The following is a 112,745-nucleotide window of genomic DNA, read 5'->3' on the forward strand; positions in this document are numbered from 1 at the left end:
AGGGAAATTGCATGGTAAAGGAAGGAGACCCTCATTGTTATACAAAATTATATATAAGAGGAAGTGAGGGGAAAGGGAAAAAACGAGAGAAATGAATTACAGTAGATGGGGTGGAGAGCGAAGATGGGAGGGAAGGGGAGGGGAGGGGAGGGGGGATAGTAGAGGAGAGGAAGGGCAGCAGAATACAACAGACACTAGTATGGCAGTATGTAAAAACGTGGATGTGTAACCCATGTGAATCTGCAATATGTATACGGGGTAAAAATGGGAGTTCATAATCTGCTTAAATCAAATGAAATCAAATGAATGAAATATGATATGTTAAGAGCTTTGTAATGTTTTGAACAACTAATAATAAAAAAAGAAAAAAATTTAAAAAAAAGAAAAGAGAAAGTTGGAAAAGACCTGGTTGGAAAAGACCTGTACATGTCATAACATCATATTTCTGTTTACCTGGAGGGGCTTGAATATGTAAACAGTCACTCATAATAAAGACACGAAGGAAGGTGATACTAGAAACCTTTTTAAAGGTCATCTCGGGGGAAAAAAATAAGGTCATCTTGGGGAATAAGAGAATGAGGCATCTCCCATGTGCAGATGCAGTTTTTAAATAGTCCGCATTACTAAAAGGAGAAATGGCTTATTCCAGAGACGGAAATACTCTACTCCTTGACTTGCAATGGGCCACAGCCTAATAAATCCATCACAAGTGGAAAATGTGGGGCTGGGGTATGACTCAGGATACAGCACTTACCCTGCATACATGAGGCCCTGGGTTTGTTCCACAGTGTGCGCGCACGTGCGCGCGCGCGCACACACACACACACTCACACATTTTTAAGTCAAAAGTGCATTTAATAACCTCACCTATGGAATATCATAGCCTAGCCTTGCCTATCTTAAGCATGTTCAGAGGACTTACATTAGTCTACAGCTGGGAAAAGTAATCTAATGTGAAGTCTGTTTTATAATGAAGTGTCAGGTATGTCACATAATTTATTGAATACTGTACAGAAAATGAAAAGCAGAGTGGCTGTATGGATATACACTCACATCATCCCACAGTCAAAAGATTGTTAGCCTGGAGTGGTGACATGCCTGTAATTCCAGCAGCTACGGAGGCCGAGGTAGGAGGATTGCAAAGTCAAAGCCAGCCAGACTCAGCAACTTAATGAGGCCCTAAGCAACTTAATGAGACCCTGTCTCAAAACTAAGCATTTTTTTTAAAAAGGGCTGGGTGTATTGCTCAGTGGTTAAGCTGAGAAAAAAAATGTTAATTCACAGCATCATTAAGTCAGGGACCCACTGTACACATATGAGCCTGGGACATCTTGTCATGCCAGAGAGCAAGGGGACTGACCTGAGAGGACTGGTCATGTATGGAAGGATTCAGGGACCAGCTTCACTGGCCAGAGATGACATCGTTGGAGCACCAACAAGGGCAATCATAGCCACAGGCTGAAACATGAAGTAAGCTGAACTCTGTGAGTTCCTAATGACATAAAGAGTTCAGCCAGAGGGGGCCTGGAAACCAATTCATTATTTGGAGAACTGGTAAATGAGGAGAAGACCCAACATCTACCCCAACTTTAATCTCATTTAATGAAACTATATTCAGGATACCACTGGGTGGACGGCAGGAGGTTTCTCCTTACTGCCGTATTCCAGGTGAGAAGTGAAGAAGAAATGAAGCAGTAGAGCATGACCTTGTGCAGTTCCTGCTGAGCTCATGGGTGAGGGCCAGGGCCACCGCGACTCCTGACATCATTGGGAAGAAAAACCACGTGCCTCTGTCTCCCCATAGCACCTATGATGTACCCAGGCCGAAAGTGAACTTGACAAGGTCTCTACACCTAAACAATCACTGTGAAGAAGAGAGAAAGAAAAAAAGAAAGTGAGGGAGGGAGGGAAGGAGATGGAGTGAGAGAAGGAAGGAAACATGGGAAGGAGGGAAACAGAAGAAAAAGAAGAGGGAAGCCAGGTGCCGTGGCACAGACCTGTAACCTCAGCAGCTTGGGAGGCTGAGGCAGGAGGATTGCGAGTTCAAAGCCAGCCTCAGCTACAGTAGGGGGCTAAGCAATTCTGGGAGACCCTGTCTCTAAATAAAATACAAAATAGGGCTGGGGACGTGGCTCAAGGGTCGAGTGCCCCTGAGTTCAATCCCCAGTAATAAAACAAAAAAGGCGTGAAAAATTCCTCTAGACATGGATTTTATTATTACATGCAAGTGTGTGGAGTGGTGATTATACACACACCACGTACAACGTGATTAGCATCGCCCTCCTCTTAAACATTCACCATTTCTTAGTGTCAGGAAGCTCTAATCTCCTCTCTTCTAGTTCCTTATAAATTTGTGATACGCTGTTGTAAACCACGATCGCCCCACTGTGATCTAACTGCACTTGAAACCATTATTCTCCCCAGAATGTAGATTTTAAGAAGAGTTTTGATTCTAAAAAAGTCGGAGTACTGTTGATGCTTGGTATTCTTGTCCTAAAGTCCCTGACCACTGAATTAGCCATGTTGACTGCCGCCCCTCGGGGTAGGTTCCTATGGGCTATGATCACATTTTCATCCACTGGTCAGGCTGCAGCCCTGTTCAATGTGCACTTCTGTTTCCCTCACTTAACTCACAGCTGACAGCACTGTATCTCATGCCCCAGTGAAGCTTACCTAGCATATTTTCCCCACAGGTAAGTCCCAGATCTTGCTCTTAGGAACACTACACAGCACTTCAGTGCTTGCTTGGGGCCACTTGAAACAGCAAAATCTCTAAGAAAAAAAAAATGCAAATATGCAAAAAAAAAAAAAATCGTGGACTCAATAGAAAAGGACACTTGTTTGTAGCAAGTGAGAACTGAAGCAAAAAGTCAGAGTACCACTTTGAATGACCTCAGCTGGGGGTGTGCATGTGAAAGGACCCAAGGCTTGGCAGTTCTGCAGATGTCTGCAAATTCCTTGAAAAGCGCTATGAGAATTGAGTACTCTGGGTATTGGTTTTGGAGTTGCACATACGTTTTAGCAGGTTGTCAAATTCACAGAATCTGGAGGAATGAGGAGTAATTGTATTTCATAGATCCAGGATTGTAGCTAGGTGAATGGACTTGCTCCAGGTAGGCTGTTTTTGAAAGAGCCATGGTGGTTTTCCAGTGATAAAGACCTTTGATGCAGCCATAGAAGTTTGTGCAAGCTTCTCTGCCCAGCTGAGAATCTTCCTCCACAGTGTGAACAACCCCCGCCCCAGTGCTGTCTCTGGACAGCGGATGGTCCTGTAGCCATCGGGTTAGTGCCGCCCACCTGGTCCACAGGTCCCACACAGTACCCAGATCCATCTATACCTGGTGCCTTACTCTCTCCCAGCCACTTACTTGTCTGTCAGTCTCCTGGATGTGCCTTGGGTGCTCAGAAAAGGTGTGCAAACTGACAGACACCAGGCTCTAAGCTGGACCTCTGAACTCGAAGTGAAATACAGGAGAAAGACCAGGTGTTTGGGGATGGAGGTGGAAGGATGTGTCACTCTGGGCCGGTAGGGGAAAAGTAAACAATTAAACTAGGAGGATCTGAGGCGGGTTTAATTAAAGGATGACTTATAAAAGGATAGGGGCTCTAGAATAATCTTTAGGGCTAGCCAGGCTGATCTGGCACCATCCTCAGCCCCCTCCCCAGGCCAAAGGGAGAGGGAGACGCAGCTGCTTCCGGGGGAGCAGGGAGGATGGAGACATGTCTGCCTTCAGAGGGGCCAGAGCAGAGTAAGAAGGCAAAGCCCTCTGTCCAAAAGGCACGGTCACTGAGAGGTATTACAGTGTCTACAGGGGGTCCTCCTGCTTCCCCTCTTCCTCTCTCGTGTTTTCAGTTCTCCTTCTCTCTCTCTGTCATGTTGCTTTTCATTGACTATTTAGAGTCGCACTCCCTCCAGAGAGGTTACAGACCCTCGCAGGCATCTGCTCTGGATCTTGGCAGACCCTTCCTCCCCACTGCAGGGTTCTGCTGCCTCCAGCCACAGGACTGGGTGGATGTGTCATGCCCCAGCAGGAGGCGAGCAAGTGGAGCCAGGCATCCTCCATTCCCAAGAGCTGCCACCCCAGCCAACATGGCAGGAAAAGCAACCCCCCAGGAATTAAAACCTTCACCCCAGGATCCACCAGGCACCCGCATGAGCTGGGGAAAAGGCGCAACCCTTCAAGAGGTGCCTATGGAAATGGCCAGGGTGCTGCCGACTTGTGGGATGGTGGAGGACGGCCACAGCCATGCCCCAGGTGTGGGCACCCTACCCTAACCCCCCATGCACCCACACCGTACCTGGGGGGTAGCATGGCAGCAGTTGCTGCACCAGGGGAGAAGGGAAGGCTAGGTGAGGCCAGGGCACTCAGTGGGAAAGCAGGTGGCTGAGAGCCCACCTTGGGAGATGGGCCTCTCCTGAGGCAAGGCTCCAGGTCCTGGCACATCCTCCACTATCCCGATTGAACTTCCCTTTAAAATGCAAATTCAAAACAAATTATTAAGAATTTCAAGATGGCCACTGCAGAGCCAGGGCCGTTCTGAATGTGGGACCCTGTGTAGCTGTGCCAGTCCTACACCTATGAAGCCATCCCTGAGAGGAGAGGGACAAGACCAGCTGGAGATGACACCCTAGAAGGGCAGGCAGGGAATAAGACCCCACCCTCGCTTTCCTCCCCATTTCTGGGTGGGTCTCTTCAATGGGAGAACCCAGATGCCAGCCAGAAGGCAAGATTGCCAGTGGAACAGAATCCACAGAGGTCAGCCTCCTGGGGCCGATGGAAGGACGAAAGATGTGGAGAGTCTAATCCCACCCAGTCTGCACCTTCGCCCCTCAATATTCACTCTTTAATATGGGTGGGAAAGAGCTACCATATCACTGGAAGCTAATGTCAGCTTGGTCATTGGTATGGTCTGAATGCTTGTGTCCCCCAGATTCATGTGTGGATCCCTAACCCCCCATATGATGGTCTTAAGAGGTGAAGCCTCAGCGACATGAGGGTGGGGCTTTCAGGAATGCAACTGGTGTCCTTATAAATTTCCATTGTTTATAAGCTACCCTACCTATGGTAGTTTGTTACAGTCACACTCCCACCTGAAACAGAAAGGGAGCCACCAGCGACATCCTCTATATAAAGTAGTGGGACTGCAGGCAACAATGAAGTAACAGCAGCATGACTGCAGAAACCCTGCTTCTGTAGCTGGTCCCAGGACCTACGGGGTAATGACATCCCTTCACCTGCTCCATGATCCCCTCAGCCTTTGCTAAACAGGAATCTTTAGCTGGCAGAGTGATCCCACCTTCCTCTCCTACGGGAACTCCACTGGCAGTCCCGTCTTACTTGGGTTGCTATAGTTTTTTTTCCATAAACTTGTACAGTGGGACATAGAAATATAATAAGAGATGTCCAATGCACCTCCAAGACTCCAGACCTGGCTCTCCCTGCCCCACTGTAGAGCAGATCTTCCCTTGGCCATTGGGACTACTAGCATAGGCAACATAGCACCCCTCCCTGTGCATGTTGTTTGGCAGCAAGAGGAGCCCAGAATAGGCAGGGATATTCTACTTGCAGTGCTTTGGTACCTGGTAGAGAGAGTCTCCCTTAAGTTCCAACACTGCTTTGGTTTGGAAGAGTGTATCCTACAGGTCCATGAGTTGGAAGCTGGGTCTGCAGGGTGATGCTATGGGGAGGTCCTACGGGCCTTTAGGAAGTAGGGCCTAGGTCACTGAGGGAGCACCCCAAGGTACATTCTGGGACCTCATGCCCATCCTCTCTTTTTCTTTGCTTCCTAGCTCATGATGTCAGCAGTTTGTTCCATTGTGCACTCCAAAGCCCCGAAGTAGTGGGGGAGTCACAAGGTCTAGGGATGGATCCCCCAGAACCATGAGCCCAAATAAACCTTTGGGCTATTATTACCTTCTATCCCTGGCTAAACAACCACCTTGCACATGAACCTATTTTGAGCAAGGGCCAGGGAGGCAAGGGAATGGACGTCTGGCACCCACAGGAAGGGCCATCTTGCTAGCTGGCTTGTTGAGCACCTTCTCTGTGTCAGGTGTCCCCTGGTGGTCATCCAAAACAGGTCCACTCATGAACCAGGAATGGGATGTTTCCAGAAAATTCTCCCGGTCCTCCTGAGCATGCAAGTGCAGGCTGAGAGAGAGGCAGGGAGCTGGAGGAGAGGCCAAGGGAATTTTGAGCTGGTTGCTCACACAGTCTCCCTGGGCCCTTGAACAGGCCCAGGCCCAGTCTCCCACTTATTATTCTCTCTTAAAAATGAGGCACTGCTGTATATACCCAGTTATCAGCCATCAGTAATATTCCTTTCACAACAGTCCACTCAGGCTCCAGAGTCCTTGAGATCCCACAGGCAGGAGTGTAGCTTCTACTTGGGCTGACCAGCAACACAGGAAGTGCTGTACTAAGAGCATTTGCCACAGAGGAAGACGGGAGGTCTCCCTTGCAGTGCTCTACGTGGGGCTCAGCAGAAGCTCCTCATCTCATCCTCGTCACTGCCACAGATACTCCCAGTGCCAGAGCTGGCTCCATGATAACAACCAGGGGCAGAGCAGCTCGCCAGTCAGTCTCATGAGCTGCCAGGCTGGAGCAGCACCCCAACCCCCAGACCCAAAGAGACCGGCCACTAGATGTATTGCCAAGCGCAGCTACTTCCCGTTCACTTTAGAAGGGATATCCTGACCTGCCCAGACCACTGGACACCTGGACACTCACCATGCAGCTTGACCCTGAACTTACCTGTCTCTATGACCTTCCGACTTGTACCTGTCCTACAAAGGCACCCACAGTTCCTACTATTTCCTGTTACCAGCCCATTGCCATGAATGGACCAGCATGCTATTTTGCAGGATTTCAAGATTGTCAAGGTTCCTCTGAACAAATGGACAGAACCCTGAAGCAAGGCAGAGAAAATATAAGGCTGTCCCTGCAATAGAAATGCAAATTGCTTTTGACTTCTCATCTGATGGGAATGGGAAAGAGAGCCTTTACCAGGTCAATCAAACACTATGGTGAATGCCAAAAATCCATGTGCAGAGCTGCAAACTTCAGACTTCAAACTACAGTCCGACCACTCCAACACTACTGTAGCATTGTCTAACTTGAAGACATATATATTTTACTATATAATTATATTTTGCCATTTGTCTATGCTTAGTAACAAATTTGCAATTTTTTATTTGATATAACAAAGGCTTTGATGTAATTTCTCTTAGATTTTGCATTTTTCATTATTATTATGCTTAACCTCAAACATATTGATTCTTATATAATTGTATTAGTATTATGAACAATCACATGAAATGTTGTGAATATAATTATAGGGCTGTTTTTCATCTAGTATGAACCTTTCCATCAGTGTGGAAAACTAAGAAAATTTCTTCCCGCTGTATAATCTGGGATTTGTAGCTTAAAGTTTGTTTTTCTGTGAATAAAATGTACTCAATAAATGCTTATATAATTATAGCAAAATGGATTCTGCTGTCATGTATGACTAAAAAGAACCAATAAATTAAAAATATATTTAAAAATGCAAATAAAAAGATGAAAAAAAACCTATGGTGTTTAGAAATGAAATATTTGGGAGGTGATTAGGATTGAATAAATTCACCCCAGTGAAGTCCCCATGACTGGATACAGGTGACTTTATAAAGGGAGGGGAGTGGAGATTTCGGAGGATACCCATCCTTACACTCGTGGTTCTCGCCATGTGAAGCTCTGCCCTGGCTCGGGACGCTGCCAGCCAGAAGACCATCCTCAGCTGCTGCCCTTGCCCCTGATGTAGACCTAGGAAACAAACCTCTCCTCTTTATACTCCTCCACTCTGGTACTGTGTTATTAGCGACAGTGACTGGATTAATAGAAGGCAAATGCTCTGTTTTAATCAGATCACAGATTCATCTTTTATGGGCACATTCAAGTATAAAGTGACCACTTTACTGCTCAGGGCCTGGGAGTTGCAGAGGAAGGTAACGTCATTTATATACTTTAAATGAATTTACATAAGCAGCAAAGGTTCAGAATGGTACATGATAATGTCTTTTCCCTTGGTAAGTGCTTCAAACAGCAAACTCAACAGCAGCAATTAATGTATCCTTCAAAAGACACTCTGTAATCTATTAACTCATGACATTTGACTATTCACCCTATTATTAATCCAAATTTAATATTCACCTCAAAACCAGTTTACTATTATCAAATCCACTAAAATGTCCTACTGAAACAATTTTCCAAGGTGAAAAAAATACAAAGATTCAAGCTGGGGACATGTTGGCTTCTTAAGAGGGATTTTAAGATTGTAGATCTTTGTCTCTTCCCAGCAGCTCTCTGAATATGACCCCAGTTTCCTCATGTTAAAATAAGGGCATTGCATAGTCTGGCTGGCTCTGCAGGTCTAAAGCTCCCATGTCCAGGATCTGCCTATTTTCAGCCCAAGGCATCTTAGGGATGAGGCCAGAATTCCAAATGAGGTTCAAATTTGCAACAACACTAGTGGCCCAGGTACACAGTCTCAGAAAAAGACTCCAAAATGACTTAAAATTAACACATCATACCAAACTTTTTGTTTTATAAGTGAGAAAACTTAATTAAGGAGAAATTTCATGTTTTCTTCTGATTAACCTACTTATCTTTCAAAATTCAGTTCTGAGCTGGAGGTACATAGCTCAGTGGCAGAATGCATGCCTAGTCAGTGGGAGGTCCTGAGTTCCATGCCCAGCACTGCAGGGAGGAAGAAAAGGAAGAGGAAGAGGGAAGGAAGAGGAGGACAGGGGGGGAAAGAGAGAGGACCTGAGAGGAGAGACTGATTTAATTTAGCCATTCACCCAGAAGATACAGCTGGCCACTCCCTACTGTCATCAACATCAAATATTCACTGTGTGTCAGTTATCTGCCAGTCCCTGTTCTAAGCACTTAGGATTCATGGTGCACAATGGAGAAGAAAATCCTTGCTCTCAAGTGGCTTATATTCTAGGTGGGGGGGGAGGGCCGGAGGCACTGCACTGTAAATGTAATAAGTAAATCATGCTGTATGTGGAAGGGAGCCAGTACTAGAGGGAGACAGAAAAGGATCATGGGGATCAGGAACACCAAGAGTGGGAATGGCTGAGTTTGTGAGTGACTTGTTTAGTTAGTTAGTTAGTTAGTTTTGAGTTTGAGATTTTTACCTAGTCTGATAGCTTCATAAAGAGGTGAAAGTTGATTAAAAAAAAAAAAAAAAACTTATAGGAGATGGGGAAAGGAGCCAGGGAGTATCTAGAAGAAGAAGGGCAGGGTCCCACCCTGTGAACATTCTCCACCAGTTCAGGTCACACAGAGCCCTCGGGGCCACCACAGAGGCTTTTACACTCCAGGGTTTGAGTAGAGCAGTGACATGATCCAACTTCTTCCCTGCAGGCCCACCTGCTCTGGTTGCTGTGTGGGGAATAGAACATGGTGGACAGGAAGAGAAGCTCTGAAAGCCGGTGGGGGCTGTTGCAGCCTCTCAGGTAAGAGGCCAGGACTGCTTGGACCCAGGGCGGTGGCGGAGTTCGGCTCTGTCCTGAAAACACAACAGGGTGAGCTAAGAGATGAGATGACACTAATGGGAAACATAAGTAAAGTGTTTCCTTGAGTTTTGTGAGCAAACAAATCAAACCCGTGGACAGGGTTGTGGGAACTCCTGATTTATACCTGTCGGAAGTATAAGTGACAACCTACCACTTGAAACTGGCAATTTGAAGGGGGTGGGGTGTGGTCAGAGTCTTGTGATTCTGACTTCTCAACTTGTAGTATCTGACACTATTTCCAGATAGAATTGGAGGGCATTCAACTGCTGGTGTTCACTGCAGAACTGGTTGGTGTGTGGGGCTTCTCCCACATCTGATGTCTGAAGTACTGAGCGTCTGCATAAGAGGTAGTTGGTACTGAAAACCAGAGTGGGAAAGTGTTTTTCCCACACTATGTAACACATTGCTGCAAACTTTGCAACTTAAAACAATACACCCTTATTCTCTCACACTTTCCATGGGCCAGGAGTCTTTAGCTAGGTCCTCTGTTAAAAGTTTCACAAGGCTGCAACTAAGGTGCCAGGCTGTGTTTTCATCTGGAGGCCCCAGTGAGGAAAATGTGCTTCCAAGCTCATTCAGGTTGCAGACAGTTGGTTTATTTGTGGTTGTAGGATAAGGGATCTAGCTGTTAGCTTGGAGCACCCCGCCATTCCCAGGGGTCACTCACAGTTCTTTGATGTCAACTCCTTCAACACTTCCACCCTCTTCATCAAGCTGTAAGGAAAGTCTTCAATGTAACATAAAGCAATCAGAGGTGACACCGTATCACCTTTGCTTTATTCTATTAGTTAGAAGCAAGTCTCTGGATCTGCACACTTAAGTGCCTGAACACCAGGAAGTGGGACACACGCGGGATCACAGTGACCTGTATCATTAGAAGTGTGTGTGCCCCTCATCTCAACAATTCTGTCTCCTGTTAGCACTGGCATAGCATGGCTAGTGTGACAAAAGAACTTCATTTTCTTTTTAAGCTTTTGTTTTTAGTTGTTGACAGACCTTTATTTTATTTATTTTTTATGCAGTGCTTAGAATCAAACCCTGTGCCTCCCACATGCTGGGCAAGAGCACTTCCACTGGGCCCCAGCCCCAGCCCTAAGAACTTCATTTTCAATTTAAAGAAATCTAATGATCAATTTAATTTAAAAACCCATAGTAAACTCAGTTTCAGGGAAAAAAAATTTTGTGTAAGTAAATGAGACTTCTTTTTCAACTGTAAATTTTATAAAACTAGATACAGATCAAATATCTCCACTGAAAACTCAGTGTTTAAACAGTATGATTGATGTTAATTGTAAAGATATACACCAAGTTTCAAAGACAATACAAAAACCAGAAATCTCTTAAATAATTTCCAAACTGATGTTGAAATGATAAGATATATTATTAAAAACAATTTTATCTGCTTGTACTTATTTTTGAAAGAAACGAGTTACCAGAGGATTTTAAGTTGCACACGTGGTTCAAATTCTATTGCTGAGCAAAAATAAAGAGGTGCTGAGCTTACACTTGGCAAGACACCAATGTCAGCTAATAGTACAAGGAAACATCTGATGGGACACTGTGGAGGGCTCAGAGGGGTGCAGACGGGCTCTCCAAGAGCTGCAAGACTGTTAAGGGTGTGTGGGTGCATCTCGGGGGAGCCCAGGGAGCGCTAGAGGAAAATGGGGTGGTGGTCATTCCGCTCTCCTGGGCTCCACCGCGGGTGCCAGGCGCAGCAGACCTAGGAGCGCTGGCTTGGGAGCCCTGCCGCCCAGACCCCGGCTGCCCAGCCCCTCCCCCAGCTCGTGCGCCCCTGGGTCAGCCTTTACAGACACAGGGTCCACTCACTTCTCAGTGTCTACACCCCTGTCCTTGCTTACCTGGACCAGCCCAGTCACCGGACCTGTCCAGGGCTGCACCTTGGGCCTCCAAGTCTGCCCCTAGAAGGCTCCGTGGGCATGTTGAAACGTACCTAGGTCCCAGGCTCCTGGCACCCACAAGGCCCAGGAGCAGCCCGCTGCTCTCCTGCTCTCATCCCTCAGGTGTGATCCAGCCCCAGGGCCTTTGCCCTGGCTACTCCTGCCAGCTGAACCCTCCTCCCTCTGGTGTGCCTCACTCAGGTACTGCTTCCCCAGGAGGCCTACCTTGCTGTTGAGTCCTCAGCGAGGTGCTGCTGCACACCTGTCACTACTGGGGGAGAAGCTGAGGCAGAAGGATCACTAGAGCCCAGGGGTTTGAGACTAGCCTGGGCAGCATAGAGATCCTGTGTCCGTTGCTGACACACGTAGCAGGACGCCCCGCGCCAGCAGCTGCTCCACCGGCTCTTCGCCCGGTGCCCGCGTGAACGTGCGGCGTTGCTTGACCCTCGCGCAGCGCCGTAGGCCCCGCTGCACGCCGGGAGACCGCGATGGCGGAAGTGTCTGAGAGGACGCTGCAGGTGTCGGTGCTGGTGGCTTTCGCCTCCAGAGTGCTCGTCGGCTGGCAGGCGAACCGGCTAAGGAGGCGCTACCTGGACTGGAGGAAGCGGAGGCTGCAGGACAAGCTGGCGACGACGCAGAAGAAGCTGGACCTGGCCTGAGTGGCCGCCTCGCGATGTGCGCGCGCGCCGGCTTCCTCGCCCTCCCGCCCGCGGAGGCGTGGCAGAGGAGATGCTGCTGCGCGGGCCGCGGGATCCGCTGCAGGCGGTGCGGCGCCGCAGTCAGGAGCTGAAGCAGCAGGTACGGTGGGGCCGGGCGCACCCCGGGGTGGGCGAGGGGGCGCGGGGCGCAAGCAACTGCTCTGCGGGCTCTTCGCCAGGTGTCCGCTGTGAACGTGCGGCGATGCTTGACCCTCGCGCAGCGCCGTAGGCCCCGCTGCACGCCGGGAGGCCGCGATGGCGGACGTGTGGAGAGCACGCTGCAGGTGTCGGTGCTGGTGGCTTTCGCCTCCGGAGTGCTCCTCGGCTGGCAGGCGAACCGGCTAAGGAGGCGCTACCTGGACTGGAGGAAGCGGAGGCTGCAGGACAAGCTGGCGAAGACGCAGAAGAAGCTGGACCTGGCCTGAAGCAGCAGGTACGGTGGGGCCGCGCGCACCCCGGGGTAGGCGAGGGGGCGCGGGGCGCCGCGGCGCTTTCCTCCCAGCGACCCCACTCCCTGGGAGCCGGCGTCCGACCCAAACGCTCCGCACCCGCGACCTCCCCGCGCCAAACCCCGCTCCAGCCCGCGCTGCGCCGGGCCGGGCCAGCCACGGAACTCCCGACCGTGCACGACCGACCGCGTCCCCCGCCCTGACGGCCCCCAGCCGCCGGGTCTGCAGCCCAGGGCTGCGCTGGAGCTGCCCTACCCGCGCCCGCCCCGCGCTCTTCGGGGTCCCTGTCCCTGGAGCCACCGCTCTTGGGGCCCAAGCCTCAGGAAGAGTCCTACTGTGTCAGGACTGCAGGACCTGGAGGGCGAGCAGGGACGTTAACTAGAGGACACACAAGTGATGTCAGCATGAAAATTAGCTTAAAAGACAAACCAGTGGCAAAGGAGATGAACTCTCCCAAAGACTGTGAAAATGGCCACTCTCAGTCTTGGGGAGGTGTGGCCGGCCTGGCACCTAGACTGGCTGCTCCAGGGTGTCAGGTTCAGCTTTCTGGAAAGCACTGTGACAAGGTATAGCCCATGTGCATGCACCCAGGCTGGGTAGTGGAGTTCCAGAAACCTGCCCTATGTAATAATGAAACGTTGGGACAGAGATTGAAAGATAGTAAAAATACTGGTCTCATTGTTGCTTAATAGAAAAAATGATACACTTTAATGAGAAGTAATAGGGCAGTGAATAACTTTTGATGGGATATAATAATACTATCACTAAACTTTTGTTAAATCTTAATGTGTTAGGGAAAATATTTGTGATCAAATGACAAGTTAACAAAAACAAAACGGAATAAAAGGTATCTTAATGACGTTTTTCTATATATAGTACATGAAAAAGATATAAAAGAAAACATGCTGAAATGGTATCTCTGTAGTGGAATGCTGGGAGTAGTGTTTTTTCTCATTTTTAAGTACACAGAACGCCTATGCCTTTTTTTTTTTTTTTCCCCCAGTACTGAGATTGAACCCAGATGTGCCCTATCACTGAGCCACATCCCAGCTCTTTTATTATTCATTTGTTTTTGTGGTACTGGGTTTAAGTCTGGGGCCTTGTGCATGCTAGGAATGTAAGTGCTCCACCACTGAGCCACATCACTAGCCCTTTTTATTTTTTATTGTGACACAGAGTCTGGCTAAATTGTTGAGGCTGGCCTTGAACTTGTGATCCTCCTGCCTTAGCCTCCATAGTAGCTTGGATTATAGGTGTGTGCCATTTCATCCCAGGTCTATTACCTTGCGAGAAAAAAAAAAGTAAATAGCAATTAATAGGTTCATTTTTTTTAGATTCTTAATCAGTTTGCTAATTTTATTTTGTAAAAAGGATCTATTGCCAAGATTTTTACTCTAAATAAAATTATTTTATATCAGTTAAAAATAAGCCAGGCACCGTGATGCAGGCCTGTAATCCCAGCAGCTCTGGAGGCTGAGGCAGGAGGATGGTGAATTCAAAGCCAGCCTCAGCAAAAATGAGGTGCTGTACAACTCAGTGAGACTGTCTCTAAATGAAATACAAAATAGGGCTGTGGTCATGTGCCCCTGAGTTCAATCCATGGTACCTAAAAAGAATTTGAAAAAATAAATTTTAAAATGTACCAAAGAATTTGGCACATAAATATTTAAGTGACTTTGTATTGGAATCACAGTGGTACAGCAAAAGCAAAATTGTCTCCTGGTAGAAATGAAAAATATAACTTGATGGAGTATTGACTTACTTACCGGTAACTTACTGTGGTTCTGCACTTAATTTTAAATTTAGTGGGACATTAAGAGAACCAGGAAATTTTTCAAAAGTAAAGTATAAAAGCAGTTAGTAAAGCAAAAATAAAAGATGATTACAAAATTATTCAACTTGGGGACAAATTGATTCAGGAACCACTTGATACCTTGAATATCTGGAAAGGACGTTTTAATAGTATTAGCTCATTCTTTCTTGTATCCACAAAAGAAACCTGAAAAGAAAGTGGACGGGGCTGGGGATGTGGCTCAAGCGCTAATGTGCTCACCTGGCATGCGCTGGGGGCACTGGGTTCAATCCTCAGCACCACATAAAAATAAAGATGTTGTGTCCACCGAAAACTAAAAAATAAATATTAAATTTTTTTTTTCTCTCTCTCTTAAAAAAAAAAAAGAAAGTGGAATAAATTTCCAGCATGGTATCCATGGGACAAGGAATCAGCTTCCTATTTGGGTCACTGAGTGTATGAATTTTGTAAATGACTCAGGTGGATGCCAAATAATAAGGACAGAGAAGAAGCTAGTGGAATTTACTTTTTTATCTACTTTATCTTTTCCACATAATCTGCAGAAAAGAAACCAAGGAAAGGTGTGCCTTTTTGGAGGGGTACATTGACAAAGATGCAAGTAGTCTTTAGTAACACAGGAAGTCAGGACAAAGTCATGTAACATTCGATGCAATGAATACTATTTGGTAATACGGAATAAACTTATGATACAACAGTGTGGAAGCATAACATTACATGGTTCATGTAGACAAGCGTTCATACTGTACAAGTTCATTTATATAAAAGTTCAAGAGCAGGCAAAATTTAGGGTGGAAGAAAATCAAGACAAGTTTGTCTCAGGAGGAATGGGATGGAATTTACTAGAAAGGACAGTGGAGTTCTTCTATGAGGTTTCAGTTATAAACACACATGTTTGTCAAAATGCAGCAGATATACCTTTTAGGTTTGTGCATGTCTTTGTATGTCTTACATCAAATATTCAGCTCTCTTAGTGGTACCTATAGCACATTATTTAGGGGGCAGTGTATTGGTGACTGCGGTTGACTTCAAAATGCTTAAAAATAAAGTGGGTTGATGGATAGAAAGACCAAATAAGTAGGGTAAAATGTGAACAGTAGAATCGAGGTAGTGGCATATAGGTATTTGCTCTAAAATTCTTTCGACTTTATTGTATGCCTAAAAGTGTTTATTTCATAAGGGGAGAAAAGTAAATTTTTATTTCCTAAGACAATAGACATAACTGAAATGTAAGAATCATAACTTAATATGATGTTTTCCATAGGTTGATAGTCTGCTTTCTGAGAGCCGATTGAAAGAAGCTCTAGAATCTTATAAAAGTCGAGATATTTACCAAAGGTAAAGTATGCTCAATTATTGGGTTTTCTTGGGACTAAGCTTGTATCTCAATGAGTTGGATTTAAGGCACAGAAGTTGTTTGAGACTTTCTTGCCCTCTTTCCCTTCCTTTCTTGCTTTTTCTTATTATTTATCTATGTTTCACCCGAAAGACAAAATAATAATGGTAGATAATATTGAGGTAACAGTGAATAAGATTTTCTAAAATGTACTTTTAAATATTTCCTATCATTATCTATATCTACCTGGTCTTAATTTGAAATGATAAGATCAAATAAAGAATAGTAAATATTAAAAAGAAGCACCCTTCATTTATTTTATACCCTGTATGTGCCGGGCATTATAGTCTGTACTCCACAAACTTTTTCTTAAATTTTTTCAATAATACCATAAGGTACTTATTAACATAAATAAGAAAATCAAGGCTCACAGCAGTTAGTTAGTGCATCTAGCATTACTTGGCTTTAAGACACTAAAGTTGGGAGCCTATGAAAATGTTTTAAGGTGGCTAAGAAATGCAGAATTCCTTGAAGCAAGGGAGGGCACTTGACGAGAATCTCAGAGGTGCAGGGTTTAGTCCATTACAACCAAATGGAAGGATTGCAGGGTGATGTCATGAAGGTCTAGAAGGAACCAGCTACACCTAGTGGTTGTGGGCTTGTTGCTATTGTGCAGCAACTAAAATCTGCTCAGAATGCACTGTGGTGGCTCACGCAGAATTACCCTAGCCCAGAAATGATCAGAAATCTTGCTAGAAGCAATTTGTCTTTGCTTGGGATAATGACCTTTAATTTTCTTGAAAAGATACTGTGTTCTCTATATGAGTAAGTAGTTTCTGGTTTTAATCCCTGGGAAATTTTAACATTAAATAGACATAATGAACTAAACTGAACTAGACTGCTAACACTTTTGCATTAAGTTCAGAACATCATTAAGTAAATCTGCATATTTGGGGGTATTTGAAGAGTTTATAGCATTCAGAAGAACATGAGAAGGGGCACCAGGAGATAAATAGTAAATACTTAAGTAATAAGACCATGGGGAAGAAAAGAAAAGAGCATGAGATTCATTCTATTCATTTAAATTATTTATTAGAAGTATTTGGAAAAGTTTTAATTTAGCCAGGAATTCAAAGTGCCTAAAGGCAAAGTAAAATATAAATAATTTTTTAAATGTCAAATGGAATTTAATTTACCATTATTGGCAGGATTGATTGTTTAAGGAATTATTTCAAATTAAGTTAATAATAGTGAAGAAAATAATAAAGGTAATTGTGCTTGCTTTGCTAGATTTAAAAACAAAATAATATATACAGACTATATTTGAAGCCTTGGGGAAAGCTAAGTTTTGAATTTTCTTTTAAAAAATATTAAGCATTGGGGCTGGGGATGTGGTTCAAGCGGTAGCGTGCTCGCCTGGCATGCGCTGTGCGCTGGGTTCGATCCTAAGCACCACATAAAAATAAAATAAAGATGTTGTGTCCACCGAAAACTAAAAAATAAATATTAAAAATTCATATTCTCTCTCTCTCTCTCTCTCTCTCAAAATAAAAAATATTAAGTGTTTATGGGGAGAAGAGATTGAACCCAGGCCCCTTTGCCACATGGTTACATCCCTCGTCCTTTTTATTTTTTTCTTCTGAGACAAGGTCTTGTTAAGTTGCCCTGGCTGGCCTCAGACTTTCAATCCTCCTCCTCAGCCTCTAGAGTTGCTGGGATTGTAGATGTGTGACACCCCGCCTGGCAATAATAAGTATTTTTAAGCCATAGTTAGCTTGGGAATAAAATGATCCCTTCACCGTCCCTTAAAAATTCACACTGATGTTTGCAAGTCTGAAAATGTCATTTTGCCCTTATGTTTGATTAATAGTTAGCTGGTTATAGAATTTAAAATAATTGCTACTAAAACTTTTGAAGGCATTATTCAGTTTTCTTTGCATGCAGTGATGCTGGTAAGTCCAATTATCGTTCCTTAATAATTAGCCTGTTGACTTTTCAGCCTTGGTGTTTTGAAATTTTAGCACAATATATTTTGGCATTGTTTTTATCTGTTTAGCACCAAGTGGATAGTTTCATTTTGAAAACTCATATATTTCTCATGAGCTCTGGGAAATTTTATTTTACTAAAGATCACTTCTTTACTTCCATTTATCTATTTTTTCTGAAACATCTTTGAGTCGGGTATTGAGTATCTTGGATAGATTATCTAGGTTTCTAAACCTCTCATGAATACTTTTGTTGCTTGTCTTTTTCTTACGCCTGGGAGATTCTCTTGACTTTTTTTTTTCCTCCTAAATGGAATTGTAATTGAGGATTGGGTAACAAATACTGACAGTATTTTGTATAGCAGCCACAATTAAGTCCATCAGACATTCCAAATAAAACATTAACAAAAATTTTTATAACTTCTATGAATGTTTTATTTTACTGATCATGTTGTTCATTTACTAGTGTTTTTTCTTGTTTTGAATCTTTTTTTTTAGAGTATCATATTTCTGCTTTCAGATTTTCTCCTTCCATGCTTAGGTTTGTTTTAAGTTTTCTTCTGTTCTTTGAATTGTCTTGCTTCCTTGGTGCTCGGATTCCTATTTATTTATTAATTTTACATTTCATCCTTATGTTGCTGGTTTTCTTTATTTAGTCTGGTGGCCCTTTGCTATTCATTTTTATTTGAGAATGTGAGCCTGGGTTGGTTATTCTAGAGCCCTTTCTCGGGTTCTTCCACTGTGGCATATCTTGGTGTCTTTCCTGTTAGCACCATATGCTGAATGCAAATCAAGTTCTTTGCAGGTGGACAGGGCTCATCATGGGGTCAGGAACCAGCCTTTAGTCTGAGGAGCCTTCAGTGCAGGAATAGGTGTGCTGGAAAGTTCTTCAGTAATTATGATTCTCCCCAAATCATTTATTATTATTATTATTATTATAATATTTTAAGAAGAATTTTCTGGTTCAGTGGGAAAACAGAAGGTGAGATAAGAGAAGAGAGCTAACAGGCTCAGGATTTCTGTTAATAAACTTTAAAAGTTACTACATTTATTACAAAAGAGCCTTAACTAAATGTAAACTTAATGAGAATCTTTGCTCTTTCCCCTAGTAATACAAAGACCCCTGATGGCTTTAAGATTGATTTCCCTAAACGTGCACCCATGTGCATCCTAGACAGACCTTCAATGCCCAAAGCATTGAACCTGTCCCGAGAGCCTGTTCAAAAGGGGTGTGTAGTGGCAGTGGCAGTGGCAGGAAGAGGCAGCCACTGCCACTGCCACTAGTCCGAGTGCCCACTCGGAGTCCGAGTGCCCACCTGCCCTGCCTGCTGCCCTCCCAGGGACCCACTGTGGTTCTTTTTAGAACCTTATTTTCTCTGCCTGGAGTCGGGCTTGTTGGGAGACTTACACAGCTGTGGTGGGGGTCAGTTGTGTCTCATGTCCAGTTCCTTGGCCTTGGGAACTGTAGAGCTGGGGAGGCGTCTTAGAACCCAGAGCCCCTCCTCATTTTAGACTCAGGAGACTGAGGCCCCAGGTCCCTGACATTTCTGAGCCTGGTTTTCCTGCCCAGGGCCTTGGAGCGCCCCTTGGATCATCTAAAGCAATGGGTACAAAGGTTTTTACATGTGGATTTTTAAACATTATTCTTAACAGTAGCCAATGGCCTTGCCTGCTTAGTGATTGAATGATTTTTTTTTAAATAGCTTTCTAATTGTGACAACAGAAAAATCATTATATTTTCTTTCTTTTTTAAAATTTAGATGTATCCAGTTAAAACAGGCAATAGATGAGAATAAAAATGTTCTTCAAAAGCTAAGAAAAGTAAGTATTATGTGAATCATATTAGAAAACAAACTTTTTCTATAAATATTTTCACTAAGAGGAATGAATTGGAGTCGGTAAGTTCCTGGGTTTGCATTAGAAATAAAGCCCAACCCAGAGGTGCTGAGTGGGGGCATGGTCTCCCAGGTGTGCTTCAGAGCAGAAGAGAACCTCCAGCCCTGCTGAGCTCTTCAGCATTAAGGACCCAGAAACCCAGACACTGCCTTTCAAATGTGTGCATTGTATAACTTAGATGAGGGGCAGTTTAGAGCCATTTTGATTTTAATCCCACTGTGGGTAGAGTCTAGCCCCGGGTGAGTGGAAGGAAGTCTGGTCTCGGTGGTGGCTCTCACAGCAATGACTGCCAGATTGGAGGAGCAAGCTGTACCCTTGGCCATCCCTTCAGGACCTTTTTTTTTTTGTATGGGCCTGAGTTTCATCTACGTGTCTAGGGCTAGAGGCTCATGGAGCAAGTGGAAGTCACCTGAAAGTGTCCCCTGCCTGTGTCTGAATCCTTGTTACTGCATCTGAGAGTCTCTTCTGCATTTCTGCAGTGACACAGAACTTTTCAACGCAGGAGGCAGGCTCGCCCCGAGTTTGAAAACCTAGTTAACCCATTTCACAGATGGGAAAACAGCCTTCAAAGGTGAAGAAACAATGTCTCTGTCAGTAAGCGGCAGAACCTGGGACCAGCCCTCTCCTTTCTGACTCTGGAGCCAGTATCCTGTCAGACCCTGTCCCTTACTTGACTCTAGAGTGTCTGCAGTGCTCAGCAAGAAACAAAACGAAAACAAAACCATGTGGTTTTGTGTTTTCATTTGGCTTGCATTCCAACTCAATTACTTAACTACATTTCTTTTAACTCTGATGTATTTCCCTAAGGTAAGTATAATCTCACACTAGTCTTTATTTTGTCCTACAGCACTTACTGTGGTTTTTATTGTTATTTTTTTAAAATGAATGTAATTAGGAAACTAAAATTCATTTTTCAATGAAATATTCTCTCCTAGGCGGATGAGTCTGCACCTGTCGGGAACTATAATCAGAGAAAGGAGGAGGAGCAGAATTTTCTGGACAAGCTCACTCAACAGCTGTAGGCGCTTGCTGTGACCACAAGCAGAGAACATAGAACTGAGTATGCCATCTTCTTGCCTTCATTCCTTTCTTTCAGATATTATGTTGCTATCATTTTTACATTTGATTCTGAAGTAAATATATGCTATAACAGCATAGATATGAAGAAATGACCACAATGGTCTGAATAATGAGCAGTTTTATTGTACATGATAGGACATGTAAAATCCCAAGAGAGATGTAAGGATGTGCACGTCCTAGTCTTTGCCCTCAGATTACTCAAGATGTAGCTGGGAAAGCAAAACAGAGGTGCGAGAAGCTACGTAAATAAGTGTTAAATAACTAGGATGATGCCCTGAGTGTCAGTGTTGATGGGTAAGGAAAATGACTTGCAGTGTCTACTGACAGGGTCTCCTTTCTTATAAATGTTTTTTAAAAATTTGAAGTAGACACATAATTGTTTTTCTGCTGGAGAGAATGTTAATAATCTCTCTTACAAATTACAAAAGACTTTAAACAAACCCAGTTTGTAAGGAGCAACAAAATATCAATTATTTAGACCCTTCAAATGCTGTTCCCCAGCTTTTTACACTGTGGGAAAAATGCTAAGAATATTGACTCGAAGATTCTAGAATTTTCACTGAATTCTAGCATTAAGAATGTCAGAATAGCTGATATTTTACTTAACTTTTCCACCACAAACAATTATAAAATCTGTGCAAATAAATAATATACATTCTTTTGAAGTGAACATATAACATTAGCCAAAATGAGCCATATAGGACCAGAGAGCAATTTTCAATAAATTTCAAAGAATTGAAATTGTATATATTTTTTGATCTCTTAGAATTATATTAAAGCTCAGTGACAGAAAAATAACTAGATATCATTAAAAGTCTGCAAATTAAGTTACATACTTTATCTGTGTGACCCATTAATTCAAGAAAGTGTTGCACTGGAAATTGGAAAATATTTCAAATGATAAAAATGTATGACTCTGGGGCTGGGTTGTGGCTCAGCTATAGAGTGCTTGCCTAGCACGTGTGAGACGCTGGGTTTGAGCCTCAGCACCACATAATACCTTTATTTATTATGTGCAACTACAACTAAAAAAATATTTTAAAAAGTATGTATGACTCATGGGTTGCAGCCAAAGTAGTGCTTAGAAAGGAATTCATAGCTTCAATGAATAATTTTAAAAGATACCAAAAATCAATTATTGAAGCTGTTAACTTAAGAAGCCAGAAAAAGAACAAGGTAAGCCCAAGGGAAAGGAAAAAATACAATGGGAACAGAAAAGAGTGACATCAACAGATAAACAGTAGGTGCAATCAGCAAAGCCAAACATTGACTTTTCTGTAAATATTAATCAAATTGATAAATTCTTAGCAACACTGATTAAGAGGAAAGAAATACAATAGTGATGAAGATAAATGGCTCTAGGTATATCCAGATACTCCAGGTATACATTCAAGATCTCTACCACTGAGCCACCGCCTCAGCCCGCATCTTAACTGGCTCTGATGGAAAGCTCACTGCAGGCAGACATTGTTCTAAACACTTTACGGATTGTCACTCACCTGATCCTCATGACAGCCTTAGGAGTCAGGTTCTGTTGTTATCTCAGCTTTATTTATGAGAAAGGGAGAGCTTACAAGAAGGTCACCCACGGAAGAGAGAGAGCCAGAATCAAAACCCCCACTTGTGTTTCAAGCACTGTGTGAGAGCACTCAAGCAGTGTGTCCTGAATGGGGGACCCAGGCCGTGGGTGGGGTGCTCTTGTAGCACAGGCCTCGCTCATATCAACCGGCTCCTTGTCCACCCTCAGTCCTTCAGGTCACGTGTGCTCAGCACGGTTTTGGGAACCATTAGTTGTACTTTCCTTTCATTGCTTTTTTTTTTTGGCCAGTTCCAAAAATGGAACAGTTCTTCAAGGTACAGAGGTTCTGCTCCAACTGGGTTTGTACTCGAATGTTTTTTCAAGAGATCTCCTCATACAAATGCTTTTTGTAGAACTGATGTGCTTACTGACAAAGAGGAAGATGAGGATTCTTCTGAGGAAGATGAAGAAGATGAAGATGATGACAAAATGGAAGAAAGTGGTGGAGAGGAAGAAGAATCAGAAGAGGAAGAGGAACAAGAAAATGAATCTCCTAAACAAACAAGTAGAAAATACATTGCTCTTGGAGATTTTAGTGCTCAGCAAGTTGGGGACCTTACATTTAAGGTAAGTAGAGAAGACGGGGACCTAGTGTAAGGAGAATGTTTCTAAAGGCTCAGTCTGTTTAAATAAGGAATTATGATTTACAAGCAGTATTTATGTGAGAGTCTATTATTAAAGTTACCTGTTCTAAAGATGTGGCTTTAGTGTTGATAAATCTTAACAAGGGGTAAAATTTTATAATTAGTTTCTGAATGTCATATGTACCAAGTTATTCAGGTGGGTTAGGCAGTGTTCTAGCTGAGGTAGGGGGAGCACTATCACACTTCTTCCTGTTGGCTTAGACTTGAAGGGGCGCATGTGCATTCTAGGCCTGTGCATAGATAAGTGGCAGGTGGGATAGAAAAATGAAGTTGTGGGGTCTTGTTTGTTTATGCAGAGCAGGGATCAGACCTGGCCTAGCCGGGCAGGTGATCTACCCCTGAGCTACAGCCTCAGCCATGCAGGTGTGGTTTGTAAAGGATTTGAAACAATTTTCTGCTAGTGAAATGATTCAAAGAAATTTTTATTGAATATATAAATCTTGATCTTTTGTTTAACTTCAAAGTGTGACACTCATTAATAGTAAAATATGCAAGAATATTGTACAACTAATATATTTATTGTTTTTTGTTTGGTTTGGTACCAGGGATTGAACTTGGGAGTGCTTTACCACAGCTACGTCCCCACCCCTTTTTTATTTTTACTTTGAGACAGGGCCCCTTGCTAGGTTGCTTAGAACCTCGCCAAGTTGCTGAGGCTGGCCCCAAACTTGCAGTCCTCCTGCCTCAGACTCCCAAGTCACTGAAATTACAGGCATGTGCTACTGCACTCAGCGAATACATTTTAATTCATAGGTTTTTTTTTTTTTTTTTAACTTTTCCTGGAAAAATGCCACCAATACTAAATAATAATGTATATTCTAAGAAAGTCTTTGCTTTTACATGTCTTCAGTAGTGGAAATTACTGTTTTTCAAGGATGGATTATTCGTACATGAACTAGTATTGTTTTCAATGGACAATTATTGTTGAAAACATGGATTAGGTAGGTAGGAACATTGGGTAAACTATTTTTGTTTCAAAATAGGGCTTAACTTAATAGAATCATTTTTCTTTAGGGATTTATATGATACTCCTGGAAGAAATTTTGCAAAGAGAGACTTACAAATTCAAAAATATTTTCTGCAATAATCAAATTGCTAGAATAAGTATGGGTCCTCATAAATGCTTGTGGAAATGGTCCCCATTTGCATGTAGAATTTGAATGTGTATTGAGCAACCCAAAGGAATGATTCATTTATAGTCACAAAGGTATTGGGGTATGGCAGTAAGGAAGCATTTGATAAAAGTTAGGATAAATATTGAATTAAGGAAATGTTTCCTTTTTTCAGTGTATATTTTAAAGCATTAGTAATGAAATGCTACTCATGACTATTGAGCTTTATTTTTAAATTTGTACTTTGTTTTGCGTTAAGAAAGGAGAAATTCTTCTTGTAATTGAGAAGAAGCCTGATGGTTGGTGGATAGCTCAGGACAGCAAAGGAAACGAAGGTCTGATTCCCAGAACCTACCTGGAGGTGAGTCTTTGTTGTTTATGCTTTCTCCTTCAGATAGATCTAATTTCCAGTTAAACATTAAGCTATATTCTTGGATCAGTTGACTAGAGAATGACTTGAAATTTAAATTTAGTTTTACAGAGACAGGGCGTGGGGAGGACATTGTGTATTGAGGTCCTGGGGCCTGTGAAGAGCTCCGGTGAAAGTGAGCCCTGGAGCGTTCTCAGCAGGAGGTGGCTCTGTGAGCTGGTGGTGTTTATAACAACTAAGAGGCATTTATTATCATAAAACATGGTCACTGTCCACTTGGTGTTTACTTCCACAAATACATGACCCCCTTACCAAGATATCAGCATACTGTCCATGCCTGCTTGGTCCTGAGTCACAGCACATGCTGCGTGGTGCAGACACCTGTCTGGATGAGCTCTGTGGGATGGAAATAAGAAAACCCACACACGGGATTCCGAGTCTTCCAGTGACCACACTGAGTTCCTGACAGGGGGCGGGGTTATTCTCTGATACCACGGGTGTCATTTTCCTTATCAGCTCCTTAGCACCAACCAGTGTCCAGCAACTCAGTTGGATTCTGGCCTTAACTCCTGGATTTAGCACAGGTGTCACACAGTAAGGGCACAGTCCCACTAGACTGCCCTCTGTTCAGATGCCAGTCACATGTCCCAGCAGCCACTTGTACTTCTGACTGATTGGCTAAAAATTCAGAAGTCTCCTCTCCTTCTGCAGGGGTCTGATGATTCCCTAGGGTGACTCAGAGAACTTGGGAGAACACTTTCCAGTCTGTCCTCTGTATCTGAGGATACAGAGCAAAAATATCTTAAAACAGTTGCATCTATATTGAACATGTACAATTCTTTTTCTTGTCATTATTTTCTAAACTATACAATATAATAATCATTTATTTGGCGTTTACATTGTGTTAGAGATCATAGGTATTTTGTATATGATTTAAGGTATGTGGGAAGATGTGTACAGGTCATATGCAAATACTGTATCATTTTATATAAGTGACTAGAGCATCCTTAGGTTTAGTATCCATGGGGATTCCTGGGACAACTATACTTGGATGTATCAGTTTATTATAAAGGATGCAACTGAGGAACACCAGTGAAGAAGACGCACAGGGCAAGATGTTGAGGTGGGGCATGCAGGACCTAAGCATGCTGTTCCCCAAAGCCTTTGTGTATTCACCCACCTGGAAGATACCCAAGCCCCAGCCTCCCGGGGGTTTCTATGGAAGTTTGTTTATTCTCATTAACTAAATCACTGACCATTGGTGATGAATTTAATCTCTAGGTCCTCCATCCTCCCTAAAGTTTGGAAGGAAGAGCTGAAGGTTCCAACCTCTAATCCCTTCCTGAAGCTGTCTGGGGGTCCTCTAGAGGCACCTCACTAGCCTGCACACTAGAATGGTTGAACTTCTTAGGAATAAGAAAACTTCTTATGAATAAGAATTCAGGAAATTCCAAGAGTTTTAGGAATTCTTTGCCAGCAAAAGACACAAATATATATTTTCATTACACAGATTAAGAAGTAAACAAATAGGGGGAATTATTTTTAATATTTTATATTGTCTAATATATCAAAAATATCATTTCAACACATGATCTATATTTGGACATTGAGTTACTTGTTTTATATTAGGTTCAAAATCCAGTGTGTGTTTACGTGGACAGCACATCTCAACCTGTGCTAATGTGAAGAGTTCAGTAGCCACGGGTGGCGAAGGGCTATGCACCACGCAGGACGGGTCTAGGTCGTCCTCTGGAAGGCAGCAAGCATTCCAGCTTGTGGTGACATTTATTCAGGGTGTTTGCAACCTATAATCACCATCAATTATGCCACAAAGAACCTAAAATTAGCTTCTATGAGTTACCAAAAAATCTCCCCAAAGCAGCTCACCTGAGGTAGCTGCGTCTTCTCCCACGCATGGAAGGAGTGTGGAGATGGCTTTCTGGTGCTGGTTCAGGCCCCACCTGGAACTCCATAGCTCCAAGTAAGGCAGCTCTTCCTGGGTTACCTCTTTAGTTAAGTCAGTGGCCAAATCCTTTAATGATTCTGAGCAGCAAAAGGGAATTGAGGAAAGAATCAAGAAATATGAGCTGCTATCTAAGGAGGTAAAAAGTTTTCTGGAAGTTAGAAAACTTCAGCCATGTCTTGACGACCAGCATATTTAGTCCCCAGGCCACACCTAGCTGCAAGGGAGGCTGGCTGGCCAGATGGAATCTCAGCAGGCCCAATGAGTCAGCGGTTCTGCTAGAGAGGAAGAGGTGGAGGGTGGCCACCTGCAGCCTGTTTGGATCAGTCTGCATGTACCTCTTTGTAGACTCTTGGTTGTTCCTCTTGGGTGAAATCCTACATGCTTGTCAGTGCTTCAGAGGGTTTATACCTTTATATCTTGATTTATTTTGCCAATTTTGTCTTGGCAAAATTATGGCCTCCAATGTCAAGAGGGCTTATTTCCCCATGCATCTGCCGAGGCTGGCCAGTACCAGTCTTTCTCAGCCTTTGCCAATGTGATCAACAAAACAGCCTCATAGATTTTATTTGTACTTGTGATACTCCGAATGAGGCTGAGCATCCTTTCATATGATTTACGACCATTTGCATTTCTTCTTTGTGGATAACCAGTTCAGTTTCTTTGACCATTTTTCAAATGAATTTTTTAAAAAACTTTTTCTTGATTTATAAGAGCTTTTTATAAAGTTAACCCTTAGAACTTGGTGTTAATGGTTTCTTTATTGACCTTCAGCTGCGTGCATTTTTTATTAGTGAAATCTGCTAGTATTTCCATTTATGATTTTTTAAACTTTGGTATCATAACTGCAAAGGGCTTTACCCCACATTTATTTTCTCCTATCAAAGGTAATTCTTTTAATTTTTTTCATTTGAATAAATTCTAGCTGGGATTTATTTTGATGAATTTGCTGTTTACTTTAGTCTTTGTCATTGTTTCACATAGTGTAGTTATCAGTCATGGGTTGAAATTTTTTCCCTGTCACATATAAATTCCCCTCTGTGCCTGAAAGTTTCTGAAAGTCGTAGCATTTTTATTGGTTGATTTTTGTGTTAGTTGGAAAGCACTTCCTGTTTCAACAGTTTTCCAGCCCTGTGCTAAGGAAGAGGAGCAGGCGACAAGTGAAGAGGGCAGTGAGGAGGACACCGGGGGGACGGAGGGTGAATCTGAAGCTAATCAGAGGTACAGAGTGAGGGAGAGCGAACAGCTTCTGCCGACTTTTTATTTATTTTTACTATTAAAATAATGCAAGATTTTCTTGAAATGGAGTCAGCTTATACCTGGAGAGCTTTTCATATTATTGTTGACCTAAAGGTCATGGCTACTTTAGTTTTGCAATTATTTTTAGTGCATTTAGTTCTAGCTTGGCCTCGCCTAGAGATTGTTTGGTCTTCAGAATCTACTGAGTGTTTGTACTTGTTCTCTGATTCGTGTGGTGAGGGGCAGAGGCTGCGCCTGCACTTACCTGCTCTTTCATTTCCCCAGAACTGATATTCACCGCAGTGCTGTTCAAAAAGCTATCTCAGAGGCTGGTATCTGCTGTCTTATTAATAATACTTTATATTTGATGTCGTATAATATTTTTGGCAATTAAGACATTTGGGATGTCTTAAGTGTTTTATTACCTATAGTTCTGGTTGAGTTCAGATTCAAACCAGGATGGAGACTCTTTGAGACTGCCTAGATCTACCCAGGCTCAGGTGTGGAAGGTGCAGGGCAGAAGGCTTCTCTTTCTGCCTTAGCAAGCCTGAGCTGCAACCAGCATTTCTCATTAGGGCTTCTGTACAAGAAGAGTAGATCATCTCATTCATGGTGTGATTTCAGAGCTCGCAATCTTTCTCATTGATCCTATCCAGATTATTTATCATTTTGGCAAAGGCTGGCATTAGATTTTAGTTATTATTTGAAAAGTCTGAAAAACCCAGAAAGGTAAGACACTATCTGTTATCCTGTCATTTAAAAAAAATGACACGACAAAATGAAAATTCTCCACCCCGTGAGTAATCACCATGAACGGTTCAGTTAGCATCTTCCTGACCTTTTACTGCTCTTCTAACTCCCAAGGAGATGCTCTCGGTGCAGGTGGTTGGGGGTGCACTTATGCAAAGCACCTGACAGCTCCTTGGGCGTCAAAAGCGGTATCATCTGCTGAATGGCAGTGCAGTTGGGGTGGGCCTGGAGCAGGAGCATTACAGTCAGAATGTACTTGAAGCAGTGATCTAGAAACACAAAGCTCTGCGCCCAGCACTATGTGGGCCCCAAGTCCTTGTGAGAGTGCAGATCCAGTGATGGCCACGTCCTCTCAGGAATTGGGTCACGTTGCAGCACTTTCCCGACATGTGCATGTGGTGTTTTCCCGTTGGGTTGGGCTTGCTGTGGTGCTGAAGGGACACAGTGGGGAGGTGAGGAATCATAGATGGAAGCAAGCAGACCACTTTTGTTTGTCCTCTCCTCTGCAGATGAACGCCGTGGATGTATTAACCAGCATGGGGCTATCCCTGCAGGCTTCAGGCCTTCCACACTCTCCCAGCTGCTGGAGGAAGGTACGGTGGCGCTCGGCCTCTGCAGCCATGCTTGGAGGCTAATTTTTCTCTGGTAGCTAAAACAAGTTGAGGAAGATGCCGAGTCTCACTTCTCTTTGGAGCACATCCTTTCCTTGTCCCTCTTGTGATCATAAGCAAGGACTCCAGTTCTGTGAGAGGACCATCTGTTTACCTGTGTTGTGGGCTCCAGCCCTTCCCTATTCTCTTTAATTGCCAGCCCTTTCCTGCTCTCTAGCCTGCCTGTCCTGCCTTCCCCTGCCACCACTGTGAGCAGTGCACCACAGTGCCACCAGCCCATCCCGTCCCAGCGAGGAAGCCTCCCTTCCTCTGCTCCTCTTCACAGCAAGGGCTCTCCTAGAGCGTCCTCAGTGGGCTTTCTGATTCCTGTTCATCCTGGATTTCCCGGTACTTGGCAACTTTTGTCTAGAAGCTCATTTTGAAGGGGAGTCATGAGGGGCAGGCTGGCTCTTGTGTGCCTGAGCCATTAACTGTGGGTGGAAGGGCTGCTTCAAGGTTACTTGCCCCTAATCCTCTCACCCTGAGCATCAACTGGCACCTTAGTAGGAGGTGCTGTATTGCAAGTGGGCAGAGGGGCTGCTTGGTGCACCAGTGCTTGAGCAGATCACAGTTAATGCCGTGAACTTGTGCCCGGGAACTAAAAACCCAACTCTCATTACTTAAATAAAAAGGTGACAGATTATTGATATTATCTTATCTTTTGCAACAATATAAATTATTTAAATGAAAAGCCTTGTGATCATAAAGCAGAATGTAAAGTTTAGCTCATTGAAGCTGTTCTTTAAAAATAAAAATACAGAATGCCAGTTTATTTATTCACAATCTGACTTTTATCTGTGAAATAGATTTGAACAGTCAGACCAAACATTACATTCTATGTCAAAGCATCTAAGAGCCAAAGAGGAGGTAGCTGGGTGACATTAATGCCAGGTATCTTGGTTGTCATGCTAGGGTAACTGTCTACAATTCCACACATCGTATGGGAATGGGCCTGGAGACTAGAATACAGTGATTCGAGGGTCAGGTCATATATTTTACCTGCTAGTACTAGTAGTCTTTCATTGAAGTTTTTAAGTAGTTAAGAAAAAAATGCAAATATTTCAAATATAACTTTATGCAAAATTTACCTGAAATAACTGGGGTTGATTTTGAACAGACTATTGAAACTCTGTGTATGTATATCCATGTAAAAGTTTTCCTTTTTGTATTCTATGTATATCTTCTTAAGCTGTATTTTACAAATGATGCTTTGGAAATGGATTTGTACTCCTATTAATAGGGTTTTGTGTTTTTCTTTCAGATTAAGTCAAGGCCAAGTCGTGTTTCCTTGATCCTCACCCTGTGGAGCTGTAAGATGATTCCTCTCCCAGCAACGAGCATCCAGGTGCTCAGCAGACATGTTCGCCTCTGTCTGTTTGATGGCAGTAAGGTAAGCTCATTGAGTTGAACCATCTCACACAGGATGATGGAGAAGCCCTTGTGTGGTACCACACATTAAAGGTGGAGTGCACTGTGTGTGTGAGTGTGTGGTACCACAGTGGGTTAACCCTGGCTCTTCAGTGTGTGATGTTGGTACACACACAGTTAACCCATCTGGGCCTTAGATTTCTTCACTTATGAGAGGGACTGGTACCTGTCTTCTAGTGTTGTGTACAGTTCAGGTCTAGGTATAGAGCATTGCGTTTTTGAAAATGCAACGTATATCCAGCTCCCCAGGCAAGATATGGAGCATGGCCATCTCCCGGGAGGTCTCCTGGAATCCTTTTCTGCTCAGCTCTTCCCTGATTCCTAAAAGACCACTTTTTACCTAATACCAAATGATAGTCTGAATGACTTCTAAAAAAATAATGTATCTTTCCTGAGATGTAGCTTAAGTGGTGCTTAGGTAGAAATTCGTAGCTTTAATTGCATATACTAGAAAGAGGGAAGGTTTAAAATCAGTGGTCTAAGCTGGGAACTTAAGAGACTAGAAATTGAAGAGTGAGTTAAACCTAAGAATGTAGAAAAGAGGAAATAACAAAGAGTGGAAATTAATGAAATAGAAAACAGATGGACAGAAGAGAAAATCAATGGAGGTGAAGGTTGATTCTTTGAAGAGATTAATAAAATTGAAAGATGCCCAGAAAGACTGACCAAGATACTTTAAAAAGAGTGAAAGAAAGCTGGGCGAGGTGGCACATGCACACCTGTAATCCCAGCAGCTCTGGAGGCTGAGATAGGAGAATCGCAAGTTCAAAGCCAGCCTCAGCAACAGTGAGGTGCTAAACAACACAGTGAGACCCTGTCTCTAAAAAAAAAAAAAAAAAAAAAAAAATAGGGCTGGGGATGTAGCTCAGTGGTTGAGTTCAATCCCTGGTACAAAAAAAAAAAAAAAAAAAGAAAACAAATTATCAATATCTCCCATTGAAATAGAAACATCATTACTGATCCTGCAGACACTGAGGACAATAAGGGATATTATGAGGAATTGTATGCCAGTAAATCTGACAACACTGATGAAATAGATAATTTTATAAAAAACCATAATTTACTGAAACTGACATAAGAAGAAATAGAAAATTTGAATTTCTCTTTTAACGAAATTACAACTTCAATTAAAAAACTTCCTACAATGAAAACTCCAAGTCCTTATGGCTTCACTCTAGTGTCTTCCCGCAAACATTTAAGGAAGAAATAATACCCATCTTATTCAAACTCTTCCAAAGAATAGAAAAGGAGAAAACATTCCCTAACGTATTTCCTAAATCTAGGAAAAACATGACACCAAACGATGACATTACAAGACCAGTATCCTTCATGGATATTGAAACTAAAATCCTAAACAACATTCTCAAGTTGGATCTAGCAATTTATAGAAAGGACAGTAGGTCACGACCAGCTGGAATTTCTCCCCATGTTCAGATGTACACACCTGTGCATCCAGCATTGGACATGCGAAATTGTAATGTTATTTCATCATATTAGTAGACAAGAAAAAATCATGTGAACATCTCAATAAACAAAGAAAAAACATTGACAAATTCCAGTGCCCATTCACGAGTTTTAAGAAATTCCCTACAAACCAGGAACAGGTGGGAACTTCCTCAAATTTATAAAGAACAAGAAAAACCTAAATTTCTATCATTGACAGTGAAATGTAGAATTTTTTTTTTTTTTTAGTCTAAGATTAGGAACAAGTCAAGGATGCTAAGAAATAAAAAGATAACTCAGTTTTTTAAATGAGCAAAAACTTGAACAGGCCCTTCAAAAAAGAAAACATGAGAAACCAATAGGCATATAAAAATATACCTAACATGTAATACATTATTAGGGGAATGTAAGAGTTTACAGTGAGAGACCCACTTAGATGCTCCATACAAGAAGCCCACCTTAAATAGAAAAGGTAAGTTAAAGGGAGGAGGGTTCACTATTCAAGATATTAATGTCAGGCTGGGAAAGTGGGTCTGTTGCTGAGCACTTGCCTGGCATCTGCAAGGCCCTGGGTTCAACCCCCAGTGCATTAAAAAGAAAAAATGTCAAACAAAGTAGATACATACCCAGTCACCCCATGTTAGAGCTTCAAAACACATGACCTAAAACTTGATGGAACTGAAAAAAGAAATGGGAAAAGCCACCATTATAATTGGAACCTTCACTACTGTTCTCTCAGGAATATAGAACAAGCAGACAGAAGATGAGAAAGGATATTTGGAATTGATTAACCTATTGACAAACTAGGTAGAATCAGTATTGAGCAGCACTTCACCTCTAAACAGTAAGATGCATGTTGTAAGTGCATGTGGAATATCCTCCAGTCTACACAGGTGGACCTGGGTCAGAAAATAAACCCCAACAAGTCTAAAAGATTTGAGAGCCATGTACCGTATGGCCTTTGAGCACATGAGATTAAGCTAGATATCAGTAACAGAAAGATCCATGGGCAAAGTCTTCAAATGCTTGGAAATTAACAGATTTCTAAATAATCAATGAGTCAAAGGGAAATTAGAAAATATTTTGTACTAATCACAAAGTGGAAGTGAAACAGTCTGGTAGATGTCAGCTAAAGCCTAGTTAGAGGGGTTCCCAGAGTGGGTGGGAGCCGCAGAAGAGCTCCTCACAGCCTCACCCCCTGAGCTGAGGAGCCCCAGGCCTCCATGGGACTTGCAGGCAGAGGCCCTCTGGGGAGGGGACTCCAGGGGGAGCAGGGTGGCCTCCAGTGTGGAATCCTGACAGGGAGTGTCTGGAAGGCAGGCAGTGTGAGAAGCAGTGCGCATCTGTCCTAAAAACAGCAGAGGGCACTGAAGGAGGTGACATGATGAGATTCATGTTCTGGAAAGATCTCTGGCTCCTCTCCGAAGAATAAATAGAAAAGGTAAGTTAAAGGGAGGAGAGGGCAGCCAGAGGGGACTCAAGTGGACCACTGGGGGCAGGGCTGTGGCACAGCATGGCAGGCAGAGGACAATAGGCATCATCTTGAAGAAGCAAAATCTGGATCCAGCTTGCTTAGGATTGCCCCTGGCGCTGGCATTTGCACAACATGGGACCTTGACCTTGCTCTCAGGCTCCTCCTCTTGTACCTCCTGGGATCAATGTGAGCAAACTGGGTTAATATAAGTAAAGCCCGGAGAACAACACATGGAGCATAATAAGTGCAACCAAAAGAGTGATGAGGATTACAGCTTGGGTGGAGATGAGGTGGGGGGAGATGCAGGAGGCGGGAATCAACCGGATTGGTGGTGGGCTGAGTGTGGAGGGTGGAGGGAGAGCAGGTGTGGAGTGGGCAGTAGGTCTCAGACATCCACCCCTGGATAGACCATGGTCACATGCACACAGATAGGGAGGCCTGAGGGAGGACTGGGTGTGGCGGTGCCCTGGTGGTTTTCTTCCACCTGAACTTGGAGTAAGGGTGACCACAGGGCTACTGTGCACAAAAGCACCACCGCAAACGCGCCAGGAGGTGTCAGCAGTGACCAAGAAGAGAGGACCTGCTGTACTCTCCTGTTCTCACATGAGAACCGAAAACAAAAACTAGAATTTCACTTTTTTAACAGAAAATATGGGATTCATTTTTTATCCAGATCCTAGAAGTTCATTTATGAAATTAATTTTTATCAGAGTTCGAAATCGAGAAGTTTTACATCACATTTAATAGTTAGAAAAATGCATTATTTGCTTTTTGAAGGCTTCTTTAACAAATCTAGCCTATTACAAATGGAAAGCGCTGTTGTGGAGCCTGGGCAGCGCCAAGCCAGGACGCCCTCCCAGCACCCACCGTCCTTGCAGGGCAGGTGCACCTACACCTGCAGCGTCGGGGGGAGCCTCAAGCCTCTGGGTCTGCTGCCTGCTTTTCTTTTTTGTTTTATTTTCTAGGGCTCGGAGGGAGCCCGGCTTTGTTCTCTCTCCTTGTTGTCCTCTGTTCTCTTTCCTCCTCCTTGCGTGTGGCTTAGACGTTTCTTAGAACTCCATTCTGAATTATCCGTGGTGTTGAGTGGTCTCTCTGGGTGGCTTCCTGGGTGCTTGCTGTAGGTGTCATTTTAGACACCCAGCTAATCACAGTGACCACAGGCAGCGTTCTGGTTGGAGGGAGAGGCAGAGACTGCCCCTCTCTCTAATTCTCTTTGTCCTCATTCACTCACAACTGGCTTGCTCATTTCCTCTACATACACTGAAACCACATCACCCAGTCTTACAGTTTTTGCTTCAACCATCAACTGAGAAAATTAGTAGTATTTAGTCAGATCTTTACTGTTCTCATTGATCTCCTTCCTGATGTTCCAAGATTCCTTCTTTAGCTTGTCCTTTCTGTACAGAGAGTGTCCTTTAACCATCCTTTCAGGGTGACAGATTCTCTTAAACTAGCTTTATCTGAGTATCTGTCTCCCTTCCTTCCTAAAGGACCTTTCCATTAGATGTCGGACTCTGGATTGACAGTTCTTTTCGTCTACCACTTAAACAACCTGGTGCCACCTCTTCCTGGCCTCTGGTTTCTGCCGAGACACCCACTGCCATCTGAGTCATTCCCCTGGCTTAACCTGGCTGTTTTTCTCTCTTGCTACCTTCGGTGTATTTTTTTTCCTGTTTACTTTAGAAGTGTGTTGTACCTGGCACAAACCCTTTTGGATCTCCCCTGTTTGGAATTTGCTCAGCTTCTTAAATCTGTAGGTTTCTGACTTTGGCTGAAATTGGGGATTTTTCAGGCATTATTTCCTACAGTACCTTTGAAACTCCTCTCCTCTGGGACTCTGATGACACAAGTGTTAGATCTTCTGTTTTAATCCTATAGGCTTCTGAGGTTTCTACCTGAAGTGTCACTTCCTCTTCTAGTAAGCATATCTCAGATATGAGTATTCACTTGATGTGGTTTATTACTGTCACAAGGGCACAAATCTGAATCTGTTTTCTCAGCTCCTTCATTGTTTTATTAATAAGTATTGGGACCATTGTTTTCACTGTTTGAAAAGTTAGATGCATACTATATTGGATGTAGAAAGAAACCCAGATCTTACAGAACTGCATGAAATAAAAAATGGAAGCCCCTCCTCTCCCTCTGCCCTGACCAGTATAGCCACTGGTAATTATCTGGGACTCAGAAGGGTGATGTTTCCAAGAACTTCCTACAGCCTGATCTGAAATCGGAAAATCTTTCAGGTCCTGAGCAACATTGACACTGTGAGGGCCACGTGGCAACCCCAAAAGCCCAAAACCTGGGCCTTTTCTCCCCAGGTAAGAAATCTGCTGAGTAGCAGAACAGGAAACACCCTGCTTTCCTCCTAGGCGATCAGCAGTTAAGACCTAAGACGAGGCTGTGGAAGCGTCACATTTAGCACAGAACACATGGAGCCACATGTGAACCCTTAGATTCTTTACTGTTCCAGGAGGACTTTGATTAAAATTATTTGTGTTTCTGACTCACCAAGGTTACAATTCCAATGAATCATCCTATTCATTGGATTTCAATTTTAGGAAATGCCCATTTGATGAAAAATGCAGACAAGAAGATAAAATTTAGGAAGTGAGGTGTTTTTCAGAAATGGAGTCTTACAACTGCACTAATGACAGTTATGTTTTCCTCTGATGAAATGAAAGGTGACGCCTAGGGAACCAGTCCACTCCGGACTGTCAGAACTGGGAGGAGGTTAAGGTTTATACCACTGAGTCAGGCTCGCAGGGATGGATGCTAGTGAATCCAAGGTGTCTCTCTGTTCTTTTTATAATACAAATTGTCTGTGGTTCACCTACTTCTACCCCCAGGTTTCATTACTTGAGTGTTTACTTCCCTCCCTCAACTAACTCCCTTTCTTACTGCACCCTAATTACCCTTCTCCTAATAAAGATCTTAACACAAATGGGGGTTCATGGAGAGGGCACTGGCTGTGAGTGAGGCCCGCAGCTCGCTGGGTGCTGCACGCATCCTTGCTTGACTACAGCACAATGCCTGAAAGTGAGCGTGGCCTCCTGACCTCCTGACCTCGCTGCCTCCAGGGAGACACACCACATATTTTGGGGTCTGTCATTTCACAGTTCTGTGACGCACAGTTGTGTGTCATGCTTTCTCAGGATATAAAGGTGAGCTTTGGGAGGAATAACTAAGTGCTTGTCACCTTCCTGAATGAACTGAGGTATCTGTTACGTGCCCACATTCTTCCTAGGTGCATGAGGGTTTACTTGTATGTCAGTGGGGAAGAAACACAGCTGCAAATAATAAGAATGCTCTCTACTTAGGATGCTGTAGCCACGCACAGGCCCTTGGGTCCCTGCTGTATTCAATCCTTAGAGTCGCCCTTTGGGGGGGGGGGTGCGCTATGGATTACTCTGATCAGGCAGGCTGTGAGGATATGGGTCTCCAAGCTCTTTGGGAAACACAGAGGAGGGGGAAGTTAATTCTAGCCCTTGAGCCTCAGGAGGTTTTGTAAAAGAAAACTAGACCTCAAAGACCGGGTAGGATTTTATAGGCAAGAAAGGGAGGATGTGCTGTGTAGGGAGAGGGGTGGGAGGAGCCCAAGGGGAGGGGGCCTGTTCCAGGCAGGCATCAGGAAAGCCCAGCAGACATGTGTGCCCAGCCACTCAATTCTGTTTAAAATGAACAGCGATTGGCATAAAAACCTTATAACATATGCCAAGCGGGCCTCGAGCACCTCTGGGTGGTTTGCCGCACAGGTTGTATGTTAGCCCTGCTCGGAGAAAAGTAAGTGAAGAGAAAGGTGTTTCCCTCAACAAGGGAGCTGAGTGTGTTCACCAAGTCCGTGGTGTGGATGGGTCAGTCCATCTGCTGTTAACTTTCCTTAAAAGTCCTTTGTGGTAATGCAGAGGCACAAGCCTTGTGCCTTGGACAGGACAGACCGCCCCTTCCCACTGTGCACTGTGGTCAGTAACCCACGTTTCTTTATCGTTCCGGGTCACTGGCATCTTGCCATGCTTGCTCCATGGCGACTGTTTTATCAGGTCCAATTCTTCATCTCCAGACCTGGGAATATTATTTGAACTTGGAATTTCTTATATTCGCAATGTATGTCAGGCGCAAGATAAATGTCACTTTATAATATACCAGTTAAAAGGGAATTGGCAGGCCGGGTGCCGTTGTGCAGGCCTGTGATTTCAGCGACTCAGGAGGCTGAGCAGGAAGATGGCAAGTTCAAAGCCAGCCTCAGCAACTTTGAGAGGACCTAAGCAACTTAGTGAGACCCTGTCTCTAAATAAAAAATTCAAAGGGATGTGGATGTGGCTCAGTGGTGAAGCACCCCTGGGGATCAGTTCCCAATACAAGAAAAAAAAAAGGAGTGCTGGAGTGTGTGTGTCTGTGAGTGAAGTCCTGGAGGGTTTCCCTAGGTGGGATTTTCATCTCTGGTGGAGCGAGCTGGCAGTGCTCATGATTCTTATGCAGTGCTGCTTTCTCAGTGGCAATTAGATGAACAGGACCTGCTTACATGTGTAGCACCAGTGAACGCCAGAGCTCCTAGAGAACAGAAATTCAGAACAGAAGGGGTTTTCAGAAATTGATCAGAAGCACTGTGGCACTCCAACCCCGGGACCCAGTGCACCTGGCCCTGCAGTCAGCAATTCTTATTGAGAGACCTGGCCAAGTGGCGGTTCTGTGCAGGGAACACCAGAAGCATGGTGTCATGTGAACTGCTGGAGCCGAGGCGTGGCCATGTTAGCAGCCCTCCATCTCCCACCCCCTAGCAGCATCTAAATGCAGTATAGGAACCCGGCCCCTCGTAGCCCAGAGCCACCACAGGTACCCTGTGTACTGCATCATCCCGTATTTCTTTAGGACAAGTAAACCCAGGGGAGTCGCAGATGAGTCAGCGCGAGGAGAGGAGCAGCCCGGAGCCAGGCCCAGTGGCCTCTGGCAGTGGACAGTGGGGCAGACTTCCAGGTGTCAAGGCCTTTGCATGCTGAATCCCCACAGTCCACTGCAGGGAGACAGAGCTTGCTGATCCAGGAGCACCCATGTGCCTCTGGGTGATGCCACAGGAAGTGCTCAGCTCCTGAGGCACCTGTTGGCACGTCATTAGTTTCAGGGATTTTCAAGGGCAATTTTGACAAAATGTGAGCATCACTTAAAGTGCCACCTGTGCTGTACTGTGGGACCCACCACGTTTCATTTGATTTTCTGGGGCAGAACTACTTAGCCCTAAGCGGGGATACTGGTCTTGTTCCTTTCAGGGGCTTGCATGTGCTTATAATTTGACTCGTTCAGATGTTGTTTCTCAGACTTGTTTTATTTCCTAGTCAACGGGTGAGAGAGGAGAGTTAAGTTGCGGCTGGGTGTTTCTCAGGCTCTTCGATGCCAGTGGCGTTCCGATACCAGCAAAGTAAGTGCGCTGTGTATTCCTAGCAGTTGTGTGATTTTGTAGAAGTTCTTTTTTTAGAATCAAGGAACTCAGGTTTGTTCTGTTGGCATGTCAACAGCTTTTGGGGTGAGGGCTTTTAATGTTGATTTTAGTGTTGTATAAAGTAGTGTACGAAAGCAACACACGCACTCTCACCCAGAGAGGGAGAAGGACACATAGGACATGTTCTAGAATATGCTCGCACTGTCTGCCTGCTGGGACTGTTCCCTGAAGTACTGGCACATTCCACCATGCTGAAAACAGTGCAAAAGCTAAGTCCAGGGTCCCCAGGTCCTCTGTGAATCTGTGTAGGACATTGAAATTCTAGCAGTTTTTTTAATATTTATTTTTTAGTTGTAGTTGGACACAATACCTTTATTTATTTTTATGTGGTACTGAGGACTGAACCCAGGGCCCCGCACTTGCTAGGCAAGTGCTCTTCCTCAGGCCCAGCCCTCCTGTAAGCAAATTTAAACTTTAAAAGCACAGTGCAAGCTAGAAGCAAATATCATCATGCATACCACAAAGTTGGAATGTTGTTAGCCCTAACGTAAAAAGAGCCCTTGAAAATTAATAAGTAAAAGATCATCTGAATTTTTATTTATTTATTTATTGGTTCCAGTGATTGAACCCAGGGGTGCTTAACCACTGAGCCACATCTCCAGCCCTCTTTATTTTTTATTTTGAGACAGAGTCTCGCTGAGTTACTTAGGACCTTACTAAGTTACTGAGGCTGGCTTTGACTTGTGATCCGTCTGCCTCAGCCTCCCAAGTCACTGGGGTCATAGGCATGTGCCTCCTCACCCAGCTCATGTGAATTTTTAAATGGGGAAAATAAAGATCTAAGTCTAGGATATAAACAGGACATTCACCGAGGGCTACAGATGGACAAGCAGTAGGTAGGATAGTGATCAGATTCTAAATTTGTCATTACGGAAACTCAGGGTGCTGGGTCCCACACTGCCTGTATAACAGGAGGTATGCGCCACAGTATCCAAATTCCCCCCACCTTTAATCTGGGGGAATAATTCCTACCCCACAAGCTCCTGGTGAGGATTAACTTGGATAACATGCCCTGCACAGCCTCCTTACCACTGAACCCTAGTTTCTAGCCTCATCCTAGCCGGAGCAGGAGGGGCGCCCCATTATCAGGAGTGAATACAGAAACTCAAGTTTCTTATGATTCTTTAAAAAATAAGGAAACATCCAAAATTCCACCTTGGCAAAGTGAGGTCCCAGTTATTTCCTAGGAGATGGAGCTCGATCGATAGGGAAGCATTCTGATGTGTATTGTGAGGCACAGGGAGTCACAGGGTGGGTGACAGACAGGGCAGGAGACTTACTGAACTAGGGGGAAGGACAGAGGAATTTTTCACTTTTCACGTGTCCTGTCTATGCCATTCCAACATTTTTCTTAAATATTTATTTTTTAGTTATAGGTAGACACAATATTTTAATTTTTTATTTTATGTGGTGCTGAGGATCGAACCCAGTGCCTCACGCATGCTAGGCAAGTGCTCTACCTCCAAGCCACAACCCCAGCCCCCATTCCAACATTTTACAACGATCTGTGTTACTGTTTTATTTTAAAAATCATGTAAATTCATAATGGCTTAATTTCAAATATTGATTCAACACATTTAAAAACAGTAATTACTTGCTATTAACAAGTCATTCAAGTCAAAACATCTTTATTTTTATTTGTTTATTTTTATGTGGTGCTGAGGACCGAACCCAGTGCCTCACGTGTGCAAGGCAAGTGCTCTACCACTGAGCTACAGCCCCAGGCCCATGTTAATAACAAAAGTCTTTCTCATTTTCATATAAGTACATTTCCTGTGTTGATGCTTGGGACAGAGTCTCTTTGCTGAGATGACACCCCATGGAAGGGTCAACACTGTCATTCTCACTCATCAATGAGACATAAGTAGAATGAATACATTTGTGCTAAAAATGTTTCACTTCTGGTTCGGGTGTCTACGGAAGGCCCGCCATGCGCAGCCATCATAGTGTGTTATTCCTTCACAGAACTTACGAGCTCTTCTTGAATGGTGGCACTCCTTATGAAAAAGGTGTTGAAGTGGACCCTTCAGTGTCCAGAAGAGGTACTGCAGTGGTGCGCTGCCTTCTGTCAGCTTTCGGTCGCTGTGACAACGTACCTGAGATAATCAACTTCAGAAGAAAGAGGTTTATTTTGCTTCGCGGGTTTCCGTCCATGATTGCTTGGCCGTTGCTTTGAGCCTGTGACATCATGGTGGGAGCACATGGCAGAGGAGGCCTGTTCATCTCATGGTTGCCAGGACTCAGAGGAAGGGTTGGGGTCCAGTATCTTCAACTGACCAGTGTCCTAGCCTCCTCCCATAAGGCCCCATCTCTTAAAGGTCCCACACCTTCTCCCTCAGTGCCACAAGCTGGTGACCAGGCCTTTCATTTGTGGGCCTTTGGGGAACACCTCAGATCCAAACCGTGGCACCTCCTTTTCCTTAAAGATGAAACAAATGGCAGAGGCTTCAGAGAAGGCAGCCATATTCCAGTAAGCATGACAGTTTCTACTTGGATTCACATGTTTTAAGATGTGCCATTTGGTGATGTGATCTTAGTCATTTTTATCTAAGTGATTGTTATTTTGGTAGCACGTGTAAGACTATAATGTTGAAAATCGTGAGAAATGGGGCCCTGCGTTAGTTCTGTCGCTGAACGCTGAGCTGATGCTGTGGCAGGTACAGAGTGAGTGAAGCCGGCTGCCTCAGAGATGGCCCATTTCAGGGTCAGGGCGTGTAGGCATTGAAATCGTGACATGCATGCCACTTCACCCTCCAGCCACCCTCCAGGAAGATGGAGCACCCGTCAGTATGTCTGTTGGCCAGGGGACACCAGGGAAGGGAGTGGAGGGCAGCACAGATGGGCCCTCCCTCGGGGAGCTGTGGGCTGACGGCTGGAGCCCCCTCGCACGCCTCAGCCCTCCCATCCTTGTGTGGTCCAGGACACCAACCCTGGCTGCTGCCCCAGTGCCAGGCTCTCTCCTCCTTGGAACAGGAAGGAGTTGGGGTTTGGGTGCAGGTGCTTCTTCCTGGGGCCGCATGTACCCTTCCCCCTTTCCCTGCGTGCTGCTGCGGCCATCTGCCCTAGTGGCCGGGGGTGCTGTAGGGAGGCCCCAGGTTGCTGTCACCGCCAGGTCTCTTCTGACAGCCGGAGGGATGTGGGCGCTTCCTGCCTGCTGTAACCACCAGTTGTGCTGACCTCTCACTTAATAGTCTTACCAAACGCCCGTTCCGAGCGCTGACGGATATGGGTCTGTTTCTGTTTTGACAGAGCAAGGCAGTGTTTTCCAGCAGATGATGACCATGCGGAGGCAGCCTCAACTCCTGGTGAAACTGAGGTCTCTCACCCAAAGGTCATGGAGCATGCTCAGGTGCGTCCCGCTCCAGGTGGCATCTGCCTTGGGTCCCCCCTGCTTGGCTGTCTCTTGTCAGTTACTTTTTCCCCCATTAATTATTTTTGCCAAAGAGCAGAAGAGAAATAGAAAAATAATAAAGCTTAGCATCATTTACTCTTCTTTACCACTTAGCTCAAGTGACAGACTTGGTAATAAATCCTTCAGCTACTTTTGAACAAATGAGACTTCCCAATGCCTGGGCCTATCTTCAGGGAAATCTTTTTTTACTTATTCTTTTTGGTTTTATAGGACAGGAGAATGTATTTTGACATATCCTACATACATGGTGTGCGACTTCACATTCTTGTGGTTGTACATAGTGTGGAGTTCCACTGGTCGGGGGTTCATATATGAACACAGGAAAGTGACGTCCCACTCATTCTGGCTGTCTTTCCTATTTCCAGCCCCTCTCCCTTCCCCTCATATTCTTTGTCTAATCCAGTGAACTTTTCTTCTTCCCTCCCCTCCCCTTATTGTGCGTTAGCATCTGCATATCAGAGAGAACATTGGCCTTTGGTTTTTGGGGACTGACTAGCATATTTCAATTAGCATGATAATCTCCAGTTCCATCCATTTATTGGCAAATGCTATAGTTTCATTCTTCTTTAGGCTAAGTAATGCTCTCTTGTGTGTATAGATACCACATTTTCTTCATCCATTCATCTGTTGAAGGGTACCTAGGTTGGTTCCATAGCTTGGCTAGTGTGAATTGAGCTGCTATAAACACTGATGTGGCCAAGTCACTACAGTATGAACTTTTTTTTTTTTTTTTTTAATGTTAGTTTTATTTAGGTTTGACTTGCATGCAGTAAAATTTATGATTTTGGGGGTTGCAGTTCCTGGAGTTTTGACAAATGTACCGATCACATGACAATCACCACAATCCAAAGAATATTCCCTTTGCTCTCAAAGGTTCTTTTGTGTCCCTCTGTGGTCAGCTCCTAGCCCCGGCCTCGGGGAAGCACTCCTCAGTTTTCTTCCCCAGCACTTTGGCCTTTCCTAGATGACATAGGTGGATTCATGCGGCCTGCGGCCTCTGAGTCTGGCGTCTTGGACCATCATACATCCGAGGCTCGTCCGCGCTGTTGCCTGTGTTAGTGATTTGTTCCTGTTCATTCTAAATGGTAACTGCTGCATTTGATGGACATGCCACCATGTGTTTATCATCCTCTAGTTGGTGGTCATTTGGGTTTTTCTAGGTTTGGGTAACTATAAATAACCCTGCTCTAAATATTTGCATACACGTTTCTGCGTGTGTGGACGTGAGGCTACCTACATCTCAAGTAGGACTGCCTAGCAAAGGATTTGCTGTTACATCTGGTGTTGGTCTGGCTGCTTCCCTGAACGCCTGTGCCATTGACCCTCTCACCCTCACTGTGCACGTGTTTCAGTGATTCCGTGTTCTTGGCAGCATATGGTATGATTTTTCTGTTTAGACCAGTTTAAAAAGTGAACAGCAGTTTCTCACCATGGTTTCATTTGCCTTTTCCTGGGGAGATCCCAGAGCTTCCAGTTCTCACTGGATGCCCTGTAGTCATGTAACCTTCTCTCGGGGTTTCAGTGGCTGCCTCTTTAAAATGGGGATAATAGCAATATCAATTCCCTCCAGCTGTAATGAGGTTTAATTGAAAGCAAGTATATAAAACACTTAGTCCATATTTATAGTCCCTGGCTATAGGGAAACACAATGGTGTTGGCTATAATTATCTATATCATAATTATTTTATATCCAAATAAATGTCAGTGCACACCAGATAGATATGTGGTGCCATTTCCTGAAATTTGTTCAAATGAAGAGATGCAACGCAGCTGGTAGGATTGAGGAATTTAAAACAGTTGTTAACAGATTGGAGGGATAAGAGGGCCTTCCTCCAGGTCACACAGGGGACACGAGACAGTGAGCCTGATGCAGGTTGGGGAGCAGCAGGGGAAGCAGCCTGAATGGTGGCTTCCGCCCCTGGGTCAGGGCCTTGCTTTAAATATCCCCTGTTCCTTCTCCAGAGCTGACAGGTGCTTGTCGTCACACACGGTGTTGAGTCTTTCAGTAACTGTTAATAACGTGCTCCTGGGGATTCATCTCTCTCCTTACCTGCCCCACCTCTTTTTTCTTTCCTGGATGTTCGTGGCCCTTTTTTGGCAAATCTTTCCTCAGAAAATTGTGTTTTTTTTCCCAGTGTGAGGAGAGCAGCACAGTAGCGGTCTTTGTCAGGGGCAGCCGGATCCCATGGGGCCTAGTTCTCCCTCTTCTGCTGCTGCCAGCCGCTCCTCCGGGAGCCCAGGGCACCCACGCAGCCCTGTCAGCACAGCGCTTCCGGCAGTTTCTGTGGCTCCAGATACTAGCTTTTAGGTCCTTTCACCATCTCAAGGTCAGGTTTGACTGTGGTGCAGGGGGTGGATGAAACTAGGAGCACTCTTCTGTGTGTTGGCTTACTAAGAAGGGCCCTGGGTCCTTGTCCCCAACCTCAGGGACTGAGGCTCTTGCTTGAGTATAGTGCACCGGGCACCCAGACCTTTGGTATCAGAGCATGCCTCTCAGGAGCCCTGCTGCTGCCGCCCCTGCCACTTACCCAGACTTGAGGGCTGTCCTGGCATTGCCTCTGCACATGGCGGGATCCTGCCGTGTGCGCCCCTGGTGATGCTAAGGGTGGGTTTGGGCACCCTGCTGGTGTGACCCAGGGACAGGCTGGCTCACCGACAGCAGGCCATGGCAGTGAAGCCAGAGGCCCTAGGCCTTTCCAAAGCCGTGGACCATGGGCTGCTGTGTACGTAGGTCAAGGTCAGGGGCTGGATGCGAACTTTAGGATGTGGCTGCCCTGCCTGAGAACCTAGGGGCAAAGGCAGGACTGACCCAACTGGGCATCCTCGCCACCCATCCTGCTACCTACAGAGAGAAGGGAGCGAGTGTGGCACCTGCAGCCCTCTCCTCTCTTTCCAAGGAGCATCCACCTCCAGCCCCACCTGTCCTGCCTACCAGCTCCAACTTGGCTCAGCCACGTCTCTGCTCACAGGAGACAGGAGGGGTCTTTCCAGGACGCCAGCGAGCACAGAACAGTGGAGCAGCAGCGCCAAGAGCAGGAAGCCCAGTATCTGTCTCAGAGCCCATTGTCCCCTAGGGCCCTAGCTGCCCCAGCCCACAGTCTTACATGAGTGTAGCCTGTGGGTGTCAGGAGACCTTGAAAATGAGGATGAAGCTGGGCAGACCCGTGCTCTCTGGAGAGAGCTCCAGGGTCCTGCACAGGGGCCCAGCAGACTGTTCAGTGAGCTGGCTGGGCTGGGACAGGCTAGGGGGCGCTGTCAATGTGGCAGGGAGCACACAGGTGTCTCAGGCTCCCTAAGGCTTGGCTTTCTGACTCTGGAGCTATTCCAGATCTAACTTAGTGCTCTATATTGTTTAGCCTTCTCTCAGGGTTAAATAGGAATTACCTTTCTCGTTCTGGAGCTCTTGTACAAAGGGTTCAATTTGCAGTGATCAGGTTCTCAGCCCCTTAGGGGAGGGGAAGCTCCGAATTTGAACTCTGAGTTCTGAGCACCAAGAAGTGCTGGCCTGCAGAAGCAAGCTATGTGCACGTGTGTGTGGCGGTGCTAGAAATGGACTTCCCTTTGCCTTTTTGATGCATTCTTTTTTATTTCTTTAATTTTTATTGTTGGTTGTTCAAAACATTACATAGTTCTTGATATATCATATTTCACACTTTGATTCAAGTGGGTTATGAACTCCCATTTTTACCCCGTATACAGATTGCAGAATCACATCAGTTACACTTCCATTGATTTACATATTGCCATACTAGTGTCTGTTGTATTCTGCTGCCTTTCCTATCCTCTACTATCCCCCCTCCCCTCCCCTCCCCTCCCCTCCCTTCTTCTCTCTCTACCCCCTCTACTGTAATTCATTTCTCCCCCTTGTATTATTTTTCCCTTACCCCTCACTTCCTCTTGTATGTAATTTTGTATAACCCTGAGGGTCTGCTTCCATTTCCATGCAATTTCCCTTCTCTCTCCCTTTCCCTCCCACCTCTCATCCCTGTTTAATGTTAATCTTCTTCTCATGCTCTTTGTCCCTACTCTGTTCTTAGTTACTCTCCTTGATGCATTCTTTTCTTCTCTTTTAATGCTGTTATATTATTGCTAAAAATAAATAGGATATGGCCTACCTGAGGCCCATTCACCCCAATCACAGCACCTCTGCCACCAGAGACTGCTGGTCCCCGTGTGAGGTCAAGAGGATATGTTCTTACTTCTTCAACTCAGCTAACCTTTGGTGACACAGAACTTTCTGGCCATCTTAGGTTTGGAAAAATCAGGAGGTTTCTCTAATGGAATTAAAAAAAAAAAAAAAAAAAGTAAGCAGCATTGCCTCATGGAGTGGGAAGGTGCCAGAAGGAAAGGCGTGCCCACTGTGGGAGTGCCGTGCCTGCCAGACAGATGAACAGGGAGGTGGGCAGCAAACAGCAAAGGAGGGGGTGAGAAGGAAGGAAGGAAGGAGGGCTCCACCCTTCCCCTGCACAACACAGCCACCACTGTTACTCAGCAGCAGCTGGAACACAGGCCATGGGGGCCTGGGGCAGAACAGCCTCTGGAGTCGCAGCATGACTGCTGGGTGCACGAGGCACTGAGGCTGACAGTCTTCAAGTCCTAGGTCAGGAGTAGACGTGGGAACCTGAGTGGCTTCAAAGAGGGCTGAGGCTGCTCCCGCCTAGAGGTGGGGGAGGGAGAGCTGGCCGGGAGCAGCCAGGGTCTACTCGCCCACAGGAGAGTGGGACCCCTGGAGGACTCTGCCACCGCCCTGGAGCCTTGGTCCCTGGTTGCCTGTCCCCTGGAGCCACCAGGGCGGTCCCCACGGCGCCCACCCCGCTGTCCAGGTTCTCACCTGAGGGCTTTTCCTTGGCAGAGCTGCTGTTCACAGCTGGGTGGATTTTGATTTGCAGGGTCCTGTTCAGGATGCGGTGGTCTCAGCAGTGTGGCCTGCGCCATGGACCTCAGAGGAGAAGAGGTGGCCTGACCTGCAGGCTCCCTGGAGAGGGGAGGGCGACTGAGGAGCCCAGTGTGACCTGGGGAGCAGGAGGCGGTTTAAAAGACAGACCCGCCCAGGTATTTCAGGTGTCACTGACTCTGTGTCTCCTTTTCCTGTTGCACCTGTGGATTTTGTTTTAAGTCCTCGCTTTAAAAGCCCTCTCTTGTTTCCTTCTGACCCATCATTTTAAACCATGTTCCAAGGTCACTTTTTGGTGTATGTGTGGTTCTGGGGATTGAACCCAGGTCCTTGAGCCTGTTAGGCAAGTGACCTACCTGAGCTCCATCCTCAGAGACCCTTGTAATTTTTTCCCCATTGGCCACAAGGTCTAATTGCCAAGGCTGACCTCAAATGTTCCTCTTCCTCAGCCTCCCTGGTGGCTGGCATGACAGGCATGCACCTGGGACTGTCACACTCGAGCCTGTGATGGGAACTCATGTGCATCTGTCCAGGGCTGAGCATGTTTCTGCAGAGCTGTGCTCCAGGCTCCCTGCAGGGCTGTGGAGGCTTCTGCTGCCCAGCAGCCCTGGTGCCATCGCCAGTGCTCCTCCCAGCCAAGGGCAGGCAGCTGCCCATTGCTGTAGGCTGACCTTATTTTCTTCTTATGGCACTCGTACATTCTCTGGAGTATGTTGGATGGTTTGTCCATTAGGAGTCTAACAGGTCCTCTAAAACCTTCAAATAATTAGTAAAATTCCTAAAGAGTAAGTGAGCACGCGCAGAAATTGGGCTAATGAGAAGAATGATGTTGGATGATATTTTCATGGCTTGAATATATTATCCAACATGAAGTTAGATTTTATTACTTACAAAATAATAAAATAATGAAGCAATACCATGGGCTGAGCCAAAATATATCCTCAGGATCTTAGGCATTCTGTAATAAATGTGCATCATTTGAAGGATAGAGTTGATCATCTCTGGGTAATGAAATGGAAGTAAAGGTATCAAAGCCAATGATCATCTGTTTCCAATTTTCTGTGATTTGGTTCAAGTGGTAAAGTGGTGATATTTATTAACAATGGACCAAATAGGTTCATAATTGTTTTAGAGTACAGTTAGATGCCTTTACACTTTAGGCTATATGGGCACATTTGAGAACGGTTCCAGCCATTCTCTCATCCTTTGGGTCATTCCCCTCCTATGTCCTGTGAGACATTTTCTATGTGAGGCTTTAAGAAGAAGTAGAGAATATTCTGTAAAGAAAACCTTGTGATCTGTGCATTATAAAATTGAATGGGTTCCTTCAGAAATCAGAATTTTTATTGAAAGATATTTGCATGAGCCAAATAAAACCTATTTCTAGGCGTCCTGGTGAAGACAAGGTTTTATCTTTATATGTCTCATTGTTTCTGCCTTGCGACCAGCTCGAGCTTCATGAAAGAAGGTTCAGTTCATAAGAAATTGCTAGTGAGTTTTCAATTAAAGAGACAAGACTCTCATTACCTTTCACACAGCTCTGCGTCGGCTTCTCCTAGCTCCCACTTCTAGCCACCTAATGTGGTGGCGAGGTTTACACAAGAGACTAGGGAGAGAGGGAGGGCACGCAGGGAGTGAGCTTTTACTGGGGAATAAAAAATTCAAGGGAAAATCCCATCCAGTGAAGGTTAAGGGGGGCAGCATCCCAAGGTCAAGGACAACGATTGGGTCTTCAGGTCAGTGGCCAGGCACGCCTCTGCATGGACAAGCCCTCGGACCTGGGAAAGGGTGGGGAATGGCTCTGACACAACTGTGTTTGAGCGCCTCTCACCCAGCCAGGGAGGTAAGTCAAATCACGTGCGAGGATGGCCTCCCACAATTGTCTGTTTTTGTTTTTTTTTTCTTGTTGTTGTTGTTAAAATGAAATTCATAAGATGGCAGACCATTTTTTCAGATGTGTAACTAGTTGCCCACCTTTAAATGGTAGACATTTTGTACCTGAAAACTGCCTGTCGGCACCTTTTTGAACAGCCAGTCTGGGCTCAGGAGCCCAAATACCAATATTAGCTGGAATATGTTCTTCAGTTTGGCCTATTTGCCAGTATCCCCTGAGGTTATCTGTTCAATGAGCTTCGTTACTTCTGCTCCCTCACTGGCTTTCATAGAAACCACATACTGTCTATGAGTCAGGGACACCAATCCCACAACATTGTGTTCTTTGAGTATCCAAAGTCCCACTTTTCACTTCACCATGTCTGACATAGACAGTAATATTTATCAGCAAATGTGAGATTTTCAAAGATCCAATTCTATGTGCTCCTTTCTAAAAGAGCATTAGGCAGGGCTAGAGCATACATAAATATTAAGTAAAGGCCATAGTTTTAAAATGGCATCCATTGAATAATTGACACATGTCTGAGATACTTTTTATTTTGGAGGAGGTATTTTTTAATAGGGAATTCCAACAGCTACATAATAGTGAAAGGAGAAGTCTTGCATCCATTTTATTCTTTGTTTCTTATGATTTTTATCAGTAAGGATAAGATACTTCCTTGTTCCAATGCAGATGTTGCCCACTTCTGTAAATGGATGTGGGGTGTCACCTGCTACTGGCATGTCTGCATGTTGTGCTTGACACTAATATCGTACTTGGTAGGTGGCAGAAAGTCAATACTGAAGTTAAGCTCTTGTGTTGTAGCAGCAGAGCTGAAGATCCTTGGTGTGCCACCTTCTGCAATCCATGCTGCTCTGTTGGAGTCCTTTAATGACTTCCTGGTGGTGAGCATCATGGTCTCCTGGTCTTTGAGAATGGCCAAGCATTGCTCTGTGAATGTGGAAGAGAGTCATGTGGAAGGCTACAGGGAGGAGGGATCATTGAACATGTACTCTAATCCATATGCCTGTTTAATGACCTGTTTTTTCTTCTTGGGTTTTAAGGGAGACACTGCCCTAAAACACTTCTGTGCAGCTGGGAATGCAGGCTTCTGCTTCACCTTGCAGGAAGCATTAACGAATCCTTTCCAGAAGACATGAGAAGAGAGAAGTGAGCCTCTGGTATCATGCAGGTTCCTTGCATTGCCCATGGGCTAGAAGAGAGAAGAGTTGCTTCATGAGACTTGATCCCCTTTTTCCTGAAAAGTTCCACACAGAGGTGAGTCCCCAGCATGTTTAGAAATCATTTCAGACACCTTTCTGGACGGAATTGAATCAGAGTCCCTGATGATGTGGAAGAGCTAAAGATGGGTTTGCTATGAATTTTCTATTTCATTCATCAGGGCCTGAGTCAAGTCAGTCATTGTGCTGTCAACACATGAGCTGCTGGTCAAATGTGAGGAAGTGGTCTTGCTTTATGAAAACACCACCCTGATTCAGTGAGCCAGAGGCAGCCTGCAGTCCCTGTTTTCCTGTAAAGGCAGATTGCTGTGGATGGCCTCTGGCCTCGTCATGCAGCCCTGCTCAGAGTAGGGGATTGAGGGACCAGGCAGATCCCTAGTTCCTTTTGACCTTTATTGCCATTGGGCCACCCCAGGGTCCTTGGAATCTACCTGGTCTTCTGGCCTGGGTCAGGGGATGTGAGGTTTGGAATCCCCCTCTGTGGCAGGATCCCAAGCCCCCCCAGCCACTTGAGGACAGGCACAGCCTTCCCTAATTGTGTTAGAGTTGGAGACTTCTCCCACCCATCCTCATCCATGCTCATCCCACATTTTGTAGCTTGACACCTGAGGACCTTTATTCATTGACTTAGTTGTTAGTGATGATGGTTACTAAGACTAAGTGACTCTTTCAAGTCACATCACTTGCATGGTAGGGCTAGAGCATGGATCTTCCTAATTGATTTCATGGGACTCTCTCATGGAAACTGTGACTGCCTCCTAAACACACACTCTACATTTGGAGTGTCAAAATTCTTGGCACTGCCTCCTTGGCAAGTGTATCTTGTCTTCTACGTGGGAATTTCACAAATATTTTCCTTTGGTTTGTGGAGGTCATGCAGAAGGGATTTCATTTGAAATAGCCCAAACAAGAAATACCAGTTGTCTTTTTCGCACATGGATGTGTGTAGTGAACATCCCTTTCTGTGTGCTTGCATGAGTTGCTCCTTTGAATTTGTTGAAGAATGGTTGGCTGGGGAGCAAGGTAACGAGAGATGGATATCAATGCTTGTCCAGTATTCTGAAGTGAAGAATGTATTGAGGATGTGAAGGCTTTTCTAGCCAGTTCCTATGGCTCAGTCAGGGATCAGTCAGAGGATTCTGTCTGGTAGACTCTTTGGAACATATGTCAAAGTGGCCTGGTCTTACCCTGTCCAGGACTGAATGCTGAGCTTGAGTGGGAGCTTCTTATCAGTTCAAGTACTTCCATGAGTCTGTCCTCTGTTCTCTTTGTTTTTTTTTTTTTTTTTCAGTTTTCAGTGGACATATCTTTATTTTATTTTATTTTATATGGTGCTGAGGATCGAACCCACTGACTCGCGCATGCCAGTCGAACACGTTACCACTTGAGCCACATCCCCAGCCCCCTCTGTTCTCTTTTTTCCGAGCAGTTTCTAACAGGAAAGGAGAACAAACATTGAAAGTACAGTGATTGATTATGTATACCAATGTTATTTGAATCAACTTTGTATAATTCAAAATTAACTTTTTGCTAGTAAAATTTCATATGTTGAGGAAATAATGAAAATATTGGGGTTGGGGGATGAGGATGGGCAAATCAAATATTTTTGAGCACCAAGACCTGTTTTTTTTTTTTTTTTTTTTTTAAACTTAAATCATAAACTGCCTGAGGACCACAGCAAGTAGATATTTCCAGAGACAGTGGGAAGGTAGTAGCACATGAGGAAGGGAAGAGCTCTCAGGATGGGAAGAGGGGGCCGCTTCAGGACTCACCGGGCAAGGCACGAGGCTGCTGGCCATGGTACATGCCTGGGCCCACTGAGTGGGGAAGATCCATGCTCTGTGTCCCTCCACCCTCCTCTGTAGCTTGTGTTGGCAGCAGATCAGGGAATTGGGGTCAGAAGTGCTCCCAGTAATATAGGCACCAGCCCCCAGAGTGTGTTCCTAGCCCTTTCCCCACCTGGCCTGACTTGGTGCTTGTGTTGATGCATGGCTGAAACCCTACAGTCATCAGAGTGTGTCTGCGGTCCAGATCCACCCTGCATGGCCAACATGCTCAGACCTTCGGCTGGGTCCTAGGCCTGCTACAACCAAACTCTGTCAACTGGGTGGCCAACAACAGAGGAAGGGCCTTCCCTCAAGCTCCAGGGGCTCAACACACAAGGTGTTGGGCGGTCTCACTGCCAAAACACCTCACAGGTTCCTAGGGGACTGTCCCCCCAACTCTCCCAGCCCTTGCCCACTCTCCTATTGCTGCCCACGATCTGTGGTTCCCATATGGGCATCCCGCCCTGGCTCCAACCTCACATAGCTGGTATCCCCAAGTCTCCCTGGTCTCTGGGTCCAGACTCTCCTCTTCCTACAAGAATATCAGATATTGGATTTGGTCCCAGTTGATGCTGTGTTCCATCATGTGAGCTCTTAGCTTCATCACTGTGCAAAGACTCTTTTCCCACACAAGTTCGCACGACTTTTGGCTGGCTTAAGAATTTTCAGGCGACACTTTTCTAATGAGTACACTTTCCTTCCTTCCGATCTCCCCCCAGTGAGCATTCCTCGCACCCTTGTCCTAGTTCCTTTATGGCAGTTTCCCTCCTTATGGCTGAGAGGACCTAGTGACCCCTGGATTCACACGTCCTCCTTAATCACCAACACACTGCAGAATTCTCCAAAGGGCCATATATGCTCCTGGAAGTTGGTGTTGGAAATAGTTCTCCATCCATTAATCACTCCCTCACTCACTAATGTCCTTGTGTCCTTGAGAAAGGCTCTCCCTTTCCTGGTTTTCCTGAATAGAAATCCTCTTGCCTCTTGGGTGAATAGGGTTATGGGTTGTGCAGAGGGTGTTGGTCCACTGAGCATCTTAGAGACTGTCCTTTATGGAGCCTAATGATCCTCACTGGGGAATGAGGCCAGGGTCCTAACTGTGGTTAGTGTGAGGACACCCTGGGTTCAGAGAGGGAAAGAAGGACGAGGGAAACTCAGATGTCCCTTCATGGCCCCTGGAGTTAGAGGACTTACCCCTTTGCACCTGGGATCAGGAGACCTCATTTCCTCAAGGACACGCACACTCAGACATTAATCTTGAGTGTGGGTTCCTTTCTGGGGTCCAGGGCTGTTGTTAGCCACCAGGAATGACAGTGCTCTCCATGCTGAGTGGAGCCATTTTTGCCAGGAAAGAGCCCGTGGTCACGCCTTGTGCAAAGCATCCCGCGCCAGGGGCTCCCATCCCTACATTCCTGTCCTGAAAGGAAACCACTCAGAGGCAAGGTGGGTCCAACCACCTCCCATGTGTTCACTCATCACTGTGTTCCAGCATCACCCCAGTTAACAGTCCTGATGGGATTGGATGTGGCTCAGAGTGTCACCCTCATGAGCTCTACCCTGCCACAGCTGCAGTTCTGCAGTGGGAGAAACTCAAAACCTCAAAACACATGCACATGAAAGAAAAGAGCAAGAGCCAGAGCCCAAACAGGCCAGGTGTGGCAAAGACAGCTGGAGTGCCTAGGTTGGGACTCAGAATTCTGTCAGTGGGGTGGCATTGCTGCTGGCACCAGCATGATAACCGAGAGCCAGCCCTGCTCATTTTGGGGAGCAGTGTGTTGGGGAAGGCAGCAGAAATTGAGAGGCAGGATTGAGTTTGGCCCTAGGAGGAGGTTGGGTAAGAGGCCAGTGTGGGTTGGAGGGCCTGGGCAGATAGAGAGAGGCCAGGGCACACCCCAAAGCCTGGAGACTGCACTGGATGTCCAGGGTTGTGAAACACCCTCCCCTCTTACTCACAACTGAGAGCAAGGGGCATTGATGAGTTCAGTTTGTGTGCGGCTGCATCCAAGGTGGCTCGGCTAGGCACCTCTGTTTCCTTGACTCAGGAGGCTGGGAGTCCAGGCTCCACCGAGGCTCGGCTGGGAGGATCGGACTCTGAGTTTATGCCTGTGTTCCTGGTAGGATCCATGTTGGCTGAGCCTCAGTGTTTTTGTAATGAGAGGATGGGTGACCGTCATGTCTTTATCACAGGACACACTTGCTAAATGGATTTGTTTGCTCTGAGGAGGAAAGAGAGAGGGGGGAGTGGTGCTGGAGACAGGGATGCAGACAGGGGTCATGGACTTGGCATAACTCAGTCTTGGAGGTGATATCCCATCACCTGTACCCACTTCAATTCCCATGAATCCAGAGGCTGAGCCCCCTTGAGGTGAGGGGTGAACCGGTTCTGGGCAGCAGGATGCTGTGGTACCTCGGAGTCTCTGTGAGACCCCAACACTAGACACACTTGGCCCTTTTGAAATCTTAGGAGAAGCCTTGGGAAGTTGTATGGCAGAGGGGAGCAGCCTCTGCATCTCAGTCCCCTCCAACTTGCCATGGTGTAGAGAGGGAACTGCAGCCACGATGGGACGGACATTGGCCATGTCCCTGTGTGGGACACAGGCCTGATTGAGTTAGGGTGCATTCTTTGTCTCTCCCCTTCTTGTGATTGTCCCATCTGTACATTTGTGCTTTAGCCACCTGTGAGTCCCATCTCTGGTTTCAGAGAGAATAGAGGGTGTTAGGGGCCAATAGACACAATAAACCCTAGAGATTAGATGCTACCCTACTTTCCAGAAAAGACTGGGCACACCATGAGTTGCACAATGATGGGACCAGGGTCCAAAAGCTGCTGAGAGGGAAGGACTGGTTGTGAATGCATTTTTGAAGGCTCCAAGCTGGAACTCTAGTGGCACCAAGCAGGGCAGATGCTGGTGGGGATGTTTGGGTAGTTGTTGGTGAACACCTGCGCACCTGAGATGGGTAGGCATGGAGGAGAAATCAGCAGCCCATAGGGCTTTTGAAAGTGGTCTTATGTGAAAAGAGGCTCAGGTATGGGCACAGGAAATGACATCATTGCCTTGACAATGGATCAAACAGAACATGGAACCCTGGTATCCAGGCACCCACTTCACTGACCAAGCCATCCGAGCTCACTTGGTTGGAGCCACTGGAGGGAGAAGGATGTTCTCCTGTGGTTGCAGACAATGCCGAGCCTCAGGCTCCCAGGAATCTCAGGGGGGCCAACTAGCCCTTTTGTGGATACACTGGGTGAGGCTTCATCTTAGACGCCAGAGGCTCTGGCGATTGTCGCAGAGGAGCTCAAGAGTAACAGTGAGTAGCACAGGGCAGGTGAGCCCAGCAGGCCCTCTAGTCTGATCCCTGATGAATGGCCCAGGACTCCTATTCTGACTCTGTGTGTGTGTGTGTGTGTGTGTGTGTGTGTGTGTGTGTGTGTGTGTGTGTGTGTGTGTTTGTACTGATGGGAACTGTCCCATTGTGCTTTGACTCTAGTGTATTGGCACAAGTCATTTTTCTGTTTGTCACCATTTCCATTTTGAACCCACCATTCTTGGTCCCAACCCAGGGTGAAAATGATCAGAACACGGAGGAGCCCTTCAGGGTTCAGAGCCTTGAACCTTACAGGCAGGACCAGCTTAGGAATGAGCTCCTGCCTGTCATTTGTGGGAGGAACCTACAGTTCAGCAGCAACATGGGGTTAATCTCCTGGGATTTCATCCCCACCCAGCAGGTGCTGGATCTCTTGTTCCCAAGGTAAGCACCAGACCACCAAGCCCAAGTGTGTAGCCCCCTCATGCCTCTGTCTTGGGGCTGCCATGTGCCTCTCAGGGACCCAAAGGTTTGTGATACCTAATGAGATAGAGGACCACACTCATAGTGGAATGTCAGCCCCGAATGGTACGAGTCCTGGAGGTGCCTGCCACAGCCTTGCAAGGGCAGTGAACTTCCCCTCTCAGGCAGAGAAACCATCCTGACTCCAGCTGATCCACAGAGGTCCGTGGAGCAGTCCCCACACACTGGGCACCACAGCTCAATGGTGTGCACTGAGCTCATTCCCAGGTGGACTCAGTGAGGCCAGGTGGTCTTTCTGGTGTGATGTTGGCTTTGTGAAGAACGTAGATCTGTGCCAGAGGCGTCTCAAAACTCGGGCCTTGGGAAAAGCACTTTTGGGTTAATAAAGACATGTTAGTTTCCATAGTGGGACAGAGCGTCCTAGCTGGGACATAGCTGGACAGGGGCTTTGGACATGGCAGCTCCCACACCCAGAGATATGTGGGAATCAGCAGTTTGGGCTCATTCACTGGTGAACATGGAGAAAGCACCCACTGTGTGAAGACACGTTTCCAGTCACGTTTCATAATTCAGTGAAAAATGGGGTGCAAATGATTGCCATTGTGTCCCTTTTCATGGGGTCAGCCTAAACCGCAGGTGCCATGAGTACATATCCTCCATGTGACTGCATCCCTGACTCCATGAGGCATAACTGCACGTTGTCCTCTTCAGTGACTATGGTGGACCCTTGGACCAACTTCAACATGAAATGGGCTTGGGGTCAAGAGGGTGGGCTCCTGTTTCCAGAATAGGGACCTGCAAGGTGATCTGACTTGGGAAGGCTGAGGAAAGACTGCTGTCCCCAATTCAGTTTTCTGCCTGCAGTGTAAGGTGTGGGGCTTCAACAGTAGGAGGGGTAAGGCGGGGAGTTGTAGGTGGAGTCAGGGTCCTCTGGGGAAGGCCCTGGGATAATGGATCCCCCCACACCACACCTCCCTGTCCTCCCCCAGGGCCACAGAGATGTGGTCTGCACTCATGGGAAAAGAGAGGTCCACCGCTACTCAGGGGAACTCAGTGAGAGCTCACAGAGAATGAGGTAGCATTGCAGCCCACGCCAGGGGAGGAGGTGTCTCTTGAGCCCCGAGAAGAGTGGGCAGGAGGACAGACACTCCCAGAAGGTGCATTCCAGGTTGGAGAGCATGTAGCCAAGAGGAAGAAGAGTGTCAGGCCTGCCCAGAGGAGGGGAGAGCTGGTCAAACCATGGATCTAGCGCTCCTTCGTTGAAGGTTCTTTGCCTGTAGCGACCTGTCCTGACCCTGCCTGTACAGCCACTGTGTCTTGCCTGAGGTGGACTGGTGTGTTCAGAACCAGGGACGGTTCAGGAGGGTAGGGTCAGAGGTTTGCTCTGGAGGCCGTGGCGAAGGCAAGGCCAGGGTTTTGCTGACTCCACACCTGCCTCCCCACAGTGCCTCATCTTCCTTCCTGGGGACCTGGGTGAACTTCTACTCCGAGGCTTCCCATCAGCCTCCAGGCTCTCTGAGTCTGCAGCAGCTGCTGCCGTACATGTGGCTCCTCCTGAGTGGCTTTAACCTGGAGCACCAAGCACACCACCTGCTGGCCCAGGTTGAAGATGGCAGATCAAGCCAGGCAGAGCCTGAGAGCCAGGCGGACCGGGGTGAGTACCTAAGTACCTCAACACACCTCCAAACCATACCCCTCCAATTAGTGTAGCCCTGTATGAGTAGATGAGTCCACTGTCAAGGTGGAGGCACCCACCATCAAGTGCTTTTCCCCAAACCCACCTGTGATCATTGCTGCAGTGGGGAGAAAACCTTCAACACATGGGTCTTTGGGGACCAATCCAGATACAAAGTCTAGCTGTTTCTCTTTGATGGGTCCAACGTGAACTAAGAGGTACTGGGGTACAAGGGGCTATTTCCTTGAAAGGTGTTCCTGTAGTGGACCTCCTGTGCATAGAGGGTCCTCAGGGATTAATCAGTGGGGAGTCTTTGGTGGAACAGAAGCTGGATTCGGGGGCTCTCAGGTCTGTGTGTGAGACCTGAGCTGGCAGAGGCTCTCAGTTGTGGGGGATGTTGGGTAGTGTATTCCTTGAGTGTCACCTACCACGCCTCTGCCCCTGCCTTTCCAGAGCTGAGGGTCCCTGCTGATGCGACAGTATATCACGGCCTGATTGGAGGAGTGCATTATGACTTTCTTCTTAGGGAAACAGATGCCAGCAAGTCGTTGAAGGTCAAACCAAAGGAGGTAAACAGCCACCTTCTTCAGTCTTTACTCCTGGTGCCACTCCACATCCTCCAAGGGGACAAGAACCTCAGGTTCTGGATGGATGTTGTAGAATGCCCACAGAGCCAACTGCCAGGCTGGGTGGGGTGCAGTTGCTGGGCTTTGCTGATGTTGTCATCCCCCACAGTTCTTGGAACCTTCTGTGGCAGTGGCATCCAGGACCCCAGCAGCTGTGAGCAGCAGCTCTGCAGTGGCTGCAGGATCATTGCCCCAGGCCACCCAAAGCAATGAGTGCTGCATGAGAAAAGTCACCAGTAGCAGCTCCTCACTGCTTCACTCCAGCGAGCAGGTGGAAGACAGCCGCGTTGTTCACGTCCTCCTAGAGGGACAGAGCCTGAGGGAGACAAAGCGCATCCCGGTAAGCCCGACAGCAGGGCTGCCTCCTGGGTGTCCACACAGTGGAAGGCAGGAGACACAGCCAACCCCAGGGCTATGGTGGGAAATAAAGAAGAGAGAGGTCCGTCTTAAGGGCTTGACCTGAGGAGGGAGAGCATCAGCATGCCCAGCTTCAGTGGTGAGTGGGCCTGTGTATTGTGGGTTTTGCAGGCCATAAGTGCAGACGGAAGTGCTGTGGACAGATGAAGGCAGAGATATGTCCAGGGTGCAGGCTGCAGTGCCTAGAACTTGGTATTCTCAATGAGTGAAGTTGGAGCAGAGGAGGTGGCAGTGACTTGTCACATGTGTAGGAGGGGATGTGTTCCTGGTGGCAGGGAAGAGAACCTCCTTAGCATGACTAGGTGTAGGAATTTGGGGTCGGGATCACCTGGGGGGTCATGCCAAAGCTTCGGAATGTTAGGCTTTGCATGTATGTAAATACGGAGCTAAAGGGGTTCTTGGCAGAATTTCTATGGATGTGCAGTAGACACGCTAATGCTGCAGGTGTCCAGCTGCAGAGGAGACATGTTCAGTGACTGCCAGTGCTGAGTCAAGTACATCATTACAACCAGACCCGCACCGAGCTTCCAGAGGCCAGGGCCTCTCAAAGCTATCATGAAGCACTCAAGTGCACACTCTTGTATCTGAGTCTGTTTTGTGTCATGGCAGTCAGGACCCAAATTTTCAGTGCATCTGCCTCTTCCACCCACAAAGGCAGCCTGCATCCCAGATCACACTTGGTGCGCAGATCCCTGGCCCATTGCTCTCATCTCAGTGAGATGAGAGTGTGTCTGTGCATAGGCAGTTTGGTCCTTTGACATGAGTGGAATGTGGCTCCCCAGGGGGAGGGGAGATGGCAGGTACAGGCAGATATTTGTACCAGGATTGTTCTAGTAGCACATTGCAAGAACCCAGGTGGTATATGGAGGACACACTCAGGTAGCAGGATAACAAGATTGTGCCCTTGTATGTGTAGCTGAGATTTCTCCTGAATGTTTGACCACAGTCTTCTGGGTAGCTCTTCTAAAAGCCATTCTCTGATGACATTTGTCCCACCCTGATCCAGGTGACCTTTCAGGAGACGGTGACAAGCCTCATCCGCAGGGCCTTGGACCAAAATTTGTTGCAGCATGAGGATGTGGACAACTTTGAGCTGCTGTATATGATGTCTGAGGATGAGAGTAAGTAGGACAATCAGACAGTGGGGAGACATGATCCACAGTGGGCTCAGGATAACTGACAGCCAAGAGAAAGTGGGCCTTGGCCCCAAAATACCAAAGTGTGATGGGCCTGGCGGAGACTCTCAGGGGTTGTGGGTGTTTTGTGGTATAATCCTTGAGTGCCACCTAACAATTCTCTCCACTTCGCTCTGCAGAAATCAAGGTCTCTGACCACGCACTCGTGTGTCTGTCCATGAATCTGGGAATACAATATTTCATCGTGAGGAAACGCCCCCAGGTCAAGGGAAAGGAGGTAAACACCTACCTTATTCAAGCTGTGCATGTGCTGCCATTCCACTCCGACCTGAGGAAATAAGAAGCCTCAGCACCTGGACATATTTGCTGGAAGCCCATAGAGCCAACTGACAGTCTGGGGTGGCTTTCTGTTTCTGGGTTTGCTGATGTTCCATCCCCCACAGTTCTCAGAATCAACCTGCAAGTCCTCCAGGCCGCTTTCCCACAAGCAGGTGGGAGACACCTGCTTAATTCGTGTCCACTTAGAAACACAAAGTCCAGAGATGGCCAAGAGTGTTCTGGTAAGCCTGGGAGCAGGGGTGTCCCGTGGTACTTACACCTGGATGGGGAGCAGACACTGGTCTAATACCATGGACTACTCATGCCCTCTTGAATTTGGAGCTTCTGGATGATCAGGAGGATAGATGGGAATCAAGAAGGGAGAGGTCAGTGTGAAGGGCTGGAGCTGAGATGAGCGAGTGCAGCAGCTTGTCCACTGCCATGTCTGAGGGAGTCTGTGTGTCAGGTGGCAGCATGCAGTCCAGAAGGGCAGGGACAGGTATGGGTGACAGATGAGAATAGGACAGGAACTAGGTTGCAGGTTCCCTTGTATGGGATGCTGACGTCTATGGAGGAGGACAGCAGTGTGAGGTTCTCCATGTTCCTTGAACAAGGAGCTGAGAGAGTCTCTCTGCAGAGTCGATATGGATGTGGAGCAAGCACACTAAATGTCCAGGTAACCCAATGACCACCCTTGCCGGATGAGGTGCCCTCCTACATCCCAGCCAGCACTGAGCCTCTGGAGGCCAGGAGCTCTCGTGGCTATCTTTCAGCACTCCTGTGTGTGGTCATGTTCCTGGGTCTGTTTTTGGCCCTGGCAATCCAGACCAAAGCCTCTAGGTTTCGTGCCTAGGCCATTCCCAATGCCGCCTGCATCCTCGGGCATACCTGGGATCTTGGAGGCTATTGTCCCATTCCTCCCAACTTGTGGGATGAGATTGCATCTGTATGCAGGTAGTGGGGTCCTTTCACTCCGAGAGGAGTGCAGCTCCACAAAGAGCAATGGCAGGCCCAGGAAGTCCTATGTACAAGGATTGGGCTAGTAGCCTATGGGAAGAGCCCACACGATGAGCAGGAGGTCAGCCTCAGGTAGTAGGGTCATGGATGTTGCCCTTGTATTTAGAGTGGAGGTGCCTCCAGAATGCCCCTGCCCACTGTCCTTGAGTAGTCACTTCAAGGCCCATTTCCTGAAGGCCTGAAGGCCTGTCTCCCATGCTGCTCCAGGTGACCTGCCAGGATAGGGCTCCTGTTGTCATCCGCAGCGCCCTCGACCTACACTTCCTTACTGAGGAGAATCCAGAGGATTATGAGCTGGGCCAAATCATCTCTCGCCGTCAGAGTAAGTGAGACAATCAGATGGCAGAGAGCAAGGGTCAGGATGTGGACTCAGGTCAACTCTTAGCAACAAAGAGTAGTCTCTGACCCCCAAGAACACTCCAACAGGTGTGTTGGGTTCGTGCACAAAGCCAACTGCACTTCTGCTGGTGGAAGGTCTTGAGGTCCAATAGTATACCCCAGTGGATATTGCGGCTCCCCACCAGGTGCCCTCCCCTGGACATGAACAGGCATCCAAAGCTGACATCTTTGAGGAGTGAGGAGGAAAGCCTCTCTCCAGGAGCAGTATGTTTTCATGGTCTGGGATAGGAGTGGTTTCAAAGGAACATGGGAATGCATGGGCTAAAGAGGGAACTGGCATTTTGTGGACTGAAGCAGTACTATTGAAAGCCTTCTGTGTGACCAAAAAACCACTGCCTGGGCAGAGCATTGCCAGGATTCTAGCAAGCAGTAACAGGATGAAATTGGGAAGAAAACACAGCCTGGGAGACAGCCTGAATCATCTGTTTTTGCATAAATTCCATGGTCTTACGCACCTGAGTCCACTAGGCAAGGAGTGATCACAATAGCCAGGTTGTGATCCCTAACTAAAGTCAGATGAGGGCTTCCTGAGCACTTAGCCACAGAGCTCATCTGATAATAATGCCAGCGCTTTTTTGTTGGTTGGTTGGTTGGTTTTTGTGAGCCAAACACCACAGCAGCCATTATCCCAGCCTATGTACCCTGAAGACCACCATCCCTATGAGTTCTAGGATCACTTGTCTCCTATCTTAACCTACTGTTAGGTTAGTAGAGTCTATGGAAGAGGAAGTCTGTCTGGGGCCTTGGTAGCCTAAGAAATTCATAGCAGAGATCTCCACATCCAACCCAGAAGGGATGGAGAACAGGCTCTAGGTTAGAGGAGGGCGACAGGAAACACATGTTCAGAGGAAGGAGAAGCGGCTGTTGTATTCCCCCACTCGGGGTCATGGCACCACTGGGCCATACACCATGTTGGAGGGAAGCAGTCCCTTTGCTGGTCTTTGGAACCATTGTTCTCAGTAGGGCAGTATTTGGAATGTGGCCTCCATTCTCAGAAGCCTGGTTCACATGGAGGCGGGCTCCACCAACGCAGAAGCATGGCTCTAACGTGGTATCCGTGCTGGTCAGCCTGTCCTCACTGAGGAGGAATCCTAGGCCTTTTCTCTGGGTTTCATAGCTTTCTCTTTGGTTGTGCACTGAGGCTGTCCATAAAGCTCTAGTGTGTGGCAGTGGAGAGCTCCTCAGCCCTTGCCACAAAGGCATAGACTGGGAGAGAGAGAACGAGGCTGGCAGAGAGGGAGAGAGAGAAAGATGGAGAGGGAGGACCTCTACTTGGAGAATGAGGATTCAGTGGAGCCAACAGGAACAAGGTACTGTTGCCCAGGGCACAACCCTGTTTAGGTCTTCCTCCAACCATGCTCAACCTTTCTTCCAGTCCCTCCCACCCCCCAGTAGTGTATTCATCTTGAATGAGAATTTCATGTTGACATCAGAGCACTCACCATCCAATGCTTCCCTCCAAACCCACCTATGAAGATGGCTCATGTGGGGACTGAATCTTCGGCACAGGAGCCTTTTGTGGGAGATTTCAGATGCAAACCCTAGTGGTGTGCTTTGGCAGATGCAAGAGGACCTGAGATATTCTGGAGTCCAAAGCCTTTGGTAGGAACAGACATTAGGTCTGTTGAAGTGCTCTGCCTAGTTCTTCCTCAGGGAGGACTGTGGAGGCTGTCTTTGTTGGTATTGGTGCTGAATTGGAGAGCTCTCAGGTGTGTGGCTCTGGCCTTTTCTGGCACAGGCTCTCAGATGTTGGCGTGTCCTAGGGAGCACCACCTCCTGAGTGCCACCTTCTTTTTGTACACCCCTCTCTCCCCAGAGCTGAGGATTCCAGCAGAGGCCAACGTATTTTATGCCAAGAATCCTCACAAAAAATCCAACTTTGTGCTGAGGAAAAGGAGCCTCTCCCAAAAGAATGATGGGTGGATCGAGCCTCAACCTCCCTCTCGTCCTGGAAAGAAGGCTCCTGCCCTCCTGAGGATGCTTGCAAAACCATTCTGCTGCTGTGTGCCTGGGCGGGGCTGAGGCAGCCCAGGAATATTTACATTGATTACTATTTTCTTCAAAGTTTGAATCTATAGTTTGCCATTGTCCTTGACCTTGTTTAGTAACACAGTTGTTACTCTATCCTGTATTTGTTGTTTCCATTAATATATTATTATTTTAAAATATATATGTTTTTGTTACCTGATCTACTGTGATGATTTGAGTATACTAAATGTAGCAGTGATTCCTAAAGGACACATCCAAACCAACAGGAAGGAATGTTTCATTCTATCAGCAAGAACTTTGGTTTTTAGGAGTTTGGCAGATGGCATTATCTGAGTCAGTTTTCCAATGGGGGCAATGAAGTATCAGCTATGATGGTACAAACACAAACAAAGACACACAAACACACACAAGAGCACACACACTCACTGAGAGATAGATAGACAGATGGAGTTGGTCTCTGCTGAAATACTTTGGAGACATGGTTCTGATTTCTCCCCTTTTGGAGTATTTTCAATTGCACAAGGTGCCTTGCAAATGAACCCATGTCTGAGGAAGACATGCATGTGTACTTCACATGCCACTTTTCACATAGCAGGAAGGTCATGTAATATTTTTCATGCAGCTGTCTTTTGACTGTGAACCATCCCATGAGGTCAGCTGTGGAATTTTCAACTTGTAGCATCACAATGGGGATCCACTCTTTGGATTTGGGGATATTTCCGATTTTCTTGATTCAGATTGGAATGATATATATATTAGTTTTTGATGAAAATTCTGCATTTGATGGTAATGAATGTCGTGCATCTAGGAATCTGTAGAGTGCAGACAATGAATGGATGCCTACTGTTGTCTGGACTGGTCTGAAAAGTCCTGTAGCATCTGAGCATGTGTGAGGGCTGTACAGGTCTTGCAAAAAGTCCAGGTCAGATGATCCTGCACAAAGCTGAACTCCTAGTGGTCTCCACAACAGTGTAAGGGCCAAGGAGAAACACACTTCCACACAGAAGTTGGGAAGCTACCTTATGAAGGTGATCATAGATACGGGATTATTAATATATCCAGGTTGGCATCTATTATTTTTTTAGCTTTTGACTTTCGCAGCTGTGGGCATCTTGACAACCATCAACTCCCTGTAAGCACAGACAACTCTATAAGAACCTGAGGATAAATTTCCCTGTGCATGTCCCCTTGTGAAACTGCTTAAGCACCGCCTGGTTTACACACAGGTGGAATTTCTAGGTCAAAGTGTGCATGTTTACTTCTTTGACTAAGCACTGCCAGGTGGCTCTTCTGCATATCTCTACCTGTGGCCAGGATTGTATTATCTAGCTTTCTAACTTTTGCATGTTGAGTAGATACATAGTGGGAGCACACTGTTTTTGTTGGTATTTTTCTTGGTATCTATTCTGATGCTTTTCACTGGGGGATTTTTTCCTGTGAAAATGGGCTTCCTCTACTTGACCTTATTTTCTTCTTTTAAAAATTTTTTCAATGTGACTTTTTAATTTTAGTTTTATTAAAGACATTGCCCCTTGCTTGCATAGTCTATATCTAAAGCACTAGTCCTTGCTCCAAGGCCCAGCTTGCTCTCAGCTGCCCCAGGAGGGGAACAGTCTTTGGCGGTAGACAAGAGACACCCCTGCAGGGGGCACAAGTGCTTTGGCCCTCTGGTGTCTTGCCAGCAGTGCTTCCCATGCTCACAGAGGGTTTCAGACACTGAGTCAATGGTCCAGGTGGTCTTTTGTTCAGTCTGATCTCAAATTGAGCTCCTCTGAGAGGTCATATTGAAGTCCTTGTGTGTACCTGATCCATCATTTTAAACAATATTCCAAGTTCACTTTTTGTGTGTACGTGGGTTCTGGGGATTGAACCCAGGGCCTTGAGCCTGTGAGGCAAGTGACCTACCTGAGCTACACCCTCAGAGACCCCTGTAAAAGTATTTCCCCTTTGCCTCGGGGTCTAAGTTGCCAAGGCTGACCTCAAACGTTCCTCTTGCCTCAGCCTCCCTGGTGGCTGGCATGACAGGCATGCACCTGGGACTGTCACACTCGAGCCTGTGATGGGAACTCATGTGCATCTGTCCAGGGCTGAGCATGGTTAGGCAGAGCTGTGCTCCAGGCTCCCTGCAGGGCTGTGGAGGCTTCTGCTGCCCAGCAGCCCTGGTGCCATGGCCAGGGCTCCTCCCAGCCGAGGGCAGGCAGCTGCCCATTGCTGTAGGCTGACCTTATTTTCTTCTTATGGCACTCGTCCGTTCTCTGGAGTATGTTGTATGGTTTGTCCATTAGGAGTCTAACAGGACCTCTAGAACCTTCAAACAATTAGTAAAATTCCTAAAGAGTAAGTGAGCACGCGCAGAAATTGGGCTAATATTTTGGGAAGAACAATGTTGGATGATATATTCATGGCTTGAATATATCATCCAACATGAAGTTATATTTTATTACTTACAAAATAATAAAATAATGAAGCAATACCATGGGCTGAGCTAAAATAGATCCTTAGGATCTTAGGCATTCTGTAATAAATCTGTGTCACTTGAAGTATAGAGTTGATCGACTCTGAGTAATGAAACAGAAGTAAAGGTATCAAAGCAAATGATCATCTGTTTCCAATTTTCTGTGATTTGGTTCAAGTGGTAAAGTGGTGATATTTATTAATAATGGATCAAATAGGTTCATAATTGTTTTAGAGTACAATTAGATGCCTTCAAACTTTAGGCTACATGGGCACATTTGAGAACGGTTCCAGCCATTCTCTCATCCTTTGGGTCATTCCCCTCCTATGTCCTGTGAGACATTTTCTATGTGAGGCTTTAAGAAGAAGAAGAGAATATTCTGTAAAGAAAACCTTGTGATCTGTGCAGTATGAAGTTGAATGGATTCATTCAGAAATCAGAAATTCTATTGAAAGATATTTATTTGCATGAGCCAAATAAAACCTATTTTTAGGCATCCTGGTGAAGACAAGGTTTTATCTTTATGTCTCATTTTCTATGTTTTGTTGTTGTTGTTGTTGTTAGAATGAAATTCATATGTTGCCAGACCATTCTATCAGATGTGTAACTAGATGCCATTTAAATTACCCACTTTTACATGGTAGACAGTTTTTAATGAACACTGCCTGTCTGCACCTTTTTTAAAAACAGGACTGGGATCAGAAGCCCAAATACCAATGGTTAGCTGGAACATATTTTTCATTTGGCCTATCTGTCAGTATTCCCTGAGGTCATCTGTGCAATCAGCTTCGTTACTCCTGCTCCCTCACTGGATTTCATAGAAACCATATGCTATGTATGAATCAGGGACACCAATCCCACAACATAGCATTCTTGGAATATCCAAAGTCCCACTTTTCACTTCGCCATGCCTGAGATCAGCAGTAATATTTATCAGCAAATGTGAGATTTTCAAAGATCCAATTCTATGTGCTCCTTTCTCATAGAGCCTTAGGCAGGGATATAGCATACATAAATATTAAGTAAAGTCCATAGTTTTTAAAATGTCATCCATTGAATAGTTGACACATGTCTGAGATACTTTTTATTTTGGAGGAGGTATTATTTAATAGGGAATTCCAACAGCTACCTAATAGTGAAATGAGAAGTCTTGCATCCATTTTATTTTGTTTCTGATGATTTTTATGAGTAAGGGTAAGATACTTCCTTGTTCTGATGCAGATGTTGCCCACTTTTGTGAATGGATGCGGGGTGTCACCTACTACTTGCATATCTGCATATTGGGCTTGACACTGCTATCGTACTTGGTAGTTGGCAAAAAGTCAATACTGAAGTTAAGCTCTTGTGTTCTAGCAGCAGAGCTGAAGATCCTTGATGTGCCACCTTCTGCAATCCATGCTGCTCTCTTCATGTTCCTTATTGACTTCCTGGTGATGAGCATCATGGTCTCCTGGTCTTGAGAATGGCCAAGCATTGCTCTGTGAATGTGGAAGATGGGCATGTGGAAGGCTCCAGGGAGGAGGGATCATTGAACATGTACTCTAATCCATGTGCCTGTTGAATGACCTGTTTTTTTATTTTTGGGTTTTAAGGGAGACACTGCCCTAAAACACTTCTGTGCAGCTGGGAATGCAGGCTTCTGCTTCACCTTGCAGGAAGCATTAACGAATCCTTTCCAGAAGACATGAGAAGAGAGAAGTGAGCCTCTGGTATCATGCAGGTTCCTTGCATTGCCCATGGGCTAGAAGAGAGAAGAGTTGCTTCATGAGACTTGATCCCCTTTTTCCTGAAAAGTTCCACACAGAGGTGAGTCCCCAGCATGTTTAGAAATCATTTCAGACACCTTTCTGGACGGAATTGAATCAGAGTCCCTGATGATGTGGAAGAGCTAAAGATGGGTTTGCTATGAATTTTCTATTTCATTCATCAGGGCCTGAGTCAAGTCAGTCATTGTGCTGTCAACACATGAGCTGCTGGTCAAATGTGAGGAAGTGGTCTTGCTTTATGAAAACACCACCCTGATTCAGTGAGCCAGAGGCAGCCTGCAGTCCCTGTTTTCCTGTAAAGGCAGATTGCTGTGGATGGCCTCTGGCCTCGTCATGCAGCCCTGCTCAGAGTAGGGGATTGAGGGACCAGGCAGATCCCTAGTTCCTTTTGACCTTTATTGCCATTGGGCCACCCCAGGGTCCTTGGAATCTACCTGGTCTTCTGGCCTGGGTCAGGGGATGTGAGGTTTGGAATCCCCCTCTGTGGCAGGATCCCAAGCCCCCCCAGCCACTTGAGGACAGGCACAGCCTTCCCTAATTGTGTTAGAGTTGGAGACTTCTCCCACCCATCCTCATCCATGCTCATCCCACATTTTGTAGCTTGACACCTGAGGACCTTTATTCATTGACTTAGTTGTTAGTGATGATGGTTACTAAGACTAAGTGACTCTTTCAAGTCACATCACTTGCATGGTAGGGCTAGAGCATGGATCTTCCTAATTGATTTCATGGGACTCTCTCATGGAAACTGTGACTGCCTCCTAAACACACACTCTACATTTGGAGTGTCAAAATTCTTGGCACTGCCTCCTTGGCAAGTGTATCTTGTCTTCTACGTGGGAATTTCACAAATATTTTCCTTTGGTTTGTGGAGGTCATGCAGAAGGGATTTCATTTGAAATAGCCCAAACAAGAAATACCAGTTGTCTTTTTCGCACATGGATGTGTGTAGTGAACATCCCTTTCTGTGTGCTTGCATGAGTTGCTCCTTTGAATTTGTTGAAGAATGGTTGGCTGGGGAGCAAGGTAACGAGAGATGGATATCAATGCTTGTCCAGTATTCTGAAGTGAAGAATGTATTGAGGATGTGAAGGCTTTTCTAGCCAGTTCCTATGGCTCAGTCAGGGATCAGTCAGAGGATTCTGTCTGGTAGACTCTTTGGAACATATGTCAAAGTGGCCTGGTCTTACCCTGTCCAGGACTGAATGCTGAGCTTGAGTGGGAGCTTCTTATCAGTTCAAGTACTTCCATGAGTCTGTCCTCTGTTCTCTTTGTTTTTTTTTTTTTTTTTCAGTTTTCAGTGGACATATCTTTATTTTATTTTATTTTATATGGTGCTGAGGATCGAACCCACTGACTCGCGCATGCCAGTCGAACACGTTACCACTTGAGCCACATCCCCAGCCCCCTCTGTTCTCTTTTTTCCGAGCAGTTTCTAACAGGAAAGGAGAACAAACATTGAAAGTACAGTGATTGATTATGTATACCAATGTTATTTGAATCAACTTTGTATAATTCAAAATTAACTTTTTGCTAGTAAAATTTCATATGTTGAGGAAATAATGAAAATATTGGGGTTGGGGGATGAGGATGGGCAAATCAAATATTTTTGAGCACCAAGACCTGTTTTTTTTTTTTTTTTTTTTTTTAACTTAAATCATAAACTGCCTGAGGACCACAGCAAGTAGATATTTCCAGAGACAGTGGGAAGGTAGTAGCACATGAGGAAGGGAAGAGCTCTCAGGATGGGAAGAGGGGGCCGCTTCAGGACTCACCGGGCAAGGCACGAGGCTGCTGGCCATGGTACATGCCTGGGCCCACTGAGTGGGGAAGATCCATGCTCTGTGTCCCTCCACCCTCCTCTGTAGCTTGTGTTGGCAGCAGATCAGGGAATTGGGGTCAGAAGTGCTCCCAGTAATATAGGCACCAGCCCCCAGAGTGTGTTCCTAGCCCTTTCCCCACCTGGCCTGACTTGGTGCTTGTGTTGATGCATGGCTGAAACCCTACAGTCATCAGAGTGTGTCTGCGGTCCAGATCCACCCTGCATGGCCAACATGCTCAGACCTTCGGCTGGGTCCTAGGCCTGCTACAACCAAACTCTGTCAACTGGGTGGCCAACAACAGAGGAAGGGCCTTCCCTCAAGCTCCAGGGGCTCAACACACAAGGTGTTGGGCGGTCTCACTGCCAAAACACCTCACAGGTTCCTAGGGGACTGTCCCCCCAACTCTCCCAGCCCTTGCCCACTCTCCTATTGCTGCCCACGATCTGTGGTTCCCATATGGGCATCCCGCCCTGGCTCCAACCTCACATAGCTGGTATCCCCAAGTCTCCCTGGTCTCTGGGTCCAGACTCTCCTCTTCCTACAAGAATATCAGATATTGGATTTGGTCCCAGTTGATGCTGTGTTCCATCATGTGAGCTCTTAGCTTCATCACTGTGCAAAGACTCTTTTCCCACACAAGTTCGCACGACTTTTGGCTGGCTTAAGAATTTTCAGGCGACACTTTTCTAATGAGTACACTTTCCTTCCTTCCGATCTCCCCCCAGTGAGCATTCCTCGCACCCTTGTCCTAGTTCCTTTATGGCAGTTTCCCTCCTTATGGCTGAGAGGACCTAGTGACCCCTGGATTCACACGTCCTCCTTAATCACCAACACACTGCAGAATTCTCCAAAGGGCCATATATGCTCCTGGAAGTTGGTGTTGGAAATAGTTCTCCATCCATTAATCACTCCCTCACTCACTAATGTCCTTGTGTCCTTGAGAAAGGCTCTCCCTTTCCTGGTTTTCCTGAATAGAAATCCTCTTGCCTCTTGGGTGAATAGGGTTATGGGTTGTGCAGAGGGTGTTGGTCCACTGAGCATCTTAGAGACTGTCCTTTATGGAGCCTAATGATCCTCACTGGGGAATGAGGCCAGGGTCCTAACTGTGGTTAGTGTGAGGACACCCTGGGTTCAGAGAGGGAAAGAAGGACGAGGGAAACTCAGATGTCCCTTCATGGCCCCTGGAGTTAGAGGACTTACCCCTTTGCACCTGGGATCAGGAGACCTCATTTCCTCAAGGACACGCACACTCAGACATTAATCTTGAGTGTGGGTTCCTTTCTGGGGTCCAGGGCTGTTGTTAGCCACCAGGAATGACAGTGCTCTCCATGCTGAGTGGAGCCATTTTTGCCAGGAAAGAGCCCGTGGTCACGCCTTGTGCAAAGCATCCCGCGCCAGGGGCTCCCATCCCTACATTCCTGTCCTGAAAGGAAACCACTCAGAGGCAAGGTGGGTCCAACCACCTCCCATGTGTTCACTCATCACTGTGTTCCAGCATCACCCCAGTTAACAGTCCTGATGGGATTGGATGTGGCTCAGAGTGTCACCCTCATGAGCTCTACCCTGCCACAGCTGCAGTTCTGCAGTGGGAGAAACTCAAAACCTCAAAACACATGCACATGAAAGAAAAGAGCAAGAGCCAGAGCCCAAACAGGCCAGGTGTGGCAAAGACAGCTGGAGTGCCTAGGTTGGGACTCAGAATTCTGTCAGTGGGGTGGCATTGCTGCTGGCACCAGCATGATAACCGAGAGCCAGCCCTGCTCATTTTGGGGAGCAGTGTGTTGGGGAAGGCAGCAGAAATTGAGAGGCAGGATTGAGTTTGGCCCTAGGAGGAGGTTGGGTAAGAGGCCAGTGTGGGTTGGAGGGCCTGGGCAGATAGAGAGAGGCCAGGGCACACCCCAAAGCCTGGAGACTGCACTGGATGTCCAGGGTTGTGAAACACCCTCCCCTCTTACTCACAACTGAGAGCAAGGGGCATTGATGAGTTCAGTTTGTGTGCGGCTGCATCCAAGGTGGCTCGGCTAGGCACCTCTGTTTCCTTGACTCAGGAGGCTGGGAGTCCAGGCTCCACCGAGGCTCGGCTGGGAGGATCGGACTCTGAGTTTATGCCTGTGTTCCTGGTAGGATCCATGTTGGCTGAGCCTCAGTGTTTTTGTAATGAGAGGATGGGTGACCGTCATGTCTTTATCACAGGACACACTTGCTAAATGGATTTGTTTGCTCTGAGGAGGAAAGAGAGAGGGGGGAGTGGTGCTGGAGACAGGGATGCAGACAGGGGTCATGGACTTGGCATAACTCAGTCTTGGAGGTGATATCCCATCACCTGTACCCACTTCAATTCCCATGAATCCAGAGGCTGAGCCCCCTTGAGGTGAGGGGTGAACCGGTTCTGGGCAGCAGGATGCTGTGGTACCTCGGAGTCTCTGTGAGACCCCAACACTAGACACACTTGGCCCTTTTGAAATCTTAGGAGAAGCCTTGGGAAGTTGTATGGCAGAGGGGAGCAGCCTCTGCATCTCAGTCCCCTCCAACTTGCCATGGTGTAGAGAGGGAACTGCAGCCACGATGGGACGGACATTGGCCATGTCCCTGTGTGGGACACAGGCCTGATTGAGTTAGGGTGCATTCTTTGTCTCTCCCCTTCTTGTGATTGTCCCATCTGTACATTTGTGCTTTAGCCACCTGTGAGTCCCATCTCTGGTTTCAGAGAGAATAGAGGGTGTTAGGGGCCAATAGACACAATAAACCCTAGAGATTAGATGCTACCCTACTTTCCAGAAAAGACTGGGCACACCATGAGTTGCACAATGATGGGACCAGGGTCCAAAAGCTGCTGAGAGGGAAGGACTGGTTGTGAATGCATTTTTGAAGGCTCCAAGCTGGAACTCTAGTGGCACCAAGCAGGGCAGATGCTGGTGGGGATGTTTGGGTAGTTGTTGGTGAACACCTGCGCACCTGAGATGGGTAGGCATGGAGGAGAAATCAGCAGCCCATAGGGCTTTTGAAAGTGGTCTTATGTGAAAAGAGGCTCAGGTATGGGCACAGGAAATGACATCATTGCCTTGACAATGGATCAAACAGAACATGGAACCCTGGTATCCAGGCACCCACTTCACTGACCAAGCCATCCGAGCTCACTTGGTTGGAGCCACTGGAGGGAGAAGGATGTTCTCCTGTGGTTGCAGACAATGCCGAGCCTCAGGCTCCCAGGAATCTCAGGGGGGCCAACTAGCCCTTTTGTGGATACACTGGGTGAGGCTTCATCTTAGACGCCAGAGGCTCTGGCGATTGTCGCAGAGGAGCTCAAGAGTAACAGTGAGTAGCACAGGGCAGGTGAGCCCAGCAGGCCCTCTAGTCTGATCCCTGATGAATGGCCCAGGACTCCTATTCTGACTCTGTGTGTGTGTGTGTGTGTGTGTGTGTGTGTGTGTGTGTGTGTGTGTTTGTACTGATGGGAACTGTCCCATTGTGCTTTGACTCTAGTGTATTGGCACAAGTCATTTTTCTGTTTGTCACCATTTCCATTTTGAACCCACCATTCTTGGTCCCAACCCAGGGTGAAAATGATCAGAACACGGAGGAGCCCTTCAGGGTTCAGAGCCTTGAACCTTACAGGCAGGACCAGCTTAGGAATGAGCTCCTGCCTGTCATTTGTGGGAGGAACCTACAGTTCAGCAGCAACATGGGGTTAATCTCCTGGGATTTCATCCCCACCCAGCAGGTGCTGGATCTCTTGTTCCCAAGGTAAGCACCAGACCACCAAGCCCAAGTGTGTAGCCCCCTCATGCCTCTGTCTTGGGGCTGCCATGTGCCTCTCAGGGACCCAAAGGTTTGTGATACCTAATGAGATAGAGGACCACACTCATAGTGGAATGTCAGCCCCGAATGGTACGAGTCCTGGAGGTGCCTGCCACAGCCTTGCAAGGGCAGTGAACTTCCCCTCTCAGGCAGAGAAACCATCCTGACTCCAGCTGATCCACAGAGGTCCGTGGAGCAGTCCCCACACACTGGGCACCACAGCTCAATGGTGTGCACTGAGCTCATTCCCAGGTGGACTCAGTGAGGCCAGGTGGTCTTTCTGGTGTGATGTTGGCTTTGTGAAGAACGTAGATCTGTGCCAGAGGCGTCTCAAAACTCGGGCCTTGGGAAAAGCACTTTTGGGTTAATAAAGACATGTTAGTTTCCATAGTGGGACAGAGCGTCCTAGCTGGGACATAGCTGGACAGGGGCTTTGGACATGGCAGCTCCCACACCCAGAGATATGTGGGAATCAGCAGTTTGGGCTCATTCACTGGTGAACATGGAGAAAGCACCCACTGTGTGAAGACACGTTTCCAGTCACGTTTCATAATTCAGTGAAAAATGGGGTGCAAATGATTGCCATTGTGTCCCTTTTCATGGGGTCAGCCTAAACCGCAGGTGCCATGAGTACATATCCTCCATGGGACTGCATCCCTGACTCCATGAGGCATAACTGCACGTTGTCCTCTTCAGTGACTATGGTGGACCCTTGGACCAACTTCAACATGAAATGGGCTTGGGGTCAAGAGGGTGGGCTCCTGTTTCCAGAATAGGGACCTGCAAGGTGATCTGACTTGGGAAGGCTGAGGAAAGACTGCTGTCCCCAATTCAGTTTTCTGCCTGCAGTGTAAGGTGTGGGGCTTCAACAGTAGGAGGGGTAAGGCGGGGAGTTGTAGGTGGAGTCAGGGTCCTCTGGGGAAGGCCCTGGGATAATGGATCCCCCCACACCACACCTCCCTGTCCTCCCCCAGGGCCACAGAGATGTGGTCTGCACTCATGGGAAAAGAGAGGTCCACCGCTACTCAGGGGAACTCAGTGAGAGCTCACAGAGAATGAGGTAGCATTGCAGCCCACGCCAGGGGAGGAGGTGTCTCTTGAGCCCCGAGAAGAGTGGGCAGGAGGACAGACACTCCCAGAAGGTGCATTCCAGGTTGGAGAGCATGTAGCCAAGAGGAAGAAGAGTGTCAGGCCTGCCCAGAGGAGGGGAGAGCTGGTCAAACCATGGATCTAGCGCTCCTTCGTTGAAGGTTCTTTGCCTGTAGCGACCTGTCCTGACCCTGCCTGTACAGCCACTGTGTCTTGCCTGAGGTGGACTGGTGTGTTCAGAACCAGGGACGGTTCAGGAGGGTAGGGTCAGAGGTTTGCTCTGGAGGCCGTGGCGAAGGCAAGGCCAGGGTTTTGCTGACTCCACACCTGCCTCCCCACAGTGCCTCATCTTCCTTCCTGGGGACCTGGGTGAACTTCTACTCCGAGGCTTCCCATCAGCCTCCAGGCTCTCTGAGTCTGCAGCAGCTGCTGCCGTACATGTGGCTCCTCCTGAGTGGCTTTAACCTGGAGCACCAAGCACACCACCTGCTGGCCCAGGTTGAAGATGGCAGATCAAGCCAGGCAGAGCCTGAGAGCCAGGCGGACCGGGGTGAGTACCTAAGTACCTCAACACACCTCCAAACCATACCCCTCCAATTAGTGTAGCCCTGTATGAGTAGATGAGTCCACTGTCAAGGTGGAGGCACCCACCATCAAGTGCTTTTCCCCAAACCCACCTGTGATCATTGCTGCAGTGGGGAGAAAACCTTCAACACATGGGTCTTTGGGGACCAATCCAGATACAAAGTCTAGCTGTTTCTCTTTGATGGGTCCAACGTGAACTAAGAGGTACTGGGGTACAAGGGGCTATTTCCTTGAAAGGTGTTCCTGTAGTGGACCTCCTGTGCATAGAGGGTCCTCAGGGATTAATCAGTGGGGAGTCTTTGGTGGAACAGAAGCTGGATTCGGGGGCTCTCAGGTCTGTGTGTGAGACCTGAGCTGGCAGAGGCTCTCAGTTGTGGGGGATGTTGGGTAGTGTATTCCTTGAGTGTCACCTACCACGCCTCTGCCCCTGCCTTTCCAGAGCTGAGGGTCCCTGCTGATGCGACAGTATATCACGGCCTGATTGGAGGAGTGCATTATGACTTTCTTCTTAGGGAAACAGATGCCAGCAAGTCGTTGAAGGTCAAACCAAAGGAGGTAAACAGCCACCTTCTTCAGTCTTTACTCCTGGTGCCACTCCACATCCTCCAAGGGGACAAGAACCTCAGGTTCTGGATGGATGTTGTAGAATGCCCACAGAGCCAACTGCCAGGCTGGGTGGGGTGCAGTTGCTGGGCTTTGCTGATGTTGTCATCCCCCACAGTTCTTGGAACCTTCTGTGGCAGTGGCATCCAGGACCCCAGCAGCTGTGAGCAGCAGCTCTGCAGTGGCTGCAGGATCATTGCCCCAGGCCACCCAAAGCAATGAGTGCTGCATGAGAAAAGTCACCAGTAGCAGCTCCTCACTGCTTCACTCCAGCGAGCAGGTGGAAGACAGCCGCGTTGTTCACGTCCTCCTAGAGGGACAGAGCCTGAGGGAGACAAAGCGCATCCCGGTAAGCCCGACAGCAGGGCTGCCTCCTGGGTGTCCACACAGTGGAAGGCAGGAGACACAGCCAACCCCAGGGCTATGGTGGGAAATAAAGAAGAGAGAGGTCCGTCTTAAGGGCTTGACCTGAGGAGGGAGAGCATCAGCATGCCCAGCTTCCGTGGTGAGTGGGCCTGTGTATTGTGGGTTTTGCAGGCCATAAGTGCAGACGGAAGTGCTGTGGACAGATGAAGGCAGAGATATGTCCAGGGTGCAGGCTGCAGTGCCTAGAACTTGGTATTCTCAATGAGTGAAGTTGGAGCAGAGGAGGTGGCAGTGACTTGTCACATGTGTAGGAGGGGATGTGTTCCTGGTGGCAGGGAAGAGAACCTCCTTAGCATGACTAGGTGTAGGAATTTGGGGTCGGGATCACCTGGGGGGTCATGCCAAAGCTTCGGAATGTTAGGCTTTGCATGTATGTAAATACGGAGCTAAAGGGGTTCTTGGCAGAATTTCTATGGATGTGCAGTAGACACGCTAATGCTGCAGGTGTCCAGCTGCAGAGGAGACATGTTCAGTGACTGCCAGTGCTGAGTCAAGTACATCATTACAACCAGACCCGCACCGAGCTTCCAGAGGCCAGGGCCTCTCAAAGCTATCATGAAGCACTCAAGTGCACACTCTTGTATCTGAGTCTGTTTTGTGTCATGGCAGTCAGGACCCAAATTTTCAGTGCATCTGCCTCTTCCACCCACAAAGGCAGCCTGCATCCCAGATCACACTTGGTGCGCAGATCCCTGGCCCATTGCTCTCATCTCAGTGAGATGAGAGTGTGTCTGTGCATAGGCAGTTTGGTCCTTTGACATGAGTGGAATGTGGCTCCCCAGGGGGAGGGGAGATGGCAGGTACAGGCAGATATTTGTACCAGGATTGTTCTAGTAGCACATTGCAAGAACCCAGGTGGTATATGGAGGACACACTCAGGTAGCAGGATAACAAGATTGTGCCCTTGTATGTGTAGCTGAGATTTCTCCTGAATGTTTGACCACAGTCTTCTGGGTAGCTCTTCTAAAAGCCATTCTCTGATGACATTTGTCCCACCCTGATCCAGGTGACCTTTCAGGAGACGGTGACAAGCCTCATCCGCAGGGCCTTGGACCAAAATTTGTTGCAGCATGAGGATGTGGACAACTTTGAGCTGCTGTATATGATGTCTGAGGATGAGAGTAAGTAGGACAATCAGACAGTGGGGAGACATGATCCACAGTGGGCTCAGGATAACTGACAGCCAAGAGAAAGTGGGCCTTGGCCCCAAAATACCAAAGTGTGATGGGCCTGGCGGAGACTCTCAGGGGTTGTGGGTGTTTTGTGGTATAATCCTTGAGTGCCACCTAACAATTCTCTCCACTTCGCTCTGCAGAAATCAAGGTCTCTGACCACGCACTCGTGTGTCTGTCCATGAATCTGGGAATACAATATTTCATCGTGAGGAAACGCCCCCAGGTCAAGGGAAAGGAGGTAAACACCTACCTTATTCAAGCTGTGCATGTGCTGCCATTCCACTCCGACCTGAGGAAATAAGAAGCCTCAGCACCTGGACATATTTGCTGGAAGCCCATAGAGCCAACTGACAGTCTGGGGTGGCTTTCTGTTTCTGGGTTTGCTGATGTTCCATCCCCCACAGTTCTCAGAATCAACCTGCAAGTCCTCCAGGCCGCTTTCCCACAAGCAGGTGGGAGACACCTGCTTAATTCGTGTCCACTTAGAAACACAAAGTCCAGAGATGGCCAAGAGTGTTCTGGTAAGCCTGGGAGCAAGGGTGTCCCGTGGTACTTACACCTGGATGGGGAGCAGACACTGGTCCAATACCATGGACTACTCATGCCCTCTTGAATTTGGAGCTTCTGGATGATCAGGAGGATAGATGGGAATCAAGAAGGGAGAGGTCAGTGTGAAGGGCTGGAGCTGAGATGAGCGAGTGCAGCAGCTTGTCCACTGCCATGTCTGAGGGAGTCTGTGTGTCAGGTGGCAGCATGCAGTCCAGAAGGGCAGGGACAGGTATGGGTGACAGATGAGAATAGGACAGGAACTAGGTTGCAGGTTCCCTTGTATGGGATGCTGACGTCTATGGAGGAGGACAGCAGTGTGAGGTTCTCCGTGTTCCTTGAACAAGGAGCTGAGAGAGTCTCTCTGCAGAGTCGATATGGATGTGGAGCAAGCACACTAAATGTCCAGGTAACCCAATGACCACCCTTGCCGGATGAGGTGCCCTCCTACATCCCAGCCAGCACTGAGCCTCTGGAGGCCAGGAGCTCTCGTGGCTATCTTTCAGCACTCCTGTGTGTGGTCATGTTCCTGGGTCTGTTTTTGGCCCTGGCAATCCAGACCAAAGCCTCTAGGTTTCGTGCCTAGGCCATTCCCAATGCCGCCTGCATCCTCGGGCATACCTGGGATCTTGGAGGCTATTGTCCCATTCCTCCCAACTTGTGGGATGAGATTGCATCTGTATGCAGGTAGTGGGGTCCTTTCACTCCGAGAGGAGTGCAGCTCCACAAAGAGCAATGGCAGGCCCAGGAAGTCCTATGTACAAGGATTGGGCTAGTAGCCTATGGGAAGAGCCCACACGATGAGCAGGAGGTCAGCCTCAGGTAGTAGGGTCATGGATGTTGCCCTTGTATTTAGAGTGGAGGTGCCTCCAGAATGCCCCTGCCCACTGTCCTTGAGTAGTCACTTCAAGGCCCATTTCCTGAAGGCCTGAAGGCCTGTCTCCCATGCTGCTCCAGGTGACCTGCCAGGATAGGGCTCCTGTTGTCATCCGCAGCGCCCTCGACCTACACTTCCTTACTGAGGAGAATCCAGAGGATTATGAGCTGGGCCAAATCATCTCTCGCCGTCAGAGTAAGTGAGACAATCAGATGGCAGAGAGCAAGGGTCAGGATGTGGACTCAGGTCAACTCTTAGCAACAAAGAGTAGTCTCTGACCCCCAAGAACACTCCAACAGGTGTGTTGGGTTCGTGCACAAAGCCAACTGCACTTCTGCTGGTGGAAGGTCTTGAGGTCCAATAGTATACCCCAGTGGATATTGCGGCTCCCCACCAGGTGCCCTCCCCTGGACATGAACAGGCATCCAAAGCTGACATCTTTGAGGAGTGAGGAGGAAAGCCTCTCTCCAGGAGCAGTATGTTTTCATGGTCTGGGATAGGAGTGGTTTCAAAGGAACATGGGAATGCATGGGCTAAAGAGGGAACTGGCATTTTGTGGACTGAAGCAGTACTATTGAAAGCCTTCTGTGTGACCAAAAAACCACTGCCTGGGCAGAGCATTGCCAGGATTCTAGCAAGCAGTAACAGGATGAAATTGGGAAGAAAACACAGCCTGGGAGACAGCCTGAATCATCTGTTTTTGCATAAATTCCATGGTCTTACGCACCTGAGTCCACTAGGCAAGGAGTGATCACAATAGCCAGGTTGTGATCCCTAACTAAAGTCAGATGAGGGCTTCCTGAGCACTTAGCCACAGAGCTCATCTGATAATAATGCCAGCGCTTTTTTGTTGGTTGGTTGGTTGGTTTTTGTGAGCCAAACACCACAGCAGCCATTATCCCAGCCTATGTACCCTGAAGACCACCATCCCTATGAGTTCTAGGATCACTTGTCTCCTATCTTAACCTACTGTTAGGTTAGTAGAGTCTATGGAAGAGGAAGTCTGTCTGGGGCCTTGGTAGCCTAAGAAATTCATAGCAGAGATCTCCACATCCAACCCAGAAGGGATGGAGAACAGGCTCTAGGTTAGAGGAGGGCGACAGGAAACACATGTTCAGAGGAAGGAGAAGCGGCTGTTGTATTCCCCCACTCGGGGTCATGGCACCACTGGGCCATACACCATGTTGGAGGGAAGCAGTCCCTTTGCTGGTCTTTGGAACCATTGTTCTCAGTAGGGCAGTATTTGGAATGTGGCCTCCATTCTCAGAAGCCTGGTTCACATGGAGGCGGGCTCCACCAACGCAGAAGCATGGCTCTAACGTGGTATCCGTGCTGGTCAGCCTGTCCTCACTGTGGCCATACTTGAGGAAAATAACTCAGAGGAGGAATCCTAGGCCTTTTCTCTGGGTTTCATAGCTTTCTCTTTGGTTGTGCACTGAGGCTGTCCATAAAGCTCTAGTGTGTGGCAGTGGAGAGCTCCTCAGCCCTTGCCACAAAGGCATAGACTGGGAGAGAGAGAACGAGGCTGGCAGAGAGGGAGAGAGAGAAAGATGGAGAGGGAGGACCTCTACTTGGAGAATGAGGATTCAGTGGAGCCAACAGGAACAAGGTACTGTTGCCCAGGGCACAACCCTGTTTAGGTCTTCCTCCAACCATGCTCAACCTTTCTTCCAGTCCCTCCCACCCCCCAGTAGTGTATTCATCTTGAATGAGAATTTCATGTTGACATCAGAGCACTCACCATCCAATGCTTCCCTCCAAACCCACCTATGAAGATGGCTCATGTGGGGACTGAATCTTCGGCACAGGAGCCTTTTGTGGGAGATTTCAGATGCAAACCCTAGTGGTGTGCTTTGGCAGATGCAAGAGGACCTGAGATATTCTGGAGTCCAAAGCCTTTGGTAGGAACAGACATTAGGTCTGTTGAAGTGCTCTGCCTAGTTCTTCCTCAGGGAGGACTGTGGAGGCTGTCTTTGTTGGTATTGGTGCTGAATTGGAGAGCTCTCAGGTGTGTGGCTCTGGCCTTTTCTGGCACAGGCTCTCAGATGTTGGCGTGTCCTACGGAGCACCTCCTGAGTGCCACCTTCTTTTTGTACACCCCTCTCTCCCCAGAGCTGAGGATTCCAGCAGAGGCCAACGTATTTTATGCCAAGAATCCTCACAAAAAATCCAACTTTGTGCTGAGGAAAAGGAGCCTCTCCCAAAAGAATGATGGGTGGATCGAGCCTCAACCTCCCTCTCGTCCTGGAAAGAAGGCTCCAGCCCTCCTGAGGATGCTTGCAAAACCATTCTGCTGCTGTGTGCCTGGGCGGGGCTGAGGCAGCCCAGGAATATTTACATTGATTACTATTTTCTTCAAAGTTTGAATCTATAGTTTGCCATTGTCCTTGACCTTGTTTAGTAACACAGTTGTTACTCTATCCTGTATTTGTTGTTTCCATTAATATATTATTATTTTAAAATATATATGTTTTTGTTACCTGATCTACTGTGATGATTTGAGTATACTAAATGTAGCAATGATTCCTAAAGGACACATCCAAACCAACAGGAAGGAATGTTTCATTCTATCAGCAAGAACTTTGGTTTTTAGGAGTTTGGCAGATGGCATTATCTGAGTCAGTTTTCCAATGGGGGCAATGAAGTATCAGCTATGATGGTACAAACACAAACAAAGACACACAAACACACAAAGATGACTGGTAAAAAAAAAATGGGTCCAAGGACAGGGCAGATGGTACATCCGAAGCCTGTGCTCCTATCATTTTAGAGTTGCTGAACTGTAGGTTTCTCTTCAATTCCTCCAGTCTTGATTTTCTTTGAATGATCATCCAGTGGGGACCTGGAGATTTTGGCCCCTTTGTCTCTGATGTCACTGTTTCGTTAACTCTAACCTAAGAGAGATTCAGAGACTCACAAACTGTGTGAGCCATGGCCTCTCCTCTGGACCCAGGTGGTTGATTTATCCTTTCAGGGTGTATTTCTTCCTCCTCTATTTTACCAGTCATCTTTGTCTTTGTGCTTGGGGGCAGGGGACACAGTGTTTGCCTATTTGAACCAATCACCATTTCTCTCGTCCCCAAAATGTAATTGAAGAGTCTTAATGGCTTCCAAATGATGATAGCTCCATAAACCAATTAAAAAGGCTTTAATAAAACTGTCTTGTGATCCTCTCACAGAGGCAGATGGTGCCCTTTGTTGTCTAATGATCCCAACTTTAAAGAAGGGCTTTTGCTTCCTTGCGGGGCCGCAACTCTGGGAAGGCCATCTCCTGCCTCAGTGTTCATCCTGTGTTCTTCTCCTCCTCCCAGACGATCCACGTCGCCATCGTCTGTGCCGGATACAATGCCAGCCGAGACGTCGTCACCTTGGTCAAGTCCGTCCTCTTTCACAGGTAGGAGCATCCTTTACATTCTAAGGGCTGGGGTATCTCCCTGGCTGCCTGGGGGAGGGTTAAATAAGAGTGACATTACACCCATCTTTCTTGCTGCCATGAAAACACAATTTTTCTCCCCAGTCCTGGGAAGGTTATTGTGGTCATAATGTTTCCTGGCAGCAGTTAGGTGCTGCCTTGCCATGGTGAGAGTTGTAGCTCTCAGATGTCGAGGGACCTTCCAAGTCACCCCAGATTAGGTGCTGCCATTCACCAGATCTGCTGCCATTCACCAGATCTCTCTTTTTATATACCTGCCTTGGGGAAGGTTATGTCTTGTGTCTCCCCAAAATTCATATCTCAAAGCCCTAAACCTGATACATCAAAATTCCACTGTTTGCTGATAAGAACATAAAAGAGGTGTATAAATTTAATAGATCTATTTGGGTGGGCCCTAATATAATATGACAGGTCTTTTAGGAAAAAGGAGATCAGGACACAGACCCTTAGAGAGGGAGACCATGTGAACACACAGTGAGAAGACAGCCCTCTGCACACTAGGAGGGGTGGCCTGAAGAGATCTCCGATTTCTAACCTGCAAAACTCAGAAAAATGACCTTCTGTCATTTCAGCCAGCTATTTGGGGCATTTTGTTATGGCAGCCCTCCTAAACTAATACACATTACTTTCTCTGGCCCATCTCTGGGTTTTTGTGACTGTTGAGAAGTCCTGCTTTATATTAAACTGAAATCTACACGTGCCCATAGCTTATATTCGTTGGCCCTGGTGGACTCAGTTATGGAACCAGTTTGAGAACTGGTTTCTCATCCACCTGAAAGCAGAGGTGCCTCTCGAGAGTCTTCCCTAAGTTAAACTTTCACCATTTACTTGCTTTCTCATGGGATGTTTCTTCTGTCCTCTCACCATTTGGTTGACATCTAGACATACTCACATCCAGAATCATGTCTGCATTTCCAGCTCGTGGCCTCGGCTCTGTGCTGACTTCTTACCAAGAGTTCAGAGGAAGCTCATCCACAATAAATAGTGCAGGGTATATCAGATGACCAAGGCAGGCTCCAGAAGGTTCTCGTCAGAGTCAGAGTCTTGAGAAGCTCTCAGAGTTCAGGGTAAAGCTTTACACCTGAATTGCAACATGTGGCCCAACATGTGGCCCAACTAGGGATGGGCGATACCAAGACATGCCAACCCTGCGAGACCCTGGGGTTCCACCTTCTCCCTCAGTCCCCCCACCAGGCTGTCTGTCATCATGCCTTGCGGCTCTCCGTAGATGTCCCTCAGGTCCACCCCTTCCTCTGCATCCCACTGTGGCTGTCACAGCCTAGGTCTACCTGTTCTCTGACTCACAGATGTCTTCCTGCCCTTCAGACCCACCTCTTCTGACACCAGAATGCTGTTTCAGACAGGCAGCTGTGAACCTCTTTGCCCGTGACATTATGACAGTGTGTGTGTGTGTGGGGGGGGCTCTGAGGCCATTCTCCATATCCCTGTCCCTCCTCTCCTGCTTTGGCTTCATGCCCTGCAACTCTGAGCTGCTCGTAGCTCCCTGGCCTCTCCAGGGGTTCACTGGCTGATCTCTTCCTGGCAGGCCATCTCAACACTTCGTCCCTCTTCTTCTTCTGCCACACCCACAGTGGCAGCTCCCTCCACTGCTTGTTTTGTGTTGCTGTGACAAAATACCTGAGATCAACGCCTTAGAGAAAGACTGATTTTGGCTCACAGTTTCAGAGGTTTCAGTCCATTGTTGGCTGGCTTCATGGGGGGGGGGCTTTTGGTGAGGCAGAGCATCATGGTGGAAGGGCATGGTGAAGTGACATTGTTCACGGCACCTGGGGCCAAGAAAGAAAGTGACAGAAGCAGTGGGGACAGACTGAGAGAGAGGAAGGAGTAGGATCTACCTTCTCTTCTTATTATTTTTCATTTTTTTACTTGTAGATGGACATGACACCTTTATTTTGTTTATTTATTTTTATGTGGTGCTGATGGTCGAACCCAGTACCTCAAATTGCAAGGCAAGAGCTCTCCTGCTGAGCCACAACCCCAGCCCCAGGGTGTACCCTTTAGGGGACATCCCCAGGGGTCTTCTTCCCCCAACTGGACCCCACCTCCTACAGTTTCTTCCACCTTCCACTGATGGCATCCAATTACTAATGCATCAATGGATTAATCTACGGAGGAGATGAGAGCCCTTATGATCCAATCACTTCCTCATAGCCCCGCCTCTGCACATGGCTGCTTTGGTGACCAAGCCTCCAACACATGAGCCTTTGGTGACGTTCCAGATACAAATCATAATAACCTCTTACCATGGAAGTCTTCACAGGTAACCCTTTAACGGAGAGCCCTTCTGTGCCCCTCACCTGTGGTGTTGGCCTCTCTTCCACCAGATGGCAGTACCCTGTGCATCTTTCTGTCGTATTTCCTACCTTGTTCTCTGTGTATCCAAAGTATGTTTTCTGTGGCAGAATGTAGGCTTCACTATACCTTATTTTTCTGTATCCTCCATTATCTTAGCAAATATATGTCTTAGCAAATATCTTGATGCTTGATGAATGTGCACTTGTTTACCAAGTGACTCTGGGGCCTCGGGTAGTGAAGAACCTGGAGATACATTCATTCAATCAACCAGCTGACAGGCCCAGCCTAGACTTAGTTCAGTTTCTGACTTTATTCAGAATTGCCACCACACAGCTGAGTGACTTTCAGCGGGTCACTTAAACTCTTAAGTTCCTGTATCACTTAGCTTTTGCTCCGAAGCCGTTCACTCCAGCTTTCTTGGTTTACATCATGGACCTCTTCTTGCACTCACCTTGGTGTTTCTTTTGAACCGCCCCCTCCCCCCACACACACAGGTGGCTGTATGTAGCTGCAGGTTAGCCAAACATCAACTTGGCTGTCCTATTGCAGTGGGGACCTGGTGGAAGAAGGGAGCAGGAAACCTACATAATAGTGTCAGTTAGAGAAGGGGTCTCCCACCTCTTCTTCCTCCTCTGTCTACTTAGGACTATGATTTCAGTTGCCCACTGGAGGAAGAAAGAGGACTGTCAGGGAAAGAATGGCCAATGGGCTCAACCCCGTGGTCTTCCGGTTCCAGGGGGGATGTGCATCCCACACGGCCCAGGCTGCTGTGCCATGTCCGAGCCGCCTGTGGTTCTGCAGCCTTTGCCTGGTGCTTAAAACCAGGGGCCGTGTTAGCTGAGCCGAGTCAGATGAGATGAGTGAGTCTCTGCTGGTGTTTGTTGCCTGTCTCCCTGATAGAAAGAGCCCACTGTTCTGAAAAAAGGGTATTTGCATGATTATAGATATTCAATTATGCTATTTCTCAATTATGACTAATTTTAAGGTCACAGGATCTTCCTAGGTTATTGTCGAGTATAAATTTTATTCCTGTTGCTTTTGCTACAGATCACATCATCCAGTAGTTGCTGAAATTGTGAAAACCCTGTTGAGTATAAACTTTCACTCCTACAGTCACCATGCAGCACAAAGAGGTTAAAATTAAAAATAGCAGTTTTATTGTCAGCAGCTGCCGGCAGGACTCCCTTCCATGTGGGCCCTGGGTTTGGGGAATACAGGCAGTTTAATGTTTGTAATGAATATTCTGCCACTCTGTGAATGGCTGCTTGATCTTCCTGGACCAAATACCACTGAAGCCCACCCCAGTCTCTGAAATCCTAGGAATAAGAAGGATTGTGTGAACTGAAGTGCTGGTGATAATGAGTTGGGATATCAAGACAAAAGGACATTAAACAGACTTTCAGCTCAGAAAGTCCAGCTATAAATAGCTTCATTGCCTCCCAAACACATATGGAGATTTACTAAGACATGATTATGAAATATGTTGACAAATGAAGAGCCTTCCTAATGTTAATAATATAATAATAGTGACACACAGTGCTTCTTTGGGCTTTCACTGTTAATTACAGTCATTATATTTATTTTCCATGCAGGATTTTCAGCAAATTTCCACTTAAGTGTGGCTTTGTTATGTCAATTTTCCTTCTGCAGTGGTGACAGTGAGCATCCTATATTTTAAAAGGCGGTGAGAGAGTTATGTGAGCACTCTTGTCCACCAATACTCGCAGAGAAAATTTGTTGCTGTAAAGTTTTGGAAACAAATTTCATTATATATGCCAAAGGCCTTGGCCTTGTCCTCATAGGATGACCCAAGCTAGAGAAAAACCTTTTCAAAAATATTGAATGTATTTTAAAACAATAAGAATAATTGAATATCTTCTTATAATAAACCGTGCACTCAGCTTTAGAAAATATGTCATCACACAGAGCAATGCAGATGATCTAAAATGAGCAAAAGTAAAATTGAAAATAGAATGTGTCACCTGAACTCCAATGTCCAGACAGGCATGCACGCACGTACAGGGTCAAAATACAGGGATGAGAAAATAGCAGAAAATATATGAAAATGTCACTTTTGCAAATAGTGTTTGGTGAACTTTGTTTATATTTTCTCCGTTTCGTATATTTTTGGGTCCCGTCATTACACAGCCTTTATGTTGATTAAAAAAAAAAAAGGTGGATGAGAAAAAAAGATACAAGGTGTATGTGATGATGTTTTAATATTAGTAGAAAATAGCATAATACACACCCATGTCACCTCCGCAGAAGAATATTCAGTGAAAAGTTTGGAGAATGCCAGGAACACCAATCCCAATGGTAAATCAACTGGGAAATATTGCTGCTCTTGAAGAAAACCCAGCACTTAGCAGGCAGAGAAAATAAATATTTATTTAGTAACTAAGCATTTACCTCCTGGGCAAGAGGGTGGATGGCTTGTAAAATTTTAATGTTTTTTTGCCAGGATGATCTACTGGCTCTCAGTTTGCATTCCTGTTGTCAGGGAGAAAATAGTTATTTCCCTTACTTTGCATATCAAGCAGTTTTTCTTCTTACTGTTTTTAAAAACTTCCCTGATGCCCCTGGAGAGCGGGGAGGGTAAAAGCGTGTCTGTGGCCAGAGTGTGCCTGTGGTTGTCTCATTGCTGATTCCAGGACACTCCTGCAGAAAAATCTTTCAGGTTGTCAAGGTGGGAGTGAGACTTGACTGTGAACAGGAAGCCCACCGAGGTGCTAGTTTCCTCCTGGCAGGAGCTGGTGACCTAGGCAAGTCACTGCGCTTTGGCTCATTCCCCACCTACCAGAGAGCTCCCTCTGCATCAGGTTCTGTTCTAAGTGCTGAATCCCCTATGCCTCCTTGCAGGGGCACTTTCATTACGTCATTTTCCAGACAGTGAAACTCAGGACCAAGAATGTGAGGTCATGACCTAAGGTGACTCCAAGAGGGTGGTCCAGGCCAGCTTAGAGCCCCCTCAATATAGCTTCCGAGTCTGAGCTCTTTACCAGAGCAAAGATACTATCTTTAGTATCTTTATTTTTGTTTCTAGTTTTAGTCATCAATTTGGGTGGTAGTACAGACATCCTGCTCATTACTGTGATCTTCATAATTATCTTTCTCCTTCTCAGACTTGTGTTTTTGAGGTGCTGAGTGTAGATGCATAGAGCTTTTAAAGGCTGGGCTTCTGGCATCTGGACAGACTGAAGACGATAGCATGGGTGAGGAGCATCTGTGACCAAAGAGGAGCTCTGTGCTCTTTGGCCATGCTGCAAATGTGAGTCCAAAGAGAACTCACCTGACAGGTGAGCTGCCGAGCTCCACGTGGGCTATTGCATTGGAACTTCTCAGCCCGATACAGTGGATGCTGCTAGTCCAGCAAATGGGTGGGAAACCAAGGGCCTGAGATGTGAAGATGCTTGTTCCCTCCCAGGTGCTGATCCAAAGATCCCCCCGTAGCTGTTCTAAGTCCCACCTCCATGCTGTTGCTGCATCACTAGGCCTTTTGATTTTTCTAGAAAGCTCCTCTGTTCTTCTCCCATGGAGAGCATTACTGACTTGTCCTTGAATCTTCCCTTATCATCAAGGCCACTTGACCTCCCTCAGACCAAGGACTCACGCTGAAAACCCTCATCCCAGCTGCGGTGATTTTCTGAAATGAGTTCTATTAAATCTCCTAAGTGTCACAGATTCACTGAGCATTCGCAGTGCTGTCACAGGCTCTTTCATCTCCTAAAATTGCCATCACATCGTAACTTAATAATTAGAGATGATCTCAGCTCCTAAGGCCTTCTTGTGTATGTTAATATCAACAGACCCCAGATGCCCTTGCGGGGGCTGCAGTTCATTCCCCACAGCATAAGAAAGGGAAAGCAGGAGAAAAACGTCACCTTGGCTCCTTTGTCACCTTGTGTCTGTTGCATCCAGACCTGGAACAGGGGAGCCTCTTGGGAAACAGAGGAAGCAGGAGCGCTGCTCATTAGGACAGAAGTTGCAGGCCCCGCTGAAGGCACTGTGCTTACTTCCCTCTGCACCTCGAGGACTGTTGGAGGAAAATGGCTGATGTCTGTAGCCGCCTCTGGGATGCTGTAAGCCAGGCCAGCGAGGTGGGGCCACCTGTCCCCAGACACCTCTTGTTACAGATCTAAAGCAGTGCTCCCCCAAATGCATGTACAATTAGTGACTGGCGTAAAAGACTATTTAGGTGTTTCACAGGTATAAAGCTCCATAGCCTTGAATCATTTATTGAGAAAATCATTCCTTTGGAAGGGGCTTCTATTAACTTCAGTTGGTAAAATTCACTTTGGAGTAAATATGTCCTTAATACTTGTGTAACTGGTGCTAATCATTCTTTGAACGAGAGAATAAGCTCTAGGTTCACAGCCTGTAGCTGATGTTGGAACGTGTAGGCCTCTGCCATCACAGGGCTGGGGAATCAACCCTCATGAATTATGAACTGAACATGAAATAAGACTCAGAAATCACACAAATGGAGAATGAAGTAATCTTCTTGACTGCTGTCAGTCAGAAGTTATGAGCTGCTCTTTCAAATGTGAATCGTCTGTCTCGCATGTCCCCATGAATTGGACTTAGCCTCCCATACTTCCCAGCGAAGGGACCATCCTGGACTCCTCCTGGGCCTCCCTCCTGGCCACCTCACTTACTGCAGGAAAACATGGCTCAGCCTGGAACTGCACCATGGTCAGGCACTTTGTAAGCACTGGGGAGAGAGAGTGATCAAGAGAATAAATACTGCATCAAACTGGAGACGCTCCACGCTGGCAGCTCACAGTTTAGAGGAGGAGAGGAGGTAGACCTAAGCTGAGTTTGGAGATCCACAGCATTGACAAGTGCTAGGAAGAAACCAAACAGGGCCTTGGCAAGGATAGTGGTGAGGGATGGGGTACCTTGGGTGGGGTAGCTCTGGAAAGCCTCCCCGAGGAGGTGCCCTTGGCGTTTGTTCTGCAGGAGGAGCAGGAGCTGGTCACAAGCAGAACTGGATACACATATGGCTGGAGTGTGGGCTTGGAGGAAGAAGAGGGAAGACATGAACTTTGAGAGGCAGAGAGGGTGAGATCCTCGAAGGTCAGCTCCTTGCAGGAGGCCAGACCCTATGCCTTGAGCGATGGCCAAAGGTTCTGTGATCATTTTGGAGACTGTACTTATGAGATGGAAGATGGGTTGAAGGGAGAAGAGAGGGAGAATAGGAGTGACTGTGTTCATGAGGTGGCGCCAGATGGGAGAAGGGAGAATGACGATGACGTTTACCAAACAAGTCCTTACCACCCGCCAGTGTCTATGCTAAGCGCCTCAGATATTCAGCTAATCTGACTGAGCTGGTGAGGCTGAGGGAATCAAGCACTTTGGATTGGCAGGAAATGCTGGAGGAAGAACTTGTAAGGGACCAAAGAAGGGCAAAGGGGTTTCTGTTTTGGGAGTCAACTGAGCTGTTCATTGATGCAGTCATTCAGAATACAGTCGAGTCCCCACTCAATATGCCAGCTGGTTCTGGGGAATGCTATGGTATAGTATGAGTGACATACCGAGTCTCTGTCCCCTGGAGTTTGAATTCTAGAGCAGAGGCAAGTTATACACAAACACTCCACAAATAATCAGTAGCTTGGTGTGTTTGCAGCATTGTAATTGGGGCCTTCTTGATTCCTAGGATCCCATGGGTCTGTGGGGCCATCTGGCTGGCAGTAGGATTTGCAAGTTCATGCTCAGGGGAGACATTCTGGCTTACCCAGGGGCTCTGCAAAATGTAGTCTAGACAATGTTTTCAGATACTTTCACTGCGTGCGGCATGGTGCACCTTAGAAAGGCCACCGTGAAGTGTTGTTTACAGGGACCACAGTCTCATTTGGAGATGAGTTATCAGTTCTCTTGATGTCCCCCAAAGTGGAACATGAGTAGACCCCCCTGAGTATTCCTCTTAACGGGCGTGACACACAGCTGCTGCTGGTTGGCCAGCCTTTGATGCCAGGAAGCTGACAGGGCCAGTGTCACTGGGTGGGGGCCATATGTCCTCCAAATAAGCACTTTCTTATCCTTCTACTGAGGGAAGCTGGGCAAGAACACAAGCCCCTTTCACGGTACAGACACCTAGGCCTGGCCTATAGGCGAGGAGCGTTTCATTTCCCATTTACTCTTGCTCCTGAGAGAGACTTTACACAGTGCAGAGGAACACAGACGGGAAGCCCCGTGGATGGTTGGCAGTGTCCTCCTTGAGAGCCTGCTCCCTTCTCCTTGGCTCTGCAACCAGCCCATCGTCTCCCAGGACCATGGCTTTGATCAGCTGCCTGCTGAGCCTCTGGACCTTGTCTGGTTCTTTTGCTGTTGGATAATCTGAAGTTTGTAGTTCTTGGGAATTCACATCCTCAGGCCCTGTCGACCCTTAAGTCTTTGTCTCTCTTTGGTTTTTTGTCCTCCTTGTTCCTGGCATACAGGAGGTGTCCAGGGTATGCTGTCTGATCCAGCCTGGCGGGACTGTCCCCTTTCCTCTGCAGGCTCTGTCCTTCCCACCTGCTCTTTCCCTTGTTCTGTTTTCTACTGTAGGATACCTCCTCCAGCCTTCTTCTGCACCCTCCCAGAGCTCCTGTTTAATTGCCATATCGTCCACGAAAGCTTTCGACATTCTCCACCACAAAGAGGTGGTCTCTTGTCCTCTGCTTCCTGCAGAGATCTGAACAGCTCAAGTTGTGGATCACCACTGTAGGAGTGCCTTCACATTATTGTCCAAGTAGGCATTCTGTTCACAAGCTATGTGGCTCTGTGAGACAGCCCAGCCGAATGGCACATGTTCTAAAGATCTTGTAGTTCCCTCTACCAGATTGTTAGCTCCCAAAGAGAGAGAGAGAGAGCTCTTAGCTCCTTCCAACTGTATCCCAAACGTATCTTGTGTGTCGTTAAGGCTTCATAGTGATTTGTTGAGCATTTATTTATACACCCCACCACATACACACACACCATTGCTTTTTTTTTTTTTGGTCTATGTATAGGAGAACTAATTGAAAATATTTTATTAAAAATGCACCAATCAGCACTAGAAATGGTGATTCAAAAGTAGTAAAGTAATATTGTAAAGTAATATCTTGTAAAGTAATATTGGTGATAGTCAGCATTTATTAGAATCTTATTATGTACCAGGTACTTTACTGAGCACTTTATATACATATTATCTCACTTTATCCTCACAATTACCCACTGTGATATTACTCACCAATATCATTTCTGTTTTGAAGAGGAGATAGAGAGGTCTAGAGAGGTGAAGTAACTTGACAGTGCTGAAGCCAGTGTTCCAACCCCGGAATTCTGGCTCAGGTTGCCGTTTGTTCTTGGTTAGTAATCATTTTCAGGCATAGACTCTGAACTGTCGTGTGGAGGGTATCGTGTACTAGTTTTAACTTTTAGCATGGCGTTTTCGCTGACACAGGAAGGTCACTGTTTTTTCCTCCTGTTGAACATGTGTATTGTGGACTAATAATTTGCCAGGCTCTTTCCTGGTCACTGTGGATGGGGATGAATAGGTGGCCCTGTCTTCAGGAGCCTTGTGGTAGACTGGGAGATTGTGTATCCCAAGGCCCCATGAAGATGGTCGATTGACTCTTCAAACAAGTTCGCAGGAGAAAGATAGAAGGAAGGGTTTCAAGAAGGTGGCCCAGAGGAGAGTGCTTACAAGGAGAATTTTGAAGGATGGGCAAGGGTCTTCGAGTAGGGAGAGGGTCTCCTCTGCAGAGGAAAGAACACCAGCAGATGAGCAGAGAGCATGGACAGTGGAGCAGCTAGACCTAGCTTGGCCCATTTAGTATTGCCACCTCATGGCTCAATTAGCGGACAGTCGTGTGGGCTTGCACGTATTCACTCTCCGCGAGCGAGGCACTGCCGTGGCTAGTACGACACTGGGAGGTGGTTGTGCCAACACTGAGGGATAAGTGGACCACCTCTCATGGCTGTGGCTTTGTCTGGCTGCCTTGGCCTTGGCCTTGGCCTTCGGGTAGCTCACTGGCCACTGAGCAAACTCATGTTCTCTTGGGCCACAGTCACCACTAAGGCAGCTTCCGAAAGGGGAGCTTCTCATGGGGCTCCCCTTCCCTTAGAGGGTTGAATGGGAGAATCTGCAGGATTCTGCAGTGGTTCCCTTGGGCAGTTTGCAGAGCCACTTGTCTCTTTAATTCACCCACTCAGTTTGTCACTCTTAGGCAGTTATACAGGTGTGGCAGTTTGTTCTTGGTTAGTAATCATTTTCAGACATGGATTCATCTATACAGGAGCGGCAACTGGCCTGGCCAACCCCTTCTTAAACTTGTGCTCAGTCGCCAACCCAGGAACCGCTCTCTTGCCCTTGGCTTCTTCTGTTCCGTTTTTGTCCCATTTGTAAGATCTTTTCTCCTAAAATTCCTCTAGATTCAGCTTCCTGTTGCTCTTCTTCAGACTTTGTGTCTGTATTTTGTGCTACTATAACATAATGCCAGAGAATAATGTTTAAAGAACAAAAATTTATTGAGTGAAGAATTTGGAGGCTGAGAGTTCCCATATCAAGATGCCAGCATTTGGCAAAGTTCTTCTTGCTGTGTCATCACATGGGAAAAGGCAGAAGGGCAAGAAAGAGCAAGGGTCTAATTCATCCTTTAATAAGGAACCCATTCCCACAATAACAGTATTAATCTATTTGAGAGGGGGCACCCCATGACCCAAATACCTCTCTTCCATGAGGACAGGGCTCTAGATGTCTCCATCATGAAAGCCTATTTTCTTTTGGAGAAGAACAAGCAGGAAACTCAACTTACCCTCTGCCTGGGGAGAGGTGTCTGGCCAGCTGTCCACCGCTGACCTAACGATGTGGCCCCTCTGTCAGTGTGTGTCCGCACTAATGCCCGTATGTTCCCCTGGTAGACATAATGTTTGGCCACATCCTCCCTGAGACTTCTACAAACACACATCCTCTGGTAACAGAGGATTGTCTTGGGTGGCCCCTTGATACCTTCTGTGGTGTGTGCCAGTCACCTCTCTGAAACACCAAGGTTCGGAGAAACGACCTCCTTCCTTTCACTGCTGTGTCCTCACCACAAAGCGCCAGATGTAATTACTTTCCCAAGTGCTGTTGGCAAGTGGGAGCTCGGGAGGGATGTGCCTGATGCTGGAACTCCCGGGCCTAACTCTCCCTGGCCTTCTCCTGTCCCCTGCAGACGGAACCCTCTGCACTTCCACCTCATTGCTGACTCCATCGCCGAGCAGATCCTGGCCACGCTCTTCCAGACCTGGATGGTGCCCGCTGTGCGCGTGGACTTCTACAATGCAGATGAGCTCAAGGTAGGGGAGGGAGGAAGCCCGAGGCCTCCCTGGCCTGTCCCCATGGGGGGCTTTTCTCTGCCCCTTTAAATTGACTCACAGTGGCAGACGTCAGGGCTCCTCTGGATAATGTCCAGGATATGACGGAGGTTGGCATTATTACTGAGGCAACCAATCCATTAACACAGAATCCATGCAGTCCCTCGGTGCGGGAGGCCATATCTGAAAGTGTTCCATGGTAGGATTGGAGAGGATTTTGTTCCCCAGTGAGGTAAATCCTGAACTTAGTCTGAGCCACCTGGGTTGGAATTTGTGTATTGTCATTGACTGGCCTTAAGATGCAAGGTGAGTCACCTTCCTCTGGCCCTGTTTTCTCAATGGTAGGAAGGTGGTTAAAATTTCAACTCACGGTGTAACTAAGAGGCTCAAATGAGCGAATATATGTGCAGATGTTTTAAAAACACTATGCTGAATAATTATGTGTCAGACCGGAGGGATTCAACCAAAAGAGATCCTTGCTTAAAGTCCTTCCGTAGTGCCACCTTGCTTACATGGAGACTGAGATCACATTCTGATTAGAAGCCCTGTCTTTTTGCCTCTTGCCTCTTCTAACAGCACCATCTCTTGTAATTTTTGCAGAATTTCCCCCATTCCCAGCTCTGATTAACAGAGAAGTCCTCCAGTTCTCTTTGCCTTCTTTTCTGTGTTTGAGCCTTTGTTTATACTGATCCTTCTGTCCCATGTGCCCTTCCCACCTACCTTGTCACAATTCCTACCCACTATTAGGACCCAGTTGCATTACCACCTCCTCTGGGCACCGTCCCCAACCTCCCCAGGGAATAGGAAGGCATTTTCTATTCTCATTTATCTACTGCAACATTCTTAATGGGGTATGGGGAAAAGAAGCACACCTTATTCTTTTCAGTATTTCTGGTGCAAAATAGGCGCCCTGTAATGCTTGCGGATTTAGCAAATTGTTATTATTAGAGGAACACGGAACGTTGCAGAAACGCGTTGATGCTTTGTCTCCAGTCACCTTGGGAAGGACTCAACACCTAGGCAAGAGGCTGATTCTGGTAAATTGCTTGTTTCAAACCTTATAAAGCCATTATCTTTTCATTTCAGAGCCATAACATTTTAAATAGATCACAGAGATGCCAGCCGGAGTTTCTGATTTTTCACGTGTTTCAGGCTCTGAGGTTGATCGAGATGTTCAGAATTTAGCATTTGGGGATTGTCGCGGTAATTTGTGTGCCATTCCAATCTATTCTGAGCTAAAATTGATTAACACTCTTAAAAGGGGAAAAACAAAATTTAGCAAATTGCCGCACTAATTAAGGTGAAAGCAAGCCACTCTGTCTCCCAGGGTCTTAGCGCCAACACCATGGGGAGAAGCAACGGGAGAGGAGGAGCAGCAGCTGTCGCGGGTGGAGGCCTCTGCCTCCTGCTCCCTGTTCACCCTTCTCTGTGCTGCGGCCCTTGCAAACCTGTACTCTGTGCTTATCAAGAAAACACAGCAGATTGAAAGAAAGCCCTAGTTCAAATCCCAGTTTCCCACTGAAGAACTGTCTAAGTGGATCTGATGGTTGTTTCTCTCGCTGTTGAGTGAGTAGGGACAGCCTCAATGGCCCAGGTGAAGGGCCACCAGTGCCCACAACCAGGCAGTTCTCAATGCTGACTCCTCAGTCAGGGTAGTGTGCACCTGTGGTAGTCCTAGCTACTTGGGAGGCGGAGGCAGGAGGATCGCTTGAGCCCAAGAGTTTGAGGAAGCCTGGGCCATTTAGCAAGGTGATGCTTGCTTTAAAAAAAAAAAAAAATCCTCTGCTTCATGGCTATATGCTACTTAAAGTTGCTTGCTTGTGCTCATGTGGCCTTTTATGAAGTCCTTTGGTAGTTGGGAGGCAGAAATGTGAGGCAGTCTGGGCTGAGCTCTTCTCCTGGGAGCCCAGGGCTTCTCAGAGGTCTCAGATGCTCTAACTCCTGTGCCCATGTCCATACAGGTAGACCAGTTGTCCACTGTTTTACATAGATAATTCTTATCCATTGGGAATTGAAGCTCCCCTGGCTTAAAAAATAATAATCTTAACAATATGAAGGGTTCAGAAGGACAGTCTCCAGAGTCTTGTTCTCCCCCCATCTCTACCACTGACAACCCAAGAGAAGAGTCCTAACACCTGCATAGTTCTCTACCAATTGGTCACCCCCTGTTGATTTCCTGAGCCCCATGAGACTTGTCAGAACCCAGTAGGACACTGAGAATGAAAGATTTTTAGAGAACTTACTTTTTCCACCATAATAATGACAACGGTAGTAATAATTTACACAGAATCCAGCTTAACACAGCCACAACCATCATCTGCCCATTCCCCCTGCCCAGCCCCCTCATCCCATGACACTGTCATTTACACAGCTGCTCATCCAGACCTGGGAATTCCTCTTTTTCCCTTGCCCTGCCTCCAACCATCACATGTGCTAGCTTGATCCTGCTATTCCTGTAATCCTACTCCTTCTCTTCCCAACTCATGTGATCTTCCCCAGCACAATGGCAACTTTTTTTTTTTTTTTTTTTTTTGATACAGGCTTGTCTCCACCCTTCTCTTCCACTCACCTTTTCTCTCCCAAATTGCTATTCATGGGCAAGAGTCAGCTTTCCAAAAAGCAAGGCCACCTGACCTACCCCTTTCCTCTGGTAAAACCACCATGGCTTCCCAGTCCTCGTAAGACAGAAACCACTTTCGAGCAGACTGTTTCCACTGGCAGTTCAGCTGTTCCCCAGCCTCCTTTCTCCACCCCACTGGTAGTTAATCCAGGTTCTTTGGCTGAAGCAATGTTCACAGAGGAAAACCTGCCCTGCCTTCCTCCTCTCATAGAGGTTCTTTTGTTATATGTTCTTGTAGGATCACATACATTTCTCCTGGAAACTCATTAGAGTGGATTTTTTCGTGCTGTTGTGTGATGAGCTGGTAAATGTCTCTGTCTTCCCTAGACCACAGACTGCAGAATGACCAGGTCCTGTCTGGTTTTTACCACCCTCGTATGCCTCATGCCTGGTGTGATAACTGTGTGAGTGACACACAATGAGTTCAAAGCTGGGTCCTTAAGAATGACAAAGCCTCAGATTCCTTTGTCCCCACCACAGGTCTTCATTCTTGAGGCCTCTTGTGCCTTGGGCTTAGGCAGGCAGCTAGGTGTTTGCCTACCTGTGACCACACAGTGGCATAAATCAGGCAGCTCCATTTGTACCAGCCCAAGTCCCCAGAGCAGCCCTGTGACAGCTGAATGAGTGCTTTTCCGTGACAGTTACAAGGAAGGGCACATGTGGAAACATCCTGTAGATGACATCAGAGAATGAGTTGGAACAGGAGAGAAGCAGGCTCAGGCTGTGTTCCGCAGTTGTGTTAGATAAGCGTGTCAGACGGCACCTTGCGGGCACAGAGGATGGCCTCCCTTGATACAGCTCCAAGAAATCACTTCGTGTAGCTGTTGGAAATGGCGTTTCTAAGAAATGCTCCTGTGGGCCCCTTATTATATCTGCTTGTGCTGGAGATTGAGTAATAGGGAATAGGAACTTTATGAAGGATCGGTGCATGATTAAAAATGAACTGTGGGAAATTCGCGATGGACCGGTACGCGTCTCCATAATGACCAATTAGTGTGGATTTGCAAATAGCGATCGCTCAGCCTGCCCATCTCTGTGGTGTGCGGAATGCTCATTGGTCTTCCTGATATTTACATGGCCCATTTATTTTCAGCCTCCAAGTCCCCATATCAACAGACTACCAGGACTGACTGGCCACATTTCTGTTCTCTGATCTCTGCTCAAAGCATGCAGCTCTGAACATCCGCAGAGGAGGAAGAAGAGGAGGACTCCTTTGGTGTAGAGCTTTGTAGATGGTGGCATGCTGACACTCGGGGCAGTCCTGTGCAGTGGAGAGAAAAGTTTGTTTACCTCCATTCACAGATAATTCGTAAACTGGAATACAGAGTTGAAAAATAGTTGCCTAAAATCAGGCAGCTAAGAAACGCCAAGGCTGATATTTGAGTTTTCCCTTTGAAAACAAAATGGTATCACATACAGGATTATGTAATCCACTGGACAGGAAGGAAAGGATAGAGCTACGTGAACTTGGGCTCAGGATTCCTTCTGTCGTGTGTCCATGGCCACACGGACTGTGTCTAACCTCTCATACTGATGGACCATTTACTTCATTTCTGTATTTTTCATGCTTCTCTCCTGGAACTCTTCACCCAACTCTGTGGAATAGGTTCAATTGTCCCCATTCTACAGATAAGGCATCCCAGGCTTAGGGAGGCTAAATAACTCCAAAGCATGTGGCTGCTGTGCCAGAGCCGGGATTAAAATCCAGAACTCAGTCCACAGCTGCCAGTCTTTCTCCTGTGTTACATCTCCCTCTCTGTGGCTTGCCTAAGCTGGAATACCAACTTTAATTCCAGCTAGACAAGGGTCCTCTAAGCTCTCTCCTCTTCTGGCTGTTCCTGAAGAACAAATGAATAAAGCGTGAACCCTGGATTTAGAAGCCCGCTAAGAATGGTGCTTCCTGCTGGGGATAAAAGGGACCCATTCCAAGGTGGTTTGGGATGGCTCTGTCTCTGCCTTCCTGGGATCAGGTTCTAAACTAGGCGGCCATCATACTAGAGGGTTTGCTTTAAATCAGCAAAACATCCCTTGCCAGTTTTCAGACAAGGCCCTGCAGGTCTCCCAGCCTTTCATCTTGCCCCATTTGGCCCAGAAAGTCACCCTCTTGCCCCCGCCCAGGGGCGGATGATCCTGAGCTCCTGAAGGGAAGCAGCTGGGCCAGTGGCTGTTTCATGATCCGCCTGTCCAGCGGGGAGCCCTAATTTATCTCCTTTTCCCTTAGACCTGATGCCTGCTCGTTACCCACATCAGAAAGCTCATGAAGTGGGATTCAGGACTGTGGTTCAGAAAATATTGATGGTTGACTCTGAAAATTGGCTTCCTACTCCTCCTTAATTGCTTTGTGGAGTGTGGAGGCTGTTCAGGTGGCTGTGATCGCTCAGCCCCCTGCCGTCTTCTGGGAGGCAGCTTCCATTGTTCTTGTCCCTGGAGGGGTGGTCAGCTGCCCCTCGCCCGTCTAGGTCCTGGGAAGGCATACCTCCTGAAGTTGGGCATTTTCAGCTGGGAGGCCATGGAGAGAACACAACCACGGTGTCTCTGAGTAGGAAGGGAGCCCAGGACCCATAGCTTTTTTTTGAACAAATGGGTCCTTGAGGGGAAGATGAGCTGCCTGAGATCTCTTAGATGATTCTTCCTGGCATAGACCTTTTCCCAGAGCCGGGTCTGTGTTTGCTGATGCCAGGCCTTGGAATACAGTTCAAAGGTTCCACATTCGGTGATGGATGGGCTTCAAGTGCTGTGACCAGATATCCCCATGGGGCTGGAGCATTTCCAGAGAGACCTGGGCACATCTCAGGGACGTCCTGATCTGCTGCTCTAGGATGCCCTGCCCAGGAACGGGAGTGCAGTGGGTGTGAGGCCTTCTGATCAGATGGACACCCTGAATGACGTCCGGAGCTTAGTAGCCTGTGAACTCAGAAACTCGGATCCCCTTTTGTTGGTGATGATTAAGAGCAGTTAAAGCCTTTTCATGCACTCAGTGAATTCTGTTTCCTTCCCCTTCCCTCAGTTGTCTGCCTTTTGTATAGACAGTCCCCGACTCATGGTGGTTCGACTTCACAATTTCTCAGTTTTACAGTGGTAACAATGTACTATGCATTCAGTGGAACCTGTTCTGTGGATTTTGAATTTGAGTCTTTCCTGGCTGTAGGTACATGGTAGGTGCATCCACTCTTGTTATGCTGGGCAGCAGCAGCAGCAGCAGCAACAAGGAGCTGTAGTTCCAGCCAGCCCTGCAATCAAAGAGTAAAAAATCAGTACTCTACAGTGTTCTGTGGTGCTCAGCTGTGATTTTCGGGAGGTTAGGTGCATTAAGTGCATTTTTGAATTGTAATGATCGCAATTCAAAATAGGTTTATTGGAATATAGTCCCATTGTAAGCACCTGTATTTGAAGATAGCAGGAATTTACGTTTTTGTTTTTTGGTTGTTTTTTTTTTTTTTTTTTTAACCAGAGATTGAACCCAGGGGTGCTTAACCCCTGAACCACATCCCCAGCCCTTTATTTTTTTAAATTTATTTATTTTTACCTTGCTGAATTGCTGAGGCTGGTTTTGAACTCATGATCCTCCTGTGCATCAGCCTCCCAAGCCACTGGGATTACAGGCATGCACCACTATACCTGGTTCCTCTTTCATTTTTAAAATAATAATTACCATATCACAGAACAGTAGATACCATGTGGCATCTCCCTGCATGCATATCACATAATTTGGTCGGTTTTCCTCCCCAGAACTTTCCCTCGTCTCCCCTCTGCCCTCCCACTTCTCCCCTGCCTCCCAGTGCTCTCTCTTCTATTTTCATGACGTCTCTTTTTTACTGTTTTCCCTTCAACTTCTACATATGAGAGAAACCATATGACATTTGTCTTTCTGAATCTGGCTGGTTTCATTTAACATGATGTTCTCCAGATCCATCCATTTTCCTACAGATGATTTAATTTTGTTCTTTATGGCTGACTCCTGTGTGTATATGTGCCACTTTTTCTTAATCCATCTGTCTGGTGACAGACACCTAGGCTGGCTCCATAGAGTAATTATTGTCTTACACCTTCTTTTGTCCAATCCCACGTGTCATCACCTCCCCTTCTCCCACAGTGACTGCTGGCCTCTCACGAGGCCATACATTGTGGCTTTGCTTTTATAATAGTGGATGGGTTTATGCTGTTGTTCCTCCTGTTCTTCTTGGTCTCATGGTACAAAGAAGATCTGGCAGAGGATGAGTATATGCAGGTGTGCAAAAATTTCCACACACCCATTTTCTTTATTGCTTTTCGGTTCCCGGGGTATCCATGTGGTTTGCGAGTATGGAGCTGGTTCTCTGAAACCCACAGGGCACCTCTGGCCCTTTGCAGAGGCTGATCTCTCAGATAGTGAGGGCAAGGTCACAGAAAGGACATGGATGGGTAAGTGTAACTTGTTTGAATACACACTTTTATATATTTAGAAGACTGGTCTTTGGCTATTAAATTAGGAACCTTAAAAATGTAGGCAACTGGCCAGGGTAGTGGCTCAGTGGTACGGTACTTGCCTAGCATGAGTGAGGCACTGGGTTCGATCCCTGGAACCATGTAAAAATAAAAAACAAAGGTTTTATGTCCACCTACAACTAAAAAGTATCTTTAAATTTTTTATTAAAAAAATTTAGGCAACCATCTGAAATGTTAATCTGCCTTAAAGAAAAACCTTTTTATGTCTGTTAAATTCACTTGAGATGCCAGCAAATTTTTTCTTTACATAAGTGAGAGTTCTCTTGACTGGTCCTTGTCACTTTTTGAGAACAGTAGAATCTTCATTAGGAAGGAATTTGGTGGTCATCTGGCATAACCTTCTACTTGTTTTTAATAACTTTCTATACAAACAGTCTTCTGTTTTTGAACATGTCCAGAGATAAGTGGTCATTCCCTCCCACAGTACCTTGCTCCATATTTAGAAATTCTAGTAGAAATACTCACCTTGGGCTGTACTGAAACTTTCATCTTTTTGAACTTTCCCATTGGTCCTGAGCATTGATAAAAACCAAGTGCAATCATGTATGCCCTTCGTCAGCCAGCGTAGCCTGTCTGCCTTCCCTACTAGGCTGTGAGAACCTGGAGGGCAAGGGATATAACTTCCATCTCTGTGCCCAGCTCTTAGTACAAAACCTGGCCAATGGTGGCCCCCAAACAAATGAGTGGGTTCTGTGCACTGGGGCTGGGCAGAGTTGGGTCAGTTGGTGGCTTGAAGACCTGGAGTATCCACTGAGTCTTCTCTCCTCCTTAATGCCCACTTCATTTCTACAGGCATGTCTCAAGTGACAGTGCTCAGAGCCTTGATGACACTTGGGTGTCTTCTGCCCTGCATGTTGGTAAATGGTCTCCAGGTGGCTGTCTTGCATGGACATCTTCCATTTTATCTCTACCTCATATCTTTATCATTTTCTGAGCTTTTAAAATCACTGCATTTTTTTTTCAAGATTCACTTACATGATATTTCCCAGCTGGACCTCTAATTGGTCTGAGCTCAAAGACTCATCAAACTTACTGAAAACAATTAAGTGCCCTGGACTAGCCCTGTTCCTATTGTGTGCATAATTTTTTTCTCGTTTTGCTGATTTGCTGTGGTTTTCCTTCTATAGCTCATTGACCTTGAAGAAGGCGGTGCTTTTGCATACCTGATGTCTTCATGTCCCATCAAGAACTCCAGTCCATACATGGGGCACATGTTTATTTTATTAGTAAGGAATTTGCCAAATGGATGATCAGAATGCTACTGACCAGAGGTGGAACTGATGGTAGCGTCTAATTCTTCAGACCTCCTCTGCTTGCTGTTCTCTTGTACCATAATCTTGCCAATCAGAAATTGGGTTAAAAACAACTTCTTCAAGAGTGCGGTTGTTATGATGGAATTTAGAATTAAGCTGAATCAAACAAAAATGGGAAGCAAGGGAGGGCGGGAGGAACTTTTTGCAATCGGAACAGTCTTGGTCCACATGATAGAAATGTTAAACGTCTAATTTGGGGGAGTGAAATATTAAAGCTTTAGTATCTTACGTGAGCTCCTCCTTGTATTTGTTTGGGGCATGTTAGCCTGGGATGGAGTAGCTAAGACAGTATGGTGTAAAAACAGTGAAAATCAGGGTCTCTTGTTACTGCCAGGGCCAGAGTACTGGATGGTTTACCCTTAGGATCATGGCATTCAAGAAAACTTGTCAAGAGTTGAAAAGATTTGTATGCATGTCAGTCAAGAGGGGCCTCTGCAGTACAGGTAAATCAGTGACAAGCTGCCCTCATCATTTACACCCTGAAAAAACATTTGAATTGAAAGGATTGAAACAAAACCCTTCCTTTAAAAGTAATGGTTCTAGGGTGGGGAATATAGCTCAGAAGAGCACTTGCCTAGCACACACACAGCTCTAGCACTGTTTGGATATGCCGAATTTCTGGTGCTTATAAGCCACATAGGGTCTATGGCTATGGACAAGTACAGTACTTGACTTCTAACACCACACTGTGATGCAAGCATAAGGGGGGAAGAGAAACATTAGCTTGGAAGAATAAAGGCCCTGCTTCAGCTCTTCTACGGTGATAATGTGTCCAGAGAAAATGTTTGCAGAGTTTTGTGCAAAACAGGCAGAGATCCAAGAATACTAACCAGGTGCTCTTGTGTATAAAGGCAGTAAAAACCAATATGCTATGTAGGAGCTCCAAAAATACACACCAATGGTTTGTTTTGTTTTGTTTTGTTTTTTGTCTGTTTGCTTTACAGTACCTGGGTTTAAATCCAGGGAGCACCCTGCCACTGAGCTGCCTCCCCAGCCCTTTGTTTTTATTTTTCAATTTTAGACAGGGTCTCCCTAAATTGCTCAGGCTGGCCTCAAAATTGCAATCCTCCTGCCTCGGCCTCCTGAGTCACTGAGATTGCCATCGTATACTGTTTGAAGAAACTATCCTAGATCATTTGCTAGCAATGCAGAGAAAGTAATTGAATGAATACTCAAGAATGAAAAGGCCTTATTCTCAAGGGACAGGCAGTGGGTGCTCAGAGAAGTTACATGTGGAATGATCTATAGATAATTGTTCTAGGTCAAGTGCAAAGCCAAACACAAATGGCACATATTTGTTTTGAAAACATATACACATAACCAGCTGGTCACAATCATTTCACAACACCCTGGGGAGTGCACCTCGGGTTTAGAAACATCTACATTTATTACATTTTGTGGGGTAACTCAGGGGAATCCTTTAACCCTTTGCCTTGATTATTCTAGGGATAAAAAAGTGTGTTTCTGCAAAGCTCAAATGTGACGACTGAGGTAATTATGAATACAGCCAGAGCAAGTTATTGGAAAGATGGTGGCAAATGAAATGAAGTCTATGCAAAATAGGTAGGAAACAAAGAAAGTAGGGAAGAAACAGTGACTCTGGAACATTAGATATTCATATGAAGGAAATAAATAAGCCTTGACTCTCACTTTTTTTTAATTTCCTCTTTTATTTTTTATTTATTTTAAAAAATTGCTTTTATTTTTTAAATACATGACAGCGGAATGCATCACAATTCTTATTGCACATATACAGCACAATTTTTCATATCTCTGTATATAAAGTATGTTGACACCAATTCATGTCTTCATACATGTACTTTGGATAATGATGTCCATCACATTCCACCATCCCATTATCTTCTCCAACTGCATCCATTTTCCTGCAAATGCTATGATTTTATTCTCTTTTATTGCTGAGTAATATTCCATTGTGTATATATGCCACATTTAAAAAATCCATTCATCTACTAAAGGGCATCTAGGTTGGCTCCACAGTTTAGCTATTGTGAATTGTGCAGCTATAAACATTGATTTATTCCACATACCTTTCTGTCAAGAGGAGAGCTTCCAAATATACAAAAGCATAAGTGAAAGACATACAGACTTTGTTAGGAAAAATCTCAGTCCCTGAGAAGGATATAGTGTACTGTGCAAACAAAAACAAGTGTCATAATATAATTGGTATCAACAGGTATCAAACTTTACATCCATCAAATGGAATAAAAATTGATTTCCAAACGCTCTCAAAAAATTGCAAAACTGATGGCATGCTAGGCCACAAAACATCATTAAATTCTACACCAGAGACATATTACAGGCCCCACTCTTGACCACAGCACAGTGAATCTTCCTATCAGAAAGCAAGCTTTCAAATGGTAGGTTCAAAATACTTGGAGGACAAAGCATTTTGCCGAAATGTTTATTTAATCCAAAAGGAAATAAAAACTAAAATTGCAGCTTATTTTGCAACCAGCAAGGGGGGAATATTTCACACTAAAGTTTATGGAATGTGCCCAAAGCTGTCACTGGAGATATTTTAACAGCCTTCAATCCTTTTATTATTCAAAAACAAAGATGATGAAAAAAAAATCTACATTTCATTCTGTAATTGAAATAGGAACAATCACGTGATCCTAAGTAACGCAGAAGGGAAATGGAGTTAATAGCAGAGACCAGGAAGTAAGAAAATAAAAACCAGGAAACTAAAAATATTAACTCTGAAAGCTAGTTCCATTTATAAGAAAATGATAAATCTGATAAATATAGTAATAAAGAATATTAAAATGCAAAACAGTAAATCAGGTGACACATAAGAATATGCATAGAAGAATTGTAATAAAATAACAATAATAATCAGCACTTATTTTGCTCTTATATGTAAACAATTAATGTGGAGTGTCTTTGAGAGGGTGCTGTTAGGATTCTGTTTTGCAGATGAGGAACTTGGGAATAAAGACAGCTTGGCCAACACTTCTTTCTTAGCTAGGAAGTGGAGGAAATTGCACCGGAGCCCTTCAGCCGGGGCTTTACCCCTTCCTGCAATGCTATATAAAGCTCCATGCTGACATACATAAGCTGTGAGTTGTAATGTTGTGTTTACCTGGAAGAATATTTGCATTTATTGCTGCCAGTTGCCTGAGGAAGTAACAGTCCTAATTGCTCGAAATTAAATTCTCCACTTGGGACAGCTGGTGACACTGTGCTGTGGTACACATGAGAGTTTGAGTTCCTAGGGAGGCTCCCCTGGCTGCCACCCTTGTTGCCCTAAAGGGAAGGACTGGGGTCTTTCCTGCTGCGTTTTGGGCTTTGCTTCTAGATCACTTCTCTACCTGGAGTGCAGATTTGGGGGCACAATATTATTCAGTGTCCTCTCTCTGCCACCATATTACTTAGTCTGACTCTGGGCTGCAACTCCATATCACTACGACAGAAGTTCAAGAGAGGCCTGCCTCGGGGCTGTACTTGGTATCAGGAAACACAATCAAATTATCCCTCTTGGACCTCCTTTTAAAATTGCAATTTTGCTTTCAGGCTAAATCAAGTCATACACATGGAAATGCATACACACAGTGCAAAGTGTGCGACACATACACATATACACACATATACATTTATGTTTTTTTTAACTTTTATAAAACTTTTCACTGAGAGGATTTTTCTGCTTATCTAGTTAAGTCACCTAAAATAGAGGTCTTCCCTTCCTCCTTCCCACCTGGTCTCCTGTTTAGAGCTTGGTTTAAATCTCGAGGAGACTGTTTTGACCCACCATTTCATAAGCAGTGGGTCCCCCTGCTGTGGGATACCGTGCCCCCTGGGCTTTCCTCTGTAGATGTGTCATCAGGTACTGACTTGAACGACCTCTGGTATGTGAATATTGCTTATGTGCCTGACTTGCCTACTACAGGGTGAAGTCCACTGGAGGGACCCTGCTGCCCTTCTTACCTCTGCATCCTGTTCCTAGCCTGTGTTCGCTCAGAATGAACTCGAAGGAAATAGTCAAAGGAAGAAGCTTTGGGAGGGATTCAGAGACTTTTCCTTGACTCAGCAAGAGAGAGTCCCTGTTACTTTTATCTGTGCTGAATATGAAAAGGGAAAAATTATGTTCTGGCTGTCAATCATCCCTTGCTCAGGGAAAAAATTCCAACCTTTAGATAATGAATGAGTTACTCAGAAGAGGCGTTTTGTAAAGGTGGAGCATTTGGGAACAGATGGGATAAGATATTACCAAACATAAAAATATATTTTTGGCTAGGGAAGTGGCTTAATGGTAGAGCATTTGCCTAGCATGTACAAGACCCTGGGTTCAATCCATAGCACTACAAAAAGAAAAATAAATACAATTTGTATTAATTGAAGACTTATTAACATTATGATCTTTAAAAAAATCTGGAAAAATATGAAAAGGTTTCTTGAAGGGCAATGGATTTTTGTGTATATGCTCAAGATAAATGAAAAAAATTCTAAAGGAAAACTAATAGGTTTGAAACAGATGTAGCATATAATATACAAAGAGCTATTACAAATAAAGAGAAAAAATTGACCAATGGAAAAATGGGTAAAGGAAAAGTACAAAGCAATTCCCAAAGTAAATGCAATTAGTAAAAACATATGTATAGTAATATAACAGTGTAATAAATATTCATAGAAATAAAAAGTAAAATTTTTGTATCTAAATAGGAAAGACTAAAAATTTTTATTATCTATTATTAGCAACTAAGTAGGCACCAGGATTAATTAATATTCATGAAAGTATTTGTTGTAAGTGAACATCAGAATAACCTTTCTTTTAGTTGTCTAGCAACATCTGTCAAAATTCTTATAAAATATTCACTTTGTGTGATGTAGAAAATTTTGGCCCCAAGGGATTAAAGATGGATTCAAGGAGTTGTTCATTTGCAGTGAACCTTAAGCCTAATTGCAGGGTGGATAGAGTATGGTGCATCCTCACAAGAGGATATTAGAAGCTTTGCAGAATTATTTCTAATAAGACTTTTATTGATTTAATAATAGAATTTTGTTTGCATAAATGGGAAAATAAAAATACCTGGAACCGTAATATTACGTTTTTAAAAAAATCACAAAACCATCTTACTTCAAAATTTGAAGGTGTCTGTGTAGTTTTCCAATCATTTAAGAGTCTGGCAGTATTTGATAAGGTACCCGTAACTAGAGGAATTTCAGTGTTTTTGTTTTTCTTTGATTATAGTTTATGAGATTGTTGTTGTTTGGGGATTTGTTTGTTTGTTTTTCAGTAGTATATTTTTTTAAATGTATTTTTCTTTAGACTTTGAAAAAAACAGAGGGAGGAAAGGAATAAGAAGAGACAGGTAACTGGAGGAGAAGCCTCACTGTTCTCTCTTCATGGGGGCAGCCCCGTGTGTTCAGGAGGCTCTGGGGTCACCCCTTAACTGTCAAGATTGCCACCATTTCTGTAGGAGGGGCTCATCCAGTGAAGATCTGGCTGGAACTGTGCCCTTGAACCTCTTCACTCTGTGCACTAGAGAGCCACTTCTTTAGTCATATCATATTTGAGGTTTCTTAATGGGACGCATTAAGGCTCATCACGGGAGAGGGCCCTGGGAGTCATTTCACAGCCCTCTCAACAGTTACCATGGCCCCTTTCTGGAAAAAAATAAATAACCAAAGTAAAAATGGCTTGAGCAATTTCTTCATTTTCCCATTTAGCAGAAGCCCTGAGATTGTCAGTGCCAAGAAGGGTGGGTGCTGTCCTGAGAAATCTTTTGGTCTCCTCGTGATCACAGGTGGCCACAGCAAATCCAGCAGTCAGCTCAGCAACTTAGAGCACAGCAAGGAAGAAGAGAGACTTATTCTCATATTCTCTCTCTCTCTCCCCCCTTCCCCATCCTCCTCTCTCTCTCTCTGTAAGGGAATTATCTCCTCTGCCTCTCAGGTGACTTCTCCTCAGGTGTGTGGGAATGGTCTTACCCTCATGCCTTGTCTGTGAAGACTCAGAAAGTAACTCTGTGTGTGTGTGTGTGTGTGTGTGTGTGTGTGTGTGTGTGTGTGTGTGTGTGATTTCAGTAGAGAATTGGAAGTGTAGGTCTGGGGAAGCAACCAAGAGTCTCACATTTGCTTTGTAGGTTTGTTGTGAGAACAGAATGCCTACTTAGGAAGCAGAGATGATCAATAAATGCAAGTTTCACCCTCCTCTGGCTTCTTTGGAATCTGACTTTTCAGTACTCAGGTTGAAGTCTGGGTTGGGTAACTCTGTCAGGATTCTCTGTGTGCCTGGGGAAGGTGGCAGCCCCTCCAAGATCAAGGTGGGCAGACTACCTGCAGTTTCCATTTTCTCAGCGGCGCAGGGAAACAGGCTGGCTTGGGAAACCTGATGCTTGCTCTAATTAATAGGTAGCTGAGTCCCCAGCTGATTGGGAGGAAGCAGCTCAGTTCTGTACTGTGCTGCAAATCGATGAGTAGATAGGGAATGCGCACTCTGCTGAGCGCACACTCTGCCTGGAGAATACAGATGCAGGGAGGCTAATGCCTTCTCTAAGAATTAGTGAAACTAATGAAATAGGGAACAGCATGATACCAATCAGTTACCAGCTGGTAGTTGGGGGGTTACTTACAAGAAGAAGCAGGGCCTGGAGCTGGGTTTGGGGGCCTAGAGTGGCTTGCAGTCCCCTTGTTAGTGAAGCACATCCTCGCCGGGCACACTAGATTTGAGCAGGAGGTGGGGGGAAGGCATAAGGCAGTTATCTGGCTCTGTGGACTGATGGCAGGCTTCTGCTCCCCAAGCAGGGCTCATTATCTGCCAGGGTGAGCTATCAAATTACTATCCTTATGACTGCAGTTTTTCTATCAGAAATGAAATGCCATTTTTTTTTATCTCTTTGGCACTTTTTTTTTTTCATTTATGAAGGGTACACCTTTTTGATAGTTGAGAAAACAAATAAAGGAGATCACTAAAACTATCACCAAGAGACTGTTCAGGGTGTCCAAGGAAACAAGGATTGACTTTTATCTTCCACGTTTATGTGTGCATAGTCATCATGTCTGCATCTGTGTGTGTATAGGTGTGGCACTGGGGGTGAACCTAGGGGTGCTTCACCACTCACTCACCTATATCCCATCCCCCTTTAAACTCTTCTTTTCTTTCTTTCTTTTTTTTTTAAGAAATAATATTGCTAAGTTGGCCAGACTTGTGAATCATCCTACCTCAGCCTCCAAATTAGCTGGGTTTACAGGTGTGTGCCACCACACCCAGCTAGTGTGTCCACATTTTAGTTAAGAACAGACAAGTCACAATAAGAGGGTGTACTCTGTGCAGAGCATCTTAGAACACACTAGGGCACCCTCCACTGAAAGTGGTATATCTCTCCCACAAACAATGCTCATAGGAGGAGAGAGATGCATACCCCGGGAGCCACCCAAGGATTAAATCAGGCGAGGGGAGCACACTTAGTGGCTGACAAGCATGATGCTAACTGGCCTCATTTCTTTATGAAATCCACACCCCAACCTGTTCAGCGAATGTGAGGGCAGAAGAGGGGGATACTGGATGAGACAGGCGTATGGTTCAGTTGCTTCCTGAGTTTTGATTTTCTCTTTTGTTGGATAGTTTGCAACAGAATACCAGTTGTATACCCTGTGGCTTGTTGTTAAGAATACACATAACTCTTGTGCTATGGGTGTCCTATTAAGGAGTTAATAACAAGAATCAACAAATGGGACTTTCTTAAACTGAAAAGTTTTTTCTCAGCAAGAGAAACAATAAGAGAGGTAAATAGGGAGCCTACATCATGGGAACAAATTTTTACTCCTCACACTTCAGATAGAGCTCTAATATCCAGAGTATACAAAGAACTCAAAAAATTAGACAATAAGAAAACAAATAACCCAATCAACAAATGGGCCAAGGACATGAACAAACACTTCACAGAGGAGGACATACAATCAATCAACAAGTACATGAAAAAATGCTCACCATCTCTAGCAGTCAGAGAAATGCAAATCAAAACCACCCTAAGATACCATCTCACCCCAGTAAGATTGGCAGCCATTATGAAGTCAAACAAGTGCTGGCGAGGATGTGGGGAAAAGGGTACTCTTGTACATTGCTGGTGGGACTGCAAACGGGTTCGGCCAATTTGGAAAGCAGTATGGAGATTCCCGGAAAGCTGGGAATGGAACCACCATTTGACCCAGCTATTGCCCTTCTCGGACTATTCCCTGAAGACCTTAAAAGAGCACACTACAGGGATACTGCCACATTGATGTTCATAGCAGCACAATTCACAATTGCTAGACTGTGGAATCAACCCAGATGCCCTTCAATAGATGAATGGATAAAAAAAATGTGGCATGTATACATCATGGAGTATTACGCAGCACTAAAAAATGACAAAATCATGGAATTTGCAGGGAAATGGATGGCACTAGAGCAGATTATGCTTAGTGAAGCTAGCCAATCCCTAAAAAACAAATACCAAATGTCTTCTTTGATATATTGAGAACAACTAAGAATAGAGCAAGGAGGAAGAGCAGGAAGAAAAGATTAACATTAAACAGAGACATGAGGTGGGAGGGAAAGGGAGAAAAAAGGGAAATTGCATGGAAATGGAGGGAGACCCTCATTGTTATACAAAATTACATATAAGAGGTTGTGAGGGGAATGGGATAATAAACATGGAGGGAAATGAATTACAGTAGATGGGGTAGAGAGAGAAGATGGGAGGGGAGGGGAGGGGGGATAGTAGAGGATAGGAAAGGTAGCAGAATACAACAGCCACTAATATGGCAGTATGTAAAAATGTGGATGTGTAACCAATGTGATTCTGCAATCTGTATTTGGGGTAAAAATGGGAGTTCATAACCCACTTGATTCTAATGTATGAAATATGATATGCCAAGAGCTTTGAAATGTTGTGAACAACCAATAAAAAAATTTTAAAAAAAGAATACACATAATTCTAAGACCCCCATCGTAAAGTTCTCAGGCTTAGTGACCAAGTGACAGCATGGATTGCAAAGGGCAGACGTCTCTGTGGAGAGAGAGAAAATCAAGATAGAATGAAATCAGTTTATCTTCCAGAGACAGTTCCCAAGGAGTAGGTTTAGAAGTATCTTGGAGAAGAGCTCCCTGCACAGATATCCATGCAGCTAGCACATGGTGGGGGCAGATGTCTTGAAAGCTGAGGTGACAGGGTGCGGAGCATGTTGGGTGTGGTGGGGATGTAGACCTGGATGTGGAAGAGAGGGATCAAGACTGGTTTCTAGAATTCTGGAACCAGCTGGTGGGTACGTGGTTGTGAACAATTGGGGAGATTAAAGGAAGGAGCAGGCTTAGCAGGAAGAGCAAGTGTTGGTGTCGTCCTGAAGATGAGAGTGAGGACCGAAGCTGCCCCCAAGGGAGCTGTGCTTTCCTTTCCTTTCCCCCAAGTGCATATGCAGGATCGGCGGGGCCCACGCCTCGCTCTCTAGGCAGTTGGGGATAGGTGTGCCCAAGCAGGGTCACAGCCAGGTACACCCTGGAGCTGTGCACCAGCAGAAGGAATCCGCTGTCCCCTTCTTTTTGTATTGGGCACACAGGAGACTGCTCTTGACCTTGAGATTTAATTTGTGGGGTTCAGATCTTGGAGAGTCTAAACATAGGCTGAAGTATATAGGGGAATGTTAAAGCAGTCCAGCACCCAAAGGTTGGAGACCTTGGTTTAGGTGAAGTTGTTTAGGGTGAGACTTATCTGCTGGTTGAACAAGGTGCCTAGGTCTGCTGGACAGGGGTACTCTGCTTGCTCGGAGAAGGGCAGCCAAGGGCTAGCTCACTGACTTCAAGCAAAGAGACCTCCCAGGATGCTTCACTGGACAGTCTTGCTTTTCCAAAATTTGTATTCCTTCATGGGCAAGTTTCATTTAATCATCTTGTTATTTGTAAGAATTATAAAGTTGTCACTGTTGTTCCTTTAAGGAAGGAAGCTAAGGACTTCAGATCCTTGCCTCCTTCCTCCTTCGAGGTATTTTCTTACCCAAAGCAATATTTTCCATCAGGTCAAAACAGAGGCCAGACTTTTACTGCCGCACTAGGTCACGACAAGACTGTGCTTGTTCATCCACCTGCACTTTTATAAGTTTTCATAGGACTTTTGAGCAAGGTGCCTTCACCTTAGCACCATTGATTTGGGGGCCTAATGATCTTGAGAGCTAAGAGTGTTGAGCAGCATTCCTGCCGCTACCCACTAAAATTCAGTAGCACCCCACCCCAAGTTATGACAACTTAAAATGTCTCTTAGTTGTCTTTTTTGTCACTGTGACCAAAAAGACATGACAAAAACAACTTAAAGGAGTAAAATTTTATTTTTGGCCCACAGTTTCAGAGGTTCAGTTCTTGGTTGTCCAGCTCCATAGCTCTGGGACCAAGGTGAGGTGGGACCTCATGGTGGAAGGGCGTGGTGGGGGAAGGGGACCCAGGGCTGGGAAGCAGAGAGTGAGTTCTTTTCACCAGGGACAAAACATAAACCCCAAAGGCACTGGAGGGTGATCTACTTCCTCCAGTCATATTCTAACTGCCTACAGTTACCACCCAGTTAATCCATATTGGTGGATTAATCCACTGATCAGGTTACACCTCTTAATAATCTAATCATTTCTCTTTTGAACATTATGGCATTTTGTTGCAAATGAGTTT

General features: G+C 46.2%; 4 protein-coding genes and 2 long non-coding RNA genes across 9 annotated transcripts; 4 read left to right on the forward strand and 2 right to left on the reverse strand.

Moving 5' to 3' along the window:
* Positions 1-978: 978 nt before the first annotated feature.
* On the reverse strand, positions 979-3,505 carry LOC144251262 (uncharacterized). The gene is made up of 2 exons (XR_013342656.1): positions 2,674-3,505; positions 979-1,864 (listed from the first exon to the last, which is right to left on the reverse strand). It is a non-coding gene; the product is annotated as an uncharacterized LOC144251262 (long non-coding RNA).
* Positions 3,506-7,269: 3,764 nt separating this feature from the next.
* Positions 7,270-11,913, reverse strand: LOC144251259 (uncharacterized). Its single transcript, XR_013342655.1, has 3 exons — positions 11,686-11,913; positions 10,230-10,276; positions 7,270-9,555 (listed from the first exon to the last, which is right to left on the reverse strand). It is a non-coding gene; the product is annotated as an uncharacterized LOC144251259 (long non-coding RNA).
* A 35-nt stretch (positions 11,914-11,948) lies between these two features.
* On the forward strand, positions 11,949-12,188 carry LOC144251261 (mitoregulin-like). The gene has a single exon (XM_077794285.1). The coding sequence runs from the start codon at positions 11,949-11,951 to the stop codon at positions 12,117-12,119; it is 171 nt and encodes a 56-aa protein (XP_077650411.1). The 3' UTR covers positions 12,120-12,188.
* Positions 12,189-15,679: 3,491 nt separating this feature from the next.
* Positions 15,680-55,728, forward strand: LOC144251260 (nephrocystin-1-like). 4 transcript variants are annotated; one of them, XM_077794281.1, is made up of 13 exons: positions 15,680-15,755; positions 19,499-19,559; positions 20,570-20,694; positions 22,647-22,860; positions 24,309-24,410; positions 28,881-28,964; positions 30,283-30,411; positions 38,694-38,776; positions 40,823-40,899; positions 42,107-42,206; positions 47,159-47,321; positions 50,101-50,314; positions 55,666-55,728. In XM_077794281.1, exons 4-12 carry the CDS (start codon positions 22,723-22,725, stop codon positions 50,194-50,196), a joined length of 972 nt encoding a protein of 323 aa, XP_077650407.1. In that variant the 5' UTR covers positions 15,680-15,755; positions 19,499-19,559; positions 20,570-20,694; positions 22,647-22,722; the 3' UTR covers positions 50,197-50,314; positions 55,666-55,728. The 4 variants fall into 4 exon arrangements, with proteins under 4 accessions (XP_077650407.1, XP_077650408.1, XP_077650410.1 ...); XM_077794282.1 differs by lacking the exon at positions 55,666-55,728 and having other exon boundaries at positions 40,823-40,981; positions 50,164-50,216; XM_077794284.1 differs by lacking the exons at positions 50,101-50,314; positions 55,666-55,728 and adding an exon at positions 49,862-49,877 and having other exon boundaries at positions 40,823-40,981.
* A 1,646-nt stretch (positions 55,729-57,374) lies between these two features.
* On the forward strand, positions 57,375-60,371 carry LOC144251256 (uncharacterized). The gene is made up of 7 exons (XM_077794278.1): positions 57,375-57,546; positions 58,021-58,136; positions 58,303-58,533; positions 59,617-59,731; positions 59,926-60,023; positions 60,190-60,306; positions 60,360-60,371. Exons 1-7 carry the CDS (start codon positions 57,435-57,437, stop codon positions 60,369-60,371), a joined length of 801 nt encoding a protein of 266 aa, XP_077650404.1. The 5' UTR covers positions 57,375-57,434.
* A 14,437-nt stretch (positions 60,372-74,808) lies between these two features.
* LOC144251257 (uncharacterized) lies at positions 74,809-97,664 on the forward strand. Its single transcript, XM_077794279.1, has 9 exons — positions 74,809-74,950; positions 75,425-75,540; positions 75,707-75,937; positions 77,021-77,135; positions 77,330-77,427; positions 77,594-77,710; positions 81,924-82,006; positions 93,538-93,661; positions 97,393-97,664. The coding sequence occupies exons 1-9, from the start codon at positions 74,839-74,841 to the stop codon at positions 97,450-97,452; spliced, it is 1,056 nt and encodes a 351-aa protein (XP_077650405.1). The 5' UTR covers positions 74,809-74,838; the 3' UTR covers positions 97,453-97,664.
* The last annotated feature ends 15,081 nt before the right edge of the window (positions 97,665-112,745 follow it).

Source organism: Urocitellus parryii (genome assembly GCF_045843805.1).
Source record: "Urocitellus parryii isolate mUroPar1 chromosome 12 unlocalized genomic scaffold, mUroPar1.hap1 SUPER_12_unloc_1, whole genome shotgun sequence".
Taxonomy (NCBI): domain Eukaryota; kingdom Metazoa; phylum Chordata; class Mammalia; order Rodentia; family Sciuridae; genus Urocitellus; species Urocitellus parryii.

Bases quoted from the DNA above. Each gene is read 5' to 3' on its own strand.
- LOC144251257 (XM_077794279.1), top strand. From the start codon at position 74,839: ATGTGGCTCCTCCTGAGTGGCTTTAACCTGGAGCACCAAGCACACCAC. The intron at 82,007-93,537 runs GTAGGAGCATCC...TGTCCCCTGCAG, and splicing joins AAGTCCGTCCTCTTTCACAG to ACGGAACCCTCTGCACTTCC. The intron at 93,662-97,392 runs GTAGGGGAGGGA...ATTTATTTTCAG, and splicing joins ACAATGCAGATGAGCTCAAG to CCTCCAAGTCCCCATATCAA.
- LOC144251261 (XM_077794285.1), top strand. From the start codon at position 11,949: ATGGCGGAAGTGTCTGAGAGGACGCTGCAGGTGTCGGTGCTGGTGGCT.
- LOC144251260 (XM_077794281.1), top strand. From the start codon at position 22,723: ATGGAAGAAAGTGGTGGAGAGGAAGAAGAATCAGAAGAGGAAGAGGAA. The intron at 24,411-28,880 runs GTGAGTCTTTGT...TCTCCTCTGCAG, and splicing joins TTCCCAGAACCTACCTGGAG to ATGAACGCCGTGGATGTATT. The intron at 40,900-42,106 runs GTACTGCAGTGG...CTGTTTTGACAG, and splicing joins CCCTTCAGTGTCCAGAAGAG to AGCAAGGCAGTGTTTTCCAG.
- LOC144251256 (XM_077794278.1), top strand. From the start codon at position 57,435: ATGTGGCTCCTCCTGAGTGGCTTTAACCTGGAGCACCAAGCACACCAC. The intron at 57,547-58,020 runs GTGAGTACCTAA...CTGCCTTTCCAG, and splicing joins TGAGAGCCAGGCGGACCGGG to AGCTGAGGGTCCCTGCTGAT. The intron at 60,024-60,189 runs GTAAACACCTAC...CATCCCCCACAG, and splicing joins CCCAGGTCAAGGGAAAGGAG to TTCTCAGAATCAACCTGCAA.